The sequence below is a fragment of the Salvelinus namaycush genome, chromosome 3 (genome assembly GCF_016432855.1).
Source record: "Salvelinus namaycush isolate Seneca chromosome 3, SaNama_1.0, whole genome shotgun sequence".
Lineage (NCBI taxonomy): Eukaryota > Metazoa > Chordata > Actinopteri > Salmoniformes > Salmonidae > Salvelinus > Salvelinus namaycush.
In genome coordinates, this window is record NC_052309.1 from 63,548,717 (window position 1) to 63,690,997 (window position 142,281).

The following is a 142,281-nucleotide window of genomic DNA, read 5'->3' on the forward strand; positions in this document are numbered from 1 at the left end:
CTCTGATACCGTCTGCCCGAGGATAAGGGAGTGAACAGCTTGTGGTTGGGGTGTGTGGGGTCCTTGATGATGCTACTGTTTTAAGTAGATCTGGATGGGTGGGAACACAGCAATGTATAGTGATACGCTGATGTGTAAGTGTGTGTGTGTGTGTGTGTGTGTGTGTGTGTGTGTGTGTGTGTGTGTGTGTGTGTGTGTGTGTGTGTGTGTGTGTGTGTGTGTGTGTGTGTGTGTAAGTGTGCTACATGCTTGGGTGTATGTGATTGGAGGGGAATAGCATGGCCTTGGAGTGGCGTGGATTTTGCAAAATGTAGTGAGACGAGAAGCACTGGCAGGGCTTGTCTTGTCAACACGTGGAATCTCTTCCGAACAAGAGTCCGAGCGGCTTCCTGAGAGTCACAACATGAGAGGAGACGAGTGTTTTGACGGAAGACTGAGGGGGGAGGGGGCAGACCAGGGGGAAGAAAACTTGGGTGTAGAGAGAGAGAGAGATGTTAGTGAGGAGGGGTGAGAGGATCAGGGGAGAGGGTATGCCCCCTCTGGGACCAGCTGGTGCCCAGTCCTAGATCTCCAACGGCAATCAGGATCAGTAGTCAACCAGCTAGTGCATGGTACCCACTGTAGGTACCATTCCACCGCTCTGATGAGATGTAAAAATGTGAGCCATAAAACATGACACCATTTATAACCCAACCACATGTCTACTACAAATTAGGGGCAAATGCCTAGAAAATATAAAATACTTACAGTACAGTAGCAATCGACTTTGTGGATTGAAGCTATGATACACCTTACACTCTTAGAGGTAATAGTGCCTGGATGAACCGTTTGGGTTGCTTTCCAGTTTAAAAGGTTCCTAGAGGTTTCTAAAGGGTCTTAAAAGAACCCATCTCTGAAGGTTCAAACCGGAGCCTTTTAGTGATGGGAGGGGTACAATTTTTAACCTTTTTAATAATTTATTGTAGAGGTGGCAGCCTATCAAATTGGAGGCGTGGCTTATTTGAGGCATGGCTTTCAGATTGTTATTTTTCGTCACCCGTTAGTGTAAATGTCATTCCTGTTCATCATATGAAGTTTGTACAGTGCAAATGTAAACGTCCCTTGAATATTTATGCATATTCTAATATAATATTAATAATATTAACATTGATGATTATATACAGTAATAAAGTGGTAACTATTCCAACTTTGTAATTTGCATAGGCTATAGAGGAACTCATTGAAGCTACAAAACTGTCAGTGTTCAACCTTAACATGTGATGACAATACAACAGAACAGATGAACAGTAATGACATTTATTCTAAAGGGTGGCCCTACCTAGCCACTGCCCCACTCCAGGTTTCCTCCAGGAACCCGCTGCTACATTGAACCATTAAAAGGTTCATCCCAAGAATCCCCAAACTTAACAAAGGCGCAAATATGAACCCTTTACTCTCCAGGTTTTCTCGAGTCACCACTTATTCTAGTGTAGGGGACAGATGATACAAATGTGACAAAAAAAATGTAAGCTACTTCAAAAGGGTCACGCAAAATGTTTTATCGTAAGGTAACACAAGTAACAACTCACTCTTACGTTAATCTCATTAATCATCTCTGTATAGCCTAGGCCTATTTGTGGCAGCTTTGCGTGTGTATGGTCCACCGGGAGGAGATGAAACCCTTCCAGAAGTGACAATGGATGGCAAAACAAGTTTTGTTTGTTGATAGACAACTAACACCAGCCGCCATTTTCCTCATTCCAACATCAACCACAAATTGTCATGTTATATATATTTTTTGACATCAGGAGCAGCAGGAGCGGAAGTAACAGTCTCAAATGTTAATAGGAGAGATACTTGATAGTTGACTAAAATAGTTCTTGGAGTCACATTGTCACGCCCTGACCTTAGAGATCCTTATTTATTCTCTATGTTTGGTTAGGTCAGGGTGTGATTCGGGTGGGAGAATCTATGTTTTCTATTTCTTTGTTGTTTTTGCCTAGTGTGGTTCCCAATCAGAGGCAGCTGTCTATCGTTGTCTCTGATTGGGGATCATATAATAGTTGTCATTTTCCTTTTGGGTTTTGTGGGGTGTTGTTTTCCGTTTAGTATCGGTGCCTGACGGAACTGTTCGTTTTTGTATTCGTTATTTTTGTTTGAGTGATTCTTGACAATCAAGATCATGAACACTTTCCACGCTGCGCTTTGGTCCACTCTTCCTTACGACGACGAGCGTTACACACATCTAAAAAGGGACACGAAACAGCCCTCTACATTCACTTTGCACTTTCAGGAGAAGGTGGGCAGATGGGTGGGTGAGGGTGCATGTAATAGAGACATCTGGAATCGGGATCATTCAACTCTGCCGCCTCTTCACGCCCCCCTTTCCTATTCATAGAATGCATTAGAAAAAACGCGCCCCGTGGCGTGGTGAGGGAAACATAACCATTCATTAACGTGGAATGTCACTGAACTCCGCCCGCTGCTTTGCTGTTCACCCTTTGTCCTTTCCCTTTCCCAATCCCCATTAGCTGCTAAGGAAATGCATGGGTGATTAGCTAGCTAGCTAGCTACCTACTCTACCGCGTGACTGACTCACTCCCAGCTCCACTAACAGGGGCGTCACCAGAGTTTCATAACATTCGGGGCTCAGCCCTTGCATGCATATCATTGTATTTGCGGGTTCGAGAAAAATTGCCTTTTCTAAAATAATTTCATGCAATTCTAAATAATTCTACATAATTCTACATGACTGGAGACATTACAATATTGTTTTAAATACCACACAAATGATCAAACTGACAGGCCACTCTGACACTGTCATACTGAGATCAACAAAACGAACGACCATGTCTTAAATGCAACCAATAGCATATAGGCCAATGAAAAGAACAGAGACACAGATCTTACAATTATGGTCCACCAACTTTCCAGTGGCACTCACTCATCCACACAGTTTTTTTTCCCGCAATTGTGTTTTGAAATATTGCGAAAGGCATTTTAACTGCTGCCTCCTGTTGATTGACAGTCACATTGACAGCCACGAATCAACAATCAGCTGTTTGATATTTCCCGTGGGCTGCCCAGTTGCCGGCTTCCCGACAATAGGCTTACATGCGCTGATGATGTGACAAAACACAATAAACAGCAAAAAAATGTTTTAAAGAAGCTATTGATCATCTGTGGCTAAATTATGCTCTCTGGTGTGGTATTTTCAATGATTTCATTTATTTCTGTACAGACAGGAGTAATTATATAATTAGGCACATTTATTTAAATGTATCTGCAGCACTTCCACTGATATTTGGTTCTTCCATGCTCTGTGCTCTACCCAAGGCAAAATAATCAACACTTAGTATTAATCCAATGGATTGTGGTCAGTAGGTTGTGTGACTAAAATGCATCAGAAAAGTATTGGAAAGTTCAGGAAAACATTAGGGAAGCTCATCGGGTAGGCTATATAGGCCTAATTGTGTGTGTAGAGAAGATCTGCATTGCTTTCAGTTCGCTCGATGAATGATCATGAGCAATCAACTAAACTTAGCTAACAAATGACCATCTAGTTGACCACACACGGCAATTGCTTTACATTTAATCATAACGGTTGGATGACTTTGGGAGTTTCACGTAACCATGGTTCTATGAACTAAGCGACGCATTCAGTGTATATATTACTTTTCAGCAGCAGCAGCGCAAAAGATTCAGGGTTGACCCAAAATCATTCAGGGCTAATGCCCCGCAAGCCCGGTCGTGATGACGTCCCTGTCCATCAACCAACCAACCATAAACAACATGTTGATTGATCGGATAACAGAGTATGAGGACAGGAGACGTCGCTGGGTGTCACAGCACGTTTACAGGACCCTGCAGAACACTCTGGAAGACATTGGACACGTGCCAGCAAATACCGAAGCCTGGTAGTCTTCCCACACTTAAATACGCCCCTGAACGGTATCCTCTCTTAAGATGCCGAGGGTGATAGTGAGCACAGAGCAGCGTAAGCACATTCTCTGACCGGAGTGTCTATATAGATCTTGTCATTTTAAATGACCCACTGCTTGTCTTGCTGCTCCTCAGCTCTGTGTCTGGATGTCGATAGGGGATTCTATAGTATCACATCCTCATATTCTATTCTTAATCAAAGTTCAAGACGGACAGTGGTGATGGAAGTCCTGATGGTTGTGAAGAATCAAAATTCAGGTTGGACATTGTCTTTGACATTCACTCTTTGGAGTAGAATGTTTAGTAGGCTACATTTGATCAGGATGAAAACAAATCTCATGAGTTAGGCTAATACACTACATGGCCAAAAGTATATGGATACCCCTTCAAATTAGTGGATTTGGCTAGTACAGCCACACCCGTTGCAGGTGTATAAAATTGAGCACACAGCCATACAATCTCCATAGACAAACATTGGCAGTAGAATGGCCTGTACTGAAGAGCTCAGTGACTTTCAACGTGGCACTGTCATAGGATGACACCTTTCCAACAAGTCAGTTTGTCAAATTTCTGCCCTGCTAGAGCTGCCCCAGTCAACTGTAAATGCTGTTATTGTGAAGTGGAAACCTCTAGGAGCAACAACAGATCAGCCGTGAAGTGGTAGGCCACACAAGTTCACAGAACGGGACCGCCGAGTGCTGAAGCGCATAGCGCATAAATATCGTCTGTCCTCGGTTGTAACACTCACTACCCAGTTCCAAACTGCCTCTGGAAGCAACGTCAGCACAATAACTGTTCGTCGGGAGCTTCATGAAATGGATTGCCATGGCCGAGCAGCCACACACAAGCCTGAAATCACCATGAGCAATGCCAAGCGTTAGCTGGAGTGGTGCAAAGCTAGCCGCCATTGGGACTCTGGAGCGGTGGAAACACGTTCTATGGAATGATGAATCATGCTTCACCATCTGGCAGTCCCACGGACTAATCTGGGTTTGGAGAATACTACCTGCCCCAATGCATAGTGCCATCTGTAAAGTTTGGTGGAGGAGGAATAATGGTCTGGGGCTGTTTTTCATGGTTCGGGCTAGGCCCCTTAGTTCCAATGAAGGGAAATCTTAACGCTACAATGACATTCTAGATGATTCTGTGCTTCCAACTTTGTGACAACAGTTTGTGGAAGGCCCTTTCCTGTTTCAGCATGACAATGCCCCTGTGCACAAAGCAAGGTCCATACAGAAATGGTTTGTGGAGATCGGTGTGGAAGAACTTGACTGGCCTGCACAGACACCTGACCTCAACACCATCTAACAACTTTGGGATTAATTGGAACGCCGACGGCGAGCCAAGTCTAATCGCTCAACATCAGTTCCCAACCTCACTAATGCTCTTGTGGCTGAATGGAAGCAAGTCCCCTCAGCAATGTTCCAACATCAAATGGAAAGCCTTCCCAGAAGAGTGGATGCTGTTGTAGGAGCAAAGTGGGGACCAACTCCATATTAATGCCCATCATTTTGGAATGAGATTTTCGACGTGTATCCAAATACTGCACAACTGTAACATGTCAAGAGCAGAAACTGCGAATCAATATCAGGAGCTGACATTGGATTTACATGAGAGTATTCGCAAGGTAAAACCTTGCCCCTCTGACCATGCACTTATCCTCTCTCTTTCTCTCTCCCTCTCATAAAGTTGAATCAATTGCCACCTGGGGGCCAATGATAGAACTGCAAGTCCTGTCAAACTGAAGACACCTCTGACAGGTTAACTTGGTGATAACGCTCTCAGAGACACTTCTCTCCTGACACACACTCAACACACCTTGTAGAAATAACAATATATTGAGCCACTGCAAGTTAAAACAGTATTCTTGCCCAATGGATTTGACAAAATGTCCACATGAATGGTCAAGGGAGGAAGATACAATCTGTGAACGACAAGATCTAAAGAAAGGGAAAATGTTGCACAATTTTCCATTAGGACAAATCTCAAATGTTGACCATTGCTTTTGCTATTCCTTCATGTAGCTCCTGCTATAGTCTCTGGCACAGGGGACTGAAAAGCATAGAAGGCGTGAAGACATCTTGGCCTGGGAGCAAACACTGCGAGACTCCAGGGGCCAGGGACGGTCACTCTTTGCCAGGGGATGGGAGGGTGGGGAAGCGTTGATTTTTGCTCTGGGGGCCATGGACTTTTCCGCTCCAAGTCATTGTCAGGGTTTCAGGTTCAAGTTTTGGATGTGCATATCATCTTTGATTGCGTCAGGGTCTCACAGGCTTGTTTGACACAGAGTGGTGGAGGGTCGTGTACCTCGCCTTGGGGAGATGCCATTTGCCGTTTCATTGGAATTGAGCAGCTGAGGCTGAACTGAGTGACATAATCACCCACTGGCACCTAGCTGCAGTTTCATTCCTTAAAACAGTGTAGAGGTAGCTCACGTCTATCCCCTTGATGTAAATCCAAGCACTATATCTAGGTAAGTCTAACAAGACAACCCACTGGGCACAGACGCCAAAACAACGTCTTGTCCACGTTGGTTCAACGTAATTTCATTTCACCGGAGAGGTATTATAGTACGCCATTACACTTCCTACCTATAAGGTCAGTGTGATGTGGCACAGAGGCCCAGGCAGAGTTGAAGTGAGTTGCAACCCCATCACAACGGTTATATGTGGCAACCCCATAAGCACATGCAGCTGTACGTAGACATACTCCACTCTGTGTAGCTGTTCTTAGTAAACCCTGGGCTCGTTTATTTACATTCTATCCTATACTCTTACATTTGATGGTCTCTGCCTTCCTCCAAGTTACCTCTCCCATAAATCGTGTGCGCTCTTAAAGGGGCACACACTCATTTAACATGAACCTCACACACTCAGTCATGACACACGTGTTCAAAGGATTTGGCAGGTTAAGCCAAGGGAGCCCCGATGCAGCTGTAGAGTGTAATACCTCCCTACATGTTGTGTTATAGACTTACATTATTAATGTGTGTATTGCTCAAAACAGTGTCGCCCAATACCTACGCAGGAAATGTTCTGTAATGTAGAGGATCTTTCGTCTGTAGCGTGATAATAATGTTCAAGAATAATTTTCAGTTAATTTGTAAATTGGCTAATCCAGATCAGTTGAAACATGCTAAAACATAAATGGGTGTGAGGCCATACAGCCGATTGAGTAAAATAACATACGGAGAGAGTTGGTGAGACTCCCCATGCAGAAAGAACACTTGATTTCACATGTGGAAAATAAATAACTTGTTTTTGGAACACTTCACATGTGACAACATGTCCTCACATGTGCAGTTTCATGTTATCACCTGTTGCTTTACATGTTGTCACGTGGTATCACATTAACTTCACATGAGGTCACGTGATCCCATGAAAACATGTGTTTTTTAAACACTTCACATGTGAAAATCATGTGGATTTTCCACAAGGGTCAATAAGGGTAAAAAGGAAAGAGAAGTTTAGGAACCACTGATGCAGTATATGACTTAACATAAACAACAACTGAACTTTTTGAGTGATTTTTTACATTTTGCTACAGACAATACGTATCCTACAATGTGGCCCAGATGATGAGATGTTGGTTGATGGAACAAAATCTTTATCGACCACCTGCTGTACATACAGTATTTTTGATCTGCTGTACTCTCAAAACAAGTCATCCCTACATCCAATCAGAGAGTGTGGCCGAAACGAACCATTGTAATAGTGCCCTTTTGAAAGCCAGCTACCACATATTCAACAAGGTAATGAGGTCAGTAAATGCACTTGCTGCCGCCCTTCTAAAGTGATGCGGGTTAGCAGATCGATTTCTGTTTTCGCCAGGAAAGGATTAGGACAGCGCTGGGCCTAGCCTGACATTCAGCACGTCTCTGTGTCCTGAACGCTGAATATGGACCTACAACTTAGGTTGAACATGTTCACACCGGAACAGTCTACTCCCCCCGTATGCCACACTGACATGATCTCATTACTGTCATGACTATTGACCAGGTAACCTTTATAGGTGTCATGACACCTTACACCTTACACCTTACACCTACATGTGTATCGTAAACAATACAGCAAGGTGGTGCGGCACAAACAGAGTGTAGGCTTTGGGCTGGTAACATTGTGTCGTCGAGCACACATGCTGCTAGGCTGAAAGCATTCATGTGTTATCCTCTGAGATGTGTACTTCTTTAACAGCTTATAGATTTTTCCCCCCGAAATCAATCAATCAATCAATCAACGAATGAAGTAGGGCCTACACACTTGCTCCAATAGATACCTTTACTAGGCTTATTGACAGTGTTTCGATTACTGAAAGGATCTTCGTCAGGTATATCAAAGGCTCTCACACGAAAAGAAAAAGGATTGGGTATTTCACAGACTGGTATTGATCAAGTGACTCTTTATGTCGTGTGTGTCAATGGTAACAAAACCCTGTCTGAATTTAAACAAAAAAACGATACATTCTAACATGTGCGTCTCGAGTCCTTCTCTGTGTGTCTACTTTGAGGACTTTGACTAAGTGTTAATGCCATAGGGCATTCAATTTGACATTAAACAATGAAATATTGGTGCTAATAAAGAAGCAATATAATACATTTCTTGTCATACTGCCTGTTATCTACAGTACCACAGCGGAATGGCAGAATAACCAGTGTTGTGTGTGTGTAACTTGTGTCCGTTCATTATATCCTAGACAACAGAGGTTTGTGTTGTATGTGTTTTGACCCTAATTCGTTCAGTCATCAAGTAAGTTGTTTTTTAGGACACCTTCCCTCTTCCCAAACTCATGGGAAAATGTATGATTGATTTTGACGCATTATAGTGATTGTTCCACAATCACATACAAAAACAGGTCCTATCAGTGAAAGGTGGTAAATGGATGAAAATCTCGTGTTTTCTCCCGTTGATACATTAAAACATGGATTCCTCATCTATAAAAACAGTGGTCCCAAACAAACGGCAACATACTCAACCGACCACCGCACTTTCAAGTTAAGTAACCATCCTTGGCAATTAAGAGTAAAAATGGGACAAGGTAAGCCTGCTTTTTCTGTCTATTTCTTTTTTCTGTGGGAAGTCAGTGTACCATTTAGTACAATGTAACTTACACATTTAATCACTGAGGCAGGGGTCAACAGGGCAGAGACAAGTGAACAAGTATTCTACTGCTATGAGGTTATAATCTTTTGACACAGAACCACTTGCTTTAACAACCTAACTATGTGATCCATAACATTTACATTTGAGTCACTCTTATCCAGAGCGACTTACATGAGCAATTGGGGTTAAGTGCCTTGCTCAAGGGCACATCAGATTTCTCACCTAGTCAGCTCAGGGATTGAAACCAGTAACTTTTCAGTTACTGACCCAACGCTCTTAACCGCTAGGCTATTGGTGTACAAAGGCTGAAAATATCTTACTAATGTATCTCAACATAATTCGACTTACTCGTTTTATACATTTCTTGTTTTATTTAATCTCTCTTTTAGTGTTTCTGCTGTTGCCAGTCTTACTGGTCAGTTGTTTTCTGCGACAAGGGGCAGCGATGGAAAACCAACGGCTCTTCAACATCGCGGTCAACCGGGTGCAACATCTCCACCTAATGGCTCAGAAAATGTTCAATGACTTTGTAAGACAGCTTTTGAATCTTCTTTTGACATATCAAATAGTGTATCAATGATTGTTCTTCTTCTTGTAGACAGTATCCTCTTCACACAACCCTTGTGGCTAAAAAATCTCTCTCCCTTCTTTGTGATTTTGTGCAGGAAGTTACCCTGTTGCCTGATGAACGCAGACAGCTGAACAAGATATTCCTGCTGGACTTCTGTAACTCCGACTCCATCGTGAGCCCAATCGACAAGCACGAGACTCAGAAGAGTTCAGTAAGTAACCTGGCTGAGACAATTACGCATGTTATGCCCTTTAAAACCATATCAAGTGTAAAATCGTGACAGTTCCACTCTGCTATTCACCTTAAATATGAACTCCTCCATGATGCATGATTCCAAAATAAATAACAGGGCATCTCAATTTGAACAATCAATAGAACTTAGTCATTAGTTATTGGGCAAGCAGACCACCAATTATATAAACTCCAATTTATATATTTTTTTATTTTAATTGTTTTTAACCTTTATTTAAATAGGCAAGTCAGTTAAGAACAAATTCTCATTTACAATGACAAGCAGAGGCAGCATCATGCATGGCTCTCGAGTGGCGCAGTAGTCTAAGGCACTACATCTCAGTGCCAGAGGCGTCACTGCAGACCCTGGTTCGATTCCAGACTGTATTACAAACGGCTGTGATTGTTAGTCCCATAGGGCTGCACACAATTGTCCCAGCTTGGTTAGGGTTTGGCCGGGGTTGCTATACCTCAGTGCCTTCAACTAAGGTAGGTAAAACAACCACATATTGCAAGTAAAACCATCACTCTCTAATCGGTGGTTTGTCTACGTCTACATTCTCAGTTTTGTGCTTTTCTGTACAGGAAACCAGCCCCAAAAGTATTTCACTCAATCATGTAAATAGGGCATCTCAAGCTGTACAATACAACTTCATTTTCCAATAATCTGTGGTTTCTCTGCATCTTCACACACAGGTCCTGAAGCTGCTCCACATCTCTTACCGTCTGATTGAATCCTGGGAGTACCCTAGCCAGACCTTGACCATCTCCAACAGCCTCATGGTCAGAAACTCCAACCAGATCTCTGAGAAGCTCAGCGACCTCAAAGTGGGCATCAACCTGCTCATCACGGTAAAGAAAGGAGGGAGAACAATGACCATTTGTGGTGTCACACTTTGTGCACTGTAAACCCCAAGGCATTTTTAACTCAAATACTTCTAGTAAGTTGAACTCAAAGTCAATGAAAAGTCCTTATTGCTTAAAAACTTCTTGTCAATAGGGGGTGCTGTTAGCACTTTTTTTTTCTTGACGTTGCCAAATTAAACTGCCTAGTACTCAATTCTTGCTCGTACAATATGCATATTATTGTTATTATTGGATAGAAAACACTCTCTAGTTTCTAAAACAGTTGGAATTATGTCTCTGAGTGAAACAGAACTCATTCTACAGCACTTTTCCTGCCAGGGAGTGAGATTTCAGAAATCTTGGCCCCTGCTCCCAGGTCAGTTCATAAGTCCCTGTGAATGCTATGGGGCTACAAACACTGCCTATGCCTTCCTCTAGATGTCAGTAAGCGGGGAGATTTTGAATGGAGTGGATTGCGCAATCTGGGCTCTATATATAGACCCTGGAGCGGAAAGACCGTCCTTTTCAACAGTGCGCTCGACGCAGAGTGGTCGTCGGACTGGCCTCCTTCCAAGCTTTGGTTTAGCCACTTCTATACCCCCGGTCATATTTTTATTCGTTATAGGTGTTAAAAACATCATAAGGTAGTTAATTTAAACCGTTTTATAACAATTTATATCCGTTTAGTGCGATTTTCTGGCATTTCTTTGTGACGCACTTCCAATAGTTGGACACTTTTCCAGTACATGCCGAACGTTAGTGGCCATTTCGACAGGACAAGAGGACATCTTTCGACCAAAAGACGATTAGACCGGAGAAAGGATACATTGCCCAAGATTCTGATGGAAGATCAGCTCATAGTAAGAACTATTTATGATGATAAATCGTTGTTCTGTTGAAAAATGTTAAACGCATATATCGCCATTTTTTTTTGTGTAGCTTCGCTTTGGCGAACCCTGTATTGCACAGTAAGGATAATTTTAGAAATGTAATTCAGCGATTGCATTAAGAACTAATTTGTCTTTCGATTGCTGTCCACCCTGTATTTTTTAGTCAAGTTTATGATTATTTATTCATTAGACTAGATCACTGTCCAAGATGGCGCCCGACATTTTCTGGCCAGTTTGGCTACTATTCTCATTGTATAACCACGGTTTTTTGTGGCTAAATATGCACATTTTCGAACAAACTCTATATGTATGTTGTAATATGATGTTACAGGAGTGTCATCGGAAGAATTCTGAGAAGGTTAGTGAAAAAATTAATATATTTTGGTGATGATAACGTTATCGCTCTCTTTGCCTTGAATCAATGCTCGGGTAACGTTTGCACATGTGGTATGCTAATATAACGATTTATTGTGTTTTCGCTGTAAAACACTTAGAAAATCTGAAATATTGTCTGAATTCACAAGATCTGTGTCTTTCCATTGCTGTGCGCTGTTTATTTTTAAGAAATGTTTTATGATGAGTAAATTGGTAATACACGTTGCTCTCTGTAGTAATTCTAGTCGCTTTGGTGAGATTTGTGATGGTGGCTGCAATGGCAAACTATGATTTATACCTGAAATATGCACATTTTTCTAACAAAACCTATGCTATACAATAAATATGTTATCAGACTGTCATCTGATGAAGTTTTTTCTTGGTTAGTGGCTATTTATATCTTTATTTGGTCGAATTTGTGATAGCACCTGATGGAGTAAGAAACTGATGGAGTTAGAAAAGTGGTGTCTTTTGCTAACGTGGTTAGCTAATAGATTTACATATTTTGTCTTCCCTGTAAAACATTTTAAAAATCAGAAATGATGGCTTTATTCACAAGATCTGTATCTTTCATTTGGTGTCTTGGACTTGTGATTTAATGATATTTAGATGCTACTATTTACTTGTGACGCTATGCTAGCTATGCTAGTCAGTGGGGGGTGGGGGGTGCTCCCGGATCCGGGTTTCTGAGGCAGTAGAAGTTAAAATGTTTTTGTGGTACTGGCTCAAAACTAAATGAGAAGTCACATCAATGCAATTTTTTTAAGTTATAACAAATTAACTTTTTACCCAGCATGCTCTACTGCAGGTAGATATTTTTGGAATTGTTTTTAACAATCTGTGTTTTTGCATGTACAGAACATGGAGTGATTGATTCATCTTATGCTACACAAAGATATATAACATACATTTTTCAAAATTTTCACAAAGATGAATAAGTTACCAGAATTTTGCAAACCCGACTTGCAGGCCTGATGTGGCCTGTAAACTATGAGTTTCAGGCCACTGTATTAGGGTAAAGCTACGCCTCAAAATAAGGTCTTATGAGATAAGTAATGTATTGTTATAAAGAGTTGAATTATAATGATAATATTTGCCTAGGAATTCACTTGAAGGCCACAGGACTGAAAATGAATGACAACAACCATGTCTCTGTCACTAACATATACAGTCATGGGTAACTTCACAGACACTTCACAGGGTGACTCTATAGGTTTGAGTAATGACTATAAAATCACTTTAAGTAACTGCAGTCAGATTCTGTATATTAAGTGCAACGGGTTTCCTAAAAAGTTTGGAGTAATGACAGCACATTGGGGTTTACAGTGACATGAAAGGGAAAGACCTCTATGCTTTCCTAGTTAGAAAGCATAGTGTAGGACCACGTATGCCTCTTCTCAGCAGATCTTTCTGTTACACTGTGATGGGGTAACTGACCTCATCTATCATCACTAATAGTGACTATATCAGTGACAGCACATTCAATAACTGAATGTCGGCCCATTCAAGGACATTTATGCATGTGTCCTTTGCTATGTGTGCTTTCAGAAAGGCCCAATAAACGAATATTGATATGCACACATCCACCCCACCATGCATCTCTCTCTGTCTCCCACAGGGGAGCCAGGATGGCGTACTGAGCCTGGATGACAATGACTCTCAGCAGCTGCCCCCCTACGGGAACTACTACCAGAACCTGGGGGGCGACGGAAACGTCAGGAGGAACTACGAGTTGTTGGCCTGCTTCAAGAAGGACATGCACAAGGTGCGAAACCATGATGCCTTCAATTTCATGTGCCTTCCTGTATTTTCTACAGTGTGTTGTTTTTCTGTGTTCTCTATTGCAAAGTATTGTTAGGTTCTTTTTTTTCCAGAGTAAATAACTCACGGACACTAGAGAAGCTTTAACCAAGTTGAATTCTTCCCAGAGGTTCTTTACATCTGTAATCAGACAGCAAAACATTTCTCACTCCACAGTCATATACATCCCACTTAAAACACTCCTCCTTCTTCAATCCTTACAGTTTATTGGTCCACAGGAAGCTAATAAAGAGGGTAACAGGATAACAAACCTTTATTACTGCCTTAAGAGAATCTGTCCTCCCCTCCTGACCTCAACCCCTCATCTAATCCACAGATGTCCATTGGTTTTTCTTCAGAGAACCATTCACTTCTGACATGACCCAGTTTCTTTCATTTCCTATCATTCATTTACTATCTCAATGATCAAAGTTTAGCTGATTCCAACAGTATCTTTGGGTCTTTAACCCATATATTATTACTGTTATTGTTCATTGATCAAGACTGTTCCCGAGAAAGGTCTAGTGACCTAGAACACTCACATTAAAATGTGTCAACTATAACCCATTCTCCTTTTTCCCCCCGAGGTCGAGACCTACCTGACCGTCGCCAAGTGCAGGAAGTCACTGGAGGCCAACTGCACTCTGTAGACGTGGGCTGGAGAGGCAGCCAGCAAGAGCCTGTCTCCAGGGTTTGGTTTCCCAGATACAGATTAGGCCTTGCCCTGCACTGAAGAGCATTTTCAATTGAGATTCTCCTTTAAACATGCTTTTTAGTCTAGAGTAGATTTATTTTGCATCTGGTAGAGCCTGACTCCAGGGGTTTACAGGCATTTTCATTTTGTTCTCTGAATTCAACAACAGCACTTTCTATATTGAATCTATTACTCTGAGCTACCATTGATTAGTACATTTATAGAAAAGGTTATTAAATGTCTTATTTAGATATATGATTCATGGTGGTGCTACTGTTTATGCATACATTAATATTTAGGGGTGAAATGGGAACTTGTAGAGCTCCAAGCTTTTGGATAATATATTTTAGAGTAATTTCCTTTAAGTATTTTCATTCCTTAATCATATTGTTTGAAACTAATAGTGATTCGTTTTTTTCAATAAAGCTGTTGTTCTCTGCAGCACATGATCTCTTGGCTACTATTTATTATCTTTCAAATCAACATTCCTAGCCCCAACATTCCTACGGTGTCCCTTGGACAACTTAGGGCTGGATTCAATCCGTATCGCAGACGCTCCATTGAAATGTAAAGGCAATGTTCCTGCGTTCGCGGAGACTGCATTCACTGCAAACACTGCATATGTCGGCTCAATCGGAAATTACCTTAAAAATGTTACGCGGTTCTTCAGCGATACGGATTGAATCCAGCCCATAGTTAAGTATATTTGTATTGGCAAAAACATGAATGTCCACTGTCTGTTGCGAATGTTGAATAAAACTCAATTTGAACTTTGTCTACCGATTGTCCATAGGGTTGGTTGTTATATACCTCGGAATTTGAGACAAGATATCCGAAGGAACATATTAGTAAACAGACTTTCCAAACGTGGGTCTGCTGCAGGTGCCTAACACCATGCCCAGACTGGACGCGCGCGTGCGCCATCGTGCGCAAATTGATTTTGTCCCTCCCACACCAAACGCGATCACGACACGCAGGTTGAAATATCAAAACAAACTCTGAACCAATTATATTAATTTGGGGATAGGTCGAAAAGCATTAAACATTTATGGCAATTTAGCTAGCTAGCTTGCAGTTGCTAGCTAATTTGTCCCATTTAGCTAGCTTGCTGTTGCTAGCTAATTTGGGATATAAATGTTGAGTTGTTATTTTACCTAAAATTCACAAGGACCTCTACTCTGACAATTAATCCACACATAAAACAGTCAACCGAATTGTTTCCAGTCATCTCTGCTCCTTCCAGGCTTTTTCTTCTTTGGACTTTATATGGCGATTGGCATCTAACTTTCATAGTATTGCCACGACGACCGACCGACCGACCTCAGTTCATCTTTCAATCACCCACGTGGGTATAACCAATGAGGTGATTGCACGTGGGTATCTGCTTCTATAAACCAATGAGGAGATGGGAGAGGCAGGATTTGCACCGTGTTCAACGTCACAAATAGAACTGACTTCTATTTTAGGGCAGATGCTCGTTGGCGAGCGTGAGCAGTGTGGGTGCAACAATTGAATAACATGTATGTGTACATTTATTTTGCAATGCTCGCGCACGCGACGTGAGCGGTGTGGTCAGCATGTAACATGTCAAACACCTCATGTCAAAACAAAAGTCCTGCAAGTGCGCCATATGTTGGCAAGCAAGCCATAACTTGTTCCAGACTTTTATTTTTGACAGAGAGGAAGAGGGTATGCAGCTGACCTGTTTATTGATATGTTCCTTCAGATATTTTGTCTCAAATTCCACGCTATATATAAACCAACCCCATGGACAATCGTCAGAGTAAGTTCAAATTGAATTATATTCAACATTCGTGACACACAGTGGACGTGAAGCTCGCTTTCAGGCTTTGGCAATGGATTTTTGCGGCGCTGATGATGTCAGAGGGATAGCATCGGTGCATCATGACTAACAAGTTCCATACATGAAGTATAATGAACATTTTAATGTTATATGAATGTGAGTTGAGAGTCTTAGACGTACCAGCATCTTAGATTTACAAAAGCACCACGCCACCCCACATCAACTCCCACCATATCTCAATCTATGGACTTACCTTCAGTACTTGTAGCTGTGTTATAACTTATCATTCATCATTAATGTCAATGCCATGACCAGTGGTGTACCACAGATTCGTGAGGCTCCCCTGCAAGGCACGAGCAAGTCCAATTGTAAAGCCAGGGGACGGGAAATAGAATGTGATGGTAATATTCCATTTTTTACCTCAGGAACATTTTACCTTGATTGCCAAAAGACAATTATCCTACCAACCTCTCTGAAAATGGTTCTAGTGAAGGGACGTCAATGGTGAGGTAAAACGATTTGATTATTTTACTTTTCTCAGGTCTTCGATCATGGGTGACTCCAAACCCTTTGGTGGCCTCAACCAACTTTAACCAGATGAAGGTGTGTCCCAGCACTTGCAATTTCATTGGTTACAGAACTGTAAGCACTGCCCCGTGCTCGAGCTCATTGGTCGTGTTGCGTACGGAAAATCTACTGTAGGAGTAAAGTCAGAGCTTTCTCAAATTCTTCAATTAGTAAACTGTTGTTTGTCATTGACATTTACAGCTATCTCAACTGTTCGGTGATTGAACTATCTTGTTGGTTTTGCCAAGTGAGGACAATATTGGATGGGATGGAGACGCTAGATAGATACAATGAGAGGACGAGAAGGATGATGGTTTCCGGAGAAGAGGAATATGGAAGGTGGATGGACAAACTTGAATCTGGCCCGGTGGTGGCAGGTCGTGCAATGGCGGAAGCTGACACAGTGTTTGATTCTGTTGGCGCGAGTAAAGTTGGTAAGAATGACTGAACCACGGTAATTAAGAAGAATTGAGCTAAAAGAGCTAAAGCTGGAAATGAACAGCAGTTTCTGGTTGGTGTACCATTCATGAATAAGGATGTTTATTTGGGAGACCTTTGCGATTACGAAGATGGTGAAGGACAAATTGAGGAAGGTGGAGTCAGTCAGAGTGACCAGGAGCGGTATGATGGTGATTTCATGGGCATCGAAAGAGCAGAAGGAGAAAGCTCTGTGGCTCTACAAACTGTCAATGTACGAAGTGGAGAGTTGTGATTTTCAGAGTAGGGCACCGAAGAAAGGTGTCATCTCGCTGGATATCGAGGCTTCATGGTATAGGGACAACATGCCGGGAATAGTTGGGGCACGTCGCTTAACCTTTGTTGTGAATGGAAAGAAGGAGGAAAACCTGTCTGTTCGATGAAGAGTCTCTCCTGACCCACGTAAAGCTGTGATATATGAGATATGCAGTGCGAGTGTATGTACAAAAGTCACTGCAATGTCATGCATGTAAAAGTTTGGCCACGTGTCAAGTATTTGCAGATGGAATATAAGTGTTGAAGAGTCGGAGGATGCACAATGCTGCAATTGTGATGGGAAGCATTTTCCAGAGTCCCCTGAGTGCCGTGTTAGGGTGAATGAGGTCAAAGTAGCGATGCTCAGGGCTGTCAAGCAGGTCTCCTATGTGGAGACAGGGAAATTGTTGAAGGAGAGAGTAGCGATGATGAAGCTTTGGCAGTGGATGACAAGCAAGCAGCCTGTTGATGTCGATCATCAGATAAAAGATGCTGAAATACTAATGGTGAAGAAGGTGGATTTTTTTGCATTCATTGTGCATGTGATTAATTGTACAGGACAAACTAATAAAACATAGAAGAAACTGGATATCATTGTGAAAGCGGCAAAAAGGTTATTGGATCTTCAAAACTTCACGGCTGAAACATTGCAGGGAATACTGTTGGAAGATACTCCTCCCTCTCAGGCCCCAGAGCTTGTGTTTGGGGATCTGAGTAGACATTTGAAACTGACTGAAATTAGTACGTTGATGTTTGTTTTAGTAAAAACGTGTGGGAATGATATGAGTATGTTTTTTTCAGCCTTTCTTTTACTGCATTAAAGTTCCCAAGTTTTCACCCCATACAGTAAGTGGCGGCATGCAACACTAACGTGTGTTTGTGGACCTCCATAATACCATAGAAGAAGAAGAAACTCTACTGCGTAACGAATGACGTTTTCAGCGCGGGGAATTCAGAGGCTCTTGTGCGGAAGTCAACGTAAACGTCATATCGAAGTTTCTGCGATAAATTGATTCATACTATCCTCCAGAAAATACCTTACTAGGAGGACAATAATACCAACCTGCAACATTGAAACCATTTCGTGCAACACTGTTGGCGGAGCAGAGTAGTAGCCTACAGTAATAATGTTTCTCTAGACTGAATTCACTACTGCAATGGAGGTCGAGGTGGACGTAATAGAGTTCAGGGTACCCATTGAAAATAACAAAACACTGTTTGTCTGGAATATTCAATCCACATTCTCAGACGCGTTTATTTACGTAAGTGTCGTAGATGAATTATACAATTGTTAGCTATGTGATTAATACACTCATTATCTAGTATAGTTAATGACGTTTGAGAATCGCCAGAATTTAAAAAAAAATGTTTTTATGAAAGCAATCTAATAGTATAGACCTTTAATAAGACTTTGTTTTGGACACATCTACATGTTACAATTAACTTGTAGAACACTAATGCAACTTTGATACGAAATATTTGATAGGAGAGCAAGGTAGAAAGGGGAAGGGGTATACATAGTCAGTTGTACAACTGAAATGTCTTCCGTATTTAACCCAACCCCTCTGAATCAGAGAGGTGCGGGGGTGTCTTAATCGACATCAGGTCATCGGCGCCCGGGGATCAGTCGGTTAACTGCTATGTTCAGGGGCAGAACGACAGATTTCTACCTTGTCAGCTCAGGGATTCGATCCAGCAACCTTTAGGTTACTTGCCCAGCGCTCCTACCCGCCAGCCTATGTAAAGTAGGCTAATACGTGATTTTCACTGCCATGAATTGAAATTATGTACTGTATTATTTTAAAGGAATCCATCTGGAACATATTCTGTAAATTTGGACCGCTGTATCTGGTAAAGGTGTGTCCCAATGCTGCCGGGGTCGAGCCAGGGTTCTATGCCCTAGTCAAGTACTTCTCCGCAGCCCAGGCATCTAAAGCACAGAGAGCCACACATGGAAGAGGCTTTTTCCAGAGCTCTCCTTTGAAGGTAAGGGAACATTCAGAGAGAGAAACTTACTCAAATGTTGTAGACTATAGAGCCCCACGGTGGAGGTGTCATAATACCCATAAAACCTAGCGGTCAAACAGGAAAATTGTTCCAATGGATTTTCTACCATTAATTTTCCCATGGGGGATTTTAGAAACACTTAAAATAATGGCTTTGTTTCTTGTAGGCTTACCCTGGTGTGAGGTTTTGAAAACCATGTAAATCTCTCTCGGACAAGGTGACTTATCAATATATTAGGCGCTATTTACTCTCAGATTCGAAAATGCTAATTAGCGTCAAAGTAGACATGCAAAACTACAAATCCCTGCAAGCTCCTGCACATCATCTCTAGCTGACACCTATGCTAACAGGAATTGTGTCAATTTAAAACTTGCACAAAAACTTTATTCATTACTACATTTAGCTAACATTAGATAGTTAATTCAGAGATTCTTACCTTTGCCTTGTTTCGTCAGTCTCGTCCAGATCATTTGTGGTTCTTTATGATAGCCACATTAGCTGCTAATTTGCGTTTCATTTTTGGGGGTTAAATACAGGCAAATATATTGATAAAATTCACCCTGTCCTAGAGATTTACATGGTTATCAAATTGTCTCGCCAGGGTAAGTCTACATGAAACACAGCCCTTATTAGAAGTGTTTCTAAAATCACCTATGGGAAAAATGAATGGTGGAAAAACATCTGGATCCATTCCTTGTTGACCGCTAGGTTTTATGGGTATTATGACTCATACGGTGGTACTCTATTGTATAATTTAGTGCTTGAAGTTCTCATATCTATTTACAAACAGCAATTCCAAAGAGATCAAAATACTCTCCAAACTGATTGTATTATAATTGTATTATTTCATAAGATCCTTGCTTATGTGATATGTATATATTTTTAATCAATCACTTTTTCCCATTCTGTTGTGTTCGTTTCTTGTTAATTAATTCTGTCTTCCCGGTCCAAAATGACTTCGCCATTTTAGCTGAAGATAATATATGTATTGTTATGGATTTATAAATCACCTAATGTTGTGTTATATCTTTTTATCAACTTAAGTTCTTGTGAACATTACAAGTTTTGAACTTCTATTTGCTATTTATGGCCTGAAGGCCTCATTGACCTGAGCTCATACAACTAGTTTTTGAGTAAAAAAAGCATAATGTATGGATTATTTTGACTATAACAAGTACTCAGATGAAACATGTTGTGCTATTTATCACAGACTACTTTTTGTCAAAGTTTAACAAGGACTCTCTCCTCCTCACCACTGTCATGATCAAAGATATGATATGATCAAGAGCCTCACATACAGTATATTGTTTGGTCATTGTGCTGCCACAGAATGAATTGTGAGCAAGGCCTCAAAAAAGCTTTATATACCAGAACTGCGAGAAAAGTTCTATATATTATTTAAACAATGCGATTGTTTGTGAGAATGCCAACAGGTGTAGTTCCCGTGGAGGAAAGATTCTATTGGGGAAAGGTTCCGGTGGGGGTTGCCATGGAAACCAAGAAGGGGAGTGAGGTGTGTGTGTGCTCAAACATGTGGGGGTCTGGGAGAGGAAGTGTGTCCATCTGATGAATGGGCATGTCTCTGAACTCCAATTTTATACACTAATTGTAGTCTCACCCATTATTTTCTAATGACCAGTCATTTTTGACCAGAAACACTACAGGTGTACAAAGTTAAATGAAACACCAAAAACTTTATGAACATCATAAAAATCTATTTGGTGTGTTCAGATGCCCTGTGTGGACAAAGTCATGGAACCTTATGACATTCAGATTAAATGAACTACATTTTTCAGAGAGAACTTGTAAATCTATCCAATTCGACCGGAACACAGCAGGGTTAAAACAACTTCAAGGCCCCAAGAGTAGTCTTTTTCTCACAGCTGTTGTGAACCTTCACAGTAACACTTGACCAATAACTAATACCAGACCTTGACCAGTAGATGGCAATGTCTCACCACTCCATGATGACTTGTAGACCAGCCTCTTGCTGGTGGTCTGCTCTGCTTCACTTTCTGCCCTAAACACTGTTCACCATGAAGTCATAACCATTGTAATGATTGACATTTAGAACTGATTGTACATTCTCTGTCTGTTCTCCAGGTAAAGCTGAGCACAAAGCGGTACCCAAACTTCCTTCACAACTCTAAGCCACTGAGCCATAGCAAGTGTCAGGACTTGGCCAATCACTACCTGGGTTTTAATGGATGGAGCACCCACATTGTTACAGTAAGGAGTAGCAAGATGTGCCCCCAGATGTGTCTCTTTATGTTCCAGTACTATGTTACAGTATGATACAACAGATACAATATTTGTTTGTTTTGGTGGGTGTAGCCATTGTGAAATCGCTAGCTAGTTAGCTTTGTGTGACCAATGACCTAAAGGATGTATGAAGACATTTAAAAGATTGACAGCACAAGCAGATGATAGGTTGTTAGACTTTAAAGTAACACATCTTCTTCAGTCCCAACTTTTGACGTCAATCCATTTCTGCTGTATAGAATATGGACCATGTCGTTTACAGTCCTTGTATGATGAAAAGCTCATATATCCAAAACAAACTTTTCAGAAAATTTGGAAAAAATTAACGTATTTTCCTATTAAAGAACATACAATTATGAAACTTCAGAAGCTATATTTTCTTGGTCCTTGAGTCAAAAGTACATTGAGGGGAGTTACTGCTTTCAATAAATGTAAAAAAAAATATATATATATAATAATAATAATTGCCAAAAATGTAGTTACAAGGTTTTCATCAGACAACAACAATATGTAATGAATCCTTCCTTTCTCTGGACAGCTGAAGGACATCTCCAACTGTGACGATGCCGGCATGTTGTCCACCACAACTGGTGACCCTCAGGAGATTACCCTGAAGTACGGCTGCATCATGGATGTCACCTTCCCACAGCATGGCCTTAGCTGCCGAGGCGTCGGAGTGGCTGAAGAGACCGTAGAGGGCACCGGTGAGATTCCGCAGAACAGCCACAGTTTCTATGAGAAAGTTGTGTTTCAGAATGAGAATCACCTTTTATTTGTGAAGTACAGGAATTTGACCAGGTGAAATGGTGGTGACAGGGCCTTAAAATAAACAGAATATATTGACAGAATATAGACAAGAATCTACGCATACTTTTGCCCAACTCAGGGTTTGTTGACTTAAAGGTGTTGATCTCTAATTGCCTTTCCAAAACGTCTGTGTTATTCTCAGAACAGAGTATTCCTGATCCACATTGAGGCCAAAAGACACGATTTGTGTCTTTGTAATGAAATAACTAGTTCTTCTTGTGCAGCGAAAGTGAAAGCTCTAGTCTGTCAACACATGCTAGAAAATGATCTGCATTTCTTTCACTAAAACTCCTATCTATGGTTTTGGGCCGTAGGTCCAGACGTTGTCCTGCTAAAAAGAGGAAAGCTCCAGAGATGGGCCAGGGACAAAGCAGCGGTTGACGCTTTCGAGAAGGTTTTGCTGCTGGTTCTGGGTGAGTAAAGCTTCATTTAAATTGGGGAGACGCGGAAACGACAGTCCAAGCTCCCGCCAGCACTTGAGTGTATTCCCATACGGTTGATTGGGCACATCATTGCGCACATCTTGTCGTTCATGACGCATATTGAGGCAACATTTTCAATACGTAGCCTAGTGGCAAAATAAAACTCTATGATTTCAATATATAGACCCATGAAGCCTATTTATCTTTTAATGCAGTCATCTCGGTTTTCATTTCGAGCGTCGTTTTTTCTTTCACTTGTTTGTAACAATTGCAAATACTTTGGCAACTTTGTATTTGTAGTTAACTTCATTCTGAAGTTATTGGTGGTCACAGTCTGACAGATATCTAGCCTTAACATCTTGATTCTATGTTTAGCAGAGATCTGTGAATAAAGTGACGCGGAAGGGCAAAAAACATCTAACGATGCACTTTGTCTATTCTTCTACGAGTGATCTGTAGATGTGCAAAGGTTGTTATAGATCTGTACTAACAAAGGCTCTGGGAAACAGATTGGCCACTAAATATACGTCGTAAGATGGTTCTAACAATGATCTTAACGCTACGAAGGCTCTGGGAAACGAGGCCCTGAACTCTTAAGTGAACTAATCATTGGAATCATTTTGAAGATATCAGCTCGGCATATTTTAATGTCTTCCAGGTGTAGAGGCATGGGCAGGGATATCCTCTGCCATAAGGGAATACAAATGTAATCACAAAAAAATGTATATCTTCCAGGTAATGGGAAAGTTGTAGTTGAATGCAGGGTGGAGCGAGATGATGTCCTACAAGATGAGGATCTGGAAGGACTCATAAAGGTACCACACTGTTCTCTTACAGCAAATATTCCACACATTAGATTACCATTGTATTCTTTTAATTGTTTTCTACCCACACGGGATGCTTAGTTTGTATGTATTTTGGCCATTGTAGTATTTATAAAAATTGACAGTGCAGTTTAAATTATTGGCAACTTTACTGGACAGTCACTGGTGTTAACTTTACGTAATAATAACTTTAGTAGTATACTTTATGACTTACTGTAACTGATTATATGTAATTGGCAATTGACAATCAATGTCCTTTTTATTTCTTTGTCAGGTGAATGACATTCCCTGGAGCCAATTTGACCCTGATGGCCAGGAGGAAAATGAGGATATACCGTGGGACCTCAGTGTCAACATGTGACATGTACAGTTTACCTGTGTTCACCTGCACTCACTGTGTTTAAGTTGGTGTCAAAGAACAACTTGGCATTTCCCGTTACAATTTTTCAGGTACATTCTTTAAAAAGTATGTATTGTTTTGTGGAAAATACCTTTTGTAAACTGTATATCTTTATGTACTACTGCATATAACATGCTTTTGAAATTCTGTAAATGTTTTTGGAACTTTTGACAATTCAACATTTTATTAAAAGCACAAGTTGTTCGTTCCTTATTATGTTTAGGTGTTGGTGTCTTTTAGAGAGAAAACAAGGGGAGACAAATTACATTTGTTACATGTGCTGAATACAGCAGGTGTAGACCTTACAGTGAAATGCTTGCCTACAAGCCCTAACCAAGAATGCAGTGTAAAAAAATACCTTAAAAAATGAATTTAAGAGCAGCAGTAAAATAACAATAGCGAGGCTACATACAGGGGGTACCGGTACCGAATCAATGTGCGGGGGCACCGGTTAGTCGAGGTAATTGATGTAATATGTACATGTAGGTAGAGTTATTAAAGTGACTATGCATAGATAATAACAGAGTAGCATCAGTGTAAAAGAGGAGAGGGGGGCATGCAAATAGTTTGGGTAACCATTTCATTAGATGTTCAGGAGTCTTATAGCTTGGGGTTAGAAGCTGTTTAGAAGCCTCTTGGACCTAGACTTGGCGCTCCGTTACCGCAGAGAGAACAGTCTATGACTAGGGTGGCTGAAGTCTGACAATTTTTTAGGGCCATCCTCTGACACCACCTGGTATAGAGGTCCTGGATGGCAGGAAGCTTGGCCCCAGTGATGTACTGGGCCATCCATACCAGGCAGTGATGTAACCTGTCAGCATGCTCTCGATGGTGCAGCTGTAGAACCTTTTGAGGATCTGAGGACCCATGCCAAATCTTTTCAGTCTCCTGAGGGGGAATAGGTTTTGTCGTGCCCTCATCACGACTGTCTTGGTGTGCTTGGACCATGTTAGTTTGTTGGTGATGTGGTCACCAAGGAACTTGAAGCTCTCAACCTGCTCCACTACACCCCCGTCGATGTGAATAGGGGCGTGCTCGGTGCTCCTTTTCCTGTAGTCTACAATCATCTCCTTTGTCTTGATCACGTTGAGGGAAAGGGTTGTTGTCATGGCACCACACGGCCAGGTCTCTGACCTCCTCCCTATAGGCTGTCTCGTCGTTGTTGGTGATCAGGCCTACCATTGTTGTGTCATCGGCAAACTTAATGATAGTGTTGGAGTCGTGCCTGGCCGTGCAGTCATGAGTGAACAGGGAGTACAGGAGGGGACTGAGCATGCACCCCTGAGGGGCCCATGTGTTGAGGATCAGCATGGCGGATGTGTTGTTACCTACCCTCACCACCTGAGAGCGGCACATCAGGAAGTCCAGGATCCAGTTGCAGAGGGAGGTGTTTAGTCCCAGGGTCCTTAGCTTATTGATGAGCTTTGAGGGCACTATGGTGTTGAAAGCTGAGCTGTAGTCAATGAATAGCATTCTCACATAGGTGTTCCTTTTGTCCAGGTGAGAAAGGGCAGTGTGGAGTGAAATAGAGATTGCATCATCTGTGAATCTGTTAGGGTGGCATGCAAATTATGATGTTGGTGTGAGCCATGACCAGCCTTTCAAAGCACTTCATGTCTACAGACGTGAGTGCTACAGGTCGGTAGTCATTTAGGCAGGTTACCTTAGTGTTCTTGGGCACAGGGAATATGGTGGTTTGCTTGAAACATGTTGGTATTACAGATTCCGACAGGGAGAGGTTGAAAATGTCAGTGAAGACATTTGCCAGTTGGTCAGCGCATGCTCGGGAGTGCACATCCTGGTAATCCATCTGGCCCTGCGGCCTTGTGAATGTTGACCTGTTTAAAGGTCTTACTCACATCGGCTGCGGAGAGCGTGATCACACAGTCGTCCAGAAGAGCTGAAGCTCTCATGCATGTTTCAGTGTTACTTACTTTGAAGTGAGCATAGAAATAATTTAGCTTGTCTGTTATGCTCGTGTCACTGGGCAGCTCTTGGCTGTGCTTCCCTTTGTAGTCTGTAATAGTTTGCATGCTCCGACGAGCATCTGAGCCGGTGTAGTACGATTCGATCTTAGTCCTGTATTGACGCGTTGCCTGTTTGATGGTTCATCGGAGGGCATAGCGGGATTTCTTTAAAGCTTCCGGGTTAGAGTCCCCCTCCTTGAAAGCGGCAGCTCTGCCCTTTAGCTCAGTGCGGGTGATGCCTGTAATCCATGGCTTCTGGTTGGGGTATGTACATACGGTCACTGGGGACGACGTCATCGATGCATTTATTGATGAAGCCAGTGACTGATGTGGTGTACTCCTCAATGCCATCGGAAGAATCCTGAACATATTCCAGTCTGTGCTAGCAAAACAGTCCTGTAGCTTAGCATCTGCTTCATCTGACCACTTTTTTTATTGACCGAATCACTGGTGCTTCCTGCTTTAATTTTTGCTTGTAAGCAGGAATCAGAAGGTTAGAATTATGGTCAGATTTGCCAAATGGAGGGCAAGGGAGAGCTTTGTACCTGTCTCTGTGTGTGGAGTAAAGGTGGTCTAGATTTTCTTTTTCTCTGGTTGCACATTTAACATGCTGGTGGAAATTTGGCAAAATGGATTTAAGGTTCCCTGCATTACAGTCCCCGGCCACTAGGAGTACCACATCTGGATGAGCATTTTCCCATTTGCTTATGGCGGTATACAGCTCATTGAGTGCGGTCTTAGTGCCAGCATCGGTCTGTGGGGGTATGTAGACAGCCATGAAAAATACAAGTGATAACTCTCGGTAGACAGTGGAACTGATAGCCAGTCAGTGTGTTTATATTTTGTGGTAAAATGTATCATACATCGTCCAATTAGATGATTAAGCAATGAGGCAGTAAAGGAGTCACAATCCGCCAACAGGCACTGAGAGTTGGCTCGCGCGTGCGAGTGTGTGTGTCCCCAGGGGACATAGCTTCCTCAAACCGCTGCCAGTCTCACCAGCACTATTTCTGTCATGCCACGAGATCATATCACGTCTCAAAGGGAGTTTCTTCTCTCGCCTATTTTTTTTTTTCCTTTCTTTGTTTTCGTTTTCTAATCTAAACAGCTGCAGCCATGGATACCGAACTCCCTATTCTAGTCTGCCTCTGCGCCATTAGAAGTGTATGAGTGCATGGCAGACTATTTTACTGTGAGTCACTGTGGTGGGTCACAGTCATTTTATGATAATGTGTGATGATTCATTTTAAGTTGTAATGTTATTTCTTGAATTTCAACAAAGTGCAGTCAGTGCCACCTTCAATAGTAGTGCGTTTTCCCTCCAGATTAGCAAGTTTTAGTGATTGACAGCCAAACACATTACAGTATAGAACATTTCAATTTGATGTCGGAAGTTTTCATACACCTTAGCCAAATACATTTCAACTCAGTTTTTCACAATTCCTGACATTTAATCCTTGTAAAAATTCCCTGTGTTAGGTCAGTTAGGATCACCACTTTATTTTAAGAATGTGAAATGTCAGAATAATAGTACAGAGAATTATTTATTTCAGCTTTTATTTCGTTCATCACATCCCAGTGGGTCAGAAGTTTACATACACTCAATTAGTATTTGGTAGCATTGCCTTTAAATTGTTTAACTTGGGTCAAACGTTTCGGGTAGCCTTCCACAAGCTTCCCACAATAAGTTGGGTGAATTTTGGCCCATTTGCTCCTGACAGAGCTGGTGTAACTGAGTCAGGTTTGTAGGCCTCCTTGCTCACACACACTTTTTCAGTTCTGCCCACAAATTTTCTATAGGATTGAGGTCAGGGCTTTGTGATGGCCACTCCACTACCTTGAATTTGTTGTCCTTAAGCCATTTTGCCACAACTTTGGAAGTATGCTTGGGGTCATTGTCCATTTGGAAGACCAATTTGCGACCAAGCTTTAACTTCCTGACTGATGTCTTGAGATGTTGCTTCAATATATCCACATCATTTTCCTGCCTCATGATGCCATCTATTTTGTGAAGTGCACCAGTCCCTACTGCAGCAAAGCACCCACACAACATGATGCTGCCACCCCCGTGTTTCATGGTTGGGATGGTGTTCTTGTGCTTGCAAGCCTCACCCTTTTTCCTCCAAACATAACGATGGTCATTATGGCCAAACAGTTCTATTTTTGTTTCATCAGACCAGAGGATATTTCTCCAAAAAGTACGATCTTTGTCCCCATGTGCAGTTACAAACCATAGTCTGGCTTTTTTATGGCGGTTTTGGAGCAGTGGCTTCTTCCTTGCTGAGCAGCCTTTCAGGTTCTGTCGATATAGGAACTTTGTACTTGTTTCATCCAGCATCTTCATAAGGTCCTTTGCTGTTGTTCTGGGATTGATTTGCACTTTTCGCACCAAATACGTTCATCTCTAGGAGACAGAATGCGTCTCCTTCCTGAGCGGTATGACGGCTGCGTGGTCTCATGGTGATTATACTTGCGTACTATTGTTTGTACAGATGAACGTGGTACCTACAGGCGGTTGGAAATTGCTCCCAAGGATGAACCAGACTTGTGGACGTCAACAATTTTTTTTCTGAGGTCTTGGCTGATTTCTTTTAATTTTCCCATGATGTCAAGCAAAAAGGCACTGAGTTTGAAAGTAGGCCTTGAAATACATCCACAGGTACACCTCCAATTGACTCAAATTAAGTAAATCAGAAGCTTCTAAAGCCATGACATAATTTTCTGGAATTTTCCAAGCTGTTTAAAGGCACAGTCAACTTAGTGTACATAAACTTCTGACCCACTGGAATTGTGATACAGTGAATTAGAAGTGAAATAATCTGTAAACAATTGTTGGAAAAATTACTTGTGTCATGCACAAAGTAGATGTCGTAACCGACTTGCCAAAACTATAGTTTGTTAACAAGAAGTTTGTGGAGTGGTTGAAAAACAAGTTTTAACTTCACTAGGGTAGGGGGCAGCATTCGGAATTTTGGATTAAATGCATGCCCAAATTAAACTGCCTGCTTCTCGTGCCCAGAAGATATGATATGCATATAACTGGTAGATTTGGATGGAAAACACTCTAACGTTTCCAAAACTGTTAAAATAGTGTCTGTGAGTATAACAGAACTGATTTTGCAGGCAAAAACCTGAGGAAAATCCATTCAGGAAGTCGTCTTTTTTTTGTGTAGTTTTCTATTCAATGCCATTACAGTATCCATTGACTTAGGACTCTATGCCTTCCACTAGATGTCAACAGTCTTTAGAAATTGTTTCAGGCTTGTATTCTGAAAAATGAAAAAAGTAAGAGCAGTCGGAATGAGTAGACCCTAAAGTGTCACAGAGCTTTTTCATGCGTGAGACCCAGAGAGTGCCTTTCTTGTTTACCTTTTAAATTGACGACGTTATTGTCCGGTTGAAATATTATCGATTATTTCGGCTAAAAACAACCTGAGGAGTGAATATAAACATCGTTTGACATGTTTCTATGAACTTTACAGATACAATTAGGATTTTTTTGTCTTCCTGTTTTGACTGCGTTTGAGCCTGTGGATTACTGAAGAAAACACGCTAACAAAATGGAGGTTTTTGCATATAAAGAGACTTTATCGAACAAAAGGAACATTTATTGAGTAAATGAATGTCTGCTGAGTGCAACCATATGAAGATCATCAAAGGTAAGGGATTCATTTTATCTCTATTTCTGACATGTGTAACTGTTCTACTTGGCTGGCTACTGTTTGTAATGATTTGTCTAGTGGGCTATGTTCTCAAATAATCGTAAGGTATGCTTTCGCGGTAAAGCGTTTTTAATATCTGACACCGTGGTTGGATTCACAAGAAGTTAATCTTTAAACCTATGTAAAATATGTTTTGTTTTCTGAATTTTTATAAAGAGTATTTCTGTATTTGAATTTGGCGCCCAGCAGTTTCACTGGCTGTTGAAGAGGTGGGACGCTACCGTCTCACGTGCCCAAGAGAGGTTAATGACTCCAACCTAAGTGTATGTAAACTTCCGACTTCAACTGTATATTAGTCAGCATTAGACTCGTCTCCTAGCTTATCCACACTCCGGTATGATGAGCAGTATGCCTTGTCCTGGAATCCGAATGAGGAGACGTAACCAGGCAACCATCCACCAAGTTTGGCAGCCCAATATGGGAGGTATGTGTTAAAAGTTGGAGTTTAAATCGGTTGTCTAATTAAAGTTTACAGGAATCTATATTAGTTAGCATCAGACTTCAAACTTATCCACACTCTGGTATGATGAAGAATCCCAATGAAGAGAGAGAGAACGAGTCAACCATGGATGGTTTGGGAGGAGATGTACAATTAGGTTCATAATTATTGATACCCTTGATAGAGATGAGCAACATTACTGTGTAATAATACTGAGCAATGTTGTGTGCTCAGAAAAATTGTTAAATTATATAATTTTATACTAATACAATTGTTCAGAGAAACAGATTTTGTTTAACAAGTATAAATATTGTTTTTTGTTGAGGATGTTCAAAATTATTGGCACCCCTGTTTTCAATACTCTAGGATAACAACAGTGAGCCTTTTTCGAACATGTTTTATGAGATTGCATGTTGGGAGGGAGCTTAGACCCTTCCTCCACACAGAATCATTTCATGTCATGTGACCATAGCACCGGTTCCAATGAATGTGTCAATGCCATTTATGAAACTCCAGATGGTCAGATGACATAAAAATAGAGTTATTTGGCGCCCAAAAATGGAAGCATATGCAGAAAAGTACCTCATACCTACGCTATACCTCAAACCTGTGGTTTGAATTGAAGAGAGCAGTCCATATGAGCAGACAAAGGAGATCAAGGGTCTGGAAGATTCTGATTGGAGGAATGATCTAAGATACCTCCCAACGTGTTCTCAAATCTCTTTCTCTGAGCAATTGTATGAGTATAAAATAATATAATATACCCATTTTTTTTTTTTTTAGCATACAATATAATGTAGCTCATCAGGTGCTTCTACACCTGCATTGCTTGCTGTTTGGGGTTTTAGGCAGGGTTTCTGTACAGCACTTTGAGATATCAGCTGATGTAAGAAGGGCTTTATAAATACATTTGATTTGAATTTGATATTTAGATTATTTGCTGTTTTTTATATACAGACTTTTTTGCTCATCTTTATCAAGGGTGACAATTTTGGACTGTATTGGCCAACACCTTTTTGATTTGAGGATTAGAGGAGAAGTGGTTTATGGTCAGTTGCCTAAAGCCACAGGTCTGTGGTGTCTTCCTTGGTTTCACAGGTGTGGGCTGAAGTCGTGACTCACTTCACAGCTCACACCTCCCTTTGTAGCACGAGTTCTGGTAAATACCGACTAATAACACACATTCGGTGGAAGCGGCAGACTGGCGGGATTTTAAAGACCATTATTGGGCCAAGGATAATGAGTAGTACTTGACCTCAAAAGATGAATAAATCCCCTATAAGAGACTGAGGTTTACAAACCCAGATGCTATTTCCTGACCTTGTGAAAGTTTTTAACCTCAATCATAACCCAAACTTTTAGCATGTGAATTAATGAGTCAAATGAGCTGCGCTAACTTAGACTTAAAAATGAATTAAAATGTTACTCATGCAATAGCGTAAGACTATTTCCTTAAATGTAATAGTTAATTGTTAATCAAAACTGACATTTAATACCATAACTTTTCTTTAGTGATTAGCAATATTCTGCCAAATGTTGACATTCTGCCCTAATTCAGAGTGTCAGACCCGTCCAAATTGTCATATTCTAGGATGTAGTTCTCAGACAGATCTACCATAGCATTTATGGCCCCTTCATGAACTTCCACAGTAATAATCCCCTGTGAATCAGATGAGATATTTCTGTTTTAGCCAGCGGTGCTTAAAAATCAGACCTATGATAATGTAGGTGTATATGGTGAATCAGAACACTTAAAATCTTGACACCTGTGGATTAACCATGATGTTTTGATATAGGTCTGTTTCAATCTCAAGTCAGTGAATCATATACTATAAAATATGATTCACCTCCATTTTTCTATTTCAGGTGCAGGGTGTGTCATTCTGTTTACCCGTCTGGCTCCATTAGACATAAATCCTCTGATTCTCACTGAGCTCAACTGGCCCTCAGTCAAACCTCACCATTTAGACATGATCAGACTACACCTGGCTGTAACCTGACATGAACCCCACAGCAATAGGCTACATGCATGTACAGTGCCTTCAGAAAGTATTCACACCTCTTTTACTTTATCCACATTTTGCTGTGTTACAGCCCGAATTGTTAAAATGTAGATGTTTTGTCACTGGCCTACACACAATACCCCATAATGTCAAAGTGGAATTATGTTTTTCAATTTTTTTTTACAAATTAATAAAAAATGAAAAGCTCAAATGTCTGCTACTGGTAAAATAGCGCCGACGAATAGGGCTGCCGTGCTTCTAGCTCTTAGGAAACTTTGCAGTATTCATTTTTTTTTGTGTGTTATTTCTTACGTTATTAGCCCAGGAATTTTAGGGTGTTATTACATACCACCGGGAAGAACTTTTGGATATCAGGGCGACGGTAACTCACCAGCATTACCAGCATTACGACCAGGAATATGACTTTACCGAATCGGATCCTTTGTTCATACCCCCCATGGCAATTGAACTGATTCCGAACGCTCTTTCAAAACACCACCGGAGGCGAGCACACCACCCACTGCTTCAGAGTATATTACTCACTAATGTTCAGTCTCTGGATAATAAAGTTGACTAGATCAGGCCGAGGATTTACTTCCAGAGAGACACCGGGGATTGTAAAATACTCTGTTTCACGGGACTGGGATATGTTCCGGGTAGCCTCCGAGAACAATATAGACGAATGCACTGATACGGTGACTGAGTTTATCAGGAAGTGTATAGGAGATGTTAAACCTACTAATTAAACCTACTCTAACCAGAAACCGTGGCTAGATGGCAGCATTCGCGCAAAACTGAAAGCACGAACCATCGCATTTAACCATGGCAAGGTGACTGAGAATATGGCCGAATACAAACAGTGTAGTTATTCCCTCCGTAAGGCATTCAAACAGGCAAAACGTCAGAATAGAGACAAAGTGGAGTTGCAATTCAACGGCTCAGACACGAGATGTATGTGGCAGGGTCTACAGACAATCACGAACTACAAAGAGAAAATCAGCCACGTAGCGGACACCGACTTCTTGCTTCCGGACAAACTAAACACCTTCGCCCCCGCTTTGAGGATAACACAGTGCCACCGACACGGCCACTACCAAGGACTGTGGGCTCTCCTTCTCCGTGGTCGACGTGAGTAAGACATGTAAGCATGTTAACCCTTGCAGGGCTGCCGTCCAGGACGGCATCCCTAGCCGCGTCCACAGAGCATGCGCAGACCAGCTGGCTGGAGTTTTCACAGACATATTCAATCTCTCCCTATCCCAGTCTGTTGTCCCCACATGCTTCAAGATGCCCACCATTGGTCCTGTACTCAAGAAAGCAAAGGTAACTGAACTAAATGGCTATTGCCCTGTAGCACTCACTTCTGTCATCATGAAGTGCTTTGAGAGACTATTCAAGGATCATATCATCTTCACCTTACCTGACACCCTAGACCCACTTCAATTTGCTTACTACCCCAATAGATTCACAGACGATGCAATCGACATCACACTGCACATTGTCCTATCCCATCTGGACAAGAGGAATGCCTATGTAAGAATGCTTTTCATTGACTATTGAAGAAGGTTAAACCAAGGCCTTATACCTTTTAAAGCGTTTCCTTTCCAATACTAATGTATGTTTGATAATTATATAGACCTGATTGAAGAAATTGACAAACACTATAGCTCAGCATTCAACAACATAGTACCCTCCAAGCTCATCATTAAGCTTGATGCCCTGGGTTGAACCTCATCCTGTGCAACTGGGTCCTGTACTTGCTGACGGGCCGCCCCCAGGGGGTGATGGTAGGAAACAACACCTCCACTTTGCTGATCCTCAACACTGGGGCTCCACAAGGATGTGTGCTCAGCACCTTCCTGTACTCCCTGTTCACCCATGACTGCGTGGCCACACATGTTTCCAACCCGTTCATCAAGTTTGAAGACGACACAACAGTAGTAGGCCTGATTACCAACAATGACGAGACAGCCTACAGGGAGGAGGTGAGGGCCCTGGGAGTGTAGTGCCAGGAAAATAACCTCTCACCCAACGTCAACAAAACAAAGGAGATGATCATGTACTTCAGGAAACAGCAGAGGGAGCACCCCCCTATCCACATCGACGGGACCACAGTGGAGAAGGTGGAAAGCTTCAAGTTCCTCTGCGTACACATTACTGACAAACTGAAATGGTCCACCCGCACAGACAGTGTGGTGAAGAAGGTGCAACATCGCCTCCTCAACCTCAGGAGGCTGAAGAAATTTGGCTTGGCACCTAAAACCCTGACAAACTTTAACAGATGCACAATTGAGAGCATCCTGTCGTGCTATATCACCGCCTGATACGGCAACTGCACCGCCTGCAACCGCAGGGCTCTCCAGAGGGTGGTGCGGTCTGCCCAACCCATCACCGGGGTTAAACTACATGCCCTCCAGTACACCTACAGCACCTGATATTACAGAAAGGCCAGTACAGGTGCATCAAAGCTGGGACCGAGAGATAGAAGCTGTTTTTCAATCTCAAGGCCGTCAGACTGTTAAATAGCCATCATTAGCACATTAGAGGCTGCTGCCCTATAAACATAGACTTGAAATCACTGGCCACTTTAATAATGGAACACTAGTCACTTTAATAATGTTTACATATTTTGCATTACTCATCTCATATGTATGTAGTGTATTCTACCCTATTCTACTGTATTTTAGTCTATGCCGCTCTGACATTGCTCGTCCAAATATTTATATATTCTTAATTCCTTTACTTTAGATTGTGTGTTGTTCGATATTACTTGTTAGATATTACTGTTAGATATTACTGCACTGTTGGAGCTAGAAACACATGCATTTCACTACACCCGCAATAACATCTGCTAAACACGTGTGTGTGACAAATAAAATTTGATTTGATTTGAGTCAATAAGTATTCAACCCCTTTGTTGTGGCAAGACTAAATAAGTTCAGGAGTAAAAATATGCTTAACATAATAAGTTGCATCACTCTGTATTTCATTTTTAAAGAAATTTGCACAAAAATCTAAAAACTGATTTTCACTTTGTCATTATGGGGTATTTTTTGTGTAGATAGGTGAGGGAAACAATTATAGTATGTAATCAATTTTGAATTCAGGTTGTAACACAGCAAAACATGGAATATGTCAAGGGGTGTGAACACTTTTTGACGGCACTAAGGAAATAAATTCAAACTGAAAGTGGCAAAGGAAACAGTAGGGAAAACTGCTTTACCTCACCGCTTGTGAATCCACTATGCGTCTATTCTGTCTATTCGGCGAATATTGTTCTGATTACGTTATTGTGGAATGCATTTTTATGGCGGGGGTTGAAACAGAATTCATAAGAGCTCAAAGTACTGTGTTCTAACAGGCGAGCCCTGCTGAAACCCGTTTACTTATCCTCATTGAAGACAGTCATTTAATATAGCTTAACTACATTTTGAGAAGTTACATCTGACTTGTTTTTAGGGCTTTCCTTTATCGATTATTAGGCTATAGGCCAGCCGTCCACTCCCGGATAGCGCAGCAGTCTAGGGCACTGCATCTCATTGCTAGAGGTGTCAATACAGACCCTGGTTCGATTCCAGGCTGTATCACTACTGGCCATTGATTGGGAGTCCCATAGGGCGGCGCACAATTGGCCGAGCGTCGTCCGGGTTAGAGTTTGGCCGGGGGCAGCCGTCATTGTAAATAAGAATTTGTTCTTAACTGACTTCCCTAGTTAAATAAAAATAAATGTAAAAAAATGTCCTGAGCATGTTTAACCCAAATCTCAACTTTCACACACTGACAGACAGTGCATCACGATGCTACAGAATGAGCACACAGAGTAGCAATATTTAAAAGTATTAAAAAATGTGTATTTACTTGACAGCAACAGTATGCATTATTTTCAAATAAATATATAACCTTGATAGATAAAATCATAAATGCCTTATATTGCAGTTTGACATTGCACATTACATAATTGTAGAATGGTAGGCTATCAAAATCAAGTACAGTATGTAAATCAGTTCTGCAAGTTCAAATTCATGTTCTGTTGGCCCACAGAAGGCTATCAGAGTTGTGTTCCAGAATGAACTGTAGGGTGAACAGGAGCTCTTTTCGAACCACTTCCCAGGCGCAGTAACTGAAATTCTGTGAAAATAAAAATGAACTGTTCGGGAAATGTAGGCTAATATTCATAGAGATATTATCAAAACAGTGATTTCCATTATAGTGTATTTGCTTGTACCCTACTTTTTCTTTAAGGACAGCTGCGATGTTCCCAAAATATGTCGTCAGCACCTTTGCCCTGACTAGATAATCACATGTATCCACGCTCCCCATCATCTGACATAAGAAGAAAATAATTCAAATGTCAACATACCACATTTAAACAGTTAAGCTATCTGTACTGGTATAGGTAGGTACTCACACATTTGCTCTCTTCAATCTGGCGGTATAGAATATTCTGAAAATTCTCCAACTTCTGTTGGTCCCACTTAGTAGGCATGTCGTCAGCTCCAAACAATGTGTCGATGTTCTTCAATGTCTCATAAATAGCCGTAGCACCACTGCTGCTCAACTGAAACGGAAAACAACAAAAATTTCTAAAAACATCAATGGCAGTTTTCTACTTTCTAACCCTAGCATTTGCGAATACTATTTCATGCTGTAAAGAACACTTGGATATGCGCCCATGCACTTACCAGTGGCGCGCCGGAGGTTGTGAAAGCAGTGGCTGGGAATGCCATGAAGACATTCTCCTGCAGACACTCCAGAGGAAAATTACCCCCCTAAAAGAAATAGAAAACACTGAAGTCAGGTTGAGCTATTCAGTTAATAAACATAGTTGGATAATACTTCTCAAGTCAAAAGTAATTTAAAAAATGTACCATGTCTCTCAGTAGGTTGTGGGTTACTCGCACCAGCTGTCCTTGTAGCTGGCAGGGCATGGAGCAAACTTGCGCAAGGCAGAGGAAAGTGCTCATCCAAGTGATAGTCTGAAGTGCCATTCTTGGGGTAGCTAGATGACCTGTAACAGAGTATCATTGTTAGTTGAATATAATCCTGAAAATGATTCATTCGTTGAAACCTGAAGCAATGATCAAATGATATATTGACTCACCTGTTGCCAGGACAGTACACATTTCCTCCAGAGTCAGAATTTGTTTTCTGATCCCATATCTGCGGCTTAACTTAAATTGTGAGAATTTAAAGGATGAACAAAAAGTGAAAGGGGGTCTCACTAGGTGTAGAAAATGAATGAATTTGAGAAAGTTTGGCCTAGTGAAAACCGCAATAGGACTACCGGATTTCCCTTTTCGTATCCTCCACTTCTCTCTCATCATGTGCCTAATGTGTCCTCAGTAGGCTAGGTCTAAACAATGTAAGTCACCTGGCTTTGCGAAGGCTCAAACATTGCTAAAACATAGAGAGAGAGAGAATATCGACCCTGAACTATACAATCTAAAAAGAAAAGGTTCCTTGAGTATCCTTTAGGGGTTCTTCAGATTGAAACTGTGGTGAAACCCCTATAAAAATGGTTCTTCAAAGAAACCCTTATAATGGATCCTCAAAGAACCTTTTGAACAACCTTTTGGGGTAAATTTTTTAACTACCCCCCCCCCTATTATTATTAATACAAATTATAATTTGCATAACAATAACAACAATTACACCATATTTTAGTTCTCTTTGTTTATTATGATTTTAGAGGCAAAGCAGAATAAAAAAATCTAAATATGAGGTAATCTCCCAGCAGGACCCCAAGTCCAATGGGTGTGTCCTCTGACGTGTTGATGTTCTCCGTATCCATAGCCAGAATGATTTTGCAGAGCATGGTGATCGAACAGGTTTCCCGTTTTATTCATCAGAGGTATAGGGAGGGTGAAGTCCGTGAATCCACAAAACAGTAGATATGCAGATGATTAACAGAACGTGCACACGACAGAATTCATACCTTGGTTTTTGTGATGAAAATGAATGAGGGGGAAAAAAACGTTGGCAATGGTTTTCATAAACATACCTTTGGGTTATTAATTGAAGAGGTAGAGGGGGAGGATGGTCAATGTGATTACCTTGTATGCCTCCTCGTTTGTATACCTGCAGACATAAACCCAAAAGTGAGCAGTTCAGTCATCTGAACCCAATACAGCTAGCCTTCAACATATTCTTATAGCCTACATAGTCTTACCTCTTTGTTGATTGATATCCATTGAATTGTGTCCATTTTATTTATTTTTTATTAAAGATTTGCACAAAAATTCAAAGATAGATGGTGTCATCATAAAACAAAATCAATTTAGATCAAACAAGGGACAAACCTTACCTTAAATGAGGAGATCTTTACATGTTTCAATTAAGCGTCTGCACCTGCTGTCCTTTCCAATTCAAATCCAAATGTTTCAGTTGGGCAGTTAGGTTCCTCCTATAGGGTTCTTGGAAGAACTTTTTGGGGGTCATTTTCAGTGACAATAATCCGTAAGCTTATTCTAAGAACTTTGAGGTTCTGAGAAAGAACCCTTGTTGAACCCTTAATTTTTAGAGTGTACAATGAATGCTGTAGACCTCTATATGTCTTTATCATCTAAATAATCCGTTAACATAAAAATGCTAATATCTTGTCATTACTTATCTGATTAAACCAATTTGCCAATGTGTTGTGATAACCTTAGCGTAGGTTTGTCAGAAAATGACGTCAAATATTTCAAACGGCCTAATAGACATACTACAATATGCGATCCTCCTGGACATGCTACGTTAAAGGGACCATCTGCGGTTGGTACTTACAATTTGGGACTTTTAAATGAATTATATATAGCTATTGATTCTTGAAGAATAGACATATATATAACTTATAAACGCCTCATAGTTCAACTGTCGCACCCCATCAGAACCCAAATTCTAAGCTTTATTTACTCCGTTGTTTGTAAATAATTTAGCTAATTGTAAGCAAATACTTTAAATCCTCAAAATGTGGTTAAAACTGTAGTCTCATTTTGATTTCATTGATGGTCCGACACTTGCATCCTGATCTCTCTATGAATTTGACAGTTGCTACTTTTCTTCAACCCCATCCCTTTGCTATTTACCAAAACAGTGGCGGGGTAAGGCTTAGTTGTTGTTTGATTTGCAGGTTTCCCCTTCTAAAAAAGTACGACTATAAACAAATGAATGCATGAAAGAATGACTCAATGAATACAGTTGAAGTCGGAAGTTTACATAAACTTAGGTTGGAATCATTAAAACTCGTTTTTCAACCACTCCACAAATTTCTTGTTAACAAACTATAGTTTTGGCAGGTCGGTTAGGTCATCTACTTTGTGCATGACACAAGTCATTTTTCCAACAGTTGTTTACAGTCAGATTATTTCACTTATAATTCACTGTATCACAATTCCAGTGGGTCAGAAGTTTATTTACACTAAGTTGACTGTGCCTTTAAACAACTTGGAAAATTCAAGAAAATTATGTCATGGCTTTAGAAGCTTCTGATAGGCTAATTGACATAATTTGAGTCAATTGGAGGTGTACCTGTGGATGTATTTCAAGGCCTACCTTCAAACTCAGTGCCTCTGTGCTTGACATCATGGGTAAATCTGCCAAGACCTCTGAAAACAATTGTAGACCTCCACAAGTCTGGTTCATCCTTTGGAGCAATTTCCAAATACCTGAAGGTACCACGTTCATCTGTACAAACAATAGTACGCAAGTATAATCACCATGGGACCACGCAGCCGTCATACCACTCAGGAAGGAGACGTGTTCTGTCTCCTAGAGATGAAAGTACTTTGGTGCGAAAAGTGCAAATCAATCCCAGAAAAACAGCAAAGGACCTTGTGAAGATGCTGGAGGAAACAGGTACAAAAGTATCTATATCCACAGTAAACGAGTCCTATATCGACATAACCTGAAAGGCCGCTCGGCAAGGAAAAAGCCACTGGTACAAAACTGCTATAAAAAAGCCAGATTACGGTTTGCAACTGCACACGGGGACAAAGATCGTACTTTTTGGAGAAATGTCCTCTGGTCTGATGAAACAAAAATAGGACAGTTTGGCCATAATGACCATCGTTATGTTTGGAGGAAAAGGGGGAGGCTTGCCAGCCGAAGAACACCATTCCAACTGTGAGACACGGGGGTGGCAGCATCATTTTGTGGGAGTGCTTTGCTGCAGGAGGGACTGGTGCACTTCACAAAATAGATGGCATCATGAGGCAGGAAAATGATGTGGATATATTGAAGCAGCATCTCAAGACGTCAGTCAGGAAGATAAAGCTTGGTCGCAATTGGGTCTTCCAAATGGACAATGACCCCAAGCATACTTCCAAAGTTGTGGCAAAATGGCTTAAGAACAACAAAGTTTAGGTAGTGGAGTGGCCATCACAAAGCCCTGACCTCAATCCAATAGAAGATTTGTGGGCAGAACTGAAAAAGTGTGTGCGAGCAAGGAGGCCTACAAAACTGACTCAGTTACACCAGCTCTATCAAGATGAATGGGCCAAAATTCACCAAACTTATAGTGGGAATCTTGTGGAAGGCTACCCAAAACGTTTGACCCAAGTTAAACAATTGAAAGGCAATGCTACCAAATACTAATTGAGTGTATGTAAACTTCTGGCCCACTTGAAATGTGATGAAAGAAGTAATAGCTAAAATAAATACTTCTCTCTACTATTATTATGACATTTCACATTCTTAAAATAAAGTGGTGATCCCAACTGACCTAACACAGGGAATTTTTACTCTGATTAAATGTCAGGAATTGTGAAAAACTGAGTTTAAATGTATTTGGATAAGGTGTATGTAAACACCGACTTCAACTGTATATGCATATGAAAACAAGATTCATGTCACGCCCTGACCGTAGAGAGCTTTTTATGTCACTTTTGGTTTGGTCAGGGTGTGATTTGGGTGGGCATTCTATGTTCCTTTTTCTATGTTTTGTATTTTTTTGTGTTTGGCCGGGTGTGGTTCTCAATCAGAGGCAGCTGTCTATCGTTGTCTCTGATTGAGAACCATACTTAGGTAGCTTTTCCCCACCGATGCTTTGTTCCGATTATTCTTCATGCAACGATGACCGTGACAATTCATGTATTTTTTATTCAATGTTATTGTGAATAAATAAAATAATATCAGTCAACCAGTATCTCTCTCTCTCTCTGTGAGATGATGATTTACATTTTTGTCATTTAGCAGACGCTCTTAGCCAGAGCGACTTACAGTGGTGAGTGCATACAGTTTTACTATGTTTTTACTGGTCCCCCGTGGAAGTTGAACCCACAGCATTGGCATTGGAAGCACCATGCTCTACCAGCTGAGCCACAGAACTTAATATGATCACTTTATGTTTGCATCTTCTGCATCCCATTCATGTCTATACAGTTGAATTAAACCGTTGATAATAACTGATGATTTAATAGAAATTAACCATTTTATGAGATCTGTATCTGAATAATCAGGCTAACATTAACATTTGAATAGTTTGTCGTTGGGAGAGACTAGCAGGCCTATATGAATGAACCAATTTGCCAATGTGTTGTGATAACATAATCGTGGGTTTATTAGAAAATGACCTTAATCATAATTCCTTATAAAGGAATAAATACATAGCCTTCACATATAAATATCAGTCAACCCATGTTTATAAATAAATAATTCAGTCAGTAAAAAGATAAGCTATCAATCAATTAGCCAGTCTCAGAAACATGTCACATGTCTCCAATGATGATTATGTGGTTCTCCAAAAGACCGCTTCTTCCTCACGTCTTGACTCTGCTGTCGAGAAATTTATTGAACTGCACCAGGTTGTCGGGAACCTCCACTCGCGTGATCTCCCATACACATGCGCTGTGTTCCTGGATAGCATACAATGTGTATATATATACATTTTTTCAGTCACCTCAATCACAGCAGGTGCTGCGTCAACGCATCCTACGACAGCACAACGGCGCTTGGAAGTTCCCAGTTTCCTGTGTGATTTGTGGCAGCGAAATGCATCCTATTTGTGGTGATGTAGAACTTTTGCTCAGACTAATTTAGCCTCTATTCGAGGGCATTTGATATTGGACCCACCCAGTGGCGACCGGTTATCAGTGCAGGTGGGGAAGAACTCCATCTGTTTTGAGCCCCATCTGTTTTAACTACAACAGCAAAAAAAGTTTTTAAAAATGTAACCTTTTTTTGTTGTTGCCTGTTTTGCATGTTATTTTGGCATTAATACGTGTCACATATCAGTTTGTAAACAATATAAAAAATAAGTAATTATTGAGTTAATAAAGCTGCATACAAACATGGTCTCTTTTTTTGCTTTCTTGAGTAAGGCAGCTCCAAAATGCAGGTGTTTCAGCCTAGCTCAGTGCGTTCTGTGGTGGTGGGGCAGTCAGCGGAAAATACAGAGCTGTAAATAAGAATTTGTTATAAATTGACTTGCCTAGTTAAATAAAGGTTAAATATATATATATAATAATATTTTAAAAAAGACAATAGCTGTAGGATCAACAGAGGCATTCGGGGCAGTAAGAGGGACAGAAATTCGGTTACTTACATTTTGTCTTTCAACGCCCCTGGGATAATGTACATTTGGTGAAGAATTATGACAACTAAGCGAAACAATGGTGGGGATTAAATGAGCTGGGCTAGCTTTAGTGAATTCACACTGCACCTGTTATTCGGCTCTATTCGGCTAATATTGTTCCGATTACGTTATTGACTGTGGAAAGCAATTTCATAGAGGGGGTTGGAACCAAAGAATTGGGAATTATAATAATGTAATAGGATGTCCATGGTCGGAACGGAAATCGTATTGGAGCGCAGAGTAGGTACAACAAAACAGACCCGCCCTGTCCAGTGCTAAAACACACTTAATTGACAAAAAGATTTTGAATAATAACTACATTTTGAGAAGATACAGTTGACTTGTTTTTATGGCTTTCCTTAATGGATTAGTAGGCTATAGGACTAATTGTACTGACATCCATATGACCTGAGCATGTTTAATACAAATATGAATGTTCACACATTGACAGACTGGGCTACAGAATGAGCACACAAATTAACAATATTTAAAAGTATATAAATGTTTATTAACTTAACATTTAACGAGGAGCAACAATGGGCACGCTTTTCAAATAGATAAATAAATACATCCATGAATAGGCATACATAAATAAATAACCTTGATAAATAAATAAATACATGAATAATACTGCTGTTTGACATTGCACATTATATGATTGTAGAACAGTAGGCTTTTAAAATCAAGCACAATTGTAAAACACAATTGTAAAAAAGTGCAAGTTCAAAGTTCAAATTCATGTTCTGTTGGCCCACAGAAGGCTATCAGAGTTGTGTTCCAGAATGAACTGTAGGGTGAACAGGAGCTCTTTTCGAACCACTTCCCAGGCGCAGTAACTGAAATTCTGTGAAAATAAAAATGAACTGTTAGGGCAATGTAGGGTAATATTGTCCAATGTACAGATATTATCAAAACAATGTGTCTATTTGTGTTTAAGCTATAGTCTACCTTTTCTTTTAGGACTGTTGCAATGTTCCCAAAGTACGTATTCAGTCCTTCTGCCCTGATGAGATAATCCCTTGTATCCACACTGCTCATCATCTGCCAGAAAGAAAAAGGCAGGCGATGAATAATAATAAAAATGCCACAATACCACAATTAAACAGTTAAGCGATGTGTGTTGGCATAGTAACTCACACATTTGCTCTCTTCAATCTGGCGGTATACAATATTCTGAAAATTCTCCAACTTCTGTTGGTCCCACTTAGTAGGCAGGTCGTCAGCTCCAAACAATGTGTCGATGTTCTTCAATGTCTCATAAATAGCCTTAGCACCACTGCTGCTCAACTGAAACGGACAACAACAATAATTTCAAATAACATAAATGGTAGTATAAAGTTTTCTACTTTCTAATCCTAACGGTTGCAAATAGTCTGTCATGCTGGAAAGAACACTTGGATATGCTCGCTTGCCCTTACCTGTGGCGCGCCGGAGGTTGCAAATGCGGTGGCTGGGAATGCCATGAAGACATTCTCCTGCAGACACTCCAGAGGAAAATGTCCCCCCTGAAAGAAAGAGAAAACACAGCATTCACGTTGAGCTATTCAGTTAAACATAGTTGGATAATACTTCTCAAGACAAAAGTAATTAAAAAATGTACCATGTCTCTCAGTAGGTTGTGGGTTATTCGCACCAGCTGTCCTTGTAGCTGGCAAGGCATGGGCATGGAGCAAACTTGCGCGAGGCAGAGGAAGGCGCTCATCCAAGTGATAGTCTGAAGTGCCATTCTTATTGTAGTTAGATGATCTGCAGCAGAAGATCATTGTTAGTTGAATATAATCCTGAAAATAATTCATTAATTGAATCCTGAAGCAATTATCAAATGATAGCATGTTGCAACTCACCTGTTGCCAGTATGCTGCAAATTTCCTCCAGTCAGAATGTGGTTTGTGTTCTGATCCCATATCTGCGGATTCATTTAAATAGTGATGGTTGAAAGGATGTACAAAAAGTGAAAGGGTGTCTCGCTAAATTAGGAGTTAAAATGAATGAATTTGGGAAAGTTTTGCCGAGTGAACCGCAAGACCGGATCTCTCTTTTCGTGTGCTCCACTTCCCTCTCATCGTGTTTCGAGTGGTCCTACATAGGAGGCACTTGGTCTACGTAGGTTTAATAAATGTAACTCATAGCTGGCCTTGTGCACGCTCAAATATTTCTAAGACAGGGAGAAGGAGAGAGAGAGAGACAGAGAGAGAATATCAACCCCTTAACTTTACAATGAATGCTATTGACCTCTTTATTTGCTTGTTTGTTTGTTTCTCTCTCTCTCTCTCTCTCTCTCTCTCTCTCTCTCTCTCTCTCTCTCTCTCTCTCTCTCTGTGTGTGTGTTTGTTTGTGTCTGCGTGCGTGCGTACGTGTGTCTGTGAGAGGGAGGGAGTGAGAGATGATGATTTAATATGATATCGTTCTGTTTGGATCTTCTGTCTTTAATCCCATTCATGTCTATATATTTGAATTAAACTCTTGATAATAACTGATGATTAAATATAAATTAAGCAGCATTTTATGACGTCCGTATCTGAATAATGAGGCTAACATTAACATTTTACTATTTTTTCCTTACGAAAGACTAGCAGGGATATTCTGTCACGTTCTGACCTTTATTTCCTTTGTTTTGTCTTTATTTAGTATGGTCAGGGCGTGAGTTGAGGTGGGCAGTCTATGTTTGTATTTCTATGTTTTCCTATTTCTGTGTTTGGCCTGATATGGTTCTCAATCAGAGGCAGGTGCTTTGTGTTGTCTCTGATTGGGAACCATATTTAGGTAGCCTGTTTTGTGTTGGGTTTTGTGGGTGGTTGTCTTCAGTCTTTGTGTGTCTGCACCAGATAGAACTGTTTCGGTTTCGTTTATGTTCACCTTTATTGTTTTGTATTTATTAGTGTTCAGTTTATGTTTGATAATAAACGTGATGGACACTTACCACGCTGCGCATTGGTCCTCTGATCCTTCTAACTTCTCCTCCTCAGACGAGGAGGAAGACGACAGCCGTTACATATTCCTATAAATAAACCAATGTGCCAATGTGTTGTGATAACGTTATCGTAGGTTTATTAGAAAAAAAACTAAATCCTAATTCCTCATAATACTACTTTTCATCGTCTTGGATATGCTTAGCTAAAGGGGACATTTCTGCGATTGCTACATCCCATTTTGACTTTTAAATTAATGATACACAGGCTACCTATTGACTCTTGAAGAATATATCACTTTTAAATGCCTCATGAGCTTCGTTCACCTGTCTTACATCAACAGAACCCAAAATGTACTTTTATTATGACATTGTTTGAAACAATATACATCTAAACAAACACTGTATAGCTTCAAAATGAAGGTAAAATTATCATTTTGATCTCTTGGATGGTCATTACTTGAATCAATAGCTCTCTGACAGTGGTTACTTTTCTCGAATCCTATCACTCAGCTATTTACCAAAATATTGGTTGAGTGACCACTATGTTGTTGTTTTGAACTGTATATTGCCTATAAACCAAAGAATGCATGAAAGACTGAATGGATGAATGCATGGATGACTGAATATGTAAATAAATACAAACAATATGATAATGGATGCATGTTTTTTTCATTTAATTTAATATAAATAAATAACAGAATAAATAAATACATAGCCTTCACATGTACATAAATCAGTCAGTTAGTAAATATATAATCCATCAATCTATTAGCCAGCCTCAGGTACATGTCACATGTCTCTGATGATTATTATGTGGTTGTCCAACAGACCGCTTCTTCCTCACTCGACATTGCACCGCTTGACTCTGCTGTCGAGGAATTTTTAAAACTGCATCAGTTTGTAGCGAACTTCCGCTGTGCGCTGTGTTCCTGGAGGGCAAACAAGATGTGCATTTCTTTTCAGTCAACTCAACCACAGCAGGTGCTGCGCCAACGCATCCGACGACAAAAACGGCGCTTGGAAGTTCCAAGTTTCACATGTGAGTTGTTGCAGCAAAATTCATCCGATTTGTGGTGATCGAAATATGTTTTCAGAGACGCGTTGCCTGAAGTAACCGACCCTCCATCTCCAGAGGATGCCCCAACACCACACCCGACCTGGAGACAATATAAAATGGTGGTCAGTGAATTAGTTCTGTTTTAAGAAAAGTTCTGAAAATGTTATACAAATATCATTTAGATTAAATCACAATTTAAAGACCTGTGCCAATTATTGTCTGCCCCCCAAATATAGCTTCGGCTACACCACGAGGGATCACACTTACGCATCCCTCTAATTTCTTAACTTAACTAGGCCATCTGTTTTTGAACAGGTTCAGTGTTTCCTTGTTCCACGTGACAGGAGTCAGGTCGTTAAACTTCTTATGGATCAAATCCCTTTAGTGGGATCGATTTGACAACATCTGGTGAAATGGCAGAGCGCCAAATTCAAATTAAATTACTATAAATATTAAACTTTCATGAAATCACACATGCAATACACCAAATTAAAGCTACACTTGTTGTGAATCCAGCCGCAGTGTCAGATTTCAAAAAGGCTTTACGGCGAAAGCAAACTGTGCTATTATCTGAGGACAGCACCCCATCAAACAAAGACAGACAATCATAATTCAACCCGCCAGGCGCGACACAAAACTCAGAAATAAAGATATTGTAACGACCCTGGGTTTATAAGCGCGGAAATCGACTCTGCCGCTCGAGCATGCTTTTGCGGCACAGTCGATAGCGAGCCGGACCTCGGGCTAGAAGGTCGAGGGTTCGAGACCTGCGCCCTGCTGTTTCATTACAATATAATTCATGCCTTACCTTTGACGAGCTTCTTCTGTTGGCACTCCAATATGTCCCATAAACATCACAAATGTGAGAAACTGTGTGTTCAATACCGGACAAAAACAAAGAAAGCATGTTCCAGGTCGCGTGCACCAAATCATTAGAGTGCACCTGGAGTGACACAGGAAAAAAACAGGGCTACTTTTTCATTTCTCTAAAGAAAAACATCAACCAATTTCTAAAGACTGTTGACATCTAGTGGAAGCTATAAGAACTGCAAGATTATTTCTATTAAAACGAGCTTGCCATAGGAAACCAATGGAAAACAGATTGACCTAAAAAAAAAGAAAATCCCTGGATGGATTGTGCTCGGGGTTTCGCCTGTCAAATCAGTTCTGTTATACTCACAGACTTTATTCAAACAGTTTTAGAAACTTTAGAGTGTTTCCTATCCAAATCTCCCAATTGTATGCATATCCAAGCTTCCGGGCCTGAGTAGCAGGCCGTTTACTTTGGGAACACTTTTCATCCGTACGTGAAAATAGCGCCCCCCAAGCCATAAGAAGTTTTTAAATAATTGGGCTATATATCCCTAAGCCTCTAATGCAACTACAGAGACGTCCTCACCCTGTGTTAAAGAAAACAGGGGTTTTGGCATTAGGGTGTAAATTCCATGGATAAACTTCCAATGTATCATTTTGAAATTGTAAAAAATCATATACTATAGTTTAGGCTATTAAAAAATATTGCTATATGATACTGAAGTGTGTTCATCCTTTATATCCTGCCTGTTTGGCCCTGTCCGGGGGTATCATCGGATGGGGCCACAGTGTCTCCTGACCCCTCCTGTCTCAGCCTCCAGTATTTATGCTGCAGTAGTTTATGTGTCGGGGGGCTAGGGTCAGTCTGTTATATCTGGAGTATTTCTCCTGTCTTATCTGGTGTCCTGTGTGAATTTAAGTATGCTCTCTCTAATTCTCTTTCTCTCTTTCTTTCTCTCTTTCTTTCTTTCTCTCTCTGAGGACCTGAGCCCTAGGACCATGCCTCAAGACTACTTGGTATGATGATTCCTTCTGTCCCCAGTCCACCTGGCCGTGCTGCTGCTCCAGTTTCAACTGTTCTGCCAACGGCTAAGGAACCCTGACCTGTTCACCGGACATGCTACCTGTCCCAGACCTGCTGTTTTCAACTATCTAGAGACAGCAGGAGCGGTAGAGATACTTTCAATGATCGGCTATGAAAAGCCAACTGACATTTTCTCCTGAGGTGCTGACCTGTTGCACCCTCGACAACTACTGTGATTATTATTATTTGACCATGCTGGTCATTTATGAACATTTGAACATCTTGGCCATGTTCTGTTAAAATCTCCACCCGGCACAGCCAGAAGAGGACTGGCCACCCCTCATAGCCTGGTTCCTCTCTAGGTTTCTTCCTAGGTTTTGGCCTTTCTAGGGAGTTTTTCCTAGCCACCATGCTTCTACACCTGCATTGCTTGCTGTTTGGGGTTTTAGGCTGGGTTTCTGTACAGCACTTTGAGATATCAAGTGATGTAAGAAGGGCTATATAAATAAACTTGATTTGATTTGATTCTGTGTGTTCTTGTAAACATGCTCTGGAAACATGCGCTCGACTTTTCTTTTAGACACAGAACTGGAAATTGTCCACTCTGAAATAAAGTCATATCAATGTCAAAAAGTGAACTGTATTGGAATAGTAACCTTTAATAAAACGTGGTGCAGCGAGTGAAAGCATTGGTTACATAAAATGTGCTATAATAAAATAATATAAATGTAGGCCTAATAATGAGATATACTGAGCATCAGATTGTGCATACCAAATAGCGGACTGGTGCATGAACTGCGTCCATCTGCACCGATCGGATGCTGCTGTGCCTCGGCAGAACAGAGTCAGGCAGATACTCAACTATTTCAATAGAGCCATGTTTCTTTTGATATCATTTAAGTGTAACAGACTTTCGAAATGATTAACAACCGATTATCTTAATCTTGATTCGATATGATACCTACATTGCTGAAGTTGTCCATCTTCTATAATAATGATGAAGTTGCCCATCTTATATAATAAACCGAAGTATCGCTATACGATGCTGGAACTAAGACCGCACTCATTCAGCTGTAAAAGGAAATAAGCAATCAGGAAACCTCTCACCCAGAGGTGGCGCTCCTAGTGGCCGGGGACTTTAATGCAGGCAAACTGAAATCCGTTTTACCTCATTTCTATCAACATGTTAAATGTGCAACCAGAGGGAAAAAACTCTATACCACCTTTACTCCACAAACAGAGACGCGTACAAAGCTCTCACTCGCCCTCCATTTGGTAAATCTGACCACAATTCTATCCTGATTCCTGCTTCCAAGCAAAAATGAAAGCCAGAAGTACCACTGACTTGGTCTATAAAAAGTGGTCAGATAAAGCAGATGCTAAACTACAGGACTGTTTTGCTAGCGCAGACTGGAACATGTTCCTGGATTTTTCCGATGGCATTGGTGAGTACAACAAATTTGTCACTGGCTTTATCAATAAGTGCATTGATGACGTCGTCCCCACAGTGACCGTGCGTACATACGCCAACCTGAAGCCATGGATTACAGGCAACATTCACACTGAGCTAAAGGGTAGAGCTGCCGCTTTCAAGGTGCGGGACTCTAACCCGGAAGCTTATAAGAAATCCTGCTATGGCCTCCGACTAACCATCAAACAGGCAGAGCGCCAATACAGGGCTAAAATTGAATCGTTCCACACCAGCTCTGACACTCGTCTTATGTGGCAGGGCTTGCAAACTATTTCAGACTATAAAGGGAAGCACAGCCAAGAGCTGCCCGGTGACACGAGCCTACCAGAGGAGCTAAATCACTTCTATGCTCGCTTCGAGGCAAGCAACACCGAGGCATGCATGAGAGCATCAGCTGTTCCGGACGACTGTGTGATCACGCTCTCCGTATCCGACGTGGGTAAGACCTTTAAACAGGTCAACATTCACAAGGCCGCGGGGCCAGACGGATTACCAGGACGTGTGCTCCGGGCATGTGCTGACCAACTGGCAGGTGTCTTCACTGACATTTTCAACATGTCCCTGATTGAGTCTGTAATACTAACATGTTTCAAGCAGACCACCATAGTCCCTGTGCCCAAGAACACTAAGGCAACCTGACTAAATGACTACAGACCCGTGGCACTCACGTCCGTAACCATGAATTGCTTTGAAAGACTGGTCATGGCTCACATTAACACCGTTATTCCAGAAACCCTAGACCCACTCCAATTTGCATACCGCCCAAACAGATCCACAGATTATGCAATCTCTATTGCGCTCCACACCGCCCTTTCCCACCTGGACAAAAGGAACACCTACGTGAGAATGCTATTCATTGACTATAGCTCAACGTTCAACACCATTTTACCCTCAAAGCTCATCACTAACTTAAGGATCCTGTGATTAAACACCTCCCTCTGCAACTGGATCCTGGACTTCCTGACAGGCTGCCTCCAGGTGGTGAGGGTAGGTAGCAACACATCCGCCACCCTGATCCTCAACACTGTAATCAGTCCCCTCCTGTACTCCCTGTTCACCCACAACTGCGTGGGCAGGCACGACTCCAACTCCATCATTAAGTTTACAGACGACACAGTGGAAGGCCTGATCACCGACAATGACGAGACAGCCTATAGGGAGGAGGTCGGAGACCTGGCCGGGTGGTGCCAGAATAACAACCTATCTCTCAACGTAATCAAGACAAAGGAGATAATTGTGGACTACAGGAAAAGGAGGACCGAGCACGACCCCATTCTCATCGACGGGGCTGTATGTGAGCTAGTTGAGAGCTTCATGTTCCTTGGTGTCCACATCACCAACAAACTAGAATGGTCCAAACACACCAAGACAGTCCTGAAGAGGGCACAACAAAGCCTATTCCCCTCAGGAAGCTAAAAATATTTGTCATGGGTCCTCAGATCCTTAAAAGGTTATTCAGCTGCAACATTGAGAGCATCCTGACTGGTTGCATCACTGCCTGGTATGGTAACTGCTCGGCCTCCGACCGCAAGGCACTACAGAGGGTAGTGCGTAAGGCCCAGTACATCACTGGTGCTAAACTGCTTGCCATCCAGGACCTCTACACCAGGCGGTGTCAGAGGAAGAACCTAAAAATTGTCAAAGACCCCAGCCACCACAGTCATAGACTGTTCTCTCTACTACCGCATGGCAAGCGGGACCGGAGCGCCAAGTCTAGGACCAAAAGGCTTCTCAACAGCTTTTACCCCCAAGCCATAAGACTCCTGAACAGGTAATCAAATGGCTACCCGGACTATTTGCATTGTCCCGCCCCGCCAACCCCTCTTTTACGCTACTGCTACTCTCTGTTTATCATATATGCATAGTAACTTTAACCATACCTACATGTACATACTACCTCAATTAGCCCGACTAACCAGTACCTGTATATAGCATTGCTACTGTATATAGCCTCGCTACTGTTATTTTTAAATGTCTCTTTACTGTTGATTTGACTTCTTTACGTATCTATTGTTCACCTAATACTTATTTTTTGCTTAAAAAATGCACTGTTGGTTAGGGCTTGTAAGTAAGCATTTCACTATAAGGTCTACACCGGTTGTATTCGTCGCACGTGACAAATGCACTTTGATTGATTTGATTTGATACGGGAAGGTATAAAACATTCCTTTGTGGCGAAGAAGGCTGCATGATTCAGGCTTTTGCTTCCCTTTATAAGTCCAACTTTTCAGTGGGTGATTCTTAATTATGCTATTGTGAAATTAATAAGAATGTTTTTTGTCCAGCAAGTTAACTTATGGCTGCAGTCCCGGTAACGGGACCGATATGACAACAGCCAGTCCAAGTGCAGGGCGCCAAATTCAAAAACCAGAAATCTCATAATTAAAATTCCTCAGACATTCATGTGTCTTATATCATTTTAAAGATAATCTTGTTGTTAATCCCACCAAAGTGTCCGATTTCAAATAGGCTTTTCAGCGAAAGCACTACAAACGATTATGTTAGGTCACCACAAAACCAAAAATAATCACAGCCTATTTTCCCAGCTAAAGATAGCTTCACAAAAACCAGAATAGAGATAAAATGAATCACTAACCTTCGATTATTTTCATCAGATGACACTCATAGGACTTCATGTTACACAATACATGTATGTTTTGTTTGATTAAATTCATATTTATATCAAAGAATCTGAGTTTACATTGAGGCTACAAGATTCACTAAATGCAAAAACATCAAGTGACTTTGCATAGCCCATCGTTTCAACATGAATACTCATCATAAATATAGATGATAATACAAGTTATACACATTGAATTATAGATATACCTCTCCTTAATGCAACCGCTATGTCAGATTTCAAAAAAACTTTACGGAAAAATAATTGCATGCTATAATCTGAGACGGCGCTCAATCGTAGCATACCACAGCTGCAAAGATGGCGTCACTATAAACAATAAAATACATGATAAATATTCCATTACCTACCTTTGATGTTCTAGATCAGATTGCACACCAGGAATCCCAGGTCCACAATAAATGTTTGTTTTGTTTGAAGAAATCCGTTATTTATGTCCAAATACCTTATTTTGTTAGCGCGTCTGGTTTACATATCCAAACGCTAATTCTGGTCAGCGTTATATCGGACAAAAACTTCCAAATGTGATAATACCGGTTGAAGAAACATTTCAAACTAAGTACTGAATCAATCATTAGGATGTTTTTAACATATAGCTTCAATAAAGTTCCAACCGGAGTATTCCTTCTTGTCTGCGTGAGCAATGGAACGTCAGTGCCTTGCATGAAGAAAAGGCATAATCAGGACATGGCTGCTTGATGGACACCTGACTGATTCTGCTCTCATTCTCTCCCACAACATCATAGAAGTCTCATTGGAATTTCTATTGATTTCTGACATATAGTGGAACCCCTAGGCAGTGCAACATCATTCATAACTCAATTGGATTTCTTAAGGGACTCTGGTGAATACAGACAAGCTCAGATTTCTGACTTCCTGTTTTGATTTCAACTCAGGATTTTGCCTGCCAATATGAGTTCTGTTAATCTCACAGACATAATTCAAACAGTTTTAGAAACTTTAGAGTGTTTTCTATCCAATACTAATAATAATATGCAAATATTAGGAACTATGACTGAGGAGCAGGCCGTTTGAAATGGGCACCTTTCATCCAAGCTACTCAATACTGCCCCTTCAGCCAACAGTTTTCATACATGTCTTTGCAGAGAATTGCATTGGAGCAATGCATTTCATGAGGTCAGAAAGCAGTAATTCAGCAGGCAATATTGAATATGAAAAACGAATATAACAGTAGCCTATTTCTACAATGTTGCAGAGCTCTATCTTAGCAAATGAGGGCCATGGTAAATATTGTGGACATTGCACACCACATTTTTCAGATTCTGTGTAGGGTTAACCACACAGTTGTTTCAATAGGCGTAGCACAGCAATCACATTTTGCTCACACGTTGTCTGTTGTGACTTTCTTTTAATCAGGTAGTTCAATCTGAAGCATGACTGTTCGGTGTTAATATTGCACATCTTTGAAATAAAAAAAGCATTTTATTAACAGAGTGACTGGTAGTGTTGAATGAATGCTAAAGCCGAACCACCTCTAAAAAAAAAAATTTAAAATATTTATTTCACCTTTATTTAACCAGGTAGGCAAGTTGAGAACATGTTCTCATTTACAATTGCGACCTGGCCAAGATAAAGCAAAGCAGTTCGACACATACAACAACACAGAGTTACACATGGAGTAAAACAAACATACAGTCAATAATACAGTAGAAAAATAAGTCTATATACAATGTGAGCAAGTGAGGTGAGGTGAGATAAGGGAGGTGAAGGCAAAAAAAAGGCCATGGTGGTGAAGTAAATACAATATAGCAAGTAAAACACTGGAATGGTTGATTTGCAGTGGAAGAATGTGCAAAGTAGAGATAGAAATAATGGGGTGCAAAGGAGCAAAATAAATAAATACAGTAGGGAAAGAGGTAGTAGTTTGGGCTAAATTATAGATGGGCTATGTACAGGTGCAGTAATCTATGAGCTGCTCTGACAGCTGGTGCTTAAAGCTAGTGAGGGAGATAAGTGTTTCCAGTTTCAGAGATTTTTGTAGTTCGTTCCAGTCATTGGCAGCAGAGAACTGGAAGGAGAGGCGGCCAAAGGAAGATTTGGTTTTGGGGGTGACCAGAGAGATATACCTGCTGGAGCGCGTGCTACAGGTGGGTGCTGCTATGGTGACCAGCTAGCCGAGATAAGGGGGGACTTTACCTAGCAGGCTCTTGTAGATGACCTGGAGCCAGTGGGTTTGGCGACGAGTATGAAGCGAGGGCCAGCCAACGAGAGTATACAGGTCACAGTGGTGGGTAGTATATGGGGCTTTGGTGACAAAACGGATGGCACTGTGATAGACTGCATCCAATTTATTGAGTAGGGTATTGGAGGCTATTTTGTAAATGACATCACCGAAGTCGAGGATTGGTAGGATGGTCAGTTTTACAAGGGTATGTTTGGCAGCATGAGTGAAGGATCGAGAGTAAAATCGAGAGTAAAGTTCGGTGATATTGGCTTTAATTTGCGATTCATTCTTATAACATTGATTCGGTAAATTCCAAAGGGATCTTCATACAGTTTGTTCATTTCTGGTTGATAAAAGAGTATTTGCCCCAGATTAGCCTTTATTAGGCGCTTACCAAGACGACGAAAATGATGACGATGATGTGTGAGTTTGGCCTAATGTGAACGAGTAGGAAAGTCACATTGATATATACACTCATATAATGATGATGATGATGATGATGATGATGATGATGATGATGATGATGGTGATGTGATGATGACGACGTTAATTGGAGATGTAGGTTTCTGATTATGCCGTTTTTATATTTAGCATTTATCTTATTTCACTTCGTAACAATGAACTGATCGTGGAATTGATTGAACAACATTGTATGCCTATCAACAAATGAATTATTATTTTAAACGTCAGAAGAATTTCACTTTCTTTGTCCAGTCAATGAATTACAAATGGTTTAAATGGGTCAGCAGGTTTATTTTGGTAGCCTACAGTCAGTCGTGTTATGAAAGAAACATATTACATCTGCTCATGTGTGGTGCATAGAATCGAGTAGAATCTGTAGATCCTTCAATTTCCACACGATTTCATTTCGAACATCCTCCCAAGTACAAAAGCTGTTGTCCTGAAACGACGAAACCCCCACAGTAAATTGAAAGGAGTAAATGGAAGACGGAAAAAGTGATTCAAATTAAACCATTCAATATAGGCTTCTGTGTTATTTTTGTATTTTTCTTTAGATGTTGCTTCATTTTGCTGAAGTAAGGTTTTGTAGAACGACGTAATGTCTCCATGAAAAGGTGTCCAATGGTAGAATTCTTATCTGCATGAGAATTCTGCATTTAATATAAGCGAAGATATTTCAATTTGCAGGCAAAAAATCATACTCAGCCATTCAGATACATTTGTTGTCTGTCGGAAAATTATATTTCTACAGTAATCCAGGTGACTTTTATTCCATGACAGAGGCTGAAGAGGTTTACCAAATATCTTTCTCACTTGACCTAAAATGACTTATGCAGTCAAAACCATCTCTCTCTGTTGGGAAAAATAAATGGATGTAAATCGTAGTGCTATAAAATCCTTCCATTGAAGAAAATTATTTGGCTTCTGCAAATGTTACAGATGTAACCTATCTGTTGATAATGAGGGTTTTCGAATAACACATTCATGTTGAATTCGATGTTCAAGTTCTATTGCAAGCACTGAACCGGAAAACGACCACCCTAGGTATTTAAAACATGATATGGTCAGCCAAGATGTCAATTGTGCCCAGATTTAGAAATTAGGCTGCGTCTCGTGCTCGAACACAATCATCAATGGTTTATGTCAGCCGAGTTTGATGCTGTGCTTATTTGGGATTTTGAGACAAGCATCCTTCCGTGTGCATCCCATCGTTGGATACACCGTACATATGCTAAATGAAACACTCCACCATGTCAAACTGGTTATCATGCATGATGGTCGGCTATATAAATTCTCACAAAGTATTCGAAAGATCGGTCTGGAATCTGAGACAAGCATCAATATGTAGCCTATACCTAACAGCCAACCGAGGTGGGACAACCGAGTAGCCTAGCTGTGTGACTCACCATAAATAAGCCTTATGATGAGACTGTAAAGAAGGTTGGTTTCATAAGTTAACCCGGTGTATCGAAACCTTTCCTTGTTGCCTACAAACGTCAGTGGTGATCTTCAATTGAAAAAAATATACTTTACTCAACCAAAAGAACATATGATGATCCACTCTAGACAAGTTTCTCTCGGTGGAAATTGCGTTTATTGAGTTTACACGTTGCATTCATTAACAGTTTCATGTGCCAAGTCATTGGATGATCATATATATATATTTTTTTTTACAAATACACAAAACATACTTAAAACCATTTAGATACATATAAGTATCATAACAAATAATGTAAACACACATACACACCATTATAGATGTTATGTCAAATAACCTCACACCATTAAATAATTGGATATATATATCTACAATATCTCTATTCTATCCAGGAATTCCAAGCCGTCTGAAAGGACTGTGGACTGCCTCGTAGGCTTATGTAACACATATTTTTCTCTAAACTATTATCTATTTAAGTATTGCTTGTTTTTTGTCTTTTTTTCCATGTTTTCTTTCCATGTCTTTTTTCTTATTTCCCCCCCGGTTATAGTAAGACATACAGGTGTTTAATACAATGGACAGACTTTATAAATAAACATCCCATAATGTGAAGTGGGAGCTAAAAGTTCCTGGACCCCCAGATTATCCTCTACTCCTCACCCAGACCCCCCCCCCCCCCCCCCCCCCCCCCCCTTCATCCCACTGCCCCAGTGTGACTGACACACAAAAACAAACAAGAAAAACAGTAACCACCACATAATACAAAAACACATAAAAAATAAGTCAACTTATTGTGAAGTGGAAGAGTCGAAGGGCAATAATGGCTCAGTAGCGAAATGGTAGGCTACAAAAGCAACAGAACTGGACCACTGGGTGCTGAAGAGCGTAGTACGTAAAAATCGTCTCTCCTTGGTTGCACTACTCACTACTGAGTTCCAAACTGCCTCTGGAAGCAATGTCAGCACAAGAATGAAGGGAAATGTTAACGCTACAGCATACAATGACATTCTAGACAATTCTGTGCTTCCAACTTTGTGGTAACAGTTTGGGGAAAGCCCTTCCTGTTTCAGCCTGACAATGCCCCAGTGCACCAAGCAAGGTTCATACAGAAATTGTTTGTCGAGATTGGTGTGGAAGAACTTGACTGGCTTGCACCGAGCCCTGATATCAACCCCATTGAACACCTTCGGGATGAAATGGAACACCGACTGCGATCCAGGCCTAATCGCTCAACATCAGTGCCCGACCTCACTAATGCTCTTTTGGCTGAATAGAAGCAACTCCCCGCAGCAATGTTCCAAGTAACATCTAGTGGAAAGCATTCCCATACGAGTGGAGGCTACTATAGCAGCAAAGGGGGGAATGAGATGTTCGATGAGCAGGTGTCCACATACTTTTGGTCATGTGGTGTATAAACTTAAAGTAGAATTATCATGTGACTGACGATCAGCAACAAGTTTAATCTGCATCCCTCAGATGGTTAGATAAATCCACTGTCATTGGTTTTAGACAAGAACGAAATTTGGAAAATTTATACAAAATACATTTCATTCACAAGTCGTGGAAATTACCACTAAGGACCCCAAAGTCAAGCTTAAATGAATTTATGTTTATTCACGCCAGTGGAGAGATTACAGACAAACAGCGCTTCATGTGGAAGTTAGTCAGAAGCCCTAACGAGGTATTTCCCCCTCAGGAACATTTATACTATCACTTCGGGTTACACAAAGATAACCAAGTGTCTCCTTTCTCAGCAAAGCGTTTTCTCTCAGAGACCGGATGCGGAGGAGGACAACACCTGGCAACCACAGTCTGGGTGTTCAGACAATATTTTCCCTCCCGCTGAGTCGACCTTGTGAGAGCAATCCTCAGACACCCTGTCTGTCTACAACAGGCGCATTTCTAAGTATTAAACAGGTCAAACATGTAGAATAAGCAGTGGTGTAAAGTACTTAAGTAAAAATACATTAAAGAACTACTTAAGACATTTTTGCGGTATCTGTACTTTACTCTACTATTTATATTTTTGAATACATTTACTTTTACTTCATTACATTAAGAAAATATTGTTCTTTTTACTCCATACATTTTCCTTGACAACCAAAAGTACTCATAACATTTTGAATGCTTATTAGGACAGGACAATTGTCCAATTCATGCACTTATCAACAGTACATCCCTGGTCATCCCTACTATCTCTGTTTAAGAAAACAAGAAAATGGTGACGTCTGGATTGCTTAATATAAGGAATTGGAAATACTTTATAATTTTACTTTGATACTTAAGTATATTTTTGCAATAACATTTACTTTTGATACTTAAGTATAACCAAATAGTTTTACTCAAGTAGAATTTTACTTGGTGAATTTTACTTTTACTTGAGTCATTTTCTATTAAGGTATCTTTACTTTTACCCAAGTATTACAATTGGGTACTTTTTCCACCACTGAGAATAAGTGTGAGACACTGAAAAAGCAGAAAGAGACACAGTAAAATTCAAATAGACACGTTTTCAATATTAATTTTTTAACAGGTTTTTAAGTAGACAGGTAATACAGTTTTGTTCAACACAGGTACAAAAGGGAAATGTATAAAAATTAAAAACAATAAATGATGCATTTAAATATAATAAATAGACTGACAGGGTCCCACATGAATGTATTCATGCTTTATAAACTGGTAAGGGCGTAGCTTCTGAGATGAGTCTGGATGATCAGTGAATCTTTGCCTGAAAAATATCCAATCTTTCCAGATGATGTTTCGTCTCTTTCCTGATGAGCTCCCATGCCAGTGCACTGTAGTTCTGAAAACAAAGGAAAATGTACATATTAGTGGTATGGACTTTCTAGTCATATAATGATCATATTGTCTTGAACAACAAAGGGCTGGGGCCGTATGTAATAATAATAATAATAATGTATGAAGCATGTCAGAGTAGGAGTGCTGATTTAGGATCAGTATTGTCTTTTAGATCACTATAAATAAGGCAGAGGAGACCTGATACTAGATCAGCACTTCTCTGAGATGCTTAATACATATGTCCCTAGAACCCAAAAAATGTTTCAAAACTGCTCCTGCTTAGCCTAGTTAATATTCATTTGATTAGATATATTAAACACGTTGCCATCCGAAAACAAACTCACCATTTTTCTCAGAACCATCCTATTCAACTTCTTGAAGTAACGTTTCAGTCTCCTCTCAGGTATCTTGGCAGGTGATACCTGTTGGACAAGATTAAAACATTAGCCTCCCACTGAACATAATAGCCCACATAGATTTTCTCACTTGTACAGTTAGAAGTCTACAGCTTAAACAGGGCTCTCCAACCCTGTTCCTGGAGAGATACGGTCCTTTAGGTTTTCACTACAATCCTCATCTAGCACAGCCGATTAATTAGCTGGTTGATAAACTGAATCAGGTTAGTTACAACTGGGGTTGGAGCGAAAACCTACAGGAGGGAAGCTCTCCATGAACAGGGTTGGAGAGCCCTGACCAAAACAGGGATTAATTATACTTTAAATAGACCCGTTACTTACACAGGAATTAAGGTTCTCAAATTGGCGTTCTAGAATGTTGAGGAAATCGTCCAGGTTTTTCTTGTCCCAGGTGACAGATTTCATATTCCCATCAAACAGTTTTGTGATTTGATAGATGGTCTCGTTCCGGAATCTGACTTTGTCCTCAAACTACACATGAACATGTAAAAAGAAGATTAGAAACAGTATAGTCTTCAATTATGCCATCAATGTAACGTTGGGTCAAGACCGCTATACTAAAGCATATCAGAACATGAAAAGTCAAAATTCTAGTTTTTACCTCGGCAAGCTCAATGCGTCTGTAAAGTGATTCGGGGAAAAAGACAGGGGCATCCTGCTCTGTGATATCTCCTCCCTGGAATACAACCAATATTGTATTTTAAGTCACGCGTCTAAAAGTATAGCTTATACTGCAAGGACAGTATAGGCCTAATGTATATAGCCTCTCGTGATCGCTCTGTCATTATAGTCTAGCGCCCTTTTAATATGGCTATTCAAATATAGATTACAGTCTTCTAACAAAAAGGCTAAACATGAAACATATGACTACTTTATTTGGTTGGTTGTTTTGCTGTCCTTAATACATGCATTCAGTCTCCTCTTACAGTGTGCTGATAACTCACCATCTGGTCCAGCAGGGAAAGGTATTCTGCGCTCAAGTGGCCGTAGTGGTGTCGGATCCAGTCACAGCAATGACACACGCTCTGCATACTGCAAATAATAAGAAAAATACACGTCCAACTCTGCATTGTATACATTGTAAATAGTCGTTTGCTTCGCTCTTAGTTTTCCTGTTGAGTTTGAACATTTTGGCTCTGTTAATGAGTTTTATGTGGAGTTGGGAAAGGGAAAGCTGTATGGAGAATTTCCCCGATTATCCTAACGGAGGCGGGGACTTTAACTCTTCAGACTCTAGCACATGCAGCCAAAGGAATTCCATGCCTGGTCCTTCTTCTGGACGACCAAATCCCAGCGTTGAATTGTAGTTAAACCACGATAATGTAGGTTATTATATTGAGATATAGGCTATTCGAGAGAATAAGCTATATGTGAGCTAGGCTTTTAACAGCAAAAAAAAAAAAAACTTTATAAAAAAGTCTGATAACAAAATCGTCGAAGTCGAAATAAAACCCAAACTTAAGACATTTACCCATATAATAAATACATTTAGTGGGTTTCGATCTAAGTTAGTCCGAAATATTTTTTTCACGGGGTTCTTGCAAGCAGACACGGCGCCAGGATTTTTTCTCTCCGGAGGCTGAGGGGGGGGGGGGGGGGGGGTCTTGCCCAATACGCGGGGGTGCTAAGAAAATAGTCGATTTTCATGACTTCAGAGTTATAAGGACGTTCTCGTTTTTTTCAATAAAATCAGATATGACACACAGCACATTGATATAAATGTAGTTTTTAATTGAATTTAGCCAAAGAATATTTAACAAAATAGCTATAAGCCTAATACAAGTGACCACAAGGTAATGACAAAAACGTCTTTCACCTGCAAAACGTCTTTCATCAGCACCGGACAGCGCCCATGCATTACATTACATTTAAGTCATTTAGCAGACGCTCTTATCCAGAGCGACTTACAAATTGGTGCAATCACCTTATGATATCCAGTGGAACAACCACTTTACAATAGTGCATCTAAATCTTTTAAGGGGGGGGTAGAAGGATTACTTTATCCTATCCTAGGTATTCCTTAAAGAGGTGGGGTTTCAGGTGTCTCCGGAAGGTGGTGATTGACTCCGCTGACCTGGCGTCGTGAGGGAGTTTGTTCCACCATTGGGGTGCCAGAGCAGCGAACAGTTTTGACTGGGCTGAGCGGGAACTGTACTTCCTCAGAGGTAGGGAGGCGAGCAGGCCAGAGGTGGATGAACGCAGTGCCCTTGTTTGGGTGTAGGGCCTGATCAGAGCCTGAAGGTACGGAGGTGCCGTTCCCCTCACAGCTCCGTAGGCAAGCACCATGGTCTTGTAGCGGATGCGAGCTTCAACTGGAAGCCAGTGGAGAGAGCGGAGGAGCGGGGTGACGTGAGAGAACTTGGGAAGGTTGAACACCAGACGGCCTGCGGCGTTCTGGATGAGTTGTAGGGGTTTAATGGCACAGGCAGGGAGCCCAGCCAACAGCGAGTTGCAGTAATCCAGACGGGAGATGACAAGTGCCTGGATTAGGACCTGCGCCGCTTCCTGTGTGAGGCAGGGTCGTACTCTGCGAATGTTGTAGAGCATGAACCTACAGGAACGGGTCACCGCCTTGATGTTAGTTGAGAACGACAGGGTGTTGTCCAGGATCACGCCAAGGTTCTTAGCACTCTGGGAGGAGGACACAATGGAGTTGTCAACCATGCAACACAGGCTGGCCCATGCACTGAAGTCTTTCAGCAATAACAACACAATACATCCAAAATGCGACAACAACAAGAAGTGCATTTATTTCATATGCATAATCAGACAACTGTGCATTGGTAAGAATGTTTCGGATGAAATGGCTTATCACAACGTCAGAATTGAAATGAATAATATCCAAAGTGCAGCCACAACGAGAAGTGCAATGCATTTAGCCTATGCCTGTTAACTGTGTCACACACTTGCAAAACGAACTGGCTACCATCACAATCTTAGTGATTACATTTTTATTGAAAAAATACTTGTAGGCCGACTGGCCGACAATATGCATCCGACTTCTTGTTCCATCCAGATCCACACCACCGGACAGGCGCGCTCTGTCAATAAATAAACGGCATTTCAGTTGCAAATTCATAATAATAGATGAGGCTACGACAGGCGCACAATATACAAAATTACCCAACTTAATACCACATAATAATATGCTATGGCATATTTATAATAAATTAATCAGTTACTCACCAAGTGTTGCTTTATAGAAGAACATGCGTCTGTTGTTGTGGATCATTACAAATGAGTTCTTTCTGCGTGTATGGACAGGCAGGCAAGGTTGCTGAGTCGAGTGTTTGCCATTCTGTTTCTCAGGTAGGTTTTTACACGCAGCATGCAGGAAAAACTGCGCTCACATGACGCAGAGGTTACTGGCAATGTGACAGAAATGCGTCAAAGTTTATAGATGTCCACGAAGTAGTCTCTGTAAGGTTTAAGCATGGACAGGAACTCCAGTGTGCTCCTAACTGTTTCGCCATGTTCTTTTTTTTAATTTCCAACTGCTCTCATATACTCTCAGTTCTCTCGGACTATTTTCGAATGTCCATCACTTAGAGCATTGCATATTGTTGAGCAAGACTCTTTCTGAATAGTCCACTCATTCCACGCTATCATTGCATATTTATGCTTAACACTAGCATTGAGTGTCTTGAACGAACTGGTCGCTTTCTTCCAGTTCTGGTAGCCATCGTGGGTAAATGCCGCCTTCTCTCCGCCATGGTTTCCTGGACGTTGAAAGTGGCGTCATGCAAAGTAGAAAGCACGGTCCTTTGAAATAGAATAATCCAGCCATTTGTAATCCTCATACCATCTACGATTGAAGTAGCGATCCTGCTGTCCAACATTTGTGGCTGGATAACACCGAAGACAGCGCCTTGGTTCTTCAACAGGTAACTAACTGGTTTAAATCAGAGGGAGCATCTAGCAGCTACGAACTGCTCTGGTGCTCCCTCGCGTCGTGGCTCACAGGTTTTCTCTCTCATCTTTCTTATCTCCCTATTCTTCTTTGGCCCCCTCGGAGACAGGGTCTGGGTCTGGATTCTCAATGTCTATCAACACTCTTCTCTTGATCAGAAAACGGTCCATTGCAACGGGGCGAGATGGGCGAATAGCTAGCTTGAAGCTAGCTCACTTAACGTAGCCTAACGTGCGCGAGCACACACACACACACACACACACACACACACACACACACACACAAGACAGTTAATTAGCATTACAGTTCACATAATGTTATCCTAATGTGCATCTAAAACTAGAACAACGGAACAAAGATTTTCATTATTTTCATTATTTCCTCATTAAGCCGCAAATGTAGAAATGACTTGTCTGTCCTTGAAACCAGGTCCACCACTTGGGTTCCTCCTCCTGAAGTTTCAACTTGTGTTCTAGAGGTAAAGAACAAACCAATATTGATCCTACAGTGACAGCTTAAAGTGAATTGATTTCATCAAAGTGTTAGTGTTGGTTAGTTATGATTTTACTGGTGAGATTATTGAAAGAATGATGTGAAATAAAAACAGGCAATGTAATAAACGGATCTTTCCTCCCAACAGCTAAAGGTCCTGAAGCTTCTGCACATGTGCAAGACCCCCAACTCCACACAGTCTCCTCTCCATTCATAGAGAACAGGCTAGCCTACTGTGGCGAATGGTGCTCATTTAATAAAGTTAGATCAAAGTTGAATCTATTTCTGCAAGATCACATAATGATAGTTTTCTACATAACAGAAGCAAATATAATAGCGTAGTATAACGTTACTGTAAGACAAAAAAAAAAAAAACTAATTTCTCATGAAATTTGAGGACGATTGTGCTGCTAGGCAAAATATTTGCTTTGATTGAAACTAAACAGGTAGGCTATGCTACAGTTTGTTAACACCATCTGCTCTAAAATTCACCCATTGTACATCATTTAAAACAACACAATAGGCTACTACGAAACTGTAGCCTACAACTCAAGAAAATCTAAATGCATATCCTCATGAAACTGATTGAGATCAATTGGTTGGTATGCAGATTCTGCATGACGTTACACTGGAAACATTTGAAGAGTTATTATTCACAATTGACTGTGAGAAATGTGAAGGGAGTTTCTCTACGAGGGAGGTTCTCTTTGCTAACCTCAAAGTCCACTATTGTGGCTAATCCTTATTGTGTCTAGCTTCACATAGATAGGTCGGACCACCATTAATCAAATAAGAACTGTATTATAAATGATGGTGATTTTAGATGATGACAACTAGCCATATAGTTAGCCAAGCAACTATAGCTACATATTATGTCGTTTTTCTATGTGGAAGAACATTGTTTGCATCCATCAGCTAGCTAGCTTTTTTTTATGACCAGCACTGTAGGTGCGCGAGACAACTTTAGCAGCATCATAGCATACCTATCGAAGAATCGTTGTGACATATGTAATACGAGTGATAGTGTAATCAGTGTGTAATTACTACGTAAAAAATATATGCTTAATTATGCTGTTGTGAAATGAATAAGAATGTTTTTTGTCCAGCAAGTTAACAGTTTTCATACGTCTTTGCCGATAATTGCATTGGAGCAATGCATTTCATGAGGTCAGAAAGCAGTAATTCAGCAGGCAAAATTGAATATGAAAACTAATAAAACAGTAGCCTATTTCTACAATGTTGCAGGGCTCTATATTAGCAAATGAGGGCCATGGTCAATATTGTGGACATTGCACACCACATTTTTCAGATTCTATGTAGGGTTAACCAGACAGATGTTTCAATAGGCGAGGCACAGCGATCACATTTTGCTCACACGTTAAGTCTGATGTGACTTTCTTTTAATCCGGTAGTTCAATCTGAAGCATGACTGTTCAGTGTTGATATTGCACATCTTTGAAATGAAACACATTTTATTAACACAGTGACTGGTAGTGTTGAATGAAGGCTAAATCCGACCCGCCTCTAAAATGGAGAGTAAACTGCGGTGGTTTTGTCTTTACTTTTTCATTTTCTCTCATGCGGTTCATTCTTATTACATTGATTCGGTAAATTACAACTTTTTACAGTTTGTTAATTTCTGGTTGATAAAAGAGTATGTGCAAAAGATTTGCCTTTATTAGGCGCTTACCAAGACGACGAAAATCATGACGATGATGTGTGAGTTTGTGAATGATGTGAATGAGTAGGAATGTGAATGAGTAGGAAAGTAACATGGATATATAGTCTCATAGAGTGATGCTGGTGATGATGATGATGGTGATGTGATGAGGACGACGTTAATTGGAGATGTAGGTTTCTGATTATACAGATTTTATATTAAGCATTTATCTCATGAAACCTTGTAAAAATGAACTGATCATGGCATTGATAGAACAACATTGTATAACTATCAACAAATTAAGTCGTATAGGAGCTCAGAGTACAACGTTCAAAACAGGCCCGCCCTGTCCAGTGCTAAAACACACTTAATTGAAAAAAGGCTTTTGAATACAACTACATTTTGAGAAGATACAGTTGACTTGTTTTTAGGGCTTTCCTTAATGGATTAGTAGGCTAAAGGACTAATTGTACTGACATCCATATGTCCTGAGCATGTTTAATACAAATATGAATGTTCACACACCGATTGACTGGGCTACAGAATGGCAAGTCAGATTAATAATATTTAAAAGTAAACAAATGTTTATTAACTTAACATTTGATGAAGAGCAACATATTTTCAAATAGATAAATCAATTACATTCATAAATAGGCATACATGAATAAATAACCTTGATAAATAAATAAATACATGTATAATATTTCTGTTTGACGTTGCACATGACATGATTGTAGAATAGTAGGCTTTTAAAATCAAGTACAATTGTAAAACTCAATTTCAAAAATGTTAAAATTCATGTTCTGTTGGCCCACAGAAGGCTATCAGAGTTGTGTTCCAGAATGAACTGTAGGGTGTACAGGAGCTCTTTTCGAACCACTTCCCAGGCGCAGTAACTGAAATTCTGTGAAAATACAAATAAACTGTTAGGGCTATGTAGGGTAATATTGTATGTAGAGATATTATCAAAAAAATATGTCTATTTGTGTTTAACCTATAGTCTACCTTTTCTTTTAGGACTGTTGCAATGTTCCCAAAGTACGTATTCAGTCCTTCTGCCCTGATGAGATAATCACTTGTATCCACACTGACCATCATCTGCCAGAAAGAAAAAGACAGGCGATGAATAATAATAAAAATGTCACAATACCACAATTAAACAGTTAAGCTATCTGTGTTGGCATAGTAACTCACACATTTGCTCTCTTCAATCTGGCGGTATACAATATTCTGAAAATTCTCCAACTTCTGTTGGTCCCACTTAGTAGGCAGGTCGTCGGCTCCAAACAATGTGTCGATGTTCTTCAATGTCTCATAAATAGCCGTAGCACCACTGCTACTCAACTGAAACGGACAACAACAATAATTTCAAATAACATAAATGGCAGTTTAAAGTTATCTACTTTCTAATCCTAACGGTTTCAAATACTCTGTCACGCTGTAAAGAACACTTGGATATGCTCGCTTGCCCTTACCTGTGGCGCGCCGGAGATTGCAAATGCGGTGGATGGGAATGCCATGAAGACATTCTCCTGCAGACACTCCAGAGGAAAATGTCCCCCCTGAAAGAAAGAGAAAACACAGCATTCACGTTGAGCTATTCAGTTAAACATAGTTGGATAATACTTCTCAAGACAAAAGCAATATAAAAAATGTACCATGTCTCTCAGTAGGTTGTGGGTTATTCGCACCAGCTGACCTTGTAGCTGGCAGGGCATGGGCATGGAGCAAACTTGCGCAAGGCAAAGGAAGGCGCTCATCCAAGTGATAGTCTGACGTGCCATTCTTATTGTAGTTAGATGATCTGCAGCAGATGATCATTGTTAGTAGAATGTAATCCTGTTAACAATTCATTATTTGTATCCTGAAGCAATTATCAAATGATAGCATATTGTTGACTCACCTGTTGCCAGTATATTGCAAATTTCCTCCAGTGTGAATGTGGTTTGTGTTCTGATCCCATATCTGCGGATTAATTTAAATAGCGAGGATTGAAAGGATGTACAAAAAGTGAAAGGGTGTCTCGCTAAATTATGTGTTAAAATGAATGAATTTGGGAAAGTTTTGCCGAGTGAACCGCAAGACCGGATTTCTCTTTCCTTGTGCTCCACTTCCCTCTCATCATGTTTCGAGTGTTCCTCGAGTGTTCCAACGTTATCCTAAGTAGGTTGAAAAGAAGTTACTCATAGCTGGCCTTGTGAACACTCAAACGTTTCTAAGAAAGACAGGGAAAAAGACCAATGACCTCTTAACTTCACAATGATTGCAGTAGATCTTTTCATGTCTTTAATGAACTAGGCTAGTCAAGAACAAATTCTTATTTTCAATGAAGGTCTAGGAACAGCGGGTTAACTACCTTATTCAGGTGGCAGAACGACAGATTCTTTCCCTTGTCAGCTCGAGGATTCGATCTCGCAAATTTTTGGTTACTTGTCCAACGCGTTAACCACTAGGCTACCTACCGCCCCATTCATCAACACCAATATTAAACTAACTTTTATGGACTAAGGGTAGGCCTACTAAAATGTTTGTTTTTTAATCACAAAACTGCTATTTGCTTGTTTGTTTGTCTCTCTCTCTCTGTGTGGGTGTGTGTCCGTGTCTGTGAGAGAGAGGGAGTGAGAGATGATGATTTAATATGATCTCGTTCTGTTTGGATCTTCTGTCTTTAGTCCCATGCATGTCTATACATTTGAATTAAACTCTTGATAATAACTGATGATTAAATAGAAATTAAGCAGCATTTTATGACGTCCGTATCTGAATAATGAGGCTAACATTATCATTTGACTATTTATTACTTTCGAGAGACTAGCAGGGATATTCCTATAAATAACCAATGTGCCAATGTGTTGTGGTAACGTTATCGTAGGCTTATTTTTTTTATTTTTTTAAATATATCCTAATTCCTTATAATACTACTTTTCATCGTCTTGGATATGCTTAGTTAAAGGGGACATTTCTGCGATTGCTACATTCTATTTTGACTTTTAAATTAATGATACACAGAATACCTATTGACTCTTGAAGAATATATCACTTTTAAATGCCTCATGAGCTTCGTTCACCTGTCTTACTTCAACAGAACCCAAAATGTACTTTTTTTATGACATTGTTTGAAACTACATCTAAACAAACACTGTATGGCTTCAAAATGTAGTTACAATTATAATTTTGATCTCTTGGATGGTCATTACTTGAGTAAATATCTCTCTGACTGATTACTTTTCTCGAACCTTATCACTCAGCTGTTTACCAAAATATTGGTTGAGTGACCACTATGCTGTTGTTTTGAACTGTATATTGCCTTTTAACAAATGAATGCATGAAAAACTGAACGGATGAATGCATGGATGACTGAATATGTAAATGAATACAAAAAATATGATAATAGATGCATGTTTTTCTCTTAATTTTATTATATATAAATAAAGGAATAAATAAATACATAGCCTCTATTCCATCCAGGAATTCCAAGCCTCTTGAAAGAATTGCATCATAGGCCTACGTAAGGAATTGACCTCATCTCTTCATTAATAGATATTAGGAGGATCCCTGATGCAACTTAAAAAGGTCTATATATATGACTAAGCTAAATCAATTAATTTTATTTTCATTTTTTACCCACCACCACCCCGCCTCATTCAGGGGTCTAAACTATTATCTATTAAAAGCTTGGTTTGATTTATTTCCATTACTTTTTCTTATTTCTCCTTCAATCATAGTAAGACATTCGGGTGTTTAATACATTGGACAGACTTTATAAATAAACATCCCACAATGTCAAGTGGGAGATAAAAGTTCCTGGTCCACTGCTACCCAGATCTCCCCACCTCCTTCAGCCCACTGCCCCAGTGTGATTACCACAAACAAACAGGAAAAACTAAAAGAATAGCAACCCTTACAAAGTACAGAAACACATTCAAAATAAATTACACAAAGAAACAAAACAAGAATACCTAAACATAAAGTAGAATTATCATGAGACTGATCAGCAACAAGTTTAATGTGAATCCCCTCTGATGGTTGGATAAGACTGCTCAATATTGTAAATCCACTCTCATTGGGTTTAGACAAGAACGACATTTGGAAAATTTGTACAAAATACATTTACATTTTTTTCACAGGTTTTTTAAGTAGACAGACAATACAGTTCAGTTCAACACAGGTACAAAAGGGAAATACAACATATAAACTATTTGAATGCCAATTTGAGAACCGTAACTCCTGTCTAAGTAAAGAGTTTAATACAAAAATGATAATCACTGTTCAGGTCAGGGCTCTCCAGGCTGTTCCCTTCTGTAGTTGTAACTAACCTGATTCAGTTTATCAACCACCTGATTAATCAGGTACGCTAGATTAGGGTTGGAAGCAGGTGCAGGTGAAATGTTTTAATAAAACACAAAACCAAGAACACGACACAAACAGAAGGCTGAAGGTAGATACACAAGAACAGTACCAACTGATGAGTGAACCTGGGAGTGACATATTAAGGGGAGGAAATGATGAAGGTAATGGAGTCCAGGTGTGAATCATAACGATTCACAGGTGTGCGTAATGATGAGTGCCAGGTGTGCGTAGTTAGTACTCTAGCGACGTCGTACGCCGGAGGGGAGGAGCAGGAGCAGACGTGACAATAACAATTTATAATAACACAAAAACAATAATTTATGGATTTAAATATAATAGACTGACAGTGTCCCACATGATTGTATTCATGTTTTATAAACTGGTAAGGGCGTAGCTTCTGAGATGAGTCTGGATGATCAGTACATCTGTGCCACAAGGATATCCAATCTTTGCAGATGACGTTTGGTCTCTTTCCTGATGAGCTCCCACGCCTGCGCACTGTAGTTCTGAAAAACACAGAAACATGTAAATATCAGTTGTGTGCACTCCAGTTAATATAATGACCATATCGTATTGAACAACAAAGAAAGGCCTGGTGCCGTATATATAAAAAAATAATAATAATGTATTAAGCTTCTCAGAGTAGGAGTGCTGATTTAGGATCAGTTTTGTCTTTTAGATCACTATAAATAAGGACAGAGGAAACCTGAGAGAAGACCTGATACTAGATCAGCAGTTATTTTCTGAGACACTTGATACATTTGGCCCCAGAACCAAAAAGTGTTTCAAAATTGCTTCTTTTTAGCCTAGTTTATATTCATGTATGTATTAAAGAAGTGGCCACCCGAAACCGAACTCACCATTTTACTCAGAACCTTCCTATTCAACTTCTTGAAGTCCCATTTCAGTCTCGTCTCTGGTTTCCAAGCAGATGAGAACTGTTCGACAAACTTAAACAAAACATGATCCTCCCACTGAACGTACAGATGTAGGATCTTAATTTGATCACTCTTTTTTTGAAGGAAATGCAAATATTCAAGGTTTCAAAATTATTCTAAAGTTTGTAATTTCAACTTTAAAATGTCAAAGTTGATTTTCCCTAACGAAAAATGTATCAACCGCTATGAAAAAATGTCAATTAATTATACTCCACATAATAAATAACATTTCTGCAAAACTAGACAGATAGCTAACAACTAAGTCTTCAATAAAACTCCCAAGGTGTGACTTTACTGGAATTAATATATTGAAACGGTTAAATACAAAGCACATGCCAAGGTACCATGTATCTGGCATGATGCCAAACCAGATAGCCAATTACCATATGAGTAGCAACTAGCCAACTCTTTCATTACTCTAATTATGTGAAAACACCTCTGTAAAATAACAAAGCATATTACACTAGAAACAGTAACAAAACTACACTATTGTATGTTTTACAATTCCTTTAATGACTCACGAGCAAACTAATACAGCTGACGGCATACATGAAAGGCAATGCAATTTGTGTGAGTAAATGCAACCAACTAACATTGATAAGTAAGCAATTCTATCAATACCAAGATTATCATCACTAGCAATATGCTTGAATCGAATTTACAAACAAATATTTTCCGGGGCTGAAGCGTGACAACAAATAACTGCACTGAAAAAACAGCACCGTGGAGTTGTTCTTAGCTGCTTCTCTGCGTGCAGAACGACTGCTCTACTCTACTTCCTGTTTCCGTACAGTCTAAGTACCAGAAAGCTCCACTAGGGGGTAATAAACACCATGGAACACAATGAAAATCCATATTAACCACTGTAATAAAATAATCCGTTATCTTCTAACAGGATGGCAGCCTGGTATAAAGAAATTGTGCCACTATGAAATAAATCATTTATCAAGAAACAAATAATGTCCTTTCTTTATTTTTATATTTTGTCTCTAGGATGCTTCAACAAGAAGAACAACAATCTCTGAGATTGGTCTCAGAAACACCTTAGCAGCCCCTTGCTTGACAATTTTTTATTCTACTTTCCTAACCTTTTTGTCAGTACTGGGAAAGGTTTTGACCACAAGCCCGACTGGTAACATTGAGGGTGTGAGAATGGCAGGCATGTCAGGGTCGGTTAACACTGACACTAGGGGTCTCGCATTGATAATTTCCATAAGAGTGCTCAATGTGCTCATGTGTGAGATGAGTGGAGCCCGTCTGAAACAGCATAGCATCTGGCAACCCCAATGAGTTTCTCCCAAGAACCACCCATACGAGACGAGTGTGGGGGATTAAATATTTAAGTACATCCCTTGTCTGAGAGGTATTTAGTCAGTTCTGAGTCATTTGTTTCAATTCCCAGTTTCCTGCAGGCACCTATAAAGTTTGAACCTCGATCAGAGCGTAGCACTTTTGCTGGACCACGGATAGAGAAAAAACCTCAACCTCAAAAGCCTCAATGTGTTGATGAAGCTGGATGTGGACATGGATTCGATGAGCTCAATATGGACTGCTCTAGTAAACATACATGTAAAAAGTACCGCCCAGCTCTTGGAGTCTGCACTACCACCTCATATTTTTATTTATTTCACCTTTATTTAACCAGGTAGGCCAGTTGAGAACAAGTTCTCATTTCCAACTGTGACCTGGCCTGACCTCTAGTGCGACGAGTTATGACATTCCATGGTCCAAACACATCAAGTCCAACGCTGGTGAATGGTGGTTCAGATGTGAGTCTGTCTGCAAGTCAACCATCTTTTGGTCAAGTAACCTCCCTCTAACGTTGCTGCAGGTGACACACTTGTGGATGATACCAGAGACCAGACGTTTGCTCCCAATAATCCAGAAGCCTGCTGCTCGAATAGCTCCATCTGAAAAATGACGGCCCTGGTAAGCCACTAGCTCGTGATAATGTCTTACCAGCAGAGTGACGACATGATGTGTCCGTGGGATGATGAGAGGATGTTTTTCGTCTTGTGACATGTCGGCAGAGGATAAGCGGCCTCCCACCGTCAGCAACCCATCCTCATCAATCACTGCGTTCAGCTTTTTGAGTGTACTTTGTTTTGGGAACTCTTTTCTTTTTTCAAGGCATTTGAATTCCTCTTTGAATTCTTCATGTTGCACACAGTGAAAGATTGCTGTTGTGGCTTGTGACAACTCACTTGTACTGCATGGTTTATTACAGTCCTGCCAGCCTCTGCAGTTGGTGTTGTCCGCACCTTCATTGAAGGATCTGGCAACATGAATGAGTCGTGCTGTGGCTCGATTGAGAGCTTTCCAGCTTGAGAACCTCTCAAAGCGATGAGAGCCACGTTGAGCTCCAGAAACCTTAGTGGCGAAGGCTGTGACATCTGGTCGAATCTCTGCATCTGCGTGAGGCTCTACAAGGTCAAAATTGATGGTCTCAGGCTCACTTGAGTTTGCTTGGGTCAGGAAAGGTGGACCTGATGAAGAGCGCAGCTAGTATGGGCCTAGTTGCAAGGTCTGCTGGATTGCTGTCAGTGTTTACATAACACCACTGATCTGGATGGGTAGACTTCCTGATGCGAGTTACCCTATTGGCCACATACACATAGATTCGTTTGGTGACATTGCGGATGTAACCGAGAACTATCTTACTGTCTGTGTAGAACTTGGCCGCATTTACATCAATGTCCATTTCGTCTCTGATCAGTTCATACATCTCAACAGCTAGCACAGCCGCACACAGTTCTTGGCGTGGGATAGTGTGGGCCGGTCGAGGGGCCAATTTTGAATTCCCCATGACAAATCCAACATAGCATTGACCTTTCAGAGTCAATAACTCTCAGGTAGGCTACCGCTCCTATGGCTACTGTAGAGGCATCCGAGAAGATGTGCAGTTCTCTTCTTTGAGTGGTAGACAAGGAGACTGGGATGTAGGTCTGCTGAATATACAGATGTTCCAACTCCATCAAGGATTCCTTCCACATTTTCGATTCCTCTTCTTTTTCTGTGGGAAGGGAGGCATCCCACTCACTCTGGTCAGAAGAGAGTTCTCTAATTAAGGCTTTACCTTGCATTGTTATTGGAGCCACGAACCCAAGGGGGTCATAAAGACTATTCACTGTGGACAGGATGCCTCTCCGCGTAAAAGGCTTCTCATTGTGGGACACCTGGAATGTGAAGCTGTCTGTTTCCAGGTTTCAGGAAAGTCCAAGGCTCCGTTGAAAGTGGAGAGGATCCACTCCAGGGTCCAGGTCTTTTAAGTCTTTAGCACGGTCCTCAATGGGGAAGGCTTCCATAACTGTTTTGCTATTGGATGCAATCTTGTGTTGTTTCATTTTGGACTCCGCTAACATTGCTTGTGTTTTTCTTAGAATGTTGATAGCTTCTTCTGTAGTAGCTACTGATGTCAGACCATCATCGACGTAGAAGTTCCTCACTACATATTGCTTGGGTTTTGACCCGTGTTCCTTCTCACCCTGTAGAGCTGCTCATCTCATGCAGTAGATGGCTGGTGAGGGGCTGTTCCCAAACACCTGCACTTTCATCCTGTACTCAGTTATGTTTCTATCTGGAGTGTTGTCTTCATACCAGAGAAACCTTAAGTCATTTCTGTGATCCTCACGTACACCAAAACAGTAAAACATTTGTTACACATCTGCCGTTAGTGCAATGCAATCCTCGCGGAAGCGCATTAGGATGTCCAAGAGTGTGTTGTTTAAGTCTGAACCACTGAGCAGAACGTCTTAGCACTGGAGTCAAACACCACTCTAATTTGTTCAGGCGCTTGTGGATAGTAAACACCAAATATGGGCAGATACCAGCGTTCTTTGTCTCCCTCTAATGGCGGAGAAGGTTTGACTTGGTCGTTATCCAGCATCTTTTGCATGAAGAATAAAATTACTTTCATTTCAGGCTTTTTGTCTAAAGTCTTGCGAAGTGATGTGAGATGGTCCATGGCCTGCTCCCTGTTATTAGGAAGGTCTAGTGGGGCGAAAGGGTAGTGGAGCCACCCAGTTGTTTCCATCATCCTGGAAAACCTGTTCGTCCATAATGTCCAAGAAGGCTTTGTCCTCCACTGATGGTGCTGGTTTATCATCGTCTTGTGTTTCGTCAAACACGGAACATCCCAGGCTGTCTGTGTCCACAGTTGTGCTTGGATCTCTCGAGTGCACTGTAGAGAGAGAGATGTGTTTTTGAGCAATGCTGTTGAAGTTCTCTTTCACCTGGATGAAGTCAGGGCAAGGGCTCAGATAGGATGTGCGACCATTTTGAAGTATGTTTGTCTTGAACACGTTAACACTGGCTGGTCGGTGAGCCGTTCCAAGACAGACCTCACCCACGATGACACACCCGAGGCCGAGTTGCTATGCATAAGGAATGTCGTGGGGCCCATTGATTTGCTCTTGCACCTTGTGTAGCCTTAAGATGTCTCGTCCTAAGATCAGGAGGATGGGAGCGTCTGTGTCCACAGCTGGAATTTTGTCTGCTACTGTTTGCAGATGGAGATGATGATACGCAATGTCGGAGGAGGGAATTTCCATCCTATCGTCTGGCATCATGTCATTCCAGGTGATTACCTCATGAAGCTGGTTGAGAGAATGCCAAGAGTGTGCAAAGCTGTCATCAAGACAAAGAGTGGCATCTTGGAAGAATCTCAAATTTAAAATATATTTTGATTTGTTTAACACTTTTTTGGTTACTACATGATTCCATAGGTGTTTTTTCAAAGTTTTGATGTCTTCACTATTATTCTACAGTGTAGAAATTAGTAAAAATAAAGAAAAACCCTTAAAGAATAAATAAATAAAGACAATTGTAGCCCTAAGAAGTTAAAGAATAAATTAAGAAAATTGTGGATTGTCGTCTCCACAAAGTATGAAATGCGTTATGAAGAAAATTCTATAGGCCTACTGATGCCTACATGAAAACAAAGGGTCTTTAATTAAGAGAAAACAAGCATAGAAAAGGTTATAGGTGTTAATAAAAATTAAAAAACAATGTAAGGCTTCTATTATAATATAACTATTTTGGTGACAACCTGGTTGATTAACAATATTTGGTTGTTATCACGTTTGGTCTTTTATATAAAAATATGTTGGACAAAAAATAGACAGCTGCTCATCAAGCATTGCTCAAATAACTTTCAAAAGATTGTTCCAAAGTTTGACCCCGAAAAAGTTTGTTCCAATGAATGAAGTCGTACAAAAATGAGTGTCTTTTCCTAGGGTATTAAGTAGCACAAAAATGCATATCTTTTCACACAAAAACGCACAAAAGTGCTTGAAATATGCAAAATACTTTTCGTACATATTTGCACGAATTGAGTGTGAGATTGTGTTGCAACACAACAAACCAACGTGCCAACGTGTTTTACACCATTGGTTGAAACAATGCAAATATTAACAACCACTGTATATCTTCAAAATGTAGATAAAACTAGAATTGTGATTTCATGGATAATCCTTCCTTGCATCTATAGTTCTGTGACAGTGGTTCTTTTTTTCAACCCCATCTCTCAGCTATTTACAAAAATAGTGGTTGAGTGTGCTTTGGTTTTGTTTGAACTGCAGAGTTCCCCTTTAGAAAGTCAGTCTATAAAAAAATGAATGCATGAAAGCATGAATGGATGAATGCAGGCATGCATGAATGCATGAATTAATTATATAAGTGAATGAAAACAATATGAGAATAGTTGTAAGTATTTTTTATTAAATTGTATTATAAATAAAACACGAATAAATAAATACATAGTGTACACATAAATATCAGTCTACCAATATATATAAATAAATAAATCAGTCATTCAGTCAATCTAGCAGCCGGCCAGTCAGTCAGTATATATATCAGCCATCAATCTGTTAGCCAGCCTGAGGAATATGTCACGTCTCCAATGATGATTCTGTGGTTCTCCTCACGGCTTGACTCTGCTGTCAATGAATTTCTTGAACTGCACCAAGTTTTCGCGAATCTCCTTTCGCACAATCTCCCATGCGCATGCGCTGTGTTCCTGGAGAGCGTACAAGATATACATTTTATTTCAGTCAACTCAACCACTGCAGGTGTTGTTGATCCAACGCATCCATCGACATAAAAACGGCACTGGGCAATTCCAAGTTTCATATGTGAGTTGTGGCATTGAAATGCGTCCTATTTGTGGTGATCTAGAACTTTTGCTCAGATTAATTTAGACTCTATTTGAGGACATTTGAAATTGGACCCCACCTTGTCTTTCAAGACGGTGTTCAGCTTGTTGAAATATGTTTTCAGAGTAACCGACCCTCCATCTCCAGAGGATTTCCAAACACCACCTACGACCTGGAGACAATATAAAATGCTGGTGAGTGCATTAATTCGGTTTGATGAGACGGTTATGAAAATATATAACAAAAATATTTGTAGTGTATAAATTATGTAAATACCAATGCCCACGATTGTCTGCCCCCAAAATACACTGAGTGAGCACCACATTAGTAACACGTTCCTAACATTGAGTTGCACCCCGTTCTACCCTCAGAACAGCCTAAATTCGTCAGGGCATGTGTTCCACAGCGATAGTGGCCCATGTTGACTCCAATACTTCCCACAGTTGTGTCATGTTGGCTGGATGTCCTTTGGGTGGTGGACCATTCTTCATACACAAAGGAAACTGTTGAGCATGAAAAAGCCAGCGGCGTTGCAGTTCTTGACAAATTCAAGCTGGTGCGACTGGCACCTACTAGCATACTCCCGTGAAAGACACTTACATATTTTGTCTTGCCCATTCAAACTGAATGGTACACAATCCATGTCTCAATTGTCTCAAGGTTTAAAAATCCATCTTTAACCTGTCTCCGCCCCTTCCTCCACACCAATAGGAGTGGATCTAACAAGTGAGGGATCATTGCTTTCACCTGGATTCAGCTGGCCAGTCTATGTCATGGAAAGAGCCGATCTTCCTAATGTTTTGTACACTCAGCGTATAACCCATAGACTACACAAGAGGGATCATACTTACACATAACTCTAAGTTTTGAACTTGACGATATATGACGTTTTGGAACAGTTTAAGTTTTGTTTTGTTCCACGTGACAGACGTCAGACTGTTGTTATATAATTGGTCCACATATCGCATAGCCTCTAATGCAACCACAGAGAAGTCCTCACCCTGGATAAAATAAAACAGGGTTTTAGGCATTGGGTGTCTAAAGAAGTGGTTAAACTTCCAATTTACTATACTGTACTTTAGTTATACTGTACTTTAGTTTATCAAAATACTGAAGTGTATCCTACCTCTGTGTTCTTGTAAACATCCTCTGGAAACAGTTCGACGTTTTCTTCTGCACACTTAAGTGGAAAGAGTCCACCCTGAAATAGAATTCATATCAATATCAAGAAGTAAACTATATTGTGATAGTAACCTTAAATGAAACAATGTTGTTCAAACGTGAAAGCATTGCTTAACAATAAAATGTGCTATAATGCAAAATAGAAATTTGAATATCATTGCGAATTTTGCGCATCAATTTGTGCACACCAAATAGCGGACTGGTGCAGTTTAAATTCCTCACCATATCTGAGAGCAGGTCTATGCTCACGTCGTTCAGCTTCCCCAACCTAAACTGCGTCCAGTTGCAAGGTGTTGATGCTGCTGTGCCTTGGCAGAACAGAGTCAGGCAAATGCTCAACCATTTCAATACAGCCATGTTTCTTTTATAAGAACTTGAACGGAACAGCTATTAAAAATGAATAAAGACGGATTATCTTAATCTTGATTGATATGATACCTAGACTGTTGAAGTTGCCCATTTTATATAAGACAAGTATCGCTACGTAAAGGTGTCAAAATCCCTTTGTGGTGAAGAAGGGTTTCGTAGTTCAGGCTTTCGCTTCCCTTTATAAGCCCCAATTTTCAGCGGGTGATTATTAATTATGCTATTGTAAAACTAATCAGAAAGTGTTTGCCTATCAAGTTAACAGTTTTCATATGTAGAGAATTGCATTGGAGCAATGCATTTCATGCTAACATATTCAGCAGGTGTTAAAATGTAGGACATGTTGAATATTAAAAACTAAGAAAACCATGGCTGATTTTTTATTTCTATAATACAATGGTACAGGGCTCTCTCCTATGAAATGAGGGCCATGTTCAATATAAATATGCTGTAGTTTTGGACATTGCACACCACATTTTTCAGATTCTGTGTAGAAAGGTTTTTTGATAGTCGTAGCACGGAGATCATTTTTTGGTCACAGACGTCAAGTCTGTTGTCGACTCTCTTTTAATCAGGTAGTGCAATATGAAGCATTACTGTTCCGTGTTAATATTGCAAATCTTTGAAATAAAAACACGTTTTATTAATAGAGTGACTGGTAGTGTTGAATGAAGACAAAAGCGGCCGCCTCTAAAATCGAGAGTAATGTGCGGTGGTATTGCGGTGGTATTGCCAGCATGCAGGGGAATTACTTTTCCTTTTCTCTTATGCGCTTCATTCTTATTAAATTGATTCGGTAAATTCCAAGGGGTCTTTTTAAAGTTAGTTCATTTATGTTTCAAAAGTATATGCCCTAAATTAGCCTTGACGATGATGTGTGAATTTGACCGAATGTGAATGATGATGACGCTAATGATGGTTATAGCTCTATTTTTCTAAACTTTTATTTAACCATGAAAATCCCATTCAGATATAGAATCATATGACGATGATGACTACGACGTTAATTGGAGGTGTAGGTTTCTGATTATGCTGTTTTTATGTTAAGTCTTTATATTAGGTTACCTTGTAACAATGAACTAACTGATCATAGCATTGATTGTTCAAGATTGTTGGCCAATCATCAAATTAATGATTATTTTAAAACTTGAGATGAATTCCACTGTATTTGTGCAGTCAGTTAATTATAAATGTTGTTAAATGGGTCAACAGGTTTATTTGGCAGCCTACAGTGGTGGTATGAAATAAATATATTACATCTGCTCATTTGTAGTGCATAGACTCCACTATGCTGCTGTTTTGAACTGCATATTGCCCATAAACAAATGAATGCATGAAAGACTGAATGGATGAATGCATGGATGACTGAATATGTAAATGAATAAAAAACAATATGAGGCTGGCTAATAGATGCATGTTTTTTTTCAGTCAGTCAGTAAATATATCATCCATCAATCTATTAGCCAGCCTCAGGTACATGTCACATGTCTCCAATGATGATCATGTGGTTGTCCAACAGACTGCTTCTTCCTCACTGCTGGACTCTGCAGTTGATTTCGTCACCGCTTGACTCTGCTGTCGTGGAATTTTTTTAACTGCACCAGTTTGAAGCGAACCTAAACCCCACGATCTCACATGCGCATGCGCTGTGTTCCTGGAGTGCATACAATACATTCATGTTTAAGTCAAATCAACCACAGCAGGTGCAGCGCCAACGCATCCGTCGACTTAAACGGCGTTTGGAAGTTCCATGTTTCACATGTGAGTTGTGGCAGCAAAATTCATCCGATTTGTGGTGATCTAGAACTTTTCCTGTGATTAATTTAGCCTCTTTTCGACGACATTTAGTATTGGACCCACCTTCTGTTTCAAGACGGTGTTCAGCTTGTCAAAATATGTTTTCATGACGCGTTACCTGAAGTAACCGACCCTCCATCTCCAGAGGATGCCCCAACACCACACCCGACCTGGAGACAATATAAAATGGTGGTCAGTGAATTTGTTCCGTATTAAATCACAAATTAAAGACCTGTGCCAATTACTGTCTGCCCCCCAAATATAGCTTAGGCTACAGCACGAGGGATCATTTACCCATCCCTCTAATGTCTTAACTTAACTAGGTCATCTGTTTTTGAACAGGTTCAGCGTCCACCTGCACCGATCGGAGTCTGCTGTGCCTCGACAGAACAGAGTCAGGCAGATACTCTACTATTTCAACCATGCCATGTTTCTTTTGATTATATTTAAGTGTAACAGACGTTCGAAATGATCAACAACCGATTATCTTGATTCGATATGATACCTACATTGCTAAAGTTGTCCATCATATAATTAACCAAAGTATCGCTATACGTGAAGGTATAAAACATTCCTTTGTGGTGAAGAAGGCTGCATGGTTCAGGCTTTAGCTTCCCTTTACAAGCCCCACTTTTTTTGCTATTGTGAAATTAATAAGAATGTTTTTGTCCAGCAAGTTAACAGTTTTCATACATGTCTATGCAGAGAATTGCATTTCATGAGGTCAGAAAGCAGTTATTCAGCAGGAAATTATTATTTTTTATTTTACCTTTATTTAACTAGACAAGTCAGTTAAGAACAAATTCTTATTTACAATGACGGCCTAGGAACAGTGGGTTAACTGCCTTGTTCGGGGGCAGAACGACAGATGTGTACCTTGTCAACTCGGGGATTCGCTCTAGCAACCTTTCGGTTACTGGCCCAACAATCTAACCACTAGGCTACCTGCCACCCCATATTCAATATTGAATATAAAAAACTAAGAAAGCAGTAACCTGTTTTGAGAGTATAGTGCGGATAGTATTGGCTTAACTTTATATTATCTCTCATGGTGTTTATTCTTATTACATTGATTCGGTAAATTCCAAGGGGATCTTTTTACAGTTTGTTCATTTCTGGTTAATAAAATAGTATTTGTCCTAGATTAGCCTTTATTAGGCGCTTACCAAGACGACGAAAATGATGACGATTATGTGTGAGTTTGGCCTAATGTGAATGAGCAGAAAAGTCACATTGATATATAGACTCATAGAATAATTCTGATGATGACGTTAACCCTCCTGTTGTATTCGTTTCATGTGAACTAATTCTGTCTTCCCGGTCCAAAATGACTTCCCCATTATAGCTGATTATAAATCCATAATAATACATATATTATCACCTAATGTTGTGTTATATCTTTTTATCAACTTAAGTTCTTGTGAACATTACACGTTTTTAACTTCTATTTGCTATTTATGTCCTGAAGGCCTCATTGACCTGAGCTCATACAACTCGTTTTTTAGTAAATTAAAGCATAATGTATGGATTATTTTGACTATAACAAATACTCAGATTAAACCTATTGTGCTCTTTATCACAGACTACTTTGTGTCAAAGTTTAACAAGGACTCTCTCCTCCTTACCAGTGTCATGATCAAAGATATGATTAAGAGCCTCACATACAGTATCTCGTTTGGTCATTGTGCTGCCACAGAACGAATTGTGAGCAAGGCCTCAAAAAAGCTTTATATACCAGAGCTGCGAGAAAAGTGCTATATATTATTGAAGCAATGTTGCGATTGTTTGTGAGACTGCCAACAGGTGTGGTTCCCGTGGGGGAAAGATTCTATTGGGGAAAGGTTCCGGTGGGGGTTGCCATGGAAGCAAAGAAGGGGAGTGAGGTGTGTCTGTAGTGTGCTCAAACACACATGCATGTGGAGGTCTGGGAGAGGAAGTTTGTCTATCTGATGAATGGGCATGTGCCTGAACTCAATTTTATACACTAATTGTAGTCTCACCCATTCATTTCTAATGACCGGTCAATTTTGACCGGGAAGATCGCAAGTGTACAAAAGTTCAATAAAACACCCCAATGTTATGAAAATCATCCAGATGTATTTTGTGTGTTCAGATGCCTTGTGTGGACAAAGTCACGGAACCGTATGACAATCCGATTAAATGAACTACATTTTTCCAAGAGAAAACTTGTAAATCGGTCCAATTCGACCGGAACACAGCAGGAGGGTTAATTGGAGATGTCAGGTTAGTGATTATGCAGTTTCTATATTTAGCATTTATATTATGTCACTTTGTAACAATAAACTGATCATGGCATTGATTGAACAACATTGTATGCCTATCAACAAATGAATGATTATTTTCAAACGTGAGATGAATTTCACTGTATTTGTCCGGTCAATGAATTACAAATGGTTTAAATGGGTCAGCAGGTTTATTTTGGTAGCCTACAGTCAGCCGTGTTATGAAATATACATATTACATCTGCTCATGTGTGGTGCATAGACTCGAGTAGAATCTGTAGATCCTTCTATTTCCACACGATTTCATTTCGAACATCCTCCCAAGTACAAAAGCTGTTGTCATGAAACGACAAAACCCCACAGTAAATTGAAATGAGTAAATGGAAGAACGAAAAAGTGAATCAAATTAAACCATTCAATATAAGCTACTGTGTTATTTTAACCTTTTGCTTTAGAAGTTGCTTCATTTAGCTGAAGCAATGTTTTCTAGAACGACGTAGTGTCTTCATGAACAGGTGTCCAATGGTATAATTTTAATCTGCATTTAACTGTGTGAAACTATTTAATGTAATAAGTGGTATTATCATATCAGGGAAGACATTTCAATTTGTAGGCAAAAAATAATCATAATCACGCATTCAGATAAATTGGTTGTCTGTCGGAAAATTATATTTCTAAAGTAATCTAGGGGACTTTTGTTCCATGACAGAGTGTAAGGGTAGTAACTAGCGGCCGAGAAGTCAGACGCAGGAGAGAAATAACTGTGTTTCCAACGGCGCAATTTATTTACAAAAACCCACCGGAAAACATAATAATAAATATCCATGTGTAACATAACCCGCCTCACACCAGTACAGACGTACACACACTTACAATAAACAATCACCACCGACAAGGACATGAGTGGAACAGAGGGTTAAATACACAACATGTAATTGGTGGGATTGGAATCAGGTGTGATGAAAGACAAGACAAAACAAATGAAAAATGGATCAGCGATGGCTAGAAGGTCGGTGACGTCGCCCGCCGAACACCGCCCGAACAATAAGAGGGGAACAACTTCGGCGGAAGTCGTGACACAGAGGCTGGAGAGGTTTAGCAAATATCGTTCTCACTTGACCTAAAATGATATATGCAGTCAAAACCATCTCTCTCTGTTGGGAAAAATAAATGGATGTAAATTAGTGTGCTATAAAATCATTCCATTGAAGAAAATTATTTGGCTACTGTTTGTCTTCGAATAACAAATTCATGTTGAATTCGATGTTCAAGTTCTCTTGCAAGCACTGAACCGGAAAACGACCACCTTAGGTATTTAAAACATGATATGGTCAGCTAAGATGTAAATTGTGCCCAGATTTAGAAATTAGGCTGCGTCTCGTGCTCGAACACAATCATCAATGGTTTATGTCAGCCGAGTTTGATGCTGTGCTTATTTGGGATTTTGAGACGAGCATCGTTCCATGTGCATCCATCCCATCGTTGGATACACCGGACATATGCTAAATGAAAAACTCCACCACGTCAAACTGGTTATCATGAGTGTCGGCTAAACAACAAAATCTCACGAAGTATTCGAAAAATCGGCCTGGAAATCTGAGACAAGCATCAATATGTAGCCTATAGGAAGGCATCCCAAAATTCCTGACAGCCAACCGAGATGAGACAACCAAGTAGCCTAGCTGCGTGATTCACCATAAATAAGCCTTATGATGAGACTGTAAAGAAGGTTGGTTTCATAAGTTAACCCGGTGTATCGAAACCTTTCATTGTTGCCTACAAACGTCAGTGGTGATCTTCAATTGAAAAAATATACTCAACTCAACCAAAAGAACATATGATGATCCACTCTTGACAAGTTTCTCTCGGGGGAAATTGCATTTATTGAGTTTACACATTGCGTTCATTAACAGTTTCATGTGCCAAGTCATTGGATGATTATTATGATATATATATATATTTTTTTACATATACACAAAACATACTTAAAACCATTTAGATACAGCACATATGAGTATTATACCATATAAAGTAAACACACATACTCACCATTCAAGATGTTATGGCAAATAACCTCACACCATTAAATAATTGGATATATATATCTACAATATCTCTATTCTATCCAGGAATTCCAAGTCTTAGTCATAACATGCAGCCTTTCCAACAAGTCAGTTCGTCAAATTTCTGTCCTTCTAGAGCTGCCACGGTAAACTACAAGTGCGTTTATTGTGAACGTGAACCGTCGAAGGGAAATAATGGCTCAGCCGCGAAGTGGTTGGCCACACAAGCAACAGAACCGGACCACTGAGTGCTGAAGCGTGTAGTGCGTAAAAAATCGTCTCTCCTCGGTTGCAACACTCACTACCGAGTTCCAAACTACTCTGGAAGCAATGTCAGCACAAGAATAAAAAAATAAAAATAAAACTGTTCTTTGAGAGCTTCATGAAATAGGTTTCCATGGCCGAGCAGCCGCACACAAGCCTTGCCCAAACCGGCTGCGCGAGTGCACCATCGTGCGCTATCGTGCATAAATTTATTTTGCCCCCCCACACCAAACGCGATCACAAACAAAACAAACTCTGAACCAATGACATTCATTTGGGGACAGGTCGAAAAGCATTAAACATGTATGGTAATTTAGCTAGTTAGCTTGCACTTGCTAGCTAACGTTAATTTGTCCTATTTAGCTAGCTTGCTGTTGCTAGCTAATTTGTCCTGGGATATAAACATTGAGTTGTTATTTTACCTGAAATGCACAAGGATCTCTACTCCGACAATTAATCCACACATAAAACGGCCAACCGAATCGTTTCTAGTCATCTATCCTCCTTCCAGGCTTTTTCATCGTTTAAATTATATGGTGATCGCATCTCAACTTTCATTGTATTACCACGCCTACTGGCAAAACAGTTCGTCTTTCTATCACCCACGTGGGTATAACCAATGAGGAGATGTCACGTGGGTACCTGCTTCTATAAACCAATGAGGAGATGGCACGTGGGTACCTGCTTCTATAAACCAATGAGGAGATGGGAGAGGCAGGACTTGCAGCGTGATCTGCGTCAGAAATAGGAATGAGTTCTATTTTAGCCCTTGGCGTCCAGGCGCTCGTTGGCGCGCTAGCAGTGTGGGTGCAATAATTGAATAACATGGATTTCTACATTTATTTTGCGATGCTCGCGCACGCAACGTGTCCGGTCTGGTCAGCATGTGAGGTCACCATGCGCAATGCCAAGCGTCGGCTTGAGTGGTGTCAAGCTCGCTACAATTGGACTCTGGAGCAGTGGAAACATGTTTTCTGTGGTGATGAATCATGCTTCACCATCTGGCAGTCCAACGGACAAATCTGAGATTGGTGGACACCAGAAGAATGTTACCTGCCCGATTGCATAGTGCCAACTGTAAAGTTTGGTGAAGGAGGAATAGTGGTCTGGGGCTGTTTTTCATGGTTCGGGGTAGGCCCCTTAGCTCAAGTGAAGGGAAATCTTCACACTACAGTATACAATGACATTCTAGACAATTTTGTGCTTCCAACTTTGAGGCAACAGTTTGGGGAAGGCCCTTTCCTGTTTCAGCCTGACAATGCCCCAGTGCACCAAGCAAGGTCCATACAGAAATGGTTTGTCGAGATTGGTGTGCAAGAACTTGTCTGGCTTGCACGGAGCCCTGATATCAACCCCATTGAACACGTTTGGGATGAAATGGAACACCGACTGCGAGCCAGGCCTAATCGCCCAACATCAGTGCCCGACCTCACTAATGCTCTTTTGGCTGAATGGAAGCAACTCCCCGCAGCAATGTTTGAAGTAACATCTAGTGGAAAGCATTCCCAGAAGAGTAGAGGCTACTATAGCAGCAATGGGGGGAATGAGATGTTCGATGAGCAGGTGGCCACATACTTTTGGTCACGTGGTGTATAAATTTAAAGTAGAAAATCACGTGACTGACGATCAGCAACGAGTTTAATCTGCATCCCCTCAGATGGTTAGATAAAACCACTCTCATTGGTTTTAGACAAGAACGAAATTTGGACAAATTATACAAATTACATTGTATTCACAAGTCGGGGAAAGTACTGCTAAGGACCCCAAAGTCAAGCTTAAATGAATGTATGTTTATTCACGCCAGCCGAGAGATTACAGACAAACTGCGCTTCATGTGGAAGTTAGTCAGAAACTCTGACGAGGTATTTCACCCTCAGCGTATTTATACTATCGCTTCGGGTTACACAAAGATAACCAAGTGTCTCATTTCTCAGCAAAGCGTTTGCTCCCAGAGACCGGCTGCAGAGGAGGACAACACCTGGCAACCACAGTCTGGGTGTTCAGCCAATATTTTCCCTCCCGCTGAGCCGAACTTTTGAGATCAATCCTCAGACACCCGGTCTGTCTACAACAGGCGCATTTCTAAGTATTAAACAGGTCAAACATGTAGAATAAACAGTGGTGTAAAAATACATTAAAGTACTAATTAAGAAGTATTTTGGGGTATCTGTACTTTATTTTGCTATTTATATTTTTGACTACTTTTACTTTTACTTCATTACATTCCTAAAGAAATTGTATTATATTTACTCCATACATTTTCCTTGACACCCAAAAGTACTCGTAACATTTTGAATGCTTAGCAGGACAGGAAAATTGTCAAATTCATGCACTTATCAACAGAACATCCCTGGTCGTCCCTACTGCCTCTGATCTAGCGGACTCACTAAACACAGATGTTTCGTTTGTAAGTTTTATCTGAATGTTGGAGTGTGCCCCTGGCTATCCGTAAATTAAGAAAAATTGAAAATGATGACGTCTGGATTGCTGAATATAAGGAATTGGAAATACTTTATACTTTTACTTTTGATACTTAAGTATATTTTAAACCAAATACTTTTACTCAAGTAGAATTTTACTGGGTGAATTTAACTTTTACTTGAGTCATTTTCTAGTAAGGTATCTTTACTTTTACTCAAGTATTACAATTGGGTACTTTTTCCACCACTGAGAATAAGTGTGAGACACTGAAAAAGCAGAACGAGACACAGTTAAATTCAACTAAACACATTTTCAATATGCCATTTTTTCACAGGTTATTCAAGCAGACAGGTAATACAGTTCAGTTCAACATTGGTACAAAAGGGACATACAAAATATAAATATAAATGTATAATAATAAAAATAATAAATTATGCATTAAATAAAATAAATAGACTGACAGGGTCCCACATGATTGTATTCATGCTTTATAAACTGGTAAGGGCGTAGCTTCTGAGATGAGTCTGGATGATCAGTGAATCTTTGCCTGAAAAATATCCAATCTTTCCAGATGATGTTTCGTCTCTTTCCTGATGAGCTCCCATGCCAGTGCACTGTAGTTCTGAAAACAAAGGAAAATGTACATATTAGTGGTATGGACTTTCTAGTCATATAATGATCATATTGTCTTGAACAACAAAGGGCTGGGGCCGTATGTAATAATAATAATAATAATAATAATGTATGAAGCATGTCAGAGTAGGAGTGCTGATTTAGGATCAGTATTGTCTTTTAGATCACTATAAATAAGGCAGAGGAGACCTGATACTAGATCAGCACTTCTCTGAGATGCTTAATACATATGTCCCTAGAACCCCAAAAATGTTTCAAAACTGCTCCTGCTTAGCCTAGTTAATATTGATTTGATTAGATATATTAAACACGTTGCCATCCGAAAACAAACTCACCATTTTTCTCAGTACCATCCTATTCAAATTCTTGAAGTAACGTTTCAGTCTCCTCTCAGGTATCTTGGCAGGTGATACCTGTTGGACAAGATTAAAACATTAGCCTCCCACTGAACATAATAGCCCACATAGATTTTCTCACTTGTACAGTTAATAGTCTAAAGCTTAAACAGCGCTCTCCAACCCTGTTCCTGGAGAGATACGCTCCTTTAGGTTTTCACTACAATCCTCCTCTAGCACAGCCGATTAATTAGCTGGTTGATAAACTGAATCAGGTTAGTTACAACTGGGGTTGGAGCGAAAACCTACAGGAGGGAGGTTCTCCATGAACAGGGCTGGAGAGCCCTGACCTAAACAGGGATTATACTTTAAATAGACCCGTTACTTACACAGGAATTAAGGTTCTCAAATTGGCGTTCGAGAATGTTGAGGAAATGGTCCAGCTTTTTCTTGTCCCAGGTGACAGATTTCATATTCCCATCAAACAGTTTTGTGATTTGATAGATGGTCTCGTTCCGGAATCTGACTTGGTCCTCAAACTACACATGAACATGTAAAAAGAAGATTAGAAACAGTATAGTCTTCAATTATGCCATCAATGTAACGTTGGGTCACGACCGCTATACTAAAGCATATCAGAACATGAAAAGTCAAAATTCAAGTCTTTACCTTGGCGTCATCTATGGGTCTGTAAAGTGATTCGGGGAAAAAGACAGGGGCATCCTGCTCTGTGATATTTCCTCCCTGGAATAAAACCAATATAGTATTTTAAGTCACGCGTCTAAAAGTATAGCTTATACTGCAAGGACAGTATAGGCCTAATGTATACAGCCTCTCGTGATCGCGCTGTCATTATAGCCTAGCCCCCTTTTACTATGGCTACTCAAATATAGATTACAGTTTTCTAACACAGCTGCTAAACATGAAACATATGACTACTTTACTTGGTTGGTTGTTTTGCTGTCCTTAATACATGCATTCAGTCTCCTCTTACAGTGTGCTGATAACTCACCATCTGGTCCAGCAGGGAAAGGTATTCTGCGCTCAAGTGGCCGTAGTGGTGTCGGATCCAGTCACAGCAATGACACACGCTCTGCATACTGCAAATAATAAGAAAAATACACGTCCAACTCTGCATTGTATACATTGTAAATAGCAGTTTGCTTTGCTCTTAGTTTTCCAGTTGAGTTTGAACATTTTGGCTCTTATTAAGGAGTTTTATTTGGAGATGGGAAAGTGAAAACTGTATGGTGAATTTCCCCGATCAACCTACCGGAGGCGGGGACTTTAACTTTCCAGACTCTAGCACATGCAGCCAAAGGAATTACATGCCTTGTCCGACTTCTGGACGACCAAATGCCAGCGTTGAATGATAGTTTAACCACAACAATATAGGTTATTTTATTTGGATATAAGCTATTTGCGAGAATAAGCTACACATGAGCTAGGCTTTTAACTGCCGTTATCTTCGCGTGAACCTCAAAAAAAAATACAAAACAAGCCTGATAACGAAATCGTCGAGGTCGAAACAAAACCCAAAATTATGACATTTACCCACATAATAAGTCAATTTAGTGGGTTTCGTTCCCAAGTTAGTCCGAAATATCCTTTCGCGGCGTTCTTGCAAGTCCTCAATGTTGCGTTTCAAATGAAAATTGAAAGGGAGACGTCAGCGTCTCTCAACTTTTAATTTCAACAATGATGTAACCAACTTTCACCTGCTGGTGATGCAATTTTGACGAGCAATGATAACATGATTTGTTGGAACTTTGTCCTTTTCTTTACAAATGAAAAATAAAAATATATATTTGACCATACACTGAGTGTACAAATCATTAGGAACACCTTCCTAATATTGAGTTGCACCCCATTTTGCCCTCACAACAGCCTAAATTCGTCGGGGCATGGACTCTACAAGGTGTAGAAAGCGTTCCACAGGGATGCTGGCCCATGTTGACTCCAATGCGTCCCACAAATGTGTCAAGTTGGCTGGATGTCCTTTGGGTGGTGGACCATTCTTCTTCTTTTTTATCCTTTATTTAACTAGGCAAGTCAGTTAACTGCTGGGAAAGCATAGGGCTTATGTCTATTTTTGGATATTGATAGACAATCTAAATTGTTGATGTTATGGAGCCACCAATACGGCTATGTTTCACTGCTGGTCTCAGATCCCTTCATCACTTTTCACTTAGCCTAGACTTTCTCCGTGCTTGTCTGTCTGTCTGTCTGTCTGTCTGTCTGTCTGTCTGTCTGTCTGTCTGTCTGTCTGTCTGTCTGTCTGTCTGTCTGTCTGTCTGCCTGTCTGTCTGTCTGTCTTACCCAATGCTCTTTCACCTGAGAAGCGTAACATGAGCCTGGTTCAACATTGTAGCAGCCGCCACAATTCACCGTTTTTCCCTAATTAATAATTAGACCAAACAGAAATTATTTATAAGATGTCCTGGTGATTCAATAGTTAATCATTACATCACTTTTAAGTTAAAAAACTATTTGTTTTGCTCAGAGTCTGTCAGTAACTCTATTAGAGGCAGATGATCTACTCTTTTGGCTGCTTCTGATGACGTTTGCATATAATGACAATAGAATCTCGAAACTATGCTGGTATTCTTTTGTCCTTTATTAAATATATGTATTATTATATTCTTATCTATGAATATTTTGTATTAGTAGCAGTAATAATTAGTAAATGGCACCATACAAAGTTCTATTTGGACCCAATTTTGGTTCAGTGATGAAGAACACCTTGGTTCTATATTTAGTTCAGTGAAAGAGTGTAGGCAAATTAATGGAATCATTCTGTAAAAAAAAATTATCATAAAAAGTGGCAATTTAACAAATTACTTTGGTAAACACAGGAGACAAATGCTTCTTCTTGTTTTTACTTTTCCATTTCATATCCATTACATTGATATCACTTTTTACTCTAGAACATTCCAAGTGAAAAATATAGCCAACCATACACATTCATTGTTGACACATGCATTTGATTAATGTTATTCGCAATTACAGTATCAAGACCTTGAAATCCCCCAAAATATCCAGTACAAAGACAGAAGGAGACAAGAGAGAACAGTCTGAACATTTAAATAAAGATTACAGAGCAATGTGGAAAGGTCTACATTCTACAAGCTTTCTCATAGCATAAGAAAAGCATTGTTTCTCTTTGAGGTTAAAACTTCTTATGGATAGGGGCAGCATTTTCACGTTTGGATGAAAAGGGTGCCCAGAGTAAACGGCCTGCTACTCAGTCCCAGTTGCTAATATATGCATATTATTAGTAGATTCGGATAGAAAACACTCTGAAGTTTCTAAAACTGTTTGAATGATGTCTGTGAGTATAACAGAACTCATATGGTAGGCAAAAACCTGAGAAGAAATCCAACCAGGAAGTGGGAAATCTGAGGTTGGTCGTTTTTCAACTCATTCCCTATTGAAGATAGAGTGGGATATAGGTCATGTTGCACTCCCTAAGGCTTACACTAGATGTCAACAGTCTTTAGAACCTTGTCTGATGCTTCTACTGTGAAGTGGGGCCGAATGAGACGGGAATGAGTCAGAGGTCTGCCAGCAGCCACGAGCTGGTCATGCGCATTCACATGAGAGGTAGCTCCCGTTCCATTTGCTTTTCTGAAGACAAAGGAATTCTCCGGTTGGAACATTATTGAAGAATTATGTTAAAAACATCCTAAAGATTGATTCTATACTTAGTTTGACATTTTTCTACGACCTGTAATATAACTTTTTGGACTTTTTGTCCGTACTTTCCGCTGGACTTTGGATTTGTTTACCAAACGCGCTAACAAAAGGAGGTATTTGGACATAAATGATGAACTTTATGGAACAAATCAAACATTTATTGTGGAACTGGGATTCCGGGGAGTGCATTCTGACGAAGATCATCAATGGTAAGTGAATATTTATAATGCTATTTCTGACTTATGTTGACTCCAACATGGCGGATATCTTCTTGGGTTGTGTTGGTCTCTGAGCGCCGTACTCAGATTATTGCATGGTTTGCTTTTTCCGTAAAGTTTTTTTGAAATCTGACACAGCGGTTGCATTAAGGAGAAGCATTTAATCTGTGAATAACACTTGTATCTTTTATCAATTTTTATTATGAGTATTTCTGTGAAAATTCACGGGATGTTTTGGAGGCAAAGCCAAATGTAAACTGAGGTTTTTGGATATAAATATGAACTTGATCGAACAGAAAATACATGTATTGTGTAACATGTTGTCCCGGGAGTGTCATTTGATGAAAAAAATCAAAGGTTAGTGATTCCTTTTATCAATATTTCAGCTTTTTGTGACTCCTCTCTTTGGTTGGAAAATCGCTGTATGCTTTCTGTGACTAGTTGCTGACCTAACATAATGATATGTTCTGCTTTCGCCGAAAAGCTTTTTTGAAATCGGACACTGTGGTTGGATTAACGAGAATTTTATCGTTAAAATGGTGTCTAATACTTGTATGTTTGAGAAAATGTAATTATGAGATTTCTGTTGATTGAATTTGGCGCCCTGCGTTCTGCTAGCGGAACCACAGTCCTAGACATGTTTTAAAGAGAAAGTCTCCCAACAGTTTCAAGTCTTGGCTTGACAACCTTGTCGCCATTGCTTGACCCTCTGATATAAAATCAAAAGAAGACAGTTAATTAGTATTACAGTTTACAGAATGTTATCCTAATGTGCATCTAAAACTAGAACAATGGAAAAAAGATTTTCATTATTTTCATTATTTCCTCATTAAGCCGCAAATGTAGAAATGACTTGTCTGTCCTTGAAACCAGGTCCACCACTTGGGTTCCTCCTCCTGAAGTTTCAACTTGTGTTCTAGAGGTAAAGAACAAACCAATATTGATCCTACAGTGACAGCTTAAAGTGAATTGATTTCATCAAAGTGTTAGTGTTGGTTAGTTATGATTTTACTGATGAGATTATTGAAAGAATGATGTGAAAAAAAAACAGGCAATGTAAAACACGGATCTTTCCTCCCAACAGCTAAAGGTCCTGAAGCTTCTGCACATGTGCAGGACCTCCAACTCCGCACAGTCTCCTCTCCATTCATACAGAACAGGCTAGCCTACTGTGGCGAATGGTGCTCATTTAATAAAGTTAGATAAAATCTGAATCTATTTCTGCATGATCACATAATGATAGTTTTCTACATAACAGAACCAAATATAATAGCATAGTATAACGTTACTGTAAGACAAAAAAAACAACCTAGTTTCTCATGAAATTTGAGGACGATTGTGCTGCTAGGCAAAATATTTGCTTTGATTGAAACTAAACAGGTAGGCTATGCTACAGTTTGTTAACACCATCTGCTCTAAAATTCACTCATTGTACATCATTTAAAACAACACAATAGGCTACTACGAAACTGTAGCCTACAACTCAAGAAAATCTAAATGCATTTCCTCATGAAACTGATTGAGATCAATTGGTTGGTATGCAGATTCTGCATGACGTTACACTGGAAACATTTGAAGAGTTATTATTCACAATTGACTGTGAGAAATGTGAAGGGAGTTTCTCTACGAGGGAGGTTCTCTTTGCTAACCTCAAAGTCCACTATTGTGGCTAATCCTTATTGTGTCTAGCTTCACATAGATAGGTCGGACCACCATTAATCAAATAAGAACTGTTTTATAAATGATGGTGATTTTAGATGATGACAACTAGCCATATAGTTAGCCAAGCAACTATAGCTACATATTATGTCGTTTTTCTATGTGGAAGAACATTGTTTGCATCCATCAGCTAGCTAGCTTTTTTTATGACCAGCACTGTAGGTGCGCGAGACAACTTTAGCAGCATCATAGCATACCTATCGAAGAATCGTTAGTGTTAATATTGCACATCTTTGAAATAAAACACATTTTATTAACAAAGTGACTGGTAGTGTTGAATGAATGCTAAAGCCTTTACTTTTCATTTTCTCTCATGCGTTTCATTCTTATTACATTGATTCGGTAAATTCCAACTTTTTACAGTTTGTTAATTTCTGGTTGATAAAAGAGTATGCGCAAAAGATTAGCCTTTATTTGGCGCTTACCAAGACGACGAAAATGATGACGATGATGTGTGAGTTTGGCCTAATGTGAATGAGTAGGAATGTCACATTGATATATAGACTCATATAATGATGTAGGTTTCTGATTATGCAGCTTTTATATTAAGCATTTATCTCATGAAACCTTGTAAAAATGAACTGATCATGGCATTGATAGAACAACATTGTATGCCTATCAACAAATAAATTCTTATTGAAGCTCAGAGTACAACGTTCAAAACAGGCCCGCCCTGTCGAGTGCTAAAAATACACTTAATTGAAAAAAGGCTTTTGAATATAACTACATTTTGAGAAAATACAGTTGACTTGTTTTTAGGTCTTTCCCTAATGGATTCGTAGGCTAAAGCACTAAATGTAGTGACATCCATATGTCCTGAGCATGTTTAATACAAATCTGAATGTTCACACACCAATTGACTAGGTTACAGAATGAGCAAAAAGATTAACAATATTTAAAAGTATACAAATGTTTATTAACTTAACATTTGATGAAGAGCAGCATATTTTCAAATAGATAAATCAATTACATTCATAAATAGGCATACATGAATAAATAACCTTGATAAATAAATAAATACATGTATAATATTTCTGTTTGAAGTTGCACATTACATGATTGTAGAATAGTAGGCTTTTAAAATCAAACACAACTGTAAAAAAGTTCTGCAAGTTCAAATTCATGTTCTGTTGGACCACAGAAGGCTATCAGAGTTGTGTTCCAGAATGAACTGTAGGGTGAACAGGAGCTCTTTTCGAACCACTTCCCAGGCGCAGTAACTGAAATTCTGTGAAAATACAAATAATCTGTTAGGGCAATGGAGGGTAATATTGTATGTAGAGATATTATCAAAAAAATATGTCTATTTGTGTTTAACCTATAGTCTACCTTTTCTTTTAGGACTGTTGCAATGTTCCCAAAGTACGTATTCAGTCCTTCTGCCCTGATGAGATAATCACTTGTATCCACACTACCCATCATCTGCCAGAAAGAAAAAGGCAGGCGATGAATAATAATAAAAATACCACAATACCACAAATAAACAGTTAAGCTATCTGTGTTGGCATAGTAACTCACACATTTGCTCTCTTCAATCTGGCGGTATACAATATTCTGAAAATTCTCCAACTTCCGTTGGTCCCACTTAGTAGGAAGGTCGTCAGCTCCAAACAATGTGTCGATGTTCTTCAATGTCTCATAAATAGCCTTAGCACCACTGCTGCTCAACTGAAACGGACAACAACAATAATTTCAAATAACATAAATGGCAGTTTAAAGTTATCTACTTTCTAATCCTAACGGTTGCAAATACTCTGTCATGCTGTAAAGAACATTTGGATATGCTAGCTTGCTATTACCTGTGGCGCGCCGGAGGTTGCAAATGCGGTGGCTGGGAATGCCATGAAGACATTCTCCTGCAGACACTCCAGAGGAAAATGTCCCCCCTGAAAGAAAGAGAAAACACAGCATTCACGTTGAGCTATTCAGTTAAACATAGTTGGATAATACTTCTCAAGACAAAAGCAATATAAAAAATGTACCATGTCTCTCAGTAGGTTGTGGGTTATTCGCACCAGCTGTCCTTGTAGCTGGCAAGGCATGGGCATGGAGCAAACTTGCGCAAGGCAAAGGAAGGCGCTCATCCAAGTGATAGTCTGAAGTGCCATTCTTATTGTAGTTAGATGATCTGCAGCAGATGATAATTGATAGTTGAATATAATCCTGGAAACAATTCATTATTTGTATCCTGAAGCAATTATCAAATGATAGCATATTGTTGACTCACCTGTTGCCAGTATATTGCAAATTTTCTCCAGTGTGAATGTGGTTTGTGTTCTGATCCCATATCTGCGGATTAATTTAAATAGCGAGGATTGAAAGGATGTACAGAAAGTGAAAGGGTGTCTCGCTAAATTAAGTGTTAAAATGAATGAATTTGGGAAAGTTTTGCCGAGTGAACCGCAAGACCGGATTTCTCTTTCCTTGTGCTCCACTTCCCTCTCATCGTGTTTCGAGTGTTCCTTGAGTGTTCCTTCATGGGAGGCACGTTATCCTAAGTTGGTTGAAAAGAAGTTACTCATAGCTGCCCTTGTGAACACTCAAACGTTTCTAAGAAAGACAGGGAAAAAGAAAAACTATCTCTTAACTTTACAATGATCTCTTCATGTCTTCATTGAACTAGGCTAGTCAGTTAAGAACACATTCTTATATTTAATGACGTTCTAGGAACAGCGGGTTAACTACCTTATTCAGTGGGCAGAACGACACATTTTTTACCTTGTCAGCTCGAGGATTCGATCTTGAAACTTTTTGGTTACTTGTCCAACGCGCTAACCACTAGGCTACCTACCGCCCCATTCATCAACACCAATATTAAACTAACTTTTATGGACTAAGGGTAGGCCTACTACAATGTTTGTTTTTTAATCACAAAACTGCTATTTGCTTGTTTGTTTGTCTCTCTCTCTCTCTCTGTGTGGGTGTGTGTGTGTCTGTGAGAGAGAGGGAGTGAGAGATGATGATTTAATATGATCTCGTTCTGTTTGGATCTTCTGTCTTTAACCCCATTCATGTCTATACATTTGAATTAAACTCTTGATAATAACTGTTGATTAAATAGAAATTAACCAGCATTTTATGACGTCCGTATCTGAATAATGAGGCTAACATTATCATTTGGCTATTTATTACTTTCGAGAGACTAGCAGGGATATTCCTATAAATAAACCAATGTGCCAATGTGTTGTGATAACGTTATCGTAGGCTTATTAGAAAAATACCTAAATCCTAATTCCTAATAATACTACTATTCATCGTCTTGGATATGCTTAGCTAAAGGGGACATTTCTGCGATTGCTACATCCCATTTTGACTTTTAAATTAATGATACACAGGCTACCTATTGACTCTTGAAGAATATATCACTTTTAAATGCCTCATGAGCTTCGTTCACCTGTCTTACTTCAACAGAACCCAAAATGTACTTTTTTATGACATTGTTTGAAACTACATCTAAACAAACACTGTATGGCTTCAAAATGTACTTCAAATTATAATTTTGATCTCTTGGAGGGTCATTACTTGACTAAGTAGCTCTCTGACTGATAACTTTTCTCGAACACTATCACTCAGCTATTTACTAAAATATTGGTTGAGTGACCACTATGCTGTTGTTTTGAACTGTATATTGCCTTTTAACAAATGAATGCATGAAAAACTGAATGGATGAATGCATGGATGACTGAATATGTAAATGAATACAAACAATATGATAATAGATGCATGTTTTTCTCTTTTAATTTTATTATATATAAATAAAGGAATAAATAAATACATAGCCTCTATTCCATCCAGGAATTCCAAGCCTCTTGAAAGTACTGCATGCTGTCTCATAGGCCTACGTAAGGATTTGAGCTCATTATTCATTGATAGATATTAGGAGGATCCCTGATGCAACTTTAAAAGGTCTATATACTGTATATGACTAAGCTAAATCAATTAATTTTATTTTCATTTTTTACCCACCACCACTCCACCTCATTCAGGGGTCTAAACTATTATCTATTAAAAGCTATGTTTTATTTCCATTACTTTTTCTTATTTCTCCTTCAATCATAGTAAGACATTCGGGTGTTTAATACATTGGACAGACTTTATAAATAAACATCCCACAATGTCAAGTGGGAGATAAAAGTTCCTGGTCCACTGCTACCCAGATCTCCCCACCTCCTTCAGTCCACTGCCCCAGTGTGATTACCACACAAAAACAAACAAGAAAAACTAAAAGAACAGCAACCCTCACAAAGTACAAAAACACATTCAAAATAAATTACACAAAGAAAGAAAACAAGAATACCTAAACATAAAGTAGAATTACCATGTGACTGATCAGCAACAAGTTTAATGTGAATCCCCTCTGACGGTTGGATAAGACTGCTCAATATTGTAAATCAACTCTCATTGGGTTTAGACAAGAACGACATTTTGAAAATTTGTACAAAATACATTTACATTTTTTTCACAGGTTTTTTAAGTAGACAGACAATACAGTTCAGTTCGACACAGGTACAAAAGGGAAATACAACATATAAACTATTTGAATGCCAATTTGAGAACCGTAACTCCTGTCTAAGTAAAGAGTTTAATACAAAAATGATAATCACTGTTCAGGTCAGGGCTCTCCAACGCTGTTCCTGGAGAACTACCCTTCTGTAGTTGTAACTAACATGATTCAGTTTATCAACCACCTAATTAATCAGGTACGCTAGATTAGGGTTGGAAGCAGGTGCAGGTGAAATGTTTTAATAAAACACAAAACCAAGAACACGACACAAACAGAAGGCTGAAGGTAGATACACAAGAACAGTACCAACTGATGAGTGAACCTGGGAGTGACATATTAAGGGATGGAAATGATGAAGGTAATGGAGTCCAGGTGTGAATCATAACGATGTGTGGTGAAGAAGTTATTAAGTAACATAATGAAAAGATCCCCATCAAAACCCGTCAGTTTCAGCTGGAGATATCTACAGCATCCACCGATGTTGCACTTCCGTGTTGGACTTCTGCATCTGCGGTGAAAGGTGGCAGAGCTAGAGCATTGTTTGTCAGACCAAATTGGTCTTCTCACAAAACAAATCTGTTTTCTCCCGAAAAAGTCTGTAATGTCCAAACGGTTTGTAATATTAAATCAAATCAAACTTGATTTATCGCATGCGCCGAATACAACAGGTACAACCTTACCGTGAAATGCTTACTTACAAAACCTTAACCAACAATGCAGTTCAAGATAGAGTTAAGAACATGTTGAACAAATATTCTAGAGTAAAGAATTATAAAAAAGTAGCACAATAAAATAACGAGGCTATATACAGGGGATACCGGTACCGAGTCAATGTGTGGGGGTACAGGTTAGTCGAGGTACTTTGTTCATGTACTAGCTTTAAGCACCAGCTGTCAGAGCAGCTCACAGATTACTGCACCTGTACATAGCCCATCTATAATTTAGCCCAAACAACTACCTCTTTCCCTACTGTATTTATTTATTTATTTTGCTCCTTTGCACCCCATTATTTCTATCTCTACTTTGCACATTCTTCCACTGCAAATCTACCATTCCAGTGTTTTACTTGCTATATTGTATTTACTTTGCCACCATGGCCTTTTTTTTTTGCCTTCACCTCCCTTATCTCACCTCATTTGCTCACATTGTATATAGACTTATTTTTCTACTGTATTATTGACTGTATGTTTGTTTTACTCCACGTGTAACTCTGTGTTGTTGTATGTGTCGAACTGCTTTGCTTTGTCTTGGCCAGGTCGCAATTGTAAATGAGAACTTGTTCTCAACTTGCCTACCTGGTTAAATAAAGGTGAAATTAAAAAAAAAAAAAAAATGTAGGTAGGGGTAAAGTGATTATGCACAGATAATAAAGAGCGAATAGCAGCAGTGTAAAAACAAATGGGGGGGGGGGGGGGGGTTTGCTGTAAATAGTCCACTCTGACATTTTATTAATTGTTCAGCAGTCTTATGGCTTGGGGGTAGAATCTGTTAAGGAGCCTTTTGGTCCTAGACGTGGAGGTCCAGTACAGTAGCGCTTGCCGTGCAGGAGCAGAGATGACAGTCTATGACTTGGGTGTCTAAAGTCTTTGACAAATTCTTGGCCTTGCCTCTGACACCGCCTAGTATGTAGGTCCTGCATAGCAGGAAGCTTGATGTACTGGGCCGTATGTACTACCCTCTGTTGCGCCTTATGGTCAGATGCAGAGCAGTTGCCATACCAGGAAGTGATGCAAGTGGTCAGGATGCTCTCTGTGGTGCAGCTGTAGAACTTTTTGAGGATCTGGGGACCCATGCCAAATATTTTCAGTCTCCTGATGGGGAAAATGACCACTCTATGGAAAGGGGAGACTTACACGATATGATGATGTTCTCCCTTTTGCTCTACGACCCCCAAGTGTCACAGGACTTGTCTGATGTCGGTACCATCAATGTGCCAACTTCTGTTTGTAGCGTCCAAACCTTTTGGGCTACAAACTAATGTGACCCCACTGTGGAAAAGGGAGATTCTCATTTTGCTCTAAACTCCCCATTAATGTCACAGGACTCATCTGAAGGTAACCAGTGCTGGTAAAGATAAAAACTAATGGAAGTATGGCAGGAGTTTTGTGCCAACCCCAAAAAAACAAAAAAATATTTCCTGAGCGTAGTTTTTTGTTGTTGTCTCATTATTCTACACACAATTCCCCATAACAACAAAACAAAAACAGGTTTCGAGAAATGTTTGAAAATGTATTTCAAATTTGAAACTGAAATATCACATTTACATAAGTATTAAGACCCTTTACTCAGTACGTTGTTGAAGCACATTTGGCACCGATTACAGCCTCGAGTCTTCATGGGTATGACGCTACAGGCTTGGCACACCTGTATTTGTAGAGTTTCTCCCATTTTTCTCTGCAGATCCTCTCAAGCTCTGCCAAGTTGGATGGGTAGCATCGCTGCACAGCTATTTTCAGGTCTCTCCAGAGATGTTCGATCGGTTCAAGTCCAGGCTCTGGCCAGGCAATTCAAGGACATTCAGAGACTTGTCCTGAAGCCACTCCTGTGTTGTCTTGGCCTGTGTGGTTAGGGTGGTTGTCCTATTGGAAGGTATACCTAAGCCCCAGTCCGAGATCCTGAGCGCTCTGGAGCAGGTTTTCATTAAGGGTCTCTCTCTACTTTGCTTTGTTCATCTTTCCCTTGATCCTGACTAGTCTCCCAGTCTCTGCAGCTGAAAAACATCCCCACAATATGAAGCTGCCACCACCCTGCTTCACCGTAGGGATGGTGCCAGGTTTCCTCCAGAAGTGACGCTTGGCATTCAGGCCAAAGAGTTCAAACTTGGTTTCATCAGATCAGATCATCTTGTTTCTCATGGTCTTATTCATTTAGGTGCCTTTTGGCAAACTCCAAGCTGGCTGTCATGTGCCTTTTACTGGGGAGTGGCCTCTGTCTGGCCACTCTACCATAATGGCCTGATCGGTGGAGTGCTGCAGAGATGGTTGTCCTTCTGGAAGGTTCTCCCATCTCCACAGAGGAACTCTGGAGCTCTGTCAGAATGACTTTCGAGTTCTTGGTCACCTTCATGACCAAGGGCTTTCTCCCCAGATTGCTCAGTTTGGCCGGGCGGCCAGCTCTCGGAAGTCTTGGTATTTCTGTTTTTATTTTTAATACATTTGCAAAATGCCTAAAAACTTGTTTTCACTTTGTCATTGTGGGGTGTTTTTGTAGATAAATTACGATTTAATTTTTTAATTGATTTTAGAATAACGTGTAATTTAACAAAATATGGAAAAAGTCAAGGGGTCTGAAAACTTTCAGAGTGCACTGTATCAAATAACCTGACAATGATCCACATCATATGGGTAGAATCGAGGCCTTTCCCAGTCATGAAATACGAAGCTATGGTTCTCATTGGTGAAGACTGAACTCAAGTTAGGGGTCATGTCAGACTCTCCTATACCACTTTGCCCAACATGTTATAAATATGTTGTAAATACACCTTTTTTAGATGATATAACTTGTATTATTACTATAGGGCTGTGATACCCATAGCCTTATGGCTTCAGACTGAGCATTTGTCACTGGAAATTGCTGAACATTGAACATAGCTGAGGATTAGGGTATTTCATTCATTTCAGTCTCTCTATTCAGATAGCTAATAACTAAGTCTAAAATAAAACTCCCAAGGCTGACTTTTCTTGAATGAATATATTGAAAACGTTTAAATACAAAGCACGTGCCAAGGTACCATGTATCTGGCATGATACCAAACCAGATAGCCAATTACCATATGAGTAGCAAATAGCCAACTCCTTTCATTACTCTAAAAATGTGCAAACACCTCTGTACAATAACAAAGCATATTACACTAGAAACAGTAACAAAACTACAGTATTGTATGTTTTACAATTCGTTTACATGACACACGAGCAAACTAATACAGCTGACGGCATACATGAAAGGCAATTTGTGTGAGTAAATGCAACCAACTAACATTGATAAGTAAGCAATTCTATCAATAACAATATTATCATCACTAGCAATATGCTTGAATCGAATTTACAAACAAATATTTTCCGAGGCTGAAGCGTGACAAGAAATAACTGCACTGAAAGAACAGCACCGTGGCGTTGTTCTTAGCTGCTTCTCTGCGTGCAGAACGACTGCTCTACTCTACTTCCTGTTTCCGTACAGTCTAAGTACCAGAAATCTCCAATAGGGGCCGATAAACACCATGGAACACAATGAAAATCCATTTTAACCACTGTAATAAAATAATCTGTTGTTCTATTCTAACAGAATGGCAGCACACTCCCCGCCTGGTTTATAGAAATTGTGCCACTATGAAATTAAACATGTATCAAGAAACAAATAATGTCCTTTCTTTATTTTTATATTTTGTCTCTAGGATGCTTCAACAAGAAGAACAACAATCTCTGAGATTGGTCTCAGAAACACCTTAGCAGCCCCTTGCTTGACAATTTTTAGTTCTACTTTCCTAACCTTTTTGTCGGTACTGGGAAAGGTTTTGACCACAAGCCCGACTGGCCAGTCATTTCTGTGTGCCTGACTGTCTTTCAATAAGACAACATCTCCCACTTTTACATGTGTCTTTTCTACGTCTCTGCAGCGTTGTCAGGTACTCCTGTCTCCACCTTTTCCAAAAGGTGTCAGCGAGACACTGGACTTGCTTCCACTGTTTTCCATGAAGGTCGTTCATGCTGAAGTATCCAGAAGGGGCTGAGGAAGTGCTGGTCTTTTGTGTCAGTAACATTGAGGGTGTGAGAATGGCAGGCATGTCAGGGTCGGTTGACACTGACACTAAGGGTCTCGCATTGGTTATTGCCATAACTTCAGACGTAAGAGCGCTCAAGACCTCATGTGTGAGACTAGGCGTGCCCGTCTGAAACAGCATAGAATTTAAGATACGTCTGGCAACCCCGATGATACTCTCCCAAGAACCACCCATATGAGACGGGTGTGGGGGATTAAATATCCAAGTACATCCCTTGTCTGAGAGGTATTTAGTCAGTTCTGAGTCATTTGTTTCGATTCCCAACTCCCTGCAGGCACCTATAAAGTTTGAACCTCGATCAGAGCGTAGCACTTTTGCTGGACCACGGATAGAGAAAAAATGCCTCAGTGTGCTGATGAAGCATGGATTCGATGAGCTCAATATGGACTGCTCTAGTAGATATACATGTAAAGAGTACCGCCCAGCTCTTGGAGTCTGCACAACCACCTCTTTTATTTATTTGTATTTCACCTTTATTTAACCAGGTAAGCCAGTTGAGAACAAGTTCTCATTTCCAACTGTGACCTGGCCTGACCTCTAGTGCGACGAGTTATGACATTCCATGGTCCAAACACATCAAGTCCAACGCTGGTGAATGGTGGTTCAGATGTGAGTCTGCCTGCAAGTCAGCCATCTTTTGGTCAAGTAACCTCCCTCTAACTTTGCGGCAGGTGACACACTTGTGGATGATACCAGAGACCAGACGTTTGCTACAACTCACTTGTACTGCATGGTTTATTACAGTCCTGCCAGCCTCTGCAGTTGGTGTTGTCCGCACCTTCATGGAAGGATCTGGCAAGATGAATGAGTCGTGCTGTGGCTCGATTGAGAGCTTTCCAGCTTGAGAACCTCTCAAAGCGATGAGAGCCACGTTGAGCTCCAGAAACCTTAGTGGCGAAGGCTGTGACATCTGGTCGAATCTCTGCATCTGCGTGAGGCTCTACAAGGTCAAAATTGATGTTCTCAGGCTCACTTTAGTTTGCTTGGGTCAGGAAAGGTGGACCTGTTTAAGAGTGCAGCTAGTACGGGCCTGGTTGCATGATCTGCTGGATTGCTGTCAGTGTTTACATAACACCACTGATCTGGATGGGTAGACTTCCTGATGCGAGTTACCCTATTGGCAACATACACATAGAATCTTTTGGTGACATTGTGGATGTAACCGAGAACTATCTTACTGTCTGTGTAGAACTTGGACGCATTTACATCAATGTCCATTTCGTCTCTGATCAGTTCATACATCTCAACAGCTAGCACAGCCGCACACAGTTCTAGGCGTGGGATAGTGTGGGCCGGTCGAGGGGCCAATTTTGATTTCCCCAAGATAAATCCAACATGGCATTGACCTTTCCGAGTCAATAACTCTCAGGTAGGCTACCGTTCCTATGGCTACTGTAGAGGCATCCGAGAAGATGTGCAGCTCTCTTCTTTGAGTGGTAGACAAGGAGACTGGGATGTAGGTCTGCTGAATATACAGATGTTCCAACTCCATCAAAGATTCCTTCCACATTTTCGATTCCTCTTCTTTTTCTGTGGGAAGGGAGGCATCCCACTCACTCTGGTCAGAAGAGAGTTCTCTAATTAAGGCTTTACCTTGCATTGTTATTGGAGCCACGAACCCAAGGGGGTCATAAAGACTATTCACTGTGGACAGGATGCCTCTCCGCGTAAAAGGCTTCTCATTGTGGGACACCTGGAATGTGAAGCTGTCTGTTTCCAGGTTTCAGGAAAGTCCAAGGCTCCGTTGAAAGTGGAGAGGATCCACTCCAGGGTCCAGGTCTTTTAAGTCTTTAGCACGGTCCTCCATGGGGAAGGCTTCCATAACTGTTTTGCTATTGGATGCAATCTTGTGTTGTTTCATTTTGGACTCCGCTAACATTGCTTGTGTTTTTCTTAGAATGTTGATAGCTTCTTCTGTAGTAGCTACTGATGTCAGACCATCATCGACGTAGAAGTTCCTCTACATATTGCTTGGGTTTTGACCCGTGTTCCTTCTCACCCTGTAGAGCTGCTTGTCTCATGCAGTAGATGGCTGGTGAGGGGCTGTTCCCAAACACCTGCACTTTCATCCTGTACTCAGTTATGTTTCTATCTGGAGTGTTGTCTTCATACCAGAGAAACCATAAGTAATTTCTGTGATCCTCACATACACCAAAACAGTAAAACATTTGTTACACATCTGCCGTTAGTGCAATGCAATCCTCGCGGAAGCGCATTAGGACGCCCAAGAGTGTGTTGTTTAAGTCTGAACCACTGAGCAGAACGTCTTAGCACTGGAGTCAAACACCACTCTAATTTGTTCAGGCGCTTGTGGATAGTAAACACCAAATATGGGCAGATACCAGCGTTCTTTGTCTCCCTCTAATGGCGGAGAAGGTTTGACTTGGTCGTTATCCAGCATCTTTTGCATGAAGAATAAAATTACTTTCATTTCAGGCTTTTTGTCTAAAGTCTTGCGAAGTGATGTGAGACGGTCCATGGCCTGCTCCCTGTTATTAGGAAGGTCTAGTGGGGCGAAAGGGTAGTGGAGCCACCCAGTTGTTTCCATCATCCTGGAAAACCTGTTCGTCCATAATGTCCAAGAAGGCTTTGTCCTCCACTGATGGTGCTGGTTTATCATCGTCTTGTGTTTCGTCAAACACGGAACATCCCAGGCTGTCTGTGTCCACAGTTGTGCTTGGATCTCTCGAGTGCACTGTAGAGAGAGAGATGTGTTTTTGAGCAATGCTGTTGAAGTTCTCTTTCACCTGGATGAAGTCAGGGCAAGGGCTCAGATAGGATGTGCGACCATTTTGAAGTATGTTTGTCTTGAACACGTTAACACTGGCTGGTCGGTGAGCCGTTCCAAGACAGACCTCACCCACGATGACACACCCGAGGTCGAGTTGCTATGCATAAGGAATGTCGTGGGGCCCATTGATTTGCTCTTGCACCTTGTGTAGCCTTAAGATGTCTCGTCCTAAGATCAGGAGGATGGGAGCGTCTGTGTCCACAGCTGGAATTTTGTCTGCTACTGTTTGCAGATGGAGATGATGATACGCAATGTCGGAGGAGGGAATTTCCATCCTATCGTCTGGCATCATGTCATTCCATGTGATTACCTCATGAAGCTGGTTGAGAGAATGCCAAGAGTGTGCAAAGCTGTCATCAAGGCAAAGAGTGGCTTCTTGGAAGAATCTCAAATTTAAAATATATTTTGATTTGTTTAACACTTTTTTGGTTACTACATGATTCCATAAGTGTTTTTTCAAAGTTTTGATGTCTTCACTATTATTCTACAATGTAGAAATTAGTAAAAATAAAGAAAAACCCTTAAAGAATAAATAAATAAAGACAATTGTAGCCCTAAGAAGTTAAAGAATAAATTAAGAAAATTGTGGATTGTCGTCTCCACAAACTATGAAATGCGTTATGAAGAACATTCTATAGGCCTACTGATGCCTACATGAAAACAAAGGGTCTATCTGACTCCAAATACACCAGAATCCTGAAGAATTAAGAGAAAACAAGCATAGAAAAGGTTATAGGTGTTAATAAAAATTAAAAAACAATGTAAGGCTTCTATTATAATATAATTATTTTGGTGACAACCTGGTTGATTAACAATATTTGGTTGTTATCACGTTTGGTCTTTTATATAGAAATATGTTGGACAAAAAATAGACAGCTGCTCATCAAGCATTGCTCAAATAACTTTCAAAAGATTGTTCCAAAGTTTGACCCCGAAAAAGTTTGTTCCAATGAATGAAGTCGTACAAAAATGAGTGTCTTTTCCTACGTATTAAGTAGCACAAAAATGCGTATCTTTTCACACAAAAACGCACAAAAGTGCTTGAAATATGCAAAATACTTTTCGTACATATTTGCACGAATTGAGTGTGAGACTGTGTTGCAACACAACAAACCAACGTGCCAACGTGTTTTACACCATTGGTTGAAACAATGCAAATATTAACAACCACTGTATATCTTCAAAATGTAGATAAAACTAGAATTGTGATTTCTTGGATAATCCTTCCTTGCATCTATAGTTCTGTGACAGTGGTTCTTTCTTTCAACCCCATCTCTCAGCTATTTACAAAAATAGTGTTTGAGTGTGCTTTGGTTTTGTTTGAACTGCAGAGTTCCCCTTTAGAAAGTCAGTATATAAAAAAATGGATGCATGAAAGCATGAATGGATGAATGCAGGCATGCATGAATTAATTATATAAGTGAATGAAAACAATATGAGAATAGTTGTAAGTATTTTTTATTAAATTGTATTATAAATAAAACACGAATAAATAAATACATAGTGTACACATAAATATCAGTCTACCAATATATATAAATAAATAAATCAGTCATTCAGTCAATCTAGCAGCCGGCCAGTCAGTCAGTCAGTATATATATCAGCCATCAATCTGTTAGCCAGCCTGAGGAATATGTCACGTCTCCAATGATGATTCTGTGGTTCTCCTCACGGCTTGACTCTGCTGTCAATGAATTTCTTGAACTGCACCAAGTTTTCGCGAATCTCCTTTCGCACAATCTCCCATGCGCATGCGCTGTGTTCCTGGAGAGCGTACAAGATATACATTTTATTTCAGTCAACTCAACCACTGCAGGTGTTGTTGCTCCAACGCATCCATCGACATAAAAACGGCACTGGGCAATTCCAAGTATCATATGTGAGTTGTGGCATTGAAATGTGTCATATTTCTGGTGATCTAGAACTTTTGCTCAGATTAATTTAGCCTCTATTTGAGGACATTTGAAATTGGACCCACCTTGTCTTTCAAGACGGTGTTCAGCTTGTTGAAATATGTTTTCAGAGTAACCGACCCTCCATCTCCAGAGGATTTCCAAACACCACCTACGACCTGGAGACAATATAAAATGCTGGTGAGTGCATTAATTCGGTTTGATGAGACGGTTATGAAAATATATAACAAAAATATTTGTAGTGTATAAATGATGTAAATACCAATGCCCACGATTGTCTGCCCCAAAATACACTGAGTGAACACCACATTAGTAACACGTTCCTAACATTGAGTTGCACCCCGTTCTACCCTCAGAACAGCCTAAATTCGTCAGGGCATGTGTTCCACAGCGATAGTGGCCCATGTTGGCTGGATGTCCTTTGGGTGGTGAACCATTCTTCATACACAAAGGAAACTGTTGAGCATGAGAAAGCCACCGGCGTTGCAGTTCTTGACACATTCAAGCTGGTGCGACTGGCACCTACTAGCATACTCCCGTGAAAGACACTTACATATTTTGTCTTGCCCATTCAAACTGAATGGTACACAATCCATGTCTCAATTGTCTCAAGGTTTAAAAATCCATCTTCAACCTGTCTCCGCCCCTTCCTCCACACCAATAGGAGTGGATCTAACAAGTGAGGGATCATTGCTTTCACCTGGATTCAGCTGGCCAGTCTATGTCATGGAAAGTGTCAGTCTTCCTAATGTTTTGTACACTCAGCGTATAACCTATAGACTACACAAGAGGGATCATACTTACACATAACTCTAAGTTTTGAACTTGACGATATATGACGTTTTGGAACAGGTTAAGTTTTGCTTTGTTCCACGTGACAGACGTCAGACTGTTGTTATATAATTGGTCCACATATCGCATAGCCTCTAATGCAACCACAGAGAAGTCCTCACCCTGGATAAAATAAAACAGGGTTTTAGGCATTGGGTGTCTAAAGAAGTGGTTAAACTTCCAATTTACTATACTGTACTTTAGTTATACTGTACTTTAGTTTATCAAAATACTGAAGTGTATCCTACCTCTGTGTTCTTGTAAACATCCTCTGGAAACAGTTCGACGTTTTCTTCTGCACACTTAAGTGGAAAGAGTCCACCCTGAAATAGAATTCATATCAATATCAAGAAGTAAACTATATTGTGATAGTAACCTTAAATGAAACAATGTTGTTCAAACGTGAAAGCATTGCTTAACAATAAAATGTGCTATAATGCAAAATAGAAATTTGAATATCATTGCGAATTTTGCGCATCAATTTGTGCACACCAAATAGCGGACTGGTGCAGTTTAAATTCCTCACCATATCTGAGAGCAGGTCTATGCTCACGTCGTTCAGCTTCCCCAACCTAAACTGCGTCCAGTTGCAAGGTGTTGATGCTGCTGTGCCTTGGCAGAACAGAGTCAGGCAAATGCTCAACCATTTCAATACAGCCATGTTTCTTTTATAAGAACTTGAACGGAACAGCTATTAAAAATGAATAAAGACGGATTATCTTAATCTTGATTGATATGATTCCTAGACTGTTGAAGTTGCCCATTTTATATAAGACAAGTATCGCTACGTAAAGGTGTCAAAATCCCTTTGTGGTGAAGAAGGGTTTCGTAGTTCAGGCTTTCGCTTCCCTTTATAAGCCCCAATTTTCAGCGGGTGATTATTAATTATGCTTTTGTAAAACTAATCAGAAAGGGTTTGCCTATCAAGTTAACAGTTTTCATATGTAGAGAATTGCATTGGAGCAGTGCATTTCATGCTAACATATTCAGCAGGTGTTAAAATGTAGGACATGTTGAATATTAAAAACTAAGAAAACCATGGCTGATTTTTTTATTTCTATAATACAATGGTACAGGGCTCTCTCCTATGAAATGAGGGCCATGTTCAATATAAATATGCTGTAGTTTTGGACATTGCACACCACATTTTTCAGATTCTGTGTAGAAAGGTTTTTTGATAGTCGTAGCACGGAGATCATTTTTTGGTCACATACATCAAGTCTGTTGTCGACTCTCTTTGTATCAGGTAGTGCAATATGAAGCATTACTGTTCCGTGTTAATATTGCAAATCTTTGAAATAAAAACACGTTTTATTGATAGAGTGACTGGTAGTGTTGAATGAAGACAAAAGCCGCCGCCTCTAAAATCGAGAGTAAAGTGCGGTGGTATTGCGGTGGTATTGCCAGCATGCAGGGGAATTACTTTTCCTTTTCTCTTATGCGCTTCATTCTTATTAAATTGATTCGGTAAATTCCAAGGGGTCTTTTTAAAGTTAGTTCATTTTTGTTTAAAAAAAGAGTATACGCCCTAAATTAGCCTTGACGATGATGTGTGAATTTGACCGAATGTGAAGGATGATGACGCTAATGATGGTTATAGCTCTATTTTTCTAAACTTTTATTTAACCATGAAAATCCCATTCAGATATAGAATCATATGACGATGATGACTACGACGTTAATTGGAGGTGTAGGTTTCTGATTATTCAGTTTTTATGTTAAGTCTTTATAATAGGTTGCCTTGTAACAATGAACTAACTGATCATGGCATTGATTGTTCAAGATTGTCGGCCAATCATCAAATTAATTATTATTTTAAAACTTGAGATGAATTCCACTGTATTTGTGCAGTCAGTTAATTACAAATGTTGTTAAATGGGTCAACAGGTTTATTTGGCAGCCTACAGTGGTGGTATGAAATAAATATATTACATCTGCTCATTTGTAGTGCATAGACTCCACTATGCTGCTGTTTTGAACTGCATATTGTCTATAAACAAATGAATGCATGAAAGACTGAATGGATGAATGCATGGATGACTGAATATGTAAATGAATACAAACAATATGAGGCTGGCTAATAGATGCATGTTTTTTTTCAGTCAGTCAGTAAATATATCATCCATCAATCTATTAGCCAGCCTCAGGTACATGTCACATGTCTCCAATGATGATCATGTGGTTTGTCCAACAGACTGCTTCTTCCTCACTGCTTGACTCTGCAGTTGATTTCGTCACCGCTTGACTCTGCTGTCGTGGAATTTTTTAAACTGCACCAGTTTGAAGCGAACCTAAACCCCCACGATCTCACATGCGCATGCGCTGTGTTCCTGGAGTGCATACAATACATTCATGTTTAAGTCAAATCAACCACAGCAGGTGCAGCGCCAACGCATCCGTCGCCTAAACGGCGTTTGGAAGTTCCATGTTTCACATGTGAGTTGTGGCAGCAAAATTCATCCGATTTGTGGTGATCTAGAACTTTTCCTGTGATTAATTTAGCCTCTTTTCGACGACATTTAGTATTGGACTCACCTTCTGTTTCAAGACGGTGTTCAGCTTGTCGAAATATGTTTTCATGACATGTTACCAGAAGTAACCGACCCTCCATCTCCAGAGGATGCCCCAAAACCACACCCGACCTGGAGACAATATAAAATGGTGGTCAGTGAATTTGTTCCGTATTAAATCACAAATTAAAGACCTGTGCCAATTACTGTCTGCCCCCCAAATATAGCTTAGGCTACACCACGAGGGATCATTTACCCATCCCTCTAATTTCTTAACTTAACTAGGTCATCTGTTTTTGAACAGGTTCAGCGTCCACCTGCACCGATCGGAGTCTGCTGTGCCTCGACAGAACAGAGTCAGGCAGATACTCTACTATTTCAACCATGCCATGTTTCTTTTGATTATATTTAAGTCTAACAGACGTTCGAAATGATCAACAACCGATTATCTTGATTCGATATGATACCTACATTGCTAAAGTTGTCCATCATATAATTAACCAAAGTATCGCTATACGTGAAGGTATAAAACATTCCTTTGTGGTGAAGAAGGCTGCATGGTTCAGGCTTTAGCTTCCCTTTACAAGCCCCACTTTTTTTGCTATTGTGAAATTAATAAGAATGTTTTTGTCCAGCAAGTTAACAGTTTTCATACATGTCTATGCAGAGAATTGCATTTCATGAGGTCAGAAAGCAGTTATTCAGCAGGAAATTATTATTTTTTATTTTACCTTTATTTAACTAGACAAGTCAGTTAAGAACAAATTCTTATTTACAATGACGGCCTAGGAACAGTGGGTTAAACTGCCTTGTTCGGGGGCAGAACGACAGATGTGTACCTTGTCAACTCGGGGATTCGCTCTAGCAACCTTTCGGTTACTGGCCCAACAATCTAACCACTAGGCTACCTGCCACCCCATATTCAATATTGAATACAAAAAACTAAGAAAGCAGTAACCTATTTTGAGAGTATAGTGCGGATAGTATTGGCTTAACTTTATATTATCTCTCATGGTGTTTATTCTTATTACATTGATTCGGTAAATTCCAAGGGGATCTTTTTACAGTTTGTTCATTTCTGGTTAATAAAATAGTATTTGTCCTAGATTAGCCTTTATTAGGCGCTTACCAAGACGACGAAAATGATGACGATTATGTGTGAGTTTGGCCTAATGTGAATGAGCAGAAAAGTCACATTGATATATAGACTCATAGAATAATTCTGATGATGACGTTAACCCTCCTGTTGTATTCGTTTCATGTGAACTAATTCTGTCTTTCCGGTCCAAAATGACTTCCCCATTATAGCTGATTATAAATCCATAATACATATATTATCACCTAATGTTGTGTTATATCTTTTTATCAACTTAAGTTCTTGTGAACATTACAAGTTTTTAACTTCTATTTGCTATTTATGTCCTGAAGGCCTCATTGACCTGAGCTCATACAACTCGTTTTTTAGTAAATTAAAGCATAATGTATGGATTATTTTGACTATAACAAATACTCAGATTAAACCTATTGTGCTCTTTATCACAGACTACTTTGTGTCAAAGTTTAACAAGGACTCTCTCCTCCTTACCAGTGTCATGATCAAAGATATGATTAAGAGCCTCACATACAGTATCTCGTTTGGTCATTGTGCTGCCACAGAACGAATTGTGAGCAAGGCCTCAAAAAAGCTTTATATACCAGAGCTGCGAGAAAAGTGCTATATATTATTGAAGCAATGTTGCGATTGTTTGAGACTGCCAACAGGTGTGGTTCCCGTGGGGGAAAGATTCTATTGGGGAAAGGTTCCGGTGGGGGTTGCCATGGAAGCAAAGAAGGGGAGAGAGGTGTGTCTGTTGTGTGCTCAAACACACATGCATGTGGAGGTCTGGGAGAGGAAGTTTGTCTATCTGATGAATGGGCATGTGCCTGAACTCAATTTTATACACTAATTGTAGTCTCACCCATTCATTTCTAATGACCGGTCAATTTTGACCGGGAAGATCGCAAGTGTACAAAAGTTCAATAAAACACCCCAATGTTATGAAAATCATCCAAATGTATTTTGTGTGTTCAGATGCCTTGTGTGGACAAAGTCACGGAACCGTATGACAATCCGATTAAATGAACTACATTTTTCCAAGAGAAAACTTGTAAATCGGTCCAATTCGACCGGAACACAGCAGGAGGGGTAATTGGAGATGTCAGGTTAGTGATTATGCAGTTTCTATATTTAGCATTTATATTATGTCACTTTGTAACAATAAACTGATCATGGCATTGATTGAACAACATTGTATGCCTATCAACAAATGAATGATTATTTTCAAACGTGAGATGAATTTCACTGTATTTGTCCGGTCAATGAATTACAAATGGTTTAAATGGGTCAGCAGGTTTATTTTGGTAGCCTACAGTCAGCCGTGTTATGAAATATACATGTTACATCTGATCATGTGTGGTGCATAGACTCTAGTAGAATCTGTAGATCCTTCTATTTCCACACGGTTTCATTTCGAACATCCTCCCAAGTACAAAAGCTGTTGTCCTGAAACTACAAAACCCCACAGTAAATTGAAATGAGTAAATGGAAGAACGAAAAAGTGAATCAAATTAAACCATTCAATATATGGTGTTATTTTAACCTTTTGCTTTAGAAGTTGCTTCATTTAGCTGAAGCAATGTTTTCTAGAACGACGTAGTGTCTTCATGAACAGGTGTCCAATGGTATAATTTTAATCTGCATTTAACTGTGTGAAACTATTTAATGTGATAAGTGGTATTATCATATCAGGGAAGACATTTCAATTTGTAGGCAAAAAAGAATCATAATCACGCATTCAGATAAATTGGTTGTCTGTCGGAAAATTATATTTCTAAAGTAATCTAGGGGACTTTTGTTCCATGACAGAGTGTAAGGGTAGTAACTAGCGGCCGAGAAGTCAGACGCAGGAGAGAAATAACTGTGTTTCCAACGGCGCAATTTATTTACAAAAACCCACCGGAAAACATAATTATAAATATCCATGTGTAACATAACCCGCCTCAAACCAGTACAGACGTACACACACTTACAATAAACAATCACCACCGACAAGGACATGAGTGGAACAGAGGGTTAAATACACAACATGTAATTGGTGGGATTGGAATCAGGTGTGATGAAAGACAAGACAAAACCAATGGAAAATGAAAAATGGATCAGCGATGGCTAGAAGGTCGGTGACGTCGCCCGCCGAACACCGCCCGAACAATAAGAGGGAACAACTTCGGCGGAAGTCGTGACACAGAGGCTGGAGAGGTTTAGCAAATATCGTTCTCACTTGACCTAAAATGATATATGCAGTCAAAACCATCTCTCTCTGTTGGGAAAAATAAATGGATGTAAATTAGTGTGCTATAAAATCATTCCATTGAAGAAAATTATTTGGCTACTGTTTGTCTTCGATTAACAAATTCATGTTGAATTCGATGTTCAAGTTCTCTTGCAAGCACTGAACCGGAAAACGACCACCGTAGGTATTTAAAACATGATATGGTCAGCTAAGATGTCAATTGTGCCCAGATTTAGAAATTAGGCTGCGTCTCGTGCTCGAACACAATCATCAATGGTTTATGTCAGCCGAGTTTGATGCGGTGCTTATTTGGGATTTTGAGACGAGCATCGTTCCATGTGCATCCCATCGTTGGATACACCGGACATATGCTAAATGAAAAACTCCACCACGTCAAACTGGTTATCACGAGTGTCGGCTAAACAACAAAATCTCACGAAGTATTCGAAAAATCGGTCTGGAAATCTGAGACAAGCATCAATATGTAGCCTATAGGAAGGCATCCCAAAATTCCTGACAGCCAACCGAGATGAGACAACCAAGTAGCCTAGCTGCGTGATTCACCATAAATAAGCCTTATGATGAGACTGTAAAGAAGGTTGGTTTCATAAGTTAACCCGGTGTATCGAAACCTTTCCTTGTTGCCTACAAACGTCAGTGGTGATCTTCAATTTAAAAAATATACTCAACTCAACCAAAAGAACATATGATGATCCACTCTAGACAAGTTTCTCTCGGGGGAAATTGCATTTATTGAGTTTACACATTGCGTTCATTAACAGTTTCATGTGCCAAGTCATTGGATGATTATTATTATATATATTTTTTTTTACATATACACAAAACATACTTAAAACCATTTAGATACAGCACATATGAGTATTATACCATATAAAGTAAACACACATACTCACCATTCAAGATGTTATGGCAAATAACCTCACACCATTAAATAATTGGATATATATATCTACAATATCTCTATTCTATCCAGGAATTCCAAGTCTTAGTCATAACATGCAGCCTTTCCAACAAGTCAGTTCGTCAAATTTCTGTCCTTCTAGAGCTGCCACGGTAAACTACAAGTGCGTTTATTGTGAACGTGAACCGTCGAAGGGAAATAATGGCTCAGCCGCGAAGTGGTTGGCCACACAAGCAACAGAACCGGACCACTGAGTGCTGAAGCGTGTAGTGCGTAAAAAATCGTCTCTCCTCGGTTGCAACACTCACTACCGAGTTCCAAACTACTCTGGAAGCAATGTCAGCACAAGAATAAAAAAAATAAAAAAAATGTTCTTTGAGGGCTTCATGAAATAGGTTTCCATGGGACAAGCCTTGCCCAAACCGGCTGCGCGAGTGCACCATCGTGCGCTATCGTGCATAAATTTATTTTGCCCCCCCACACCAAACACGATCACAACACGCAGGTTAAAATATCAAAACAAACTCTGAACCAATGACATTCATTTGGGGACAGGTCGAAAAGCATTAAACATGTATGGTAATTTAGCTAGTTAGCTTGCACTTGCTAGCTAACGCTAATTTGTCCTATTTAGCTAGCTTGCTGTTGCTAGCTAATTTGTCCTGGGATATAAACATTGAGTTGTTATTTTAACTGAAATGCACAAGGATCTCTACTCCGACAATTAATCCACACATAAACCGGCCAGCCGAATCGTTTCTAGTCATCTATCCTCCTTCCAGGCTTTTTCATCGTTTAAATTATATGGTGATCGCATCTCAACTTTCATTGTATTACCACGCCTGCCGGCAAAACAGTTCGTCTTTCTATCACCCACGTGGGTATAACCAATGAGGAGATGTCACGTGGGTACCTGCTTCTATAAACCAATGAGAAGATGGCACGTGGGCACCTGCTTCTATAAACCAATGAGGAGATGGGAGAGGCAGGACTTGCAGCGCGATCTGCGTCAGAAATAGGAATGAGTTCTATTTTAGCCCTTGGCATCCAGGCGCTCGTTGGCGCGCTAGCAGTGTGGGTGCAATAATTGAATAACATGGATTTCTAAATTTATTTTGCGATGCTCGCGCACGCGACGTGTCCGGTCTGGTCAGCATGTGAGGTCACCATGCGCAATGCCAAGCGTCAGCTTGAGTGGTGTCAAGCTCGCTGCAATTGGACTCTGGAGCAGTGGAAACATGTTTTCTGTGGTGATGAATCATGCTTCACCATCTGGCAGTCCAACGGACAAATCTGAGATTGGTGGACACCAGAAGAATGTTACCTGCCCGATTGCATAGTGCCAACTGTAAAGTTTGGTGAAGGAGGAATAGTGGTCTGGGGCTGTTTTTCATGGTTCGGGGTAGGCCCCTTAGCTCAAGTGAAGGGAAATCTTCACACTACAGTATACAATGACATTCTAGACAATTTTGTGCTTCCAACTTTGAGGCAACAGTTTGGGGAAGGCCCTTTCCTGTTTCAGCCTGACAATGCCCCAGTGCACCAAGCAAGGTCCATACAGAAATGGTTTGTCGAGATTGGTGTGCAAGAACTTGTCTGGCTTGCACGGAGCCCTGATATCAACCCCATTGAACACGTTTGGGATGAAACGGAACACCGACTGCGAGCCAGGCCTAATCGCCCAACATCAGTGCCCGACCTCACTAATGCTCTTTTGGCTGAATGGAAGCAACTCCCCGCAGCAATGTTTGATGAAACATCTAGTAGAAAGCATTCCCAGAAGAGTAGAGGCTACTATAGCAGCAATGGGAGGAATGAGATGTTCGATGAGCAGGTGTCCACATACTTTTGGTCACGTGGTGTATACATTTAAAGTAGAAAATCATGTGACTGACGATCAGCAACGAGTTTAATCTGCATCCCCTCAGATGGTTAGATAAAACCACTCTCATTGGTTTTAGACAAGAACGAAATTTGGACAAATTATACAAATTACATTGTATTCACAAGTCGGGGAAAGTACTGCTAAGGACCCCAAAGTCAAGCTTAAATGAATGTATGTTTATTCACGCCAGCGGAGAGATTACAGACAAACTGCGCTTCATGTGGAAGTTAGTCAGAAACTCTGACGAGGTATTTCACCCTCAGCGTATTTATACTATCGCTTCGGGTTACACAAAGATAACCAAGTGTCTCATTTCTCAGCAAAGCGTTTGCTCCCAGAGACCGGCTGCAGAGGAGGACAACACCTGGCAACCACAGTCTGGGTGTTCAGACAATATTTTCCCTCCCGCTGAGCCGAACTTTTGAGATCAATCCTCAGACACCCGGTCTGTCTACAACAGGCGCATTTCTAAGTATTAAGATGTCTCGTCCTAAGATCAGGAGGATGGGAGCGTCTGTGTCCACAGCTGGAATTTTGGCTGCTACTGTTTGCAAATGGGGATGATGATACGCAATGTCAGAGGAGGGAATTTCCATCCTATCGTCTGGCATCATGCCATTCCAGGTGATTACCTCATGAAGCTGGTTGATTAACAATATTTGGTTGTTATCACGTTTGTTTTTTTATGTAAAAATATATATGGGACAAAAAATAGACAGTTGCTCATCAAGCATTGCTCAAATAACTTTCAAAAGATTGTTCCAAAGTTTGACCCCGAAAAAGTTTGTTCCAATGAATGAAGTCGTACAAAAATGAGTGTCTTTTCCTACGTATTAAGTAGCAAAAAATGCGTATCTTTTCACACAAAAACGCACAAAAGTGCTTGAAATAGGCAAAAAACTTTTCGTACATATTTGCACGAATTGAGTGTGAGACTGTGTTGCAACACAACAAACCAACGTGACAACGTGTTTTACACCATTGGTTGAAACAATGCAAATATTAACAACCTCTGTATATCTTCAAAATGTAGATAAAACTAGAATTGTGATTTCATGGATAATCCTTCCTTGCATCCATAGTTCTGTGACAGTGGTTCTTTTTTTCAACCCCATCTCTCAGCTATTTACAAAAATAGTGGTTGAGTGTGCTTTGGTTTTGTTTGGATTGCAGAGTTCACCTTTAGAAAGTCAGTCTATAAAAAAATGAATTAATTATATAAGTGAATGAAAACAATATGAGAATAGTTGTATGAATTTTTATTAAATTGTATTATAAATAAAACACGAATAAATAAATACATAGTGTACACATAAATATCAGTCTACCAATATATATAAATAAATAAATCAGTCATTCAGTCAATCTAGCAGCCGGCCAGTCAGTCAGTCAGTATATATATCAGCCATCAATCTGTTAGCCAGCCTGAGGAATATGTCACGTCTCCAATGATGATTCTGTGGTTCTCCTCACGGCTTGACTCTGCTGTCAATGAATTTCTTGAACTGCACCAAGTTTTCGCGAATCTCCTTTCGCACAATCTCCCATGCGCATGCGCTGTGTTCCTGGAGAGGGTACAAGATATACATTTTATTTAAGTCAACTCAACCACTGCAGGTGTTGTTGCTCCAACGCATCCATCGACATAAAAACGGCACTGGGCAATTCCAAGTTTCATATGTGAGTTGTGGCATTGAAATGCGTCCTATTTGTGGTGATCTAGAACTTTTGCTCAGATTAATTTAGCCTCTATTTGAGGACATTTGAAATTGGACCCACCTTGTCTTTCAAGACGGTGTTCAGCTTGTTGAAATATGTTTTCAGAGTAACCGACCCTCCATCTCCAGAGGATTTCCAAACACCACCTACGACCTGGAGACAATATAAAATGCTGGTGAGTGCATTAATTCTGAGACGGTTATGAAAATATATAAAAAAATATTTGTAGTGTATAAATTATGTAAATACCAATGCCCACGATTGTCTGCCCCCAAAATACACTGAGTGTACACAACATTAGGATCACCTTCCTAACATTGAGTTGCACCCCGTTCGACCCTCAGAACAGACTAAATTCGTCAGGGCATGTGTTCCACAGCGATAGTGGCCCATGTTGACTCCAATACTTCCCACAGTTGTGTCATGTTGGCTGGATGTCCTTTGGGTGGTGAACCATTCTTCATACACAAAGGAAACTTTTGCGCATGAGAAAGCCAGCGGCGTTGCAGTTCTTGACACATTCAAACTGGTGCGCCTGGCACCTACTAGCATACTCCCGTGAAAGACACTTACATATTTTGTCTTGCCCATTCACACTGAATGGCACAAGTACACAATCCTAGTCTCAAATGTCTGAAGGCTTCCTCCACACCAATAGGAGTGGATCTAACAAGTGAGGGATCATTGCTTTCACCTGGATTCAGCTGGCCAGTCTATGTCATGGAAAGAGCCGGTCTTCCTAATGTTTTGTACACTCAGCGTATAACCCATAGACTACACAAGAGGGATCATACTTACACATAACTCTAAGTTTTGAACTTGACGATATATGACGTTTTGGAACAGTTTAAGTTTTTTTTTGTTCCACGTGACAGACGTCAGACTGTTGTTATATAATTGGTCCACATATCGCATAGCCTCTAATGCAACCACAGAGACGTCCTCACCCTGGATAAAATAAAACAGGGTTTTAGGCATTGGGTGTCTAAAGAAGTGGTTTTAAACTTCCAATTTACTATACTGTACTTTAATTATACTGTACTTTAGTTTATCAAAATACTGAAGTGTATCCTACCTCTGTGTTCTTGTAAACATCCTCTGGAAACAGTTCGACGTTTTCTTCTGCACACTTAAGTGGAAAGAGTCCACCCTGAAATAGAATTCATATCAATATCAAGAAGTAAACTATATTGTGATAGTAACCTTAAATGAAACAATGTTGTTCAAACGTGAAAGCATTGCTTAACAATAAAATGTGCTTTAATGCAAAATAGAAATTTGAATATCATTGCGAATTTTGCGCATCAATTTGTGCACACCAAATAGCGTAGCGGACTGGTGCAGTTTAGATTCCTCACCATAACTGAGAGCAGGTCTATGCTCACGTCGTTCAGCTTCCCCAACCTAAACTGCGTCCAGTTGCAAGGTGTTGATGCTGCTGTGCCTTGGCAGAACAGAGTCAGGCAAATGCTTAACCATTTCAATACAGCCATGTTTCTTTTATAAGAAGTTGAATGGAACAGCTATTAAACACGAATAAAGACGGATTATCTTAATCTTGATTGATATGATACCTAGACTGTTGAAGTTGCCCATTTTATATAAGACAAGTATCGCTACGTAAAGGTGTCAAAATCCCTTTGTGGTGAAGAAGGGTTTCGTAGTTCAGGCTTTCGCTTCCCTTTATAAGCCCCAATTTTCAGCGGGTGATTATTAATTATGCTTTTGTAAAACTAATCAGAAAGTGTTTGCCTATCAAGTTAGCAGTTTTCATATGTAGAGAATTGCATTGGAGCAATGCATTTCATGCTAACATATTCAGCAGGTGTTAAAATGTAGGACATACTGAATATTAAAAACTAAGAAAACAATGGCTGATTTTCATTTCTATAATACAATGGTACAGGGATCTCTCCTATGAAGTGAGGCCATGTTTAGTATAAATATGCTGTAGTTTTTAGAAAGGTTTTTTGATAGGAGTAATACTGAGATCAATTTTTGTTGTCGCAGGTTGTCGACTCTCTTTGAATCAGGTAGTGCCGTCTGAAGCATTACTGTTCAGTGTTAATATTGCAAATCTTTGAAATAAAAACACGTTTTATTAAAATCCATTCAGTCTTTCATGCATTTATCTGTTTATAGACAATATGCAGTTCAAAACAGCAGCATAGTGGAGTCTATGCACTACAAATGAGCAGATGTAATATATTTATTTTAAACACGACTGTAGGCTGCCAAATAAACCTGTTGACACATTTAACAACATTTATAATTAACTGACTGCACAAATACAGTGGAATTCATCTCAAGTTTGAATATAATCATTAATTTGTTGATTGGCCAACAATCATGAATAATCAATGCCATGATCAGATAGTTCATTGTTACAAGGTAAACTAATATAAAGACTTAACATAAAAACTGCATAATCAGAAACCTACACCTCAAATTAACGTCATCATCGTCATATGATTCTATATCGAATGGGATTTTCATGGTACATTTTTTTTGTTGGAAAAATAGACCTATAACCATCATTAGCGTCATCATCATTCACATTCAGTAAAATTCACACATCATCGTCAAGGCTAATTTAGGGCATGTACTCTTTTTTTAAACAAAAATTAACAAACTTTAAAAAGACCCCTTGGAATTTACCGAATCAATTTAATAAGAATGAAGCGCATAAGAGAAAAGGAAAAGTAATTCCCCTGCATGCTGGCAATACCACCGCAATACCACCGCACTATACTCTCGATTTTAGAGGCGGCGGCTTCAGTCTTCATTCAACACTACCAGTCACTCTATTAATGCATGGATGACTGAATATGTAAATGAATACAAACAATACGATAATTGATGCATGTTTTTTTCATTTAATTTTAATATAAATAAATACATTGCCTTCACATGTACATAAATCAGTCAGTCAGTAAATATATCATCCGTCAATCTATTAGCCAGCCTCAGGTACATGTCACATGTCTCCAATGATGATTATGTGGTTTGTCCAACAGACTGCTTCTTCCTCACTGCTGGACTCTGCAGTCGATTTCGTCACCACTTGACTCTGCTGTCGTGGAATTTTTAAAACTGCACCAGTTTGAAGCGAACCTAAACCCCCACGATCTCACATGCGCATGCGCTGTGTTCCTGGAGCTCATACAATACATTCATGTTTAAGTCAAATCAACCACAGCAGGTGCAGCGCCAACGCATCCGTCGACTTAAACGGCGTTTGGAAGTTCCATGTTTCACATGTGAGTTGTGGAAGCAATATTCATCCGATTTGTGGTGATCTAGAATTTTTCCTGTGATTAATTTAGCCTCTTTTCGAGGACATTTAATATTGGACCCACCTTCTGTTTCAAGACGGTGTTCAGCTTGTCGAAATATGTTTTCATGACATGTTACCAGAAGTAACTGACCCTCCATCTCCAGAGGATGCTCCAACACCACACCCGACCTGGAGACAATATAAAATGGTGGTCAGTGAATTAGTTACGTATTAGGTAAAGTTCTGAAAACATGATACCATTTTTTGTTGTTGATTAAATCACAAATTAAATACCTATGCCAATTATTGTCTGCCCGCCAAATATAGCTTAGGCTACACCATGAGGGATCATACTTACCCATCCCTCTAATTTCTTAACTTATCTAGGTAATCTATTTTTGAACAAGTTCAGTGTTTCCTTGTTCCACGTGACAGGAATCAGGCCATTAAATAATTGAGCCATATATCCCAAAGCCTCTAATGCAACCACAGAGATGTCCTCGCCCTGTATAAAAGAAAACAGGGTTTTAGACATTAGGGTGTCTCATACATTTCATGGTTAAACTTCCAATTTATCATTTTGAAATTGTAAAAAATCATATACTATAGTTTAGGCTATCAAAATATTGCTATATGATACCGAAGTGTATCCTGCCTGTGTGTTCTTGTAAACATGCGCTGGAAACATGCGCTCGACTTCTTTTAGACACAGAACTGGAAATTGTCCACTCTGAAATAAAGTCATATCAATGTCAAAAAGTGAACTGTGTTGGAATAGTAACCTTACATTAAACGTTGTGGTACAGATAGTGAAAGCATTGGTTACATTAAATGTGTTATAATGACATATAATAAATGTAGGCCTAATAATGAGATGTATTGAGCATCAAATTGTGTTCACCAAAGAGCGGACTGGTGCAAATTTTTGCGGATTGGTGAATAAACTGCGTCTACCTGCACCGATCGGAGTCAGCTGTGCCTCGGCAGAACAGAGTCAGGTAAATACTCAACTATTTCAATAAAGACATGTTTCTTTTGATGTCATTTAAGTGTAACAGACTTTCGAAATGATTAACAACCGATTATCTTAATCTTGATTCGATATGAATCCTACATTGCTGAAGTTGTCCATCTTCTATAATAATGATGAAGTTGTCCATCTTCTATAATAATGATGAAGTTGTCCATCTTCTATAATAATGATGAAGTTGTCCATCTTCTATAATAATGATGAAGTTGTCCATCTTCTATAATAATGATGAAGTTGTCCATCTTCTATAATAAGGATAATGAGTAGTACTTGACCTCAGAAAATGAATAAATCCCCTGTAAGAGACTGAGGTTTACAAACCCAGATGCTATTTCCTGACCTTGTGAAAGTTTTTAACCTCAATCATAACCCAAACTTTTAGCATGTGAATTAATGAGTCAAATGAGCTGCGCTAACTTAGACTTAAAAATGAATTTAAATGTTACTCCTGCAATAGCGTAAGACTATTTCCTTAAATGTAATAGTTAATTGTTAATCAAAACTGACATTTAATACCATAACTTTTCTTTAGTGATTAGCAATATTCTGCCAAATGTTGACATTCTGCCCTAATTCAGAGTGTCAGACCCGTCCAACTTGTCATATTCTAGGATGTAGTTCTCAGACAGATCTACCATAGCATTTATGGCCCCTTCATGAACTTCCACAGTAATAATCCCCTGTGAATCAGATGAGATATTTCTGTTTTAGCCAGCGGTGCTTAAAAATCAGACCTATGATAATGTAGGTGTATATGGTGAATCAGAACACTTAAAATCTTGACACCTGTGGATTAACCATGATGTTTTGATATAGGTCTGTTTCAATCTCAAGTCAGTGAATCATATACTATAAAATATGATTCACCTCCATTTTTCTATTTCAGGTGCAGGGTGTCATTCTGTTTACCCATCTGGCTCCATTAGACATAAATCCTCTGATTCTCACTGAGCTCAACTGGCCCTCAGTCAAACCTCACCATTTAGACATGATCAGACTACACCTGGCTGTAACCTGACATGAACCCCACAGCAATAGGCTACATACATGTACAGTGCCTTCAGAAAGTATTCACACCTCTTTTACTTTATCCACATTTTGCTGTGTTACAGCCCGAATTGTTAAAATGTAGATGTTTTGTCACTGGCCTACACACAATACCCCATAATGTCAAAGTGTAATGATGTTTTTCAATTTTTTTTACAAATTAATAAAAAATGAAAAGCTAGAATGTCTGGTACTGTTAAAATAGCGCCGACAAATAGGGCTGCCGTGCTTCTAGCTCTTAGGAAACTTTGCAGTATTCTTTTTTTTTTATATGTTATTTCTTACGTTATTAGCCAAGGAATCTTTTGGTGTTATTACATACCACCGGGAAGAACATTTGGATATCAGGGCGACGGTAACTCACCAGCATTACCAGCATTACGACCAGGAATATGACTTTACCGAATCGGATCCTTTGTTCATACCCCCCATGGCAATTGAACTGATTCCGAACGCTCTTTCAAAACACCACCGGAGGCGAGCACACCACCCACTGCTTCAGAGTATATTACTCACTAATGTTCAGTCTCTGGATAATAAAGTTGACTAGATCAGGCCGAGGATTTACTTCCAGAGAGACACCGGGGATTGTAAAATACTCTTTCACGGGACTGGGATATGTTCCGGGTAGCCTCCGAGAACAATATAGACGAATGCACTGATACGGTGACTGAGTTTATCAGGAAGTGTATAGGAGATGTTGTACCACTGTGACTAATTAAACCTACTCTAACCAGAAACCGTGGCTAGATGGCAGCATTCGCGCAAAACTGAAAGCACGAACCATCGCATTTAACCATGGCAAGGTGACTGGGAATATGGCCGAATACAAACAGTGTAGTTATTCCCTCCGTAAGGCATTCAAACAGGCAAAACGTCAGAATAGAGACAAAGTGGAGTTGCAATTCAACGGCTCAGACACGAGATGTATGTGGCAGGGTCTACAGGCAATCACGAACTACAAAGGGAAAATCAGCCACGTAGCGGACACCGACAAGCTAAACACCTTCGCCCCCGCTTTGAGGATAACACAGTGCCACCGACACGGCCACTACCAAGGACTGTGGGCTCTCCTTCTCCATGGTCGACGTGAGTAAGACATGTAAGCATGTTAACCCTTGCAAGGCTGCCGTCCAGGACGGCATCCCTAGCCGCGTCCACAGAGCATGCGCAGACCAGCTGGCTGGAGTTTTCACAGACATATTCAATCTCTCCCTATCCCAGTCTGTTGTCCCCACAAGCTTCAAGATGCCCACCATTGTTCCTGTACTCAAGAAAGCAAAGGTAACTGAACTAAATGGCTATTGCCCTGTAGCACTCACTTCTGTCATCATGAAGTGCTTTGAGAGACTATTCAAGGATCATATCACCTTCACCTTACCTGACACCCTAGACCCACTTCAATTTGCTTACTACCCCAATAGATCCACAGACGATGCAATCGCCATCACACTGTACATTGTCCTATCCCATCTGGACAAGAGGAATGCCTATGTAAGAATGCGTTTCATTGACTATTGAAGAAGGTTAAACCAAGGCCTTATACCTTTTAAAGCATTTCCTTTCCAATACTAATGTATGTTTGATAATTATATAGACCTGATTGAAGAAATTGACCAACACTATAGCTCAGCATTCAACACCATAGTACCCTCCAAGCTCATCATTAAGCTCGATGCCCTGGGTTGAACCTCATCCTGTGCAACTGGGTCCTGTACTTGCTGACGGGCCGCCCCCAGGGGGTGATGGTAGGAAACAACACCTCCACTTTGCTGATCCTCAACACTGGGGCTCCACAAGGATGCGTGCTCAGCACCTTCCTGTACTCCCTGTTCACCCATGACTGCGTGGCCACACATGTTTCCAACCCGTTTATCAAGTTTGAAGACGACACAACAGTAGTAGGCCTGATTACCAACAATGACGAGACAGCCTACAGGGAGGAGGTGAGGGCCCTGGGAGTGTAGTGCCAGGAAAATAACCTCTCACCCAACCTCAACAAAACAAAGGAGATGATCATGTACTTCAGGAGACAGCAGAGGGAGCACCCCCCTATCCACATCGACAGGACCACAGTGGAAAAGGTGGAAAGCTTCAAGTTCCTCTGCGTACACATTACTGACAAACTGAAATGGTCCACCCGCACAGACAGTGTGGTGAAGAAGGTGCAACATCGCCTCTTCAACCTCAGGAGGCTGAAGAAATGTGGCTTGGCACCTAAAACCCTGACAAACTTTAACAGATGCACAATTGAGAGCATCCTGTCGTGCTATATCACCGCCTGATACGGCAACTGCACCGCCTGCAACCGCAGGGCTCTCCAGAGGGTGGTGAGGTCTGCCCAACCCATCACCGGGGTTAAACTACATGCCCTCCAGTACACCTACAGCACCTGATATTACAGAAAGGCCAGTACAGGTGCATCAAAGCTGGGACCGAGAGATAGAAGCTGTTTTTCAATCTCAAGGCCGTCAGACTGTTAAATAGCCATCATTAGCACATTAGAGGCTGCTGCCCTATAAACATAGACTTGAAATCACTGGCCACTTTAATAATGGAACACTAGTCACTTTAATAATGTTTACATATTTTGCATTACCCATCTCATTTGTATGTCCTGTATTCTACCCTATTCTACTGTATTTTAGTCTATTTAGTTTAGTCTGACATTGCTCGTCCAAATATTTATATATTCTTAATTCCTTTACTTTAGATTGTGTGTTGTTCGATATTACTTGTTAGATATTACTGTTAGATATCACTGCACTGTTGGAGCTAGAAACACAAGCATTTCACTACACCCACAATATCATCTGCTAAACACGTGTGACAAATACATTTTTATTTTATTTGAGTCAATAAGTATTCAACCCCTTTGTTGTGGCAAGACTAAATAAGTTCAGGAGTAAAAATATGCTTAACATAAGTTGCATCACTCTGTATTTCATTTTTAAAGAAATTTGCACAAAAATCTAAAAACTGATTTTCACTTTGTCATTATGGGGTATTTTTGTGTAGATAGATGAGGGAAACAATTATAGTATATAATCAATTTTGAATTCAGGTTGTAACACAGCAAAACATGGAATATGTCAAGGGGTATGAACCCTTTTTGACGGCACTAAGGAAATAAATTCAAACTGAAAGTGGAAAAGGAAACAGTAGGGAAAACTGCTTTACCTCACCGCTTGTGAATCCACTATGCGTCTGTTCTGTCTATTTGGCGAATATTGTTCTGATTACGTTATTGTGGAATGCATTTTCATGGCGGGGGTTGAAACAGAATTCGTAAGAGCTCAAAGTACTGTGTTCTAACAGGCGAGCCCTGCTGAAACCCGTTTACTTATCCTCATTGAAGACAGTCATTTAATATAGCTTAACTACATTTTGAGAAGTTACATCTGACTTGTTTTTAGGGCTTTCCTTTATCGATTATTAGGCTATAGGCCAGCCGTCCACTCCCGAATAGCGCAGCAGTTTAGGGCACTGCATCTCATTGCTAGAGGTGTCAATACAGACCCTGGTTCAATTCTAGGCTGTATCACTACTGGCCATTGATTGGGAGTCCCATAGGGCGGCGCACAATTGGCCGAGCGTCGTCCGGGTTAGAGTTTGGCCGGGGTCAGCCGTCATTGTAAATAAGAATTTGTTCTAAACTGGCAGTGCCTAGTTAAATAAAAATAAATGTAAAAAATTGTCCTGAGCATGTTTAACTCAAATCTGAACTTTCACACACTGACAGACAGTGCATCACGATGCTACAGAATGAGCACACAGAGTAGCAATATTTAAAAGTATTAAAAAATGTGTATTTACTTGACAGCAACAGTATGCACGATTTTCAAATAAATATGTAAATAAATATATAACCTTGATAGATAAAATCATTAATGCCTTATATTGCAGTTTGACATTACACATTACATAATTGTAGAATGGTAGACTATCAAAATCAAGTACAGTATGTAAATCAGTTCGGCAAGTTCAAATTCATGTTCTGTTGGCCCACAGAAGGCTATCAGAGTTGTGTTCCAGAATGAACTGTAGTGTGTACAGGAGCTCTTTTCGAACCACTTCCCAGGCGCAGTAACTGAAATTCTGTGAAAATAAAAATGAACTGTTCGGGAAATGTAGGCTAATATTCATAGAGATATTATCAAAACAGTGATTTTCATTATAATGTATTTGCTTGTACCCTACTTTTTCTTTAAGGACAGCTGCGATGTTCCCAAAATATGTCTTCAGCACCTTTGCCCTGACTAGATAATCACATGTATCCACGCTCCCCATCATCTGACACAAGAAGAAATGAATTCAAATGTCAACATACCACATTTAAACAGTTAAGCTATCTGTATTGGCATAGGTAGGTACTCACACATTTGCTCTCTTCAATCTGGCGGTATACAATATTCTGAAAATTCTCCAACTTCTGTTGGTCCCACTTAGTAGGCATGTCGTCAGCTCCAAACAATGTGTCGATGTTCTTCAATGTCTCATAAATAGCCTTAGCACCACTGCTGCTCAACTGAAATGGAAAACAACAAAAATTTCTAAAAACATCAATGGCAGTTTTCTACTTTCTAATCCTAACATTTGCGAATACTATTTCATGCTGTAAAGAACACTTGGATATGCGCCCATGCACTTACCAGTGGCGCGCCGGAGGTTGTGAAAGCAGTGGCTGGGAATGCCATGAAGACATTCTCCTGCAGACACTCCAGAGGAAAATTACCCCCCTGAAAGAAATAGAAAACACTGAAGTCAGGTTGAGCTATTCAGTTAATAAACATAGTTGGATAATACATCTCAAGTCAAAAGTAATTTAAAAAATGTACCATGTCTCTCAGTAGGTTGTGGGTTACTCGCACCAGCTGTCCTTGTAGCTGACAAGGCATGGGCATGGAGCAAACTTGCGCAAGGCAGAGGAAAGTGCTCATCCAAGTGATAGTCTGAAGTGCCATTCTTGGGGTAGCTAGATGACCTGTAACAGAGTATCATTGTTAGTTGAATATAATCCTGAAAATGATTCATTCGTTGAAACCTGAAGCAATGATCAAATGATATATTGACTCACCTGTTGCCAGGACAGTACACATTTCCTCCAGAGTCAGAATTTGTTTTCTGATCCCATATCTGCGGCTTAACTTAAATTGTGAGAATTTAAAGGATGAACAAAAAGTGAAAGGGGGTCTCACTAGGTGTATAAAATGAATGAATTTGAGAAAGTTTGGCCTAGTGAAAACCGCAATAGGACTACCGGATTTCCCTTTTCGTATCCTCCACTTCTCTCTCATCATGTGCCTAATGTGTCCTCAGTAGGCTAGGTCTAAACAATGTAAGTCACCTGGCTTTGCGAAGGCTCAAACATTGCTAAAACATAGAGAGAGAGAGAATATCGACCCTGAACTATACAATCTAAAAAGAAAAGGTTCCTTGAGTATCCTTTAGGGGTTCTTCAGATTGAAACTGTGGTGAAACTCCTATAAAAATGGTTCTTCAAAGAAACCCTTATAATGGATCCTCAAAGAACCTTTTGAACAACCTTTTGGGGTTAATTTAACTACCCCCCCCCCCCCCCAATTATTATTAATACAAATTATAATTTGCATAACAATAACAACAATTACACCATATTTTAGTTCTCTTTGTTTATTATGATTTTAGAGGCAAAGCAGAATACAAAAATCTAAATATGAGGTCATCTCCCAGCAGGACCACAAGTCCAATGGGTGTGTCCTCTGACGTGTTGATGTTCTCCGTATCCATAGCCAGAATGATTTTGCATGGTGATCGAACAGGTTTCCCGTTTTATTCATCAGAGGTATAGGGAGGGTGAAGTCCGTGAATCCACAAAACAGTAGATATGCAGATGATTAACAGAACGTGCACACGACAGAATTCATACCTTGGTTTTTGTGATGAAAATGAATGAGGGGGTAAAAAACGTTGGCAATGGTTTTCATAAACATACCTTTGGGATATTCATTGAAGAGGTAGAGGGGGAGGATGGTCAATGTGATTACCTTGTATGCCTCCTCGTTTGTATACCTGCAGACATAAACCCAAAAGTGAGCAGTTCAGTCATCTGAACCCAATACAGCTAGCCTTCAACATATTCTTATAGCCTACATAGTCTTACCTCTTTGTTGATTGATATCCATTGAATTGTGTCCATTTTATTTATTTTTTATTAAAGATTTGCACAAAAATTCAAAGATAGATGGTGTCATCATAAAACAAAATCAATTTAGATCAAACAAGGGACAAACCTTACCTTAAATGAGGAGATCTTTACATGTTTCAATTAAGCGTCTGCACCTGCTGTCCTTTCCAATTCAAATCCAAATGTTTCAGTTGGGCAGTTAGCTTCCTCCTATAGGGTTCTTGGAAGAACTTTTTGGGGGTCATTTTCAGTGCCAATAATCCGTAAGCTTATTCTAAGAACTTTGAGGTTCTGAGAAAGAACCCTTGTTGAACCCTTAATTTTTAGAGTGTACAATGAATGCTGTAGACCTCTATATGTCTTTATCATCTAAATAATCCGTTAACATAAAAATGCTAATATCTTGTCATTACTTATCTGATTAAACCAATTTGCCAATGTGTTGTGATAACCTTAGCGTAGGTTTGTCAGAAAATGACGTCAAATATTTCAAACGGCCTAATAGACATACTACAATATGCGATCCTCCTGGACATGCTACGTTAAAGGGACCATCTGCGGTTGGTACTTACAATTTGGGACTTTTAAATGAATTATATATAGCTATTGATTCTTGAAGAATAGACATATATATATATAACTTATAAACGCCTCATAGTTCAACTGTCGCACCCCATCAGAACCCAAATTCTAAGCTTTATTTACTCCGTTGTTTGTAAATAATTTAGCTAATTGTAAGCAAATACTTTAAATCCTCAAAATGTGGTTAAAACTGTAGTCTCATTTTGATTTCATTGATGGTCCGACACTTGCATCCTGATCTCTCTATGAATTTGACAGTTGCTACTTTTCTTCAACCCCATCCCTTTGCTATTTACCAAAACAGTGGCGGGGTAAGGCTTAGTTGTTGTTTGATTTGCAGGTTTCCCCTTCTAAAAAAGTACGACTATAAACAAATGAATGCATGAAAGAATGACTCAATGAATACAGTTGAAGTCGGAAGTTTACATAAACTTAGGTTGGAATCATTAAAACTCGTTTTTCAACCACTCCACAAATTTCTTGTTAACAAACTATAGTTTTGGCAGGTCGGTTAGGTCATCTACTTTGTGCATGACACAAGTCATTTTTCCAACAGTTGTTTACAGTCAGATTATTTCACTTATAATTCACTGTATCACAATTCCAGTGGGTCAGAAGTTTATTTACACTAAGTTGACTGTGCCTTTAAACAACTTGGAAAATTCAAGAAAATTATGTCATGGCTTTAGAAGCTTCTGATAGGCTAATTGACATAATTTGAGTCAATTGGAGGTGTACCTGTGGATGTATTTCAAGGCCTACCTTCAAACTCAGTGCCTCTGTGCTTGACATCATGGGTAAATCTGCCAAGACCTCTGAAAACAATTGTAGACCTCCACAAGTCTGGTTCATCCTTTGGAGCAATTTCCAAATACCTGAAGGTACCACGTTCATCTGTACAAACAATAGTACGCAAGTATAATCACCATGGGACCACGCAGCCGTCATACCACTCAGGAAGGAGACGTGTTCTGTCTCCTAGAGATGAAAGTACTTTGGTGCGAAAAGTGCAAATCAATCCCAGAAAAACAGCAAAGGACCTTGTGAAGATGCTGGAGGAAACAGGTACAAAAGTATCTATATCCACAGTAAACGAGTCCTATATCGACATAACCTGAAAGGCCGCTCGGCAAGGAAAAAGCCACTGGTACAAAACTGCTATAAAAAAGCCAGATTACGGTTTGCAACTGCACACGGGGACAAAGATCGTACTTTTTGGAGAAATGTCCTCTGGTCTGATGAAACAAAAATAGGACAGTTTGGCCATAATGACCATCGTTATGTTTGGAGGAAAAGGGGGAGGCTTGCCAGCCGAAGAACACCATTCCAACTGTGAGACACGGGGGTGGCAGCATCATTTTGTGGGAGTGCTTTGCTGCAGGAGGGACTGGTGCACTTCACAAAATAGATGGCATCATGAGGCAGGAAAATGATGTGGATATATTGAAGCAGCATCTCAAGACGTCAGTCAGGAAGATAAAGCTTGGTCGCAATTGGGTCTTCCAAATGGACAATGACCCCAAGCATACTTCCAAAGTTGTGGCAAAATGGCTTAAGAACAACAAAGTTTAGGTAGTGGAGTGGCCATCACAAAGCCCTGACCTCAATCCAATAGAAGATTTGTGGGCAGAACTGAAAAAGTGTGTGCGAGCAAGGAGGCCTACAAAACTGACTCAGTTACACCAGCTCTATCAAGATGAATGGGCCAAAATTCACCAAACTTATAGTGGGAATCTTGTGGAAGGCTACCCAAAACGTTTGACCCAAGTTAAACAATTGAAAGGCAATGCTACCAAATACTAATTGAGTGTATGTAAACTTCTGGCCCACTTGAAATGTGATGAAAGAAGTAATAGCTAAAATAAATACTTCTCTCTACTATTATTATGACATTTCACATTCTTAAAATAAAGTGGTGATCCCAACTGACCTAACACAGGGAATTTTTACTCTGATTAAATGTCAGGAATTGTGAAAAACTGAGTTTAAATGTATTTGGATAAGGTGTATGTAAACACCGACTTCAACTGTATATGCATATGAAAACAAGATTCATGTCACGCCCTGACCGTAGAGAGCTTTTTATGTCACTATTTTGGTTTGGTCAGGGTGTGATTTGGGTGGGCATTCTATGTTCCTTTTTCTATGTTTTGTATTTTTTTGTGTTTGGCCGGGTGTGGTTCTCAATCAGAGGCAGCTGTCTATCGTTGTCTCTGATTGAGAACCATACTTAGGTAGCTTTTCCCCACCGATGCTTTGTTCCGATTATTCTTCATGCAACGATGACCGTGACAATTCATGTATTTTTTATTCAATGTTATTGTGAATAAATAAAATAATATCAGTCAACCAGTATCTCTCTCTCTCTGTGAGATGATGATTTACATTTTTGTCATTTAGCAGACGCTCTTAGCCAGAGCGACTTACAGTGGTGAGTGCATACAGTTTTACTATGTTTTTACTGGTCCCCCGTGGAAGTTGAACCCACAGCATTGGCATTGGAAGCACCATGCTCTACCAGCTGAGCCACAGAACTTAATATGATCACTTTATGTTTGCATCTTCTGCATCCCATTCATGTCTATACAGTTGAATTAAACCGTTGATAATAACTGATGATTTAATAGAAATTAACCATTTTATGAGATCTGTATCTGAATAATCAGGCTAACATTAACATTTGAATAGTTTGTCGTTGGGAGAGACTCGCAGGCCTATATGAATGAACCAATTTGCCAATGTGTTGTGATAACATAATCGTAGGTTTATTAGAAAATGACCTTAATCATAATTCCTTATAAAGGAATAAATACATAGCCTTCACATATAAATATCAGTCAACCCATGTTTATAAATAAATAATTCAGTCAGTAAAAAGATAAGCTATCAATCAATTAGCCAGTCTCAGAAACATGTCACATGTCTCCAATGATGATTATGTGGTTCTCCAAAAGACCGCTTCTTCCTCACGTCTTGACTCTGCTGTCGAGAAATTTATTGAACTGCACCAGGTTGTCGGGAACCTCCACTCGCGTGATCTCCCATACACATGCGCTGTGTTCCTGGATAGCATACAATGTGTATGTATATACATTTTTTCAGTCACCTCAATCACAGCAGGTGCTGCGTCAACGCATCCTACGACAGCACAACGGCGCTTGGAAGTTCCCAGTTTCCTGTGTGATTTGTGGCAGCGAAATGCATCCTATTTGTGGTGATGTAGAACTTTTGCTCAGACTAATTTAGCCTCTATTCGAGGGCATTTGATATTGGACCCACCCAGTGGCGACCGGTTATCAGTGCAGGTGGGGAAGAACTCCATCTGTTTTGAGCCCCATCTGTTTTAACTACAACAGCAAAAAAAGTTTTTAAAAATGTAACCTTTTTTGGTTGTTGCCTGTTTTGCATGTTATTTTGGCATTAATACGTGTCACATATCAGTTTGTAAACGATATAAAAAATAAGTAATTATTGAGTTAATAAAGCTGCATACAAACATGGTCTCTTTTTTTGCTTTCTTGAGTAAGGCAGCTCCAAAATGCAGGTGTTTCAGCCTAGCTCAGTGCGTTCTGTGGTGGTGGGGCAGTCAGCGGAAAATACAGAGCTGTAAATAAGAATTTGTTATAAATTGACTTGCCTAGTTAAATAAAGGTTAAATATCTATATATAATAATATTTTTTAAAAGACAATAGCTGTAGGATCAACAGAGGCATTCGGGGCAGTAAGAGGGACAGAAATTCGGTTACTTACATTTTGTCTTTCAACGCCCCTGGGATAATGTACATTTGGTGAAGAATTATGACAACTAAGCGAAACAATGGTGGGGATTAAATGAGCTGGGCTAGCTTTAGTGAATTCACACTGCACCTGTTATTCGGCTCTATTCGGCTAATATTGTTCCGATTACGTTATTGACTGTGGAAAGCAATTTCATAGAGGGGGTTGGAACCAAAGAATTGGGAATTATAATAATGTAATAGGATGTCCATGGTCGGAACGGAAATCGTATTGGAGCGCAGAGTACAACAAAACAGGCCCGCCCTGTCCAGTGCTAAAACACACTTAATTGACAAAAAGCTTTTGAATAATAACTACATTTTGAGAAGATACAGTTGACTTGTTTTTATGGCTTTCCTTAATGGATTAGTAGGCTATAGGACTAATTGTACTGACATCCATATGACCTGAGCATGTTTAATACAAATATGAATGTTCACACATCGACAGACTGGGCTACAGAATGAGCACACAAATTAACAATATTTAAAAGTATATAAATGTTTATTAACTTAACATTTAACGAGGAGCAACAATGGGCACGCTTTTCAAATAGATAAATAAATACATCCATGAATAGGCATACATAAATAAATAACCTTGATAAATAAATAAATACATGAATAATACTGCTGTTTGACATTGCACATTATATGATTGTAGAACAGTAGGCTTTTAAAATCAAGCACAATTGTAAAACACAATTGTAAAAAAGTGCAAGTTCAAAGTTCAAATTCATGTTCTGTTGGCCCACAGAAGGCTATCAGAGTTGTGTTCCAGAATGAACTGTAGTGTGTACAGGAGCTCTTTTCGAACCACTTCCCAGGCGCAGTAACTGAAATTCTGTGAAAATAAAAATAAACTGTTAGGGCAATGTAGGGTAATATTGTCCAATGTACAGATATTATCAAAACAATGTGTCTATTTGTGTTTAAGCTATAGTCTACCTTTTCTTTTAGTACTGCTGCAATGTTCCCAAAGTACGTATTCAGTCCTTCTGCCCTGATGAGATAATCACTTGTATCCACACTGACCATCATCTGCCAGAAAGAAAAAGGCAGGCGATGAATAATAATAAAAATGCCACAATACCACAATTAAACAGTTAAGCTATCTGTGTTGGCATAGTAACTCACACATTTGCTCTCTTCAATCTGGCGGTATACAATATTCTGAAAATTCTCCAACTTCTGTTGGTCCCACTTAGTAGGCAGGTCGTCAGCTCCAAACAATGTGTCGATGTTCTTTAATGTCTCATAAATAGCCTTAGCACCACTGCTGCTCAACTGAAACGGACAACAACAATTTCAAATAACATAAATGGTAGTATAAAGTGTTCTACTTTCTAATCCTAACGGTTGCAAATACTCGTTCATGCTGTAAAGAACACTTGGATGTACTCGCTTGCCTTTACCTGTGGGGCGCCGGAGATTGCAAATGCGGTGGCTGGGAATGCCATGAAGACATTCTCCTGCAGACACTCCAGAGGAAAATGTCCCCCCTGAAAGAAAGAGAAAACACAGCATTCACGTTGAGCTATTCAGTTAAACATAGTTGGATAATACTTCTCAAGACAAAAGCAATATAAAAAATGTACCATGTCTCTCAGTAGGTTGTGGGTTATTCGCACCAGCTGTCCTTGTAGCTGGCAAGGCATGGGCATGGAGCAAACTTGCGCAAGGCAGAGGAAGGCGCTCATCCAAGTGATAGTCTGAAGTGCCATTCTTATTGTAGTTAGATGATCTCCAGCAGAAGATAATTGATAGTTGAATATAATCCTGAAAATAATTCATTAATTGAATCCTGAAGCAATTATCAAATGATAGCATGTTGCAACTCACCTGTTGCCAGTATGCTGCAAATTTCCTCCATTCAGAATGTGGTTTGTGTTCTGATCCCATATCTGCGGATTCATTTAAATAGTGATGGTTGAAAGGATGTACAAAAAGTGAAAGGGTGTCTCGCTAAATTAGGAGTTAAAATGAATGAATTTGGGAAAGTTTTGCCTAGTGAACCGCAAGACCGGATCTCTCTTTTCGTGTGCTCCACTTCCCTCTCATCGTGTTTCGAGTGGTCCTACATAGGAGGCACTTGGTCTAGGTAGGTTTAATAAATGTAACTCATAGCTGGCCTTGTGCACGCTCAAATATTTCTAAGACAGGGAGAAGGAGAGAGAGAGAGACAGAGAGAGAATATCAACCCCTTAACTTTACAATGAATGCTATTGACCTCTTTATTTGCTTGTTTGTTTGTTTGTCTCTCTCTCTCTCTCTCTCTCTCTCTCTCTCTCTCTCTCTCTCTCTCTCTCTCTCTCTCTCTCTCTCTCTCTCTTCGGAGTGCATGCTGGGAGTGAGTCGTCAAGCAGGAGTGTTTGTGAGAGCGAATGGAAATTCTTTTCACTCTATTGGGTTTTTGTATGTATATATATATATATTGATTAGTTTAGTTGTTTTAAGGGTATATTGTTTAACTATCATTAAGCACGTATAAGGGTGGTGGGATCGTTGAGGTTGTTTGTGTGTTTTTTCGCGAGGGCACAACCAGCGGGTGGGGCTGGTTGAAATGGCCACTCGCGGATGTGTAGAGTTTGAAAAACTTAGTCGGAGGCATGGAGTGAAGATTCTAGCCGAGGCCGGGTGTTCAGTAGAAGAATGTAGTCTTGCTGTGGGTGCGATCATTGGGTATGATAGCATAAAATCAGCCTCAAGGATGAATAGCGCTGTAGTGATATTCTTAGATTCCATTGAAAAGGTGAATAAGATGGTTGAGAGGGGTGTTGTGTTACGGGAGACACAGACGCAGGTGTTTCCGCTTATGAATCCGGCGAAAAAAGTGATACTTTCTAACGTGCCACCTTTTGTTAGAGATGAAGTGTTGCAGCGAGAATTATCTCGTCATGGTCAAATCGTATCTACAATAAAGAAGGTTCTTTTTGGATGCAAATCTCCGTTGCTGAAACATGTCGTGTCTCATAGGAGGCAAGTGCATATGATATTAAAAAAGGACGTAGATGAACTGAATTTAGCGTTCAGTTTTAAGATTGATGGATTTGATTACGTATTTTACGCTTCGACTGAATCAATGAAATGTTTTGGTTGTGGAAGAGAGGGGCATTTGGTGCGCAGTTGTCCCGAGAATGAGCGCGCTGAGACCGGTAGTAGTTATAGTGCTGGTGCAAATAACGCACCAACGCGAGGGGATGAAAATGCTAAGGGTGCAGGGGAAGGGAGAAGGTGGGCAGATGTGGTTGGAAAAGTAGGAGAAGAAGGCATTGTGGATAAGGTGGAAATTGTGGTAGATCAGAAAAATGAGGGATTGGAAACAGGTGGTGAGATTGCGACTGCCGTCGCTGAGGTGGTGCTGGAGAATGAAATTGGAGGGCAAGAGGAGGTTGAAAAAGAAGCAGATGTTTTCAAAATACCGAGGAGTAAAAGGAAGAATGTAAGGGGGGGTGAAGGGTCTAGTTCTAAGAGAAAGGTAGAGAGTGATAAGTCAGTTGAAGATGAACAAGTGGTAGAGATGGTGGAGTTTTCTTCTGGGGAGGATAGCGAGAGTGAGTCATCTGACGCGTCACAACAATATAGTGAGACAAATGGGGTGGAAGGGAGATATGGAATAGAGAAGATACGTCAATTTCTAAAGGTGACAAAAGGGAAGAAATATATGCAAGATTACAATGTAAATGATTTTTTCCCTGAAAGTGAATTGTTTATTGAATCAGCAAAGTTTCTGATGTCAAAAATTACAGGAGGAGGGTTGAAAAGCCCTGAAATTGCTAGACTCAAGAAAGTGGTCACGAGAGTGATAAGTGATGTAAATTCGAAAGAAAATGAAAGAGTTTAGTTGCAGTTTTAACTCTGTAAAGAGATGTGGTGGCTGTATCATCCTCTGTATATTTTTTTCATACATGAGCAGTTTTAAGATTTCTTCTTTAAACGTAAATGGGGGAAGAGATGGTAAAAAAAAGAGCCATGGTGTATGAGTTAATTAGGGGAAAGGGAAGTGACATCATTTTTTTACAAGAAACGCATAGTAATTTGGAAAATGAAGTTATGTGGCAACAGGAGTGGGGGGGGACAGTGGTGTGTAGTCATAAAAACTCAAAAAGTGGGGGTGTGGCTATTTTGTTCTCAAAAGGGTTTTTGCCTTTGTCTTATGAGGTTGAGGAGATAGTTGAGGGGAGGTTATTAAAAGTCAGAGCAAGGTATGAAAACATCACTATGTGTCTGATAAATGTATATGCCCCAGTGGTGACAGTTGAGAGGGTATGTTTTTTAGAGACATTATCAAATACCATTGAGAAATGTAATAAAGAGGATTATTTATTTATTGCTGGGGATTTCAACTGCACAGTCAGCGATTTAGATAGAAATCACCAAGAACCTCATATAGCTTCAAGGATTTTTTTAAAACGCCTCATTGTAACACATGAACTGTGTGATATTTGGCGGAGTCAAAATGGAGGCACAAGGCAGTACACCTGGGCGCATGTGAGAGAGAACACCATCTCTATGGCTAGGTTAGATAGGTTTTATTGTTTTGAGCATCAATCTCAGGTCTGTAAATCAAGTGTGATAACCCCAGTGGGATTTTCTGATCATTGTTTAATAACAGAGGTGGTGTTCATTAATGATGTAAAACCCAAAAGTGCATACTGGCATTTTAATATAACTTTATTGAGTGATGCTCATTTCAGGAAATGTTTCAGTTTTTTGTGGGAGAGGTGGAGGTCTAAAAAGGACAGTTTTGTATCCCTTCAACAGTGGTGGGATATAGGGAAAATCCAGATTCAACAATTCTGTAATCAATACACGAGGAATGTCACCAAGGATATCACCAGATCAATGAAAGCCTTAGAGGTTGAAATAGTGGAACTCATGACGTTGGTTGAGACCACAGGAAATCGAGGCCATACGCAGGCCCTCAAGAGGAGAAAAGCTGCATTGGCAGACCTGCTGGGTATCAGAGCACAGGGGGCATTGGTGAGAAGTAAGTTTCAGGGAATATCTGAAATGGATGCCTCATCCAAGTTTTTCTTTGGTTTAGAGAAAAAGAATGGACAAAGAAAAATTATTCATTGTCTCAAATCAGCTGTTGGACAAGAGCTCACTAGCCCGAGTGAAATTAGAAAGAGGGCAGTAGAGTTCTATGCTGAGCTCTATAAGTGTGAGTACAAAGAGGATAAAACAGTGACACAGCAGTTCTGTGATGGGCTCCCAAAGGTGGCTGCAGAAGCGCAGGTTGAGCTGGAGCAACCATTGTCTTTGCAGGAGTTATACACTGCATTAAAAGGCATGGAAAATGGAAGGGCACCAGGCATTGATGGGCTTCCCGTTGACTTTTTTAAGTCTTTTTGGGCTATGTTGGGAGAGGATTGGCTTGAGGTAGTTAATGATAGTTTAACCGGAGGGTTACTACCAATAAGCTGCAGAAGGGCTGTCCTCACCCTATTGCCCAAAAAGGGTGACCCTAGGGAGGTGAAGAACTGGAGGCCGGTGGCTTTATTGTGCACTGATTATAAGATATTGTCAAAGGCTTTGTCCAACAGGCTGAGGGAGGTGATGGGGCAAATCATACATACGGACCAGTCCTACTGTGTTCCTGGCAGGCAGATAGGGGATAACATTTCTCTGATTCGTGATTTTTTGGACGTCTCTAAGGCTATTGGGTTGGATGCTGGTCTAATTTCAATTGATCAGGAAAAGGCATTTGACCGAGTTGAACATAAATATTTATGGCACACGCTTGAGGCGTTTGGGTTCAGCTCGGGTTTTATTGCCATGATAAAGGTGATATATGGTGACATTGAAAGTGTATTGAAAGTTAACGGTGGTTTGAGTGCTCCTTTTAAAGTGTGTAGAGGTATTAGGCAGGGATGTTCTTTGTCAGGGATGTTGTATGCCATTGCTATAGAGCCACTACTAAATAGCATTAGAAGTCGCATTGAAGGGGTGTACCTTTCAGAGGATATTCCTCCTATTTGTCTCTCAGCCTATGCTGATGATGTAGTTGTGTTAGTGAAAAATCAAGCGGAGGTGGATAGTTTGAGTATAATGGTTGATCGTTTTAGGGGAATATCCTCTGCAAAGGTAAATTGGGAAAAGAGTTGTGCTTTACAGATTGGAAAATGGGCTGGAGGGATCATGGCTTTGCCAGGGGGGCTAGAATGGTGTAAGGGAGGTTTTAAGTATCTTGGAGTGTACCTAGGAGATGAGGGGACTATGGAAAAAAATTGGAGTGGGGTGGTTGAAATGGTGGAAGGGAGGATGAGGAGATGGCGTTGGTTATTATCTCATATGTCATATAGGGGGCGCACTATTATAGTTAATAATGTGATTGCCTCTGCACTGTGGCATCGGTTGTCAGTTTTAGAACCACCATCTGGCCTTCTGGCTAAGATACAGGCAATTATTGTGGATTTCTTTTGGGATAAATATCATTGGGTTCCACAAAGTGTTTTATATTTATCAAAAGAGGAGGGGGGTCAAGGTCTTGTACATCTTGCTAGTAGAGCTGCTGCTTTCCGGTTTCAGTTTATTCAAAGGTTGCTTTATGGACCGGAAAAGGTGGTGTGGAGAGGGGTGGCAGGTCTTGTATTACAGAGGGTTGGAGGATTAGGATTAAAGAAGGCT

At 40.1% G+C, this 142,281-nt stretch overlaps 13 protein-coding genes across 13 annotated transcripts; 2 read left to right on the forward strand and 11 right to left on the reverse strand.

Annotated features, from left to right (window-relative positions):
• Window positions 1-8,895: 8,895 nt before the first annotated feature.
• LOC120044469 (somatotropin) lies at window positions 8,896-14,867 on the forward strand. The gene is made up of 6 exons (XM_038989124.1): window positions 8,896-8,955; window positions 9,410-9,549; window positions 9,686-9,802; window positions 10,519-10,674; window positions 13,552-13,698; window positions 14,321-14,867. Exons 1-6 carry the CDS (start codon window positions 8,946-8,948, stop codon window positions 14,381-14,383), a joined length of 633 nt encoding a protein of 210 aa, XP_038845052.1. The 5' UTR covers window positions 8,896-8,945; the 3' UTR covers window positions 14,384-14,867.
• A 3,619-nt stretch (window positions 14,868-18,486) lies between these two features.
• On the forward strand, window positions 18,487-24,464 carry rdm1 (RAD52 motif containing 1). The gene is made up of 7 exons (XM_038989125.1): window positions 18,487-18,792; window positions 19,337-19,516; window positions 21,641-21,766; window positions 22,338-22,503; window positions 22,921-23,019; window positions 23,764-23,843; window positions 24,127-24,464. Exons 1-7 carry the CDS (start codon window positions 18,688-18,690, stop codon window positions 24,211-24,213), a joined length of 843 nt encoding a protein of 280 aa, XP_038845053.1. The 5' UTR covers window positions 18,487-18,687; the 3' UTR covers window positions 24,214-24,464.
• Window positions 24,465-36,403: 11,939 nt separating this feature from the next.
• Window positions 36,404-37,371, reverse strand: LOC120044472 (interferon alpha-1-like). Its single transcript, XM_038989127.1, has 5 exons — window positions 37,252-37,371; window positions 37,066-37,152; window positions 36,792-36,941; window positions 36,614-36,706; window positions 36,404-36,511 (listed from the first exon to the last, which is right to left on the reverse strand). Exons 1-5 carry the CDS (start codon window positions 37,369-37,371, stop codon window positions 36,404-36,406), a joined length of 558 nt encoding a protein of 185 aa, XP_038845055.1.
• Window positions 37,372-43,671: 6,300 nt separating this feature from the next.
• LOC120044471 (interferon beta-like) lies at window positions 43,672-44,661 on the reverse strand. The gene is made up of 5 exons (XM_038989126.1): window positions 44,536-44,661; window positions 44,354-44,440; window positions 44,073-44,222; window positions 43,884-43,976; window positions 43,672-43,779 (listed from the first exon to the last, which is right to left on the reverse strand). Exons 1-5 carry the CDS (start codon window positions 44,659-44,661, stop codon window positions 43,672-43,674), a joined length of 564 nt encoding a protein of 187 aa, XP_038845054.1.
• A 14,986-nt stretch (window positions 44,662-59,647) lies between these two features.
• On the reverse strand, window positions 59,648-61,228 carry LOC120044473 (interferon a3-like). Its single transcript, XM_038989128.1, has 5 exons — window positions 61,094-61,228; window positions 60,751-60,825; window positions 60,471-60,620; window positions 60,078-60,155; window positions 59,648-59,737 (listed from the first exon to the last, which is right to left on the reverse strand). The coding sequence occupies exons 1-5, from the start codon at window positions 61,226-61,228 to the stop codon at window positions 59,648-59,650; spliced, it is 528 nt and encodes a 175-aa protein (XP_038845056.1).
• Window positions 61,229-67,007: 5,779 nt separating this feature from the next.
• On the reverse strand, window positions 67,008-67,995 carry LOC120044474 (interferon alpha-1-like). Its single transcript, XM_038989129.1, has 5 exons — window positions 67,870-67,995; window positions 67,687-67,773; window positions 67,406-67,555; window positions 67,217-67,309; window positions 67,008-67,115 (listed from the first exon to the last, which is right to left on the reverse strand). Exons 1-5 carry the CDS (start codon window positions 67,993-67,995, stop codon window positions 67,008-67,010), a joined length of 564 nt encoding a protein of 187 aa, XP_038845057.1.
• A 2,982-nt stretch (window positions 67,996-70,977) lies between these two features.
• Window positions 70,978-90,102, reverse strand: LOC120044477 (interferon a3-like). The gene is made up of 5 exons (XM_038989131.1): window positions 89,968-90,102; window positions 89,625-89,699; window positions 89,345-89,494; window positions 88,956-89,033; window positions 70,978-71,067 (listed from the first exon to the last, which is right to left on the reverse strand). Exons 1-5 carry the CDS (start codon window positions 90,100-90,102, stop codon window positions 70,978-70,980), a joined length of 528 nt encoding a protein of 175 aa, XP_038845059.1.
• On the reverse strand, window positions 77,420-79,190 carry LOC120044476 (interferon a3-like). The gene is made up of 5 exons (XM_038989130.1): window positions 79,056-79,190; window positions 78,778-78,852; window positions 78,503-78,652; window positions 77,731-77,823; window positions 77,420-77,515 (listed from the first exon to the last, which is right to left on the reverse strand). The coding sequence occupies exons 1-5, from the start codon at window positions 79,188-79,190 to the stop codon at window positions 77,420-77,422; spliced, it is 549 nt and encodes a 182-aa protein (XP_038845058.1).
• Window positions 90,103-95,708: 5,606 nt separating the features above from the next.
• On the reverse strand, window positions 95,709-96,696 carry LOC120044478 (interferon beta-like). The gene is made up of 5 exons (XM_038989132.1): window positions 96,571-96,696; window positions 96,388-96,474; window positions 96,107-96,256; window positions 95,918-96,010; window positions 95,709-95,816 (listed from the first exon to the last, which is right to left on the reverse strand). Exons 1-5 carry the CDS (start codon window positions 96,694-96,696, stop codon window positions 95,709-95,711), a joined length of 564 nt encoding a protein of 187 aa, XP_038845060.1.
• An 11,632-nt stretch (window positions 96,697-108,328) lies between these two features.
• Window positions 108,329-110,065, reverse strand: LOC120044479 (interferon a3-like). The gene is made up of 5 exons (XM_038989134.1): window positions 109,931-110,065; window positions 109,653-109,727; window positions 109,378-109,527; window positions 108,639-108,731; window positions 108,329-108,424 (listed from the first exon to the last, which is right to left on the reverse strand). Exons 1-5 carry the CDS (start codon window positions 110,063-110,065, stop codon window positions 108,329-108,331), a joined length of 549 nt encoding a protein of 182 aa, XP_038845062.1.
• Window positions 110,066-119,519: 9,454 nt separating this feature from the next.
• Window positions 119,520-121,262, reverse strand: LOC120044480 (interferon a3-like). Its single transcript, XM_038989135.1, has 5 exons — window positions 121,128-121,262; window positions 120,845-120,919; window positions 120,568-120,717; window positions 119,830-119,922; window positions 119,520-119,615 (listed from the first exon to the last, which is right to left on the reverse strand). The coding sequence occupies exons 1-5, from the start codon at window positions 121,260-121,262 to the stop codon at window positions 119,520-119,522; spliced, it is 549 nt and encodes a 182-aa protein (XP_038845063.1).
• Window positions 121,263-129,113: 7,851 nt separating this feature from the next.
• On the reverse strand, window positions 129,114-130,087 carry LOC120044481 (interferon beta-like). Its single transcript, XM_038989136.1, has 5 exons — window positions 129,962-130,087; window positions 129,776-129,862; window positions 129,502-129,651; window positions 129,324-129,416; window positions 129,114-129,221 (listed from the first exon to the last, which is right to left on the reverse strand). Exons 1-5 carry the CDS (start codon window positions 130,085-130,087, stop codon window positions 129,114-129,116), a joined length of 564 nt encoding a protein of 187 aa, XP_038845064.1.
• A 6,297-nt stretch (window positions 130,088-136,384) lies between these two features.
• Window positions 136,385-137,372, reverse strand: LOC120044482 (interferon beta-like). Its single transcript, XM_038989137.1, has 5 exons — window positions 137,247-137,372; window positions 137,064-137,150; window positions 136,786-136,935; window positions 136,597-136,689; window positions 136,385-136,492 (listed from the first exon to the last, which is right to left on the reverse strand). Exons 1-5 carry the CDS (start codon window positions 137,370-137,372, stop codon window positions 136,385-136,387), a joined length of 564 nt encoding a protein of 187 aa, XP_038845065.1.
• Between the last annotated feature and the right edge of the window lie 4,909 nt (window positions 137,373-142,281).

What these genes read in the sequence shown, in the direction of transcription:
- LOC120044476 (XM_038989130.1), bottom strand. Translation starts at nt 79,190, where the DNA reads ATGGCTGTATTGAAATGGTTGAGCATTTGCCTGACTCTGTTCTGCCAA. An exon ending in ATGTTTACAAGAACACAGAG is followed by an intron (nt 78,653 to 78,777) that starts GTAGGATACACT and finishes TATTTTATCCAG; the next exon opens with GGTGAGGACTTCTCTGTGGT. An exon ending in ACACCGTCTTGAAAGACAAG is followed by an intron (nt 77,516 to 77,730) that starts GTGGGGTCCAAT and finishes TACGCTCTCCAG; the next exon opens with GAACACAGCGCATGCGCATG.
- LOC120044478 (XM_038989132.1), bottom strand. Translation starts at nt 96,696, where the DNA reads ATGGCACTTCAGACTATCACTTGGATGAGCGCCTTCCTTTGCCTTGCG. An exon ending in ACAACCTACTGAGAGACATG is followed by an intron (nt 96,475 to 96,570) that starts GTACATTTTTTA and finishes TCTTTCTTTCAG; the next exon opens with GGGGGACATTTTCCTCTGGA. An exon ending in AGATTGAAGAGAGCAAATGT is followed by an intron (nt 96,011 to 96,106) that starts GTGAGTTACTAT and finishes TCTTTCTGGCAG; the next exon opens with ATGATGGGTAGTGTGGATAC.
- LOC120044469 (XM_038989124.1), top strand. An exon ending in ACGAGACTCAGAAGAGTTCA is followed by an intron (nt 9,803 to 10,518) that starts GTAAGTAACCTG and finishes CTTCACACACAG; the next exon opens with GTCCTGAAGCTGCTCCACAT. An exon ending in GCATCAACCTGCTCATCACG is followed by an intron (nt 10,675 to 13,551) that starts GTAAAGAAAGGA and finishes TGTCTCCCACAG; the next exon opens with GGGAGCCAGGATGGCGTACT.
- LOC120044471 (XM_038989126.1), bottom strand. Translation starts at nt 44,661, where the DNA reads ATGGCACTTCAGACTATCACTTGGATGAGCGCCTTCCTCTGCCTCGCG. An exon ending in ACAACCTACTGAGAGACATG is followed by an intron (nt 44,441 to 44,535) that starts GTACATTTTTTA and finishes TCTTTCTTTCAG; the next exon opens with GGGGGACATTTTCCTCTGGA. An exon ending in AGATTGAAGAGAGCAAATGT is followed by an intron (nt 43,977 to 44,072) that starts GTGAGTTACTAT and finishes TCTTTCTGGCAG; the next exon opens with ATGATGAGCAGTGTGGATAC.
- LOC120044481 (XM_038989136.1), bottom strand. Translation starts at nt 130,087, where the DNA reads ATGGCACTTCAGACTATCACTTGGATGAGCACTTTCCTCTGCCTTGCG. An exon ending in ACAACCTACTGAGAGACATG is followed by an intron (nt 129,863 to 129,961) that starts GTACATTTTTTA and finishes TATTTCTTTCAG; the next exon opens with GGGGGTAATTTTCCTCTGGA. An exon ending in CAGCTGTCCTTAAAGAAAAA is followed by an intron (nt 129,222 to 129,323) that starts GTAGGGTACAAG and finishes TTATTTTCACAG; the next exon opens with AATTTCAGTTACTGCGCCTG.
- rdm1 (XM_038989125.1), top strand. Translation starts at nt 18,688, where the DNA reads ATGGAGGTCGAGGTGGACGTAATAGAGTTCAGGGTACCCATTGAAAAT. An exon ending in GGAGCACCCACATTGTTACA is followed by an intron (nt 21,767 to 22,337) that starts GTAAGGAGTAGC and finishes TTCTCTGGACAG; the next exon opens with CTGAAGGACATCTCCAACTG. An exon ending in GGTTTTGCTGCTGGTTCTGG is followed by an intron (nt 23,020 to 23,763) that starts GTGAGTAAAGCT and finishes TATATCTTCCAG; the next exon opens with GTAATGGGAAAGTTGTAGTT.
- LOC120044474 (XM_038989129.1), bottom strand. Translation starts at nt 67,995, where the DNA reads ATGGCACGTCAGACTATCACTTGGATGAGCGCCTTCCTTTGCCTTGCG. An exon ending in ACAACCTACTGAGAGACATG is followed by an intron (nt 67,774 to 67,869) that starts GTACATTTTTTA and finishes TCTTTCTTTCAG; the next exon opens with GGGGGACATTTTCCTCTGGA. An exon ending in CAACAGTCCTAAAAGAAAAG is followed by an intron (nt 67,116 to 67,216) that starts GTAGACTATAGG and finishes GTATTTTCACAG; the next exon opens with AATTTCAGTTACTGCGCCTG.
- LOC120044482 (XM_038989137.1), bottom strand. Translation starts at nt 137,372, where the DNA reads ATGGCACTTCAGACTATCACTTGGATGAGCGCCTTCCTCTGCCTTGCG. An exon ending in AGATTGAAGAGAGCAAATGT is followed by an intron (nt 136,690 to 136,785) that starts GTGAGTTACTAT and finishes TCTTTCTGGCAG; the next exon opens with ATGATGGTCAGTGTGGATAC. An exon ending in CAGCAGTACTAAAAGAAAAG is followed by an intron (nt 136,493 to 136,596) that starts GTAGACTATAGC and finishes TTATTTTCACAG; the next exon opens with AATTTCAGTTACTGCGCCTG.
- LOC120044480 (XM_038989135.1), bottom strand. Translation starts at nt 121,262, where the DNA reads ATGGCTGTATTGAAATGGTTAAGCATTTGCCTGACTCTGTTCTGCCAA. An exon ending in TTCAAAACTTAGAGTTATGT is followed by an intron (nt 119,923 to 120,567) that starts GTAAGTATGATC and finishes TATTGTCTCCAG; the next exon opens with GTCGTAGGTGGTGTTTGGAA. An exon ending in ACACCGTCTTGAAAGACAAG is followed by an intron (nt 119,616 to 119,829) that starts GTGGGTCCAATT and finishes TACCCTCTCCAG; the next exon opens with GAACACAGCGCATGCGCATG.
- LOC120044473 (XM_038989128.1), bottom strand. Translation starts at nt 61,228, where the DNA reads ATGTATACAATGCAGAGTTGGACGTGTATTTTTCTTATTATTTGCAGT. An exon ending in TTTCCCTGCTGGACCAGATG is followed by an intron (nt 60,826 to 61,093) that starts GTGAGTTATCAG and finishes GTTGTATTCCAG; the next exon opens with GGAGGAGATATCACAGAGCA. An exon ending in GGATGGTTCTGAGAAAAATG is followed by an intron (nt 59,738 to 60,077) that starts GTGAGTTTGTTT and finishes CTTTGTTTTCAG; the next exon opens with AACTACAGTGCACTGGCATG.
- LOC120044477 (XM_038989131.1), bottom strand. Translation starts at nt 90,102, where the DNA reads ATGTATACAATGCAGAGTTGGACGTGTATTTTTCTTATTATTTGCAGT. An exon ending in TTGAGAACCTTAATTCCTGT is followed by an intron (nt 89,034 to 89,344) that starts GTAAGTAACGGG and finishes CTTGTCCAACAG; the next exon opens with GTATCACCTGCCAAGATACC. An exon ending in GGATGGTACTGAGAAAAATG is followed by an intron (nt 71,068 to 88,955) that starts GTGAGTTTGTTT and finishes TGTGTTTTTCAG; the next exon opens with AACTACAGTGCGCAGGCGTG.
- LOC120044472 (XM_038989127.1), bottom strand. Translation starts at nt 37,371, where the DNA reads ATGGCACTTCAGACTATCACTTGGATGAGCACTTTCCTCTGCCTTGCG. An exon ending in CAACCTCCGGCGCGCCACTG is followed by an intron (nt 36,942 to 37,065) that starts GTAAGTGCATGG and finishes TTTCCGTTTCAG; the next exon opens with TTGAGCAGCAGTGGTGCTAC. An exon ending in AGATTGAAGAGAGCAAATGT is followed by an intron (nt 36,707 to 36,791) that starts GTGAGTACCTAC and finishes TTCTTATGTCAG; the next exon opens with ATGATGGGGAGCGTGGATAC.
- LOC120044479 (XM_038989134.1), bottom strand. Translation starts at nt 110,065, where the DNA reads ATGGCTGTATTGAAATGGTTGAGCATTTGCCTGACTCTGTTCTGCCAA. An exon ending in TAGACCTGCTCTCAGATATG is followed by an intron (nt 109,728 to 109,930) that starts GTGAGGAATTTA and finishes ATTCTATTTCAG; the next exon opens with GGTGGACTCTTTCCACTTAA. An exon ending in TTCAAAACTTAGAGTTATGT is followed by an intron (nt 108,732 to 109,377) that starts GTAAGTATGATC and finishes TATTGTCTCCAG; the next exon opens with GTCGTAGGTGGTGTTTGGAA.